Below are 141406 nucleotides of genomic sequence, written 5' to 3' on the forward strand. Positions count from 1 at the left end.
GACAGGAGTATAGAGCAGGGTTTAATCATTTTTTCTTTTTGGTGCTGAGGATAAACACAGGAGCTTTAGAACATACTCCACCACTGAGTTACACTGGCCAATCCCTGGGTCCTCACTTTTTTTTTTTTTTTTGGTACCAGGTATTGAACTCGGGGCACTTGGCCACTGAGCCACATCCTTAGCTGTATTTTGTATTTTATTTAGAGACAGGGTCTCACTGAGTTGCTTAGCGCCTTGTTGTTACTGAGGCTGGCTTTGAACTCTGCCTCAGCCTCCTGAGCTACTGGGATTATAGGGGTGTGCCACCGCGCTCCGAGGTCCTCACTTTTTAATTTTTAGTTGTTGATGGACCTTTATTTGTATGTGGTGCTGAGAATCGAACCATCATGCATGCTAGGCAAGCACGCTACCCACTGAGCCACAACCCCAGCCCAGGTCCTCACTTTTAACAGTACAATGAAGCAAAGCTCTGACTCCTGAACCAGACTGTTTGCATCCTGCCCCTCCACACACTGGGGAATTGAACCTGGGGGTGATCTACCACTGAGCTACATCCCCAGCTTTTTTAAAAAAATTCTATTTTGATTTTGAGGCAGGATCTCTCTAAGTTGCTGAAATTGGCCTCAAATTTGCCATCTTCTTGCCTCAGCTTCCCAAGTAGCTGACATTAGAGGCTTGTGCTACGAACCTGGCAACATTGCTTAATTTGAACTCTGGTGTCACCATTTACTTACTGAGTGGTTTTTGCAAATTACCTCTTTCCACTTGACTTTCCTGTCTGTAAAATGGGGATAGTAATCATTCCAATGAAGCCTCATGACATTCATTGTTCCAGACACCAAATTAATGAATTAATTAACATATAAAGTGTTTAGAACACTTGGCATGTAGTAAGTGCTATATTGTTTTGTTATTACTGAATTTCTATTATTTTTAACTTTTCCAGGGCCCTGTACCTGCAAAGCATGAGCTTCTCCCCAGTTCTAAGCCAAAGTTTTTTTCGTTAAATTGTTATGAAAAAGCAGAGGTGTGAAATCAATCTTTGGGCTCACCTACTTCTGCCATTTCCCATGTGACTGTAGACTATCACTCTAGGGACAAGTCACTTATTCCATGTCTATGAACTTGTCTGCTCATCTGTAAATAATAGGAATCTTTCTCTACCTCAAGAATTATTTTGAGAGTGCTTGCCTTGCATGTACAAGGCCCTGGGTTCAATCCCCAGCACCACAAAAAAAAAATTATTTTGAAAAGTAAGTACTTCATGGAAGTATTTAATAAATGATGGCAAAACCCAAATATCTTGGAGACACATCGTCTTTTTTCCCTACTACTGGAGATTGAACCCAGGGCTTCACACATACTAAGCAAGTACTCTATTATTGCGCTCAATCCCCAGTCCTTTTTATTTTTTAAATTTATTTGATTTTATATTTTTTGTTACTAAGGATTGAATCCAGAGACATTTAACCACTGAACTACATCCCCATATCTTTTTATTTTTCATTTTAAGACAGGGCCTCACTAAGTTGCTTAGGACCTTGCTAAGTTGCTGAGGCTGGCTTTCAACTTGAGATTCTCCTGCCTCAGCCTCCTGCTGGGCTTTATTTATTTATTTTGAGACAGTCTTGCTAAATTGTTCATGATGGCCTTGAGCTTGTCATCTTCCTGCCTCAGACTCCCAAGTAGCTGGGATTCCAGGCATGCCCACTGTACCTGGTTGCCACGTCTTGATACTTTCTGGGATTGTGTGGCATTCCGGCTGTGGTAGGGCCCCCACCTCTAAAGAGAACAAATCAAAATAAGCCACCCTATCCCTGCTTCACCCACATGGTAAGGTCTTTGCTACCCTTTCCTCAGGGACCTCAGGGCCTAAGAGCACAAAGTATCTTATATCCCAAATACTAGATCTTTGGCCCTGGAAGGTCTCTGGGGTCTGGTCTCCAACATACATCTTATCCCTCCTCACCCTTTACTAAGCATTAGACCCTAGACTGAGACCATCTCTGCCCCAATCTCCCATTCTCCCTCTGACCTTTCTCTTCTTTTCTTACGGAGCCCCAGGCCTCCCCGTCTGATTCTCTTCTTGTGGTGAACATGTCCTTCAAGTTAAGGAGTACCCTTGCTATGATCCCCTCTAAACTCCCAAGTCCTTCACAGGTCTCCCTTCCTTACCCCAATTCCTGAGCTCCTGCCCCATGACCCTTCACTACCCTTCCTCCCCTTTTGAGGCCCATCTTGTGTGGAGCCCCAATCCCTTCCACTGAATAACCCCACCGCCCTCCTCTGAGCCCTCAGTCAGACACCAGGTCTCACCTTCTCAGGGAACCCTGATTCTCTTAGAAGCCAAGTCTGCCCAGCCTGCCCTACCTGCCGTGTCTCCTGCTTCCTCAGCAGCTTCTGAACACACTCATCTTCTCATTGCAGGTGATTCTTAGGGCTGCAAACAGGCTTTTCTTAGGTTGGCCTAGCCAGCCACACCCCCCACTGGATTCTCTGATGCCCCCACCTAATCCTCCCAGCCTCCTTCCAACCCCAGAGTGACCTTTCCTAAGCTCTTTCCCCTCCCTGAACACATGCAGTATCTACTCCAAACAGACTTAACTAGGCTTCTACCTTCTGCCACCCTCTCTCACACCTCTGGGCCTTTTCACATGCTCTTTCCTCCTCCAGGAATTCTCTAATTTTTCTGCTTAGTACCCTAGGTGAGGCCTTTAAAAGCTTCCTCCTCTGGGAAGCCTCCCAGGGTCTTACAGCTTCCTGCCCCGATTTCCAGCTGCACAGGGGACAGTCAGCTTGAATGTGATGGTCTCTCCCTCTGCACACAGGAGGGTAGGGCAATGTCTTCATCTTGGCAGGTCCATGAGCCTTTACATTCAGCACAGAGGCTGCATTTTTCAGGACCTGTGACGGAGTCCTCCAGCCTCTTCCAGACAGGGATATCCAGAAAATGGGGTGTCTTTACCCCTCAGACCAAGGGTTCAGCCAACTCTCTCCAAGGCCTAGGACTTGCTGGTTGGGTCAGGGAGGGCAGGTCACCTCTTGGTGTCTCCCTGAGCTTCACTGAGGAGGGACAAGAAGCCACACTCAGCAGAACTTTAACAAAATGGGTCATGAGAAAAACTCTTGAAGACCAAGAGGCCAAAGAGGGTTTCAATAGGAAGAGAATAGTCCAGAGCTCTCTGGTATCAGGGAGTGGGAAATGGCTTAGCCCTTCTAGGCCCAGCAGAAACAGGCCCACAGTTGGGAGTTCTCTTTTTTCATAGCTTACCAAAGCTGCAAGGAAACACAGACTTGGTATTTGGGGTTCAGTGGGAAAAGAAAAGAGGAAGGTAGGGAAACACTGGAGTGACTGTCCTGCTCATAGTTTTGTGTTTTGCACAGCAGATGTGGGTGAGCTGGGATAAAATGAGGGGCTTGAAGGCAGAGGAGACCTAAGACTTGGGGTGAAAGGGAGATACACAAACAGGGCACACTGAAGTCCTAGGGGAAGGGGTCTTGCAAGGTTTCTTGGATTTGGAATGAGTGCCTCAAAGATAGGTGTCCCTGGACCACTACAGAACTGTGGGGCCTAAAGGCCAGGAAGACGTGTGATAAATAAAGGGTCTAGGGGCAGAGCCCTGGGGACTAGGATGGAATAGGGAATGCTGAAGGAGGAGAGATCCAAGAACCATAATGGGGGCTCTTCAGGGAGTGGAATCCAGATTTGAGGACATAAAAGAGGATCCAGAGAAAGGGTGATCTGGGAGTTGGGATACAACAGAGGGTCTTAGAATCAGGGAAGTCCCAGGACCAAAGTGAAATGAAGACCAAGAGGCAGAATCCTTGAGCCTGGGGCAGACTGCATAGACCAGGGGCCAAGAAGTCCTAGGAAGCAGAATAGAGAGCTCAGAGGCAGGAGGGCCTAGGGCAGGAGTGGAATGGGAGAGCTAAAGGCAGACAGGGGAGATCCAGGGCCTGGGGTGGGATGTGAGGGCCCAAGTGCAAAAATGATCCAAGTCTCAGGCAGAAGGGAGAACTCAGAGGTAGAGAACATATGTAGGTGGGTCAGCTCTCAGCTCCTCTGGGGAATCAGTGGCTGGTGACAAATTCCAGCTGTGTCCCTTCCACTCCATCCACCCTCACACACCCCTTCACCCCTTTTCACAAGACACAAGGTTAGTTTTTTTTTTTTTTTTTTTTTTTGCTTTTTTTCATTTCTTTTTAATACAAACTTGGATCTTTGGGTGTGTCCTGCCAACAGAAAACAACAACAACAACAGAAGAGAAAACCCAAAAGAGTGAAAAATAAGAAAGAAAGGAAAAAAAAAAGAAAAAAAAAAAAAAAAAAGCTCCCGCAAGAGGTTCTTCACCCTCCCCCCCACCATGCGAATTTGCACACCACGGGACCACAGCAGGTTTACAGAATGCAATATACAATCCACGATTTATAATAAAACAGTATATACAATAAATAGGATATTGTTCATTTTTGTCAAACGACCTGTAGATAAATTTCTCAGTGCATACTTGCAGGGGCTCTGGACACCTGGAGGCCCCGCTCGCAACCTCTTGCACACGCTCGCTCTCTCGCTCTTTTTTTTTTTTTGTCTTTTTCTAAAACTGTGTTTTGTTTTTTAAGTTTTGTACATTTTTAAAAAGTATTTACAATTGCTGGTTTTGTGCAGAAAGGGCTCACCTTCGGCTTCTGCGTGGAGAGATGGGTTGGGGGTGGGGGAGGGGGGCTGTAGGGGGTGCAGGGAGGCGGGGAGGCAGAGGGGCAGGTGCTCCTGCCAGAGGACGATGTGGACGCTGGGAGGGGTCTTGGCGTTGGTTTTCTGAAAGCTGCAAAAAATACAAGAGGCAGAAGTCAGTGGCAGACACAGACAATGAACTCTGAGACCTGGGAGGCTAAGAGGGAGACTACTTGATTCTTATTTATTTTTTGGTTCTGGGGATTGAACCCAGGCGTGCACTACCACTGAGCTACATCCCCTGCCCTTTTTATTTTTTGAGACAGCATGTAAATTGTGAAGGCTGGCCTCAAACTTGTGATCCTTCCACTTCAGCCTTCTGAGTTGCTGGGATTATAGGCATGTGCCACTAAGCCTGGAGGGACCACCCAATTCTTTTTATTGGTACTGGGGATTGACCTCAGGGGCACTCAACCACTGAGCCACATCCCCAGCCCAATTTTGTATTTTATTAGAGACAGGGTCTCAAGTGAGTTGCTTAGTACCTCGCCATTGCTGAGGCTGGCTTTGAACTCAAGATCCTCCTGTCTCAGCTTCCCGAGCTGCTGGGATTACAGGCAGGACCACTCAATTCTTAACAAGATTGTAGAAGAAGCTAACACCATTATTCCTTATCCTAGAGACTTCAAAACCAGCCGCCCCCCCGCCACTGCTTCTGGCCTTCTTTGAGCTCAGTTTCCTCATCTCTAAAACAGAAATGCCCAAGCCCTATACCAAGAGGTGAAGGATGTGCTGGATAAAAAGCTGGAGTGCCAAGCAGTAGAGCTTGGGTTCTGGAGTTACACCAGCTGAGTTCAAATGCTAGCACCATCATTTGATAGTCCTAGTACCTTGGGTAAGATGTTGAACTCCTTTGCTTTTTTTTTTTTTGGTTTCTGCTGGATGTCAAACCCAGGGTCTCCCATGCTCTAAGTACATCCCCAGCCCAAGACAGTGAATTTCTGTGAGCCTCAGTTTAGTCATCAGTACAGAGGGGATACTAGAGCTACCCAAGAGGTTTATTGGCAGGATTCAGTGGTTTTAGGTCAGAGGAAACCTAGTATATAAGTGCATAATAAATTGAACTAATTACTCCTTGTTATTATTTTCCTGGAGCTAGCTGAGCTCTCCAAACCTCTGTTTCCTAATATCACAATGAGTTTGTTTAGCCATTCCTCCAACCTAGACTGCTGAGGGAAAGACATAGGAAGAGGGCCTTCACCTAGCACAGGTGTGAACAGGTGCTTCAATTTCTTGTAAATGCACCTCTTCCCAGCCCCGTGCATGCCATTCTGTTCCTTAGAGGTGAGTTGTCTGCACAAAGGGATCAAAACTGCCCAACATGATACCCTCTGTGTTTGGGGGAACACTGCCTTTCTGAAGTTCAGAAACCACCAAGTTCTCAGTCCCCAGAACCGCCAGACACTAGTAGATGGGCATACCCCCTTTCCCCAGATACTCCTAGTCATGTTTGTGGGGCCCCAACTTCCTTAACCAGACCCACTGGATTCACAGTTTTGCTGGGGTGAGTGACAAGTGGCCAGGATAGGGCTAGGCTCCGTCATTCCAGCTCCAGCCATTAGCCTGCCAGCCTCATAGAGCCCTGAAACTCCCACCCCCAGTGACTATTTCCTCCAGAATTGAGGGCGGGCTGGGGGTGCTAAAACTGCCTCCTAAGCCTCCTCTGTGAGCCACCCATCCTCCCCCACGCCTGCCTGCAGGAGCCAGGCAGCGACAGAAACCTCGCCTCCCTTGTACTTTCTTGGCTTCCTTTTCCAACAGGGCTACATTGACATTCTGCTCAGCCTCAGCAGCTGTCTGCTGGGCAGTCAGCCCCGAGGACGACTTTTGTCCTGAGGTTGGACTTGCCAGGACTCCCCTGAGGGCCAGAGGGACCAGGTGGGCTCCTGCAGAGGAGGGGCAGCACCCAATCCTGGTGATCAGGCCATGTACCAAGTGGAGGTCTGGGAGGGCAAAGGGCCACAGGCTGTGAAGCCAGCAGGTCTGCAGTAAAGGAAGGACAGGGCATTCACAGGGGCAAGCAGTGTGCATGCTAGGGGGACAGCTGTATGACAACTGGAGTGTCAGGCAGAAGAGCGCTCTTGGGGCGGGTAGGGTGCCATGGGGTTGGATGTCAGCTCTCCACAGTTAGGGTGATAAGCAGGACCAATTGCAGAGATTAGGGGACTGAACTATGGCATCTGGGTACCATAATCAGCAGAGAGCTAAGGATCTCCATCTAGAGGCTGGCCTTACTGCAGTTGAAGGACAGTTGCCAAGCTGAAGAATCTCTGTGGGTGACAAGTGAGGGGAGATTGAGGGTGGGCTGCTTTAAACCATTCAGCACACTCATGGTGACAAACCCCAACAATGCCCACTCCCTACAAGGGCCCAGGGCAGGCTGGGAGTCTCTGCACAAATCCCTGCACCCCCTGCCCCCACCAGCCCTTAGCCACTGCCAGTGACCCTCTCCAAGCCAGGTCTCCATGGTGATCTCAGCCCAGCAGGCGGCTCCTGCCAGAACCTTCCCGTGGCCAGGCAGCAGGAGGCTTTCTCACCCTCTGCTAAGCCGCCCAGCTCGGCTCACCTACCTCCTCCCACCGCCCTCCCAGCTTTCAGGACTTGGCCAGCCAGAGACTCTGGCAGAACGTGGGGGAAGGGGGTGGGGAAGGAATCAAAGCCCAGGGGCTCTTGGTGGGGGATGAAGGGAGAATGCTGTGGCTGTGTGGAACCCAGACCTCACCAGGCTCAACTCTCCACAAAACAGAACCAAATGCTAAGGTGCCAGGCAGCCCAGCACTGGGCATGAGACAAAGCAGAGACCAAGACAGCTCTGGCTCTGGCCTCTGAGAGGTTCATGGAGCAGGGGGAGCAAAGCAGAGCCCAAACCAGGCCATCCTCATGCAGGGGAGAAGTCCTAGGGAGCTCAGGAAGAAAGGGGGGTCTAGCCCCAATTTGGCAGGAGGGACTGGGCTCTTAACCCACTGCTGAGCACAGTGCCCAGCACATGCTGGGGTCACGATTGTGAGTGGACTGAATGACAGAGTGATGACTGATCTAAGGCTGGTCAGCATGTCAACGTCCAGCTCAGCTCTTGCACACCTCCAGGACGCCTCCTTAGACCACCCCGTTACCATAGCTACCAGCGCACTTGTCATTCCCTACTCTGCTCCTCCAGGGCAGAGGCCTGTGTGTGGTAGCTCTGTACCCTCAATGCCAGCATGCACCTGGCCCCAGGACACCAACTACTGTTCGTAAGACTTAACCTTTTAGTGCCTCCATAAGGAACCTCAGAGCCATGTTCCACTGCATTCTCATGCTCCAGCAGTTTTAGCATCTGAGGTGCCAGGGTATTAAGTGGTTTCTGCCTGGCAGTGGGGGTGGGCATAGGTGGCACTGAAGGGCATCTGAGCAGAGATTCAAAGTGCTGCAGAGGACATATAAAATCAGGTTGTTCTGAGAAAGCTGCTCTCCCCACACAACCGGCACACATTTGTGCATTCATTTAAGCAAATAGCAAACATGTATTCACAACCACTAACTGCCAGGGTCTGAGTGAAAGTCTAACCTCCATTCTGGTCTCTAACCTCCAAAAGGAAATCTCAGTGTTAAGACAGTACAGCAGAAGGCAATAAGAGTGCATGAGAATTGAGACTGATCTGCTGTGTGACCTTGGGCAAGGCTCTTTCCTCTCTGGGCTTCAGTTTCCTATTCTGTAAAATAAGGGCATCAAACAGGCGATAGATGGGAGAGATCTTTAGGTGCTAAGATAATGCCAAAGACAAGGAGTCAAGGCAAACTGCAGCTGCCCAGAGGTTGACCCACTTCTCCAGCATTTTCAGGCTACCAGGCCTGTGAGACACATAAATGTAGAGAGGATACTGCTTGAAGCAGAAATACCAATGAAGTAGGGTGGGTCTGGAGTCCACTGAAGTGTCACTGAAGTGCCAGTCACTCTCCTTAGGGATCTGCTTCCCCTACTGCTGGACAGAGACCTAAAATATTTGCTCATGGTACCAAATGGGTTCATATTCATGGTCACCCACCCACCTTATGTGATCATGTGTGCGCCTCTCATCTCCCAGAGCCTCCCGTTTCTTACCCATCCTGAGAGGAGGGGTTGCTCACACCCCGTGCCACACTCAGTCTTTCCCCCATCCCAGGTGGAGATGTCCTATGTAAAGACAGGGGTCACCAGTGATGTGTGCTGGACATGCAAGTGAAGCAGGGGCCCACGAAAGACAAGAACAGAGCACCTGGGGATGTCCAAGGGCCTGCCTGGTTCCACCTTACATTGCTTCAATGACCAGGTGGACTCAGGTGATTCCCTAACCCTGGGGGAGTGGGTGAGCTTGGAGACCTCTTAAAACCCATCAATGGCTTGAACTGGTTTATTTGCACATCCCTCTCCCACCCATGTTTGGGAGCAGTTCCCGGTGACAGTGGGGAACTGTGCCCCACTATCACACACCTATGTGTGCCACACCTATGCCCCAGATCTCAGTCTTTCCTCTTACAGCTCTCCCATTTCTAAATGCTTTGTATTGGCTCAAGTTCATGCACACTCACACACACACCTGAAATGTCCCAGGCATGATGAGACACTGGGCTGAGGGGAAGACGTTGCACAGAGATGAGTAACTGGCCTACAGGAGTTGTGGTATGGTGAGGACATTCCCAGAAGGGCTGTCATGGATGCATAAAGGGCGTGAGATTGATTATGCCTGGGAAGGATTCTGGAATGCTTCTTGGAGGAGGTGAAACCATAGGAACTGACAGGTGGGAGACCACAGTGGGCAATCCAGGCCAGGGGACTGCAAAGGCACAGGGCACGTTTGGAAAGACCCCTCAGATAGCTCCCGCTCCTGAGTAGATATTCTCAGGCTAGAAAGGAAGGCCGCATGAGGGAGGCCAGGGCTGAAAAAGAGGCAGGATACCCTGAAAGAAGGCTTGAATCCCTTGAATACCATGCTAGGAAGCTGGGCCTGTATTTTGTGGGGAAGGAGCTGGAAAGCGAAGGATACAATCAAAAGGTGTGAAGCGATGGAGTTGCAGGAGCAGATGTGCTTTAATCAATTCATCCAATAAATATTTTAGGGGCTCCAGACACCATGCATCTAGGAATGCTGAAGAACAAGCACTTTGGAAGCCATAATGGGGAGAATGGACTCCCCACTCATCCAGTGGGGGTGGGGTGGGTCAGAAGCCCAGATGGCTGAGGTGGGGCTCCAGCCTCTGAAGTCTCCAATTTGTCAAGACCCATTTCTTGCCTCTAAGAAGCTCTTGCTGCCTGCCCTGCTCACACAGTTCAGGAGGGTGATCCCTGGTGAAGTTCTGGGAGCGCTCTAGTCCCTTCCCTGCAAAATGATGCCCATGCCCAGGTGGAGATTTTTTTTTCCTTAAATGGTGCTGGGGATTGAACCCAGGGCTTTGTGTATGCTAGCCAAGTGCTCTAACTGAGTTACATTTCCAGCCCTTTTTATTTTGAGGGGTACTGGGGATTGAACTCAGGAGCACTCAACTACTGAGCCATATCCCTAGCCCTATTTTGTATTTTATTTAGGGACAGGGTCTCACTGACTTGCTTAGTGGCTTGCTTTTGCCGAGTCTGGCTTTGAACTAGTGATCTTCCTACTTCAGACTCCTGAGCTGCTAGGATTATAGGCATGCACCACCATGCCTGGCCCTTTATTTTTTGATAGGGTCTTGCTAAGTTGCTGAGGCTGGCCTCTACCTTGTGACCTTCCTGTCTCAGCTTCCTGAGTTGCAGAGATTACAGGCATGTGCCACAATGCCTGGCTGCCCTGTAGGCCTTTAATAAATCTGTTTATAGGCTGCAAGCCCCATGAGGGCAGGGCTCTGCCAGTCTCATTCAGCAGCACCCTCCAAGCCAGATACAATGCTTGGCTCAGAGCGGGTTGTTAGTTGGCGCATGCTGAACACAGACTTGACCTACGCCCCCTGCCTTCCAGCACAAACACAGGACACTAGGCAGCAAAGGTTATGATGACAAAGGCAAAACTGCCAGGGGGAAATCATACTGTATTACAAAGTTACAAGGAAGTTTCAGATTATTTGTGTTGCGAGAGAGGCCTGGTGTGGATAACTGTGTAGACAGGATTCCTAGCTGACCCGGATCATTTTTAAGTCTGGTCTCCACTCTTCTGGGGTAGCGTTTACCTTCTTGCTGTGTCCCCTCTCTTCCCAGGAGGACTAGGTACAGTCGCTAAGGCAAAGAATCAGGTAGTATTTCAAAAAACCCCCTCCAAAGGCCCCAAACCCATGCCAGAAAACAATACCCTTTGTAGGAGGGAAGCAGGTGCTGGAGACGGGCTCTGTGGGCCTGAGGGTCAGAGGTACGGGATCCACGCAGACTGGGTCAGATGCCCCAGAAGTCAGTTTGTGGGGAGGTATTTACCCCTCCATCTCCCACCCACTGAGTTCGTGCTTACTGTGTGCCAGGACTGGGTGAAGTGATGTGACTTACCAGGTCACGGAGCTGGTAAGGGATGGAACCTTCCTGTGAACACAGTGGGCTCCCAGCACTGCCCTCCAGTTTCAGGGATCTGCTCTGGGATGTGGGGGGCTGAGATGAGTGTAAGAGGGTATGTTCTCGAAGAGATGGTATTTCCAGGAAACAAGGGCTCAAAACAAGAAGGCTGGCCTAAATGCGCGGCTGGAGAGGCAAGAGATAGGATGGGAGGGAGGATGGCCTCAGAGAGCAGCAGGGAGTGGGGGGTGGGAAGGGAAGAGCTGGAGCCCAGAAGAGGCAGGGCAGGACTGGCTGAGCCCTGTCGTGAGGCTTCTTGCTCAGAGCCAGAGGCAAGATCAAGTGACCTCTCAAGGTTTCATGACAGTGAGAAACAAAGCCCAGAGCAGCCGGGGCCTGGCCCAGGCCTGGGCATGCCTGCTGACCCCGGCTGGATGGTGGCCTTGGAAACTGTCTCCTGCTCCGGTCAGGCCCCAGCTGGTGTAACCTTGGAGGACCTGTGACATTTCTCTTGGCCTCAGTTCCAGGCCTGAGAGGGAGTAGGGAGGGGAGAGGGACTTGGGATTCCTGAACACCTTGGAGGCCCTTCCTTTGCTGCCACCAGTCCCCAGTGTCTGGCAGGGCCGATCTTCAGCTCGCAGGGTCCCAATGTGGAGCCAGTCTGTCTGGCTCTGTTTTCTATCTAGGGGGCCAAAGAAGATGTTTGCACAGGCCCACGGCCCCCCTCCCTTGACCCACTCTCAGCTCTGTCCTGTCAGCCACAGCTCTCAGCCAAGTCGTGCCCCACATTCCCCACTCTCTCCTCTGACCTTTCATCTTCTAACTCACACTGGGATGTGACCTCCCTTTGCGCAGTTTTCACTGCCTACATTGCCCTTTCCTGTCTCCAAATCTTGCCCATCTTTCAAGGTCGAGCTCAAGTGCAGTTTCTTCCATAGGACTTCAAAATCCATTTAAAATATCAGACCCAGAAAGCAGAATAGGGTTCCTCCAGTCTGGCCCACCCTTTATCAGATGGGGAAGCAGGGACGTGGGACAGAAAGAGGCAGGCACAGGGCTCAGTCCCCAGGCTCTGGAGGGGTAGTAGTATGGTTTGAATTTGGCTCTACCACACACTAACCATGGAGCCCTTGGGCAAGGATCCTGCTGTATCTATTCTTGCACTCTCTGATGGGGACAGGGAGCACTCCTAAGCTACTGTGAAGGATCCACAGGGTGATGTTACACAAACGGTCCAGAACAGATGTGTCTCTTCTCACCAAGTAAGCAGAGGAATACCCTCTGACCCAATACTGAGCTGCCTGGTCACACTCTTCATCCCTCCCTGCACCCGGGCACCTGCCACTTCCTACCAGCTGTTCTAAGGTTCTTTGTGTATTTTTTGTGTGTGTGTGGTGATGTTGGGGATTGAATCCAGGGCCTTGTGTGTGTGAGGCAAGCACTCTACCAAATGTGCTGTATCTCCAGCCCCAGCCTTTGTGAATGTACTTATTTTCGCTTGCTGGCGTGGCTGCTGAACCCAAGGACGGGGCCATGTCTGCTTTGTCTCCCCAGCGCATGGCACTGACTGAGCACAGAGGGGCTCAAGATGCACAGCTAAGGGGAATGACTGCTTCCCCAGTGCCAGTGTCAAAGCTGCTCACTGCCTATTGGTGAATGAGTGTGTCATTGTCTTCTCAGCTTAGGCTTTCTGTTGACAATGTGACTCCATCTATTAATTCTCCTTCCTCACTACTCTGGTCCTATATCCCAAACCCTTCCTCATTCTCATCATGACTTTAACTGGCAATGGAGGGCTGCCCTCGATGGGGGAGCCTGTGCACCATCTTTAATAAGGGAGACCAGCCAGGCACAGTGGTGCATGCTTGTAATCCCAGCAGCTTGGGAGGCTAAGGCAAGAGGATGGAGAGTTCAAAGCCATCATCAGCAATTTAGCAAGGTCCTAAGCAACTTAGTGAGTCCCTATCTTTAAATAAAATATAAAAAGGGCCCAGGGATGGGGATGTGGCTTAGTGATTAAGTGCCCCTGGGTTCAATCCCCAGTACCAAAAAAAAAAAGAGAGAGACAGAGACAGAGACAGAGACAGACAGACAGACACCACCCTGAGCCAGCAGACCTGGCCCTGCCTGCCTCGCCTCCCTGTTCGGCTTCATTTGTCTTCCCCTTGATTCCTCAGAGCTGAGCCTCTTTCTCCTCCAGGCTGTACACACTGCTGTTTCCTCTGTCCAGAATGCTCTCCATCTAGCTGTCTAACCACCTCATCCTTTCATGAAGCAGCTATAAGATAGGGTCAGCCTGTGACAGGCTGTCACAGCCCACAGCTTTCCTTCTCTTGCACAGTCCTTCCCACCACTTGAACTATCCAGTGCTCGGTGTCATCCCGCTTAATGTCTTTCCCTCTAAACTGGAAGCATCCTGAGGACCAGGTGCTTCATCTGTGGTGTTCAGTGTGCTGTCCCAATGCCTGGCTGCACAGATGTCTCAAGAACAACTGCATGCATCAGTTTGAGGACAGTGCTGTTAACTCCCAGCCCTGGATGGGGAGTGGGGCCAGAATGTGGGGCTGGATGGCATCCCAGTTCCTCCTGTGTTCAGGCCTCACTGGGTGGTTCCATTATGTATTTCACTGAGCTGTGACCTGCCCAAATCCCAGCCCCCCACACCTGCTCATTTTCCCACCCAGAGCCTGGGAGAAACGGTTTTTGGATTATTTCACATGTCCATGAGACATCTCCCCTCCAGTGAGAAGGATCAAGAGTCTGACATTTTAAACCCTAAGCAGCTTCTCCCTGGTCTGCTTCAGATCTGCAGCTCTGCTGCTTGCAATGAGACGCATGGGGAATGGAAGGCCATTTTAATCTTGGCCTGGCTTCATTAGGAAAGAAAATATGTTGCCAAAAAAGGGAGGAAAAAAAAAAAAAAGTTTGGTCTATTGTGTCTGCCATGTAGAGCTACAAGAACCTAAGAGATTATTAAAGTCAATTTCCTTCAACAGATGGGGAAACAGAGGCCAGAGAAGGGCAAAAGCTTGGTCAAGGCCCTGGAGGGAGTTCATAGCCAATCTGAGATTGGTTGGTTCTCCCTCAGGACTCCTGGCTCCTATGTGTTGCCCTACGCTACCTTCAGGCACCAGGGCAGCTGGGGTCTAACAGAGAAGGTGTAGTAAGTTTCCGCTGACATTACTTCAGGACCCTGAGTCACCCTGGCCTTGAATCACTTCTTCAGAGGAGGGATAGGTCTTTCCAGTAGCCCTGTTATTCCACCTCCAAGAAGAGAAACAAACTCCCAGGAGGCTTTGGGGCAGCAGAGGTAAAGATCAAGGGTCTCAGACACCACTCAGTCCATCCCACTGCCAATTACCACATCTTGACCAATTCTGTGACAGATCTGTTGTCCCAAAGTAGGACCAGTGTGGTTATATTCTGGAACAGGTTGCTCTTCAAGAAAATGATTCCTTTAACCTTAACTATTCCCTTTGATCATTTTGGGGGTATTTTTGTGTCTTTTCTTTCTTAGAAACATCAGATCTAAATCTCAGGATACTTGACCCTTGGAGAAACACTTGGCTGAAGAAAAGGGACTAACTTTTCTAGGGTGAAGACATCTTATATTTGGAGACAGACCCTTTGATTGTGAGTTCTTGGGGACAATGGGACGACACTACCCGTGTCCATTGCTGGATCCCTCCCCCATAAGCCCTAACCACACAGAGCCTACCTCAGATCAAAGAGGTTAAGAAACAATCTTTGAGGCTACTCTGGGGCAGTCAAGAGAAGATCCTTTGGGTCATTCTGTGAAGCCCTTGTAGAGTGTGTGAATAAGATGTTCTGGCCACACTCTGGCCTTGGCCCTGGCCATGCTGTGTCTTGGAATCAATATAGTCAATGAGGGTGTCCAGCAGTACTGGAATTCTGGATTGCCTCTGGATGATTGTCTGACCTGCTTCTCCCTTCACCCCTGCCACCCCGCCATAAGCGAAGTGGTGCGTTCTTGCTCAAGGCCATGAGAGAATGAGGGAAATAAATGACTGACAAACCAAACGAGGTGATCTTATCCAGTCTATGGTTCTCTGGCCATTCCAATTGCCAGTACCCACTGAGTGTCCCAATGGCTTCCCCACCCAAGCACTCTGTCTCCTCCCCAAGACTATCCACAGGGCTGGGGATGTGGCTCAAGCGGTAGCGCGTTCGCCTGGCATGCGTGTGGCCCGGGTTCGATCCTCAGCACCACATACCAACAGAGACGTTGTGTCTGCCGAGAACTAAAAAATAAGTATTAAAAAAATTCTCTCTCTCTCTCTTTAAAAAAAAAAAAAAAAAAGACTATCCACAACCTCTAATGCTGAATCCTTTCTTCCTGCTTTGGGTTCCCAGTCTTACGCTTAAATCCTACAAATGTATCCTGCTCACCTCTGTAGCTCTTCCCCAAGCCCAGGCTTTAACACCTTCCTCCTCTCCACCCCACCAGGACTTTGCCCACTGTACCCACATCCCCAGACTCACCCAGGAACAAAACCTCGCGGTCCAGTCGGCACTTCAGTTGGCACTACAGGGAGGTGACGGTGAATGTGTCCTCAGGGTGAGGTTCCGCCATGGGCCCCAGGAAGCTGCTCTTGGGGCCCCCACCCAGGCCAGGATGCGCCTGCGGCATAAAGCCTGGATACCTGTAGGCGGTGTCCTGCAGGGGCAGCAGCGAGTCCCTCGGCACAGGGGACAGGGTCAAGTCACTAAGGAGTGGACAGCCATAGCCAGCAGCGGCTGCGGCAGGGCCACGGGGTGGACCAGGTGGCCGGGCCATCTCCAGTGGCTCCTTGTCAGCCTTGGGCGTGGCTGGTGGGCTAGCCAGGTGTGGGGCACTGAGGCATGCGGCCTCCGTCCTGCCCAGGAAGTCAGCCAGCAGCCCTGTACCCACCTTGCCTTCATATGGTGGGCTACGGGCAGCTGAGCCTGGTGGGTACCAATAGGCTGTGCCCTTGCAACTGGGGGAATCGTAGTGAGGCTGGCCTAGTGGCAGGTCCCGGCAGCTCAGGTGGGCCTGGGCCGCAGCTGCATGGCCCAGGCTGGCCCCCTGGAGCCCATGCTTGAGGGGCTCACAGGCAGCCAGCTTTGTGGGCGGCGGCCGCAGCTCTTCCTTGAAGCCCAGCGTGGGTGAGCAGGTGGGTGAATATGCCTTCTGCAGGCCAGTATCGAACACTGTGGGTGGGTGGGCCAGTGGTGGGAAATGCTTGCCGTCAAGCTCAGGAGCACCCAAGCTGGGTGAGTCGCAGTGAAAACCTTGGCCGAAGGTACCATCAGAAGGCGTGGATGGGTTCATGGAATAGGGTCCCATGAAGTCACAGGGGTCTCGCTCTCCCACACTGAAGGCCCTCGACTGTGAGGGTAGTGGTGACATGCTGCTGTCCCCACTGTAGTAGTCCAAGCCAAGGTCTGGGCTGTCCTGGAACAGCGGGTTGACCGGCTGTGGCTTGGGGATGAACTTGGCTTTGGCTGCTGCACCACCTCGCTCCTTCTTGGCCGAGCAGGCCCCGCCACCCCGACCACCCCGGGGCTGCCGGGGCCCGGTGCTCCGTTTAGATGGGTAGCCTGAGGCAGCAGCCGAGGCAGATGTGGAGAAGCCCAGATGTGAGGCTTCGAACAGGTCTACCTTCTTCCGTCGTCCACGGCCAGGTTTGGAGCTGCTCTGGAAGAGGACGCTCTGGTTCCAGTTGTAGCCGGGGGCAGAGGACGCCTCGTTCCAGTCCATCATCAGTTTCTCCAGGCTGGATAGGCTCGACTGGCCCTCGCTGCTCGAGGCCTCACTGTTGGCACGACGAAAACCACCACCAACGGGCTGATTGAACTGGGTGCTGTCGGAGGACGACTCGGAGAAAGTCTCAGACACGGCTGTCTGCTGCTTCACCTTCTGCGGCGTGTAGTTGGAGATGTCTAGGATCACGTTGGGCTCACTGACGTGGCAGTCAAAACTGGGATTGTAGAGCTGACTAAAGGCTTCTGAGGCCCAGTCCAGGCCTCCATAGCCCTGCCGGAAAGGCCACTGAGAAGCCCCCGCAAATTGCCGACAGTTCTCAGGCGAGGGCTGAAAGGAAGAAGAGGAGGAAGAGGCGGCAGAGGCTGCGGAGGTGGCAGAAGCTGTGGTGCCCTTGGGCACCATGTAGCCACCGGGCGAGACCGTGCTGGCCCGGCTGTCACAGCGCAGGGGTGTGGGGGCTGATCCAGAGAAGGGGGTCCCCTCAGAGCTGTTGAAGAAGGAGGCCTTGCTTGGCGGCAGGCAAGGGCCCCCAGTAGGCGGTGGGGCATAGCCAGCACTATGGGCACTGCTGGGCGAGGCAGGAAGGCTATTGCCACTGCCATAGGCAAAGCTGCAGTCCTTGCTGTTAGCACAGTCCTGCCCTGTAAAGGGCTTAGCTGGGGCGAATACGCTTTGTCCAGCCCCATAGCCACTGTACTGGGCAGGGTAGGTGTTGGTGGGCGGGTGGGTTGTAGGAGAACGGGCCACAGCTGACGGCGGGGGAGCCAGCTTTGGGAAGGTCTCAGCTGCCCGGCAGTCTGAAGCGGCTGGGGTTATACCGTAGCTTGCTGCCCGTCCTGGTGGGAAGGTCTGGCGAGTGGGCAGAACAGGCTGGAAGGAGGGGTCTGCCCCAGTCCCACTGCTGCCCACTGCCACTGGGCTGGCCTTGGCTCCCCGGCTAGGGAAAGTGGACAGGCCCCGCTGGGCAGGCAGGGCACTGGTGGGAGGCCCCGCGTAGGTGCCTGATGCCTTCCGGGACTCAGGGCGAGAGGCTGAGAGGGCAAAGTCCAATAGGTCAGAGGAGTCATCCGAATCGAGCAGGGAGCGAAAATAGCCGGTGAAGAGGTTTTGGCGCTCCTGGCTGAGCTCAGTCTGGCCTGAGGGTGCGCCCGTGCCATAGTAGCTGCCTCGGCCGGAAGCCCCACTCTCCAGCCCAGTGGAGGCAAAGGCCCGGGCCTCGGTCCCTTGAAAACCACAGTTTCGACCAGCTTGCCCACCTGGATGCCCGTGGTGAGGGGCCCAGCCACCACCCTTGTCCCCGGCCCACTCAGCACCCGCCTCCCCAAAGCCTGGGCCACTGGGCACCTGCTCTGGGAACAGAGTCCCATTCTTCCGGGACCGCCTCTTACGCTTGGGCTTCCCAGTCACTGCATCCACTTCCCCCCGGCCCCGTTTGCGTGGGTGCCCCAACTCAGTGAGGCCAGGACCCCCGACCCCAGCAGCTGTCACTGCCACCACCTTCTTTTTCTTGCCAATGCCCTCGAAGAAGTCACTGAAGGAGCATCGGGCTGCCTTGGCTGCATGGCCCCCACCCCGGCCACCAAAACCTCCTGTTTTGCCCCCACGCCGCCGGAAGCCCTGCACACGATGCAGAAAGTGGGAGATGCTTTGGGTGTCAGGGGCCTGGTGCACCGACTCCGGTTCACTGGGTGTCCAGCAGCGGGGCGGGGAGCACCGCCCAGCACATTGGCTCTGGCGGTTCAGGAAGGCCAGTTTGGCGAGGACGTCCGAGTACTCGGCCTTACTGTCATTGGCGTCCGCTGCATAGGATGGCTGGGGAGATGCCAGCTTCTGCTTCCGCCGCCGCCGCTTCTTCACCTCTGGCATGGCCATCGTGGCTGCCGCCACAGTGGCTGCCTCAGTTGCCACCACTGCTGGTTCTTTGGGCTTGCCGGGACCCAGCAGCAGGTTCTTAGGAGGGCGGCCACGCTTTCGCTTGAGAATAATGGGCATCTCACCTGGTGGGAAAACCACCACCACATTCCGCCCATTATTCTTCATCTTGAGCAATGGAGTGGGCTCTGCTGACACACGCAGGCCCAGCTCCTTGCCCTCCACGCTCAGGCTGCTACTCAAGGATGACACTTTGTATGTGGTCTTGTTCCGTCGCCCCAGAGACACAGGGATCTTAGCCATCTTCACCACCATTCGCCGTACACCCCGGCACTTGCCTTTGCGGGTAGGGACCATAGGGGTCTGGGAAGATTCTGGCTCCAGCTCTGAGACTGGGCCTGGGCCTGGCAGGGTGGGAGGTGGTGGAGGTGGTGGTGGTGGGGGCTCAACCAGGGCAGCTGCCAGTCCTGTGGGCATAGGAAGGGGGAGTAGGCGGCCCTCAGGTCCAGCATCTGCCTTACGCCCCCGTCCGGCTTTCCGCCGGCGACACAGGATCTTTGGCCTATCGGTGCGCCGCAAGGCATACTTAGGATGGCCCTCAGGCCCTGGGGGACCATGGGGTGAGCACAAGTCCAGGCGCAAGGGCTCAGCCAGTGGGCAGTGCCCCAGGGGCTGCTGGGCCTCCAGACGGCGACCTGGGACATCCAGCAACTTAGGCAAGGGGTCAAGGGCCTGGGGGTCAAGCAGCTGTGACTCCAGGGAGTCAGGCAGGGTATCCAGGGCCTGTAGAGCCAGGCCTGGCAGCCCCAGAGGATCAGCAAGAGGTTGCAGGGGTGGCAGCTCCAAAGTTTCCCCGAGTGGCTCTAGTGCCTGTGGGTCCAGGAAGCGGGGCTGGGGGTCCAGAAGCTGAGGCTCTGGCTCAGGAGATGGTGGCTCGAGGGCCTGGGCCTCCAGCAGCTGGGCCTCAGGGCAGGTAAGGGAGGCCAGCTCACTGAGGATGTCAGCGTCAGCGAGTTCTGAGTAATCAGGACCATCTGGCTCAGGCTCTGGGGGCAGACCAGTGGTGGCAGCCGTGGCCCCAGGACTATGGCCTTGGCCAGGCTGGGGACTATCCCTAGGCTCAGGCTCAGGCTCGTAGAGGGGATGGCCAGGCCGCTCCGATTTGGCATGAGAAGTGGCACGTTCCTCGGGGCTGCGGATGCTGTTGGCCAGGCTGGGCGAGGAGAAGAAGCTGTACTGTAGATCGCCAGGTGGTGGGGCAGGGGGGCGGCTCAGCCGCAGCCCACCACAGTCCAGATGCACACCGCTGTGCTGCAGGTCCTGGGAGAGTCGTGTCAGGTCCTTCATGATGTCAATCAGCTGCACCACTGGACGCAGGTTCACCCGCCCGTTATCCCAGCGGCGACAGGAGCTGCTGCTGTCTCCGGCTGGTGTGGGGCAGCGGGCCTGGGAGACGGGCCGGGCTGCCCTTGGGGGCAGCGGGTCGTCTCCCTTGGCAAGGACTGGTGGGCGCCGGGTGCTAGGGTCCCGACGTGGGGGTGGGCGTGGGTTCTCGGAGAAAGTGTGGGTAGAGAAGGCCTTGTCGGGTGGACTGGCGGGGGGCCGGGTGGGAAGCAAGGGCCGGGGGGTGGGGGGGCCACCGGGGTAGTACTTGGGCTCCCGGAGGTAGTCAGGAGAGCTGCACACGGCACTGGAAGTCACCACCAGGCCCTGGGGCTTCACACGCATCCTGACCTTGTCCTCCGAGGGCCTCCGGGCGGGGCCGGGGCTGACATGAGGGTGCGAGAAGCCGGGACCAGGACCTGCTGGGCAGGACAGGCAGGAGATCCCTTATTGAACATGGGCTTCCCCTATCCAATGAGTCCCTGGGTCTCCTCCCCAAGGTCTCAGCCCCCTTACCAAGCTCAAGTCCCTGCCCCTAAGCCCAGTCTCCTTGCAGATCCCCAGCCTTTCCCAAACCACCTGTGCATAGTGAACCCCTCATGGGCCCCAATCACAAATATGGACAATTGACGCCCTTCTCCACCCTGGCTATGGGCTAAGGAAGCCCATCAGCAGGAGGCGGCCACCACTCCAGATCAAACTTAATGTCTTATTGCAGGTATGGCTCTCCTCATTCCAACCCCAACCCTTAGGACTCAAAGAAGAACCCTGGCCACTCACCCTCGGCTCTGCCGCCTGGGCTGTCACACTGGAGATCTCTGTGGGTAACAAGAGAGGCGACAGGAGATCTGAATCCCCCATGTGACTGGTGGCCACACTCAACCCTTCCCACCTGCCCACTCACTGGCCCAGCCTCCTCCAGATGCCACCCCCGTTCCTTCAGCACCCCCTCCAGTGTGCACACCCGGCTGACCTGGGAGAGAGTGGGCCCCCGTGCCTGGGGGCTTTGCCCGTTGCTGGCTATCAGCTGTGGGTACTGTGGAGCACCTTCTGCTTGAGCCCAGGCCTCGGGCTGTGGACAGCGCCTGGAAAGGACCATCTCAGCTCAGGTTTAGTAAGCACCTACTGTGCGCCAGGTACTGGGCTATTAACAACCATATTTTGCAGATGAAAAAAAAAATGAAGGCTCACAGTTGAAGTAACACCTTTCATTCAGACACCCATTATTTATGGAATGCCTACCTTGCACAAGGACTGGGCAGACAGACATTGATCAGATAATCATAAGTGATTTCATGATTAGTGTGATAAGAGTTGCAAAAAAAAAAGTGAAGACTGCATGAGGTCAGAGGTTGAGTGATCACTGGGGAGTCAACCACAAAATCCCCTACTTCCGGGACACTTTCTCTGTGGCCAAGGGTGGGCCAAACAATTTATTTAGATGATCTTGTCCCATCCCCTTCACACCTGTGATCAATATGATCATTTTTACAGAAACCATCCACTGCAGGTGTTAAACTCCTGCAGGGCAAAGTTAGCTGTCCTACTCAGTGTTGCAGGAATCTCCCAACATCCAGAACCACACATGGCCCACGGAGTGGCCAAAAAGGTATCTGTTAACAAATGAGGCCCACAGAGCAAGCAACCAACCCTGCCTTTTCCCAGGAAGCTCTTTCTTATTCTTTTCCGGACCCAAAAGTGTGACCTAAGAAGGATGCTGACAAAGGGACAGAGACAAGAATGTGGAAAGGGACATTCTCCGACTCCTTTCTCCACTTCCTCAGAGAGACTCTCTGATGCTCCATCCTACCTCTGGCCTCTGTTCAGCCCCTATCTATTTCACCTTCATAGCATTTATCACAACTGTAATCAATTACTTGTGTGACTGGCTGTTTAGTGTGTCTCCCCGGAGAGTGTGGGCTCTTCAGGGGCAGGGATCACATCTGTCTTGTTTACCATTGTATCCTCTGACCCCAGGGCCTGGGCTATGGATGCTACATAAATATTTACCAACTAACTCCCTGAGCTGATCATGGCAGAGCTGGGATTTACATCCAGGCAAGTCTGACTCCCAAGGAAGCCTTGGGGACTCAGGACTGGACTGATCCCGGGGAGCTAGGATCTCAGGGAGCTGAATGGGCCCTGATCGCTGAAAGGGTCATAAAGACTGACACTTACCACTGCCTAGTGTTTGGCTTTGACCCAGCTTTGAATCCCCTGGACCCATCCCCAATAGACACATGCAGATTCTCAGTTGCTGCCATATTATCCAGTGCTGTCACCCCATCGGCAGATTGCAGAGCTGACTTAGGAACAGGATGGTGTGAAAAGGAACACCCCTCTGTTCCCTTTTGGAGGGCAGCAATGTGCAACCTACAAGGCACCTCCACATACACGATCCACTGAATCTTTACAGCAACCTGGGAGGCATGCATGGTTTATTATCCCCACCTTATAGAGGAAACAGGCCCAGAGCAGTTGTGAAACTTGCCTGAAGTCACACAGCTGCTCAAGAGGAGGCTTCCTAATTTTGCCTAAGGCAAAAGCCTCCTTCCACTCCAGGCTCCTGCAACTCTCCTCCAGCCACTCCTGGAAAAGCTCCTTCTAGAGCCATGGTCTAATTTAAGGCTGGGAGGAACCTTCAAATTATCTAAGCCATTGGCTTTCAAACCCTGGGCCTGGGGGAGCTGTGTAACATTCCAGATACCCAGGCCCTAGTCCAGGGGAGTCTGACTCACACATCTGAGGGACATCTGGGAATCTGTATTTTTAATCAGCTGCCCCAGTGGGTACACTGTCCTATTGCCATCTCATGCCCTCCCATTTTATAGATGAGGAAACAGAAGACTTTGCCCAAGGCTACAAAATGGCATATGAAGGGCCCCTTTGTTGTTTATCCAGGTGAACCACCCCTCTGCCCACTGTTCCTTCCCTCCCTGCAGGTCCCAGGCTTCAGCTGCTCCTCACTGTCCTACCCTCAGGCTCCCTCAGGACTCTGCTCTCCTGGGCGGTAGACCTGGCCCCTCCCAGGTCAGGCTCTTTCTGCTCCTAGGACTTGGAGCACTGCTGCTCTTGCAGGAAGAACTGTGGGTAACAGCCTCCCAAAGTGGGGAAAAGGGCTCAGACAATGGAATTTCCAATTTCCAACAGTATGGTTGGTCCTTGGCTCTGATGCCCTGTCTGAGATACCTACCAACAGCCACTATCCCTCCCTTACCGCGGGTGGGGCTCTGCAGACCGCCCACTTGGGGCCTGAGGGTGTGATCTTGGCAGCAGAGACAAACCTCCTCTCCAGTGGCTGCTTCTGTTCCACCCACCCGTGAAGACCTTTGGCCACGTCCTCCTGACTGTCCACTGCTCTTTTTGCAGCCTCTGGGATCTGAGGCTCAAGCAGCTGGCTCCCCTCCCCGCCACACCCCAGCAGGCAGTCTTCTCCTGGCCCCCTCCCAAGGGTACTACCCAGCCCTGGTCTGTGAACAAAGTCGAAAGGGTCCTTCTGTCTGCCTTGTCTGCTTCTGGGTCAGTGTGTCTGAGCTTGCCCACAGGGACGCCAGCCGCTGGGAGGGGGCTGGGGGCCCCAACCTGCTGCACAGTGCCGGGAAGCGCCAGCCCACATCCTTGAGTCCCTAGCCCCACCCTCCCCGCTGTGGCTGTGACCACCCCACCCCTTCCCCACCCTCCTCCCCTCCCCCACCCACAGCCTCCCCAGGGGAGCCCGGCTGCCAGCCCCAGCACTCACTTCCGGCCTCATGACCCTCTCTCTCCAGCCTTATGCACTCCCCTCCCTTTCCCCTCCCAGCCTGGTCCGTGGACCCAGGGACATCCTCTTGGCAGTGAAAAACACTGTATCACAGGGGCTATCACTGCTGTCCTGAGCCCTAAGACCTTTCCCATTGCCTCTTTTCCTCCCAGGGCCTCACCTCTCAGGCTCATCTCCCTCAGGAATGAGGCAGCACCCCTCTCAGTCTCCTTCCCTTCAGCCCCCCACCTGCTGATCCAACCTGAAGCTCTTCCAACCTGATTCCAGCCCAGAATCATAACAAAAGTAACAATGATGGAAATAATAATGGCATCTTATTTGGTTTTAAAGGTAGGCACAGAGAGGTCATGTTATACCCTTAAAGACAAACAGCCATGTCAATTATGCCAGAACTTGACTTTAGTTTCATTGAGCTCCTCTAAACTAAACTACTTTGCTGTTCAGGGATTCAGCTCCCTCTCAGCCTGCCTCTTCTAACTGTCCTAGTCCTAACTATAAATTCTAACTGTTGACTTCTAATCTACCTTCTTTCTAGCTTCCTGTACCACCTCCCACAGTAGTCATCCAATGCACTACCTTCCCTTGCCACTAGGTGTCCCCTTAGAGCCACTGATGCCCCCAAGGGGAGCTGGTCCAGCCCAGCGCCAACACCCCCCCCACTCCGCCCCAGAGCCATCAGGGCCCCCCCACAGCACAGCACACCCTGGCCACACAGAGCTCCTTTGTGCAGCCCTCGCCCACCCCCTTCCTGTCCAGAGTGGGGCACCTGGCAAGCAGGTCTGCCCCCAAACCGCCCCCTGCCAGCCCCCTGCCCTGGGTGCCAGGTGTGTAGGCGCCACTGCCAGCTCTTGCTGGACCCGAGGGTCACCCTGCTGGCGGCCCTCCCTTCCTCCCTTCGAGGTCACCCAGGGACTGTGCTTCCCGCCCTGCTCCGCCCCCATCCCCTCCTGCCCTTGGCCCTTCCAGACTCCTGTCCTTGTCTTTCCTTCTGTCTCCCAGAGGACTCCCTCCTCCAACCCCACCAGGCCCTCCCCCCACCTCTCACCCCCTCCCACAGCCTTCCCCGGAGAGCACCCCATTCGCCCCGCCCCTCCCGCCCAGGTCTGAAGAACTCCTCCTCCTGGAAAGTCACTGCTGGAAAGGAAGTGACTTCAGCGATTTGGCCACAAGGCTGGGCACTGCTGAGCCCAGCTCAGCTCAAGGCTTGCCCGGCCCACCTCCAAATGGAGCCACGTGCACACACCAACCAAGCGTGCACCCAGAACCCTGAGCACACACCTCTCCACCACAGAGTACTCAGATCTTGTCTACACATCTCTCCAGTGTGTACTAGGAACTTGTGTACATATGTCAACACTCAGTGTGGCACACACAATATGCCCATGCCCACCCAGAACCCAACCTGCATCCCACATGCTCACCACTCCAGGGTACCACTTACAAAGTCCTAGAACGTCTCCCCACTAGCTTAGTTGATTTACATAACCCTTGCACACACAACCATGAGCACCCAAGGACAGCCCAATGCATACACCTGCTTGCACACAAGTCTGAGTGCCAGCAAATTTACAGCCTGGTACACACAGCCTCGCATCCTCTCAGGGCCTCCCCACCCTTCCAATTCCAGGAGGCCCCACCCCCAGACCTCAGGCCCCAGGAATGCTCCTGTGGAAGCTGGGTGGGGTCCCCAGCAGGCTGAGCTCTAGAGAGTTTCCTGGAGCCCAAAGGCTTCATGTGTCAGTTTAGGGAGTTGCCTTTGCAGGGTAGGGCAGCCCCACCTGGCCCAGGCCTGGGTGGGCTAACTTGGCCCAGGACTAGGGAGGCGGGTTCTACCACTGCCCCCGCCCCCTCCCAGTCTTCTGAGGGCATCCTAGCACACCTGGATTACCCAGGGCCTCCTAGCACCTCACCTTGGCCTCCCTGCTCTCTGCTTCCATAGAATCCAGTAAAAAGGTGTCCTGGGGAGTGGGTCAGCTGCACACATCAGGCACTGTGGTTTCCACCTCTGCCCTGAGTCTTGGTCACTGTCAAAACCCCTTTCTCCTCCCAGTCCTCTCAGGTCATCAAGGCGCAGCAAAAGAGTCCTCAGGTTAGAAGGCAGGAAGGACTCCAGGGACTCACTGTATATCCATGAGCCTCAGTTCCCCTTTCTGGATAAGGGGAATTTGAGTAAGCTGGGTTAATATCTCTTGACTTTATTTAAAGGGCCTCTTTGTTGCCTAAGCTAGGAGGGGATCCCTGTTGGACTGGAAAGCAAGTCCCTGACTCCCACTTCCTGGGGGGTGGCACAGGAACATGGTTACCTGAGCAGGCTGTGCAGATAGGCCTGGCTCAGCAGGAAAGGCCTATCTTTGCCAGCGTCTCCAGAGTGGTCTTCTTGGAGGCCTGAGTGTCACCTCTCACCCAGGGCCCTCTGCACAAGCTCAGCTGGGCGGGCTCTGGAATCCAGGCCAATGGATAGACAATCAGGCAAGCTCCCATCTGTGGAAGCAAACACAGCAGAGCAGGTATGAGCATGGATGCAGGTAAGCCAGCCAGGGAGCAGGGCGCACAGGGATTTTGAGCCAGGAGGCTGTCCTAGATGGGGTTCAATCCAGCTCTAACCTCATCTCAGGGGGGAGTTGTGAAACCCCAGCTCCAGTCAGAAAGGTCTTTGTATGTTTTGGTGCTTACACGCACACACGTGTACACACACCATGGCTGGGGAGAACCTCGTCTTAGGGAGTTAGATAGATCTTGGCTCAACTTCTCCCGGCAGCAACCTCTTTGGTTCTCCATTTTTTCATCTCTAAAGTGGGGAGAATAAGATCTTATGGATAAGCCAGGTGCAGTGGCACATGCCCATAATCCCAGTGGCTCGGGACGTTGAGGCTGGAAGATCATGAGTTCAAAGCCAGACTCAGCAAAAGCAAGGCGCTAAGCAACTCAGTGAGACCCTGTCTCTAATAAAATACAAAATAGGGTTGGGATGTAGCTCCATGGCTGAGTGCCCCTGAGTTCAATCCCCAGTAAATGCCCCCCCCCCCCAAAGAAAAATCTATGGATAGAGAGGAGCAATCTGAAGAAGCTATACGTGCCAAGACCTTGCCCACAATGCAGGCAAGAGAGCTGCTGTTCAGGGCAATGGTGGGTGTAGATTTCCACGAGGGTGCCCATGCACCTCTCCATCAGCAACTGGTGGTGTCTCTTGTTTTCTTTAATAACCATGGCCTTCTTCACCATGTCCCTGCTTCCAACCTATTTGTCTCAAGGTCCGTACTAGAGCCCCCAGGGGATCTGGGATCCAGGCCTCATGAACTGCTTATAGGTCTTGGTTGCTTGGGAATTTGTGTGTGTGTGACAGAGATTCCGTCTGTATAAATGCATGTTGGTGAATGTCTCATTGTCTGGGTAAATACACCTGTATGTGGGTTCTGGGTCTACTTAGCCTGTCTGTATGCTTCCCTGTATTTCTGCATGCTTAAGGGTCTACATGTATGGGACCGTGTCTGCTCAGATGTGGTGTGTGTGCACATGTGTATGCTAGGCCAAGTGGGATCGGTGTCTTCAGTTACACAGGTAGGTATGTGCACTGTCTGAATTTCTATTCTGTTCACCTTTGTGTGTGCATCTAGCTGAGCCTGTGTTTGTATGCTTGTGAGACTCAAGCATAAGCGCCTGTGTCTGTGTCTGACAGGTGTGCCCAGCTGCGGTCAGGCTGTGCCTGTTCCTGTGTGCGCACACACTGTGCCTGGCTCTCTGTATCTAGCTGTGTCAGGAGCCAAACCGGCTCCTGCCTGTCTCAGAGCTCTCTGGATGTGTGTGTGGTGGGGGGCGGGGGCGTGCGGCTGATCCTCTGCTGTCCCTGCAGGTTTCCAATCTCGAGGCCTGTGACTGCGGGCACTGGTGTCACTGTAGATCAGCATTTCCTCCCTTCTACCTCTGCCTTTCTCTGGGTTTTCAGGGTCATGGTGTGATGGTGTGACTGGTCACAGTGTCCCTGTTGGTCTGTTTCACTATGGGTCAGTATGTACTTGTGGGTGTGTCCCTGCATGTGTGGATTTGTGTGACCTTATCATTGTGTCTGTGTATCTGCATGTGCTTCTGTATGTTGGTGGGTCCTTGTGCTGTGTCATTGTATGCCTGTGCCAGTATAGCCATGTGCCAGCGTCCACACGTGTGAACAGGCCTGTGTGCCACAGTACGCCTGTCAGCACAATGGTGCCTCAGTGTCTGTGTGGTACCTTTGTATAATGTGCGTGCATGTGCGTGCAAGGAGAGACCCTTTGTGAGACAGTATGTGTGTCTGTGTCACTGTGTTTATATGTGCCTGCTTCCCTCCTCCCTCCCTCCCTATCTTCTGCTCTCTCTCTCTCTCTCTCTCTCTCTCTCTCTGTAGGAGCCAGACAACTCCCCAAGCCTGGATTAGGGACAATTTATCCACAGGCAGAGAAGGAGAATTCCAACCTGCCAGAGCCTCCCTCCTCTATCTGTCCCCCCTTCCCTGTGGTTGGGTGGGCACAGAAATGCAGCCTGGCAGCTCCCAAGCCCTTGGGGAGCCCCCACCTCTGCGGCTCCCCAGAGGCCTGGGAGGGCAGAAGAGATGGAAATTTGGGTGGCTCCAGAGCCCTCCAGTGGAGGTGGACCGCTGCCCCCCATCCAGGTCCCCACAGCTCAGCTCATCTTGGCCCTGTTCTCCTGCATATGGTGGCGGGTCCGGGGAGTCTGCATGGGGTCTGCCTGCCCCCAGGGGTGGGGAGACCTGCGGAGCGGAGCTGCCCCCAGATCCTCCACAACCTGGTACTCCCCAGTTGATAAACACCAGCCCCCACCAACACAAATGACCAGGGAAGTTGTGACTGTGCCCGCTCAGGCTGGGGGAGGCGGAGGGCAGTGTGGTGGGGGAATGCAGCAGGGGGAGCAGGGCCGGGCTGGGACTAAGGCTCCCTTCCCGGTGCTCCAGGCGCAAGGCAGAATCACATGTTTCCCATTAGCTGCTCTGGCCTCCTTGTTCAGGGGGTGTTGGCTGGGGGAGATTTGTTCTGGTTGCAGACACCAGCAGAGACCACACAAGAGAGAGAGAGAGAGAAAGAGAGCGCGAGCGAGAGAGGGAGAGCCAGAGGGAGAAAGGAAAAGAGAGAGACAGACACAGGGAGACAGAGACACAAGAAGGAGAGAAAAGAGACAGAAACTGTGAGAGATAGACACACACAGACACAAAAAGGGGGACAGAAACTAGTGGTAAGAGACAGTGGGGGACCGGTTGGGAGGCAGGGGCCAAGCGCAGTGGGCTGAGACCTAGGCAGAGGCTGCAGGCAGGTATGGGTCAGGCACAGAATGGGAGGGGACCAGAAAGACCTTAGGGGGAGAGGCAGCAGGAGGGGGGCACCAGCATGCGGGGGAGGGCACTGATGGAGATGGCAGTGGAAAGGGACAACCAGGGACTAGACTGTCCCACAGGAACCTGAAAAAGAACGGATGAGGCAGACAGGGTGGGCCGGGGGAAGGGCTAGGTGAGGGCAGGGGGAGGCCGTGCTGGGCGAGGGCGGCCAGCGCCCGGCCTCCCGCCTGCTGACCCTCCAGCCTTGGAGATAACAGGCCCGAATAGTGCTGACTTGCGGTTCAGAAATCCAATATCCTCCGCGGCGCACTAATCGACTACCTGAGCTCCCGGCCCGCGCCGAGCTGCCCCGATTAATCCTGCGGCTCCACAGCCTTAATTAGTTTAACAGTTTCAGGGGCAGAAGAGGCAGCGAATAGGGTCCCCAGGCCCATGGGGACACAGCCCCCCCGCCCCCCCTTGCAAATTCTGCCTGATGCCACACTTTCACAGGCACACACCTGCCTCGGCCCCAGAGGCCCCCATTGCGCACAGTCTGAAAAACACTGGGTCCTTCCTCCTGGGGAACAGTCCCAAGGGTTGGCACCTGGGTCAGAAGATAGGTCATGCGACACTGAGACACCCCTCCACACACACACTTTGACCTATGCCCAGGGCCTCCAGTGCTTCCTCTGGCTGGCCCTTTGGGGCCATGTGGTCTGCCTAGGGAGGCCCCACCAATGGCTAGCACCCCACCCCTGGGCAACATGTTGTCTCTTTAGGGTGAGAGACGGGCTACCATGAGCTACCACATTCCTGTCTTCCCAACAGCAGAAGAAAATCACACATCACCCCCCACAGAAGCACGAGATGGGCACATGGTGACATCTCTCACATATGCAACAGCCAGAAAGACAGGTACACAAGTCAGTGACAATCCCCCTATAATATGAGCTGGGCACATAACCTGTCGCTTCCCTGGAAGTATGAGATGGTCACATCTAACACCTCAGTCAGACAGCTCTCCAGGTGGTCATCTCTCACAGGACTACCATACAACCAGGCACCTCCATGCCGGAGAGGGTGTGGGAGGCACAGAGAAACTGTCACACACAGCCTAGCAAAACAGCCGCACACATCCCCACAAGACAAGCCTCTTTTTCTACCTGAGGGGAAGGCACAGACCTCCACCCACCAGAACCGGAGGCTGGGCATAACCAAGCCCCTTCCCTGAGGCCTCCCTACGGATTGTTGGGATGGGTATGTGACATGTCACCTCCCTGACTGCTCGGGACAGGTGACAGTCTGCCCACCCACACCCCTCCCCCACCACTGTCGCCAGCCTGAGTGGTGCTGTCCTCTGCCTGCAGAGGCGTCACAGCTCACAGGGCATGAATGTCACCCCAGCACTGCCAGAGCCAGGCACAGCCACACGTTGCCCCAGTGACAAACACCACTGGCCCCAGGAGGAGGTGGAGGCACACAGGACTCTGGGTGTGACCTTGGTCCCTGGACACCATGAGGGGCGGTGCTGTGGCCTTCTGCCTGGGTAACCCGTGCTGGGGGAGAGAAGCGCCGGGAGGAAGCTGCCTGGGCACAGAGATAACCTGAAATGCCACCTCTCCAAACACCCCCTGCCCCCATTTCTCATTTAACGCAGCTGTGTATCTAGGCAGGGGGCAGAAGGAGCAGTGGAGGGAGAGCTGTCACTGAAGCTGTTTCTGTCACACTATTTAGAGATTGGTGGGAAGCAGAGGGTCTAGGGCTTGCTGTCACCACACACTCACGGAGCAGGGAGTGGAATAATGGCTTGAGACACCCTGTGCTGTGGGGGTACTCCTCTTCCTTGGAAAGGCCCTCTCTCTAAACTTCAGGACACAGAGCTAGGGACAAGGAGGCCAAAGTCCAGGGGCATGACTCACCCAGGGAACAGGCCCAGCCTGCTGGCCAGAGTGGTGAGGAAGGCCAGGAGCCAAGAGGCCCGGGTTCAAGTCTGAGCTCCTCCCAGGCCAAGCTGGGTGACCTTGGAGCAGAGGCTCAGCCTCTTTGGCTTTGGGGAGGTGGAAGGGAAGTGCCAGGTCCAGAGAAGCTGAAGGGGTGGGCCTGGGAGGGGGAGCATGGGAAGGATAGTGGGCTCCTCCCCTGACTCTGCTCTGCTGCTTCCTCACAGGGAACCTCTTCTTCCTGCACCTCAGTCTCCTCATCTGGAGGTAGAGACATTAACATGCGTCTCACAAGAACACACAGCAAAAAGTGGGCAGGTGCTCAAGAAACAGGAAGTCTCTTACTGAAAAGAGGGAGAACTAGACGAAGAGAAGGCAAAAGACTTGCCCAGGCTGGTTTCCCACCTGAGCTGTTTCTTTAAAATTGCCTGGAAGAGTGTGTGTGTGTGTGTGTGTGTGTGTGTGTGTGGTCCTGTTGGATGCAGAGAAGACCACCCCAAGACCAAGGGATTTGATAGGACTGTCATCCCCCTCACCTTTACCCTAAATAAATCTCACTTTGCCCACCTTCAAACCTTGAAGAGCAGCAGCTCAAAGGGAGGAGCTCAGCCCACATCCCAGCTCCCCATGACCCCAAAAGCACCTGCTGCTCAGAAGGAGCAGGGGACCTGGGTAGTCAGCACTATACAAGAGCCCCCCTCTTACAAGAGCCCAGAGAGGGATAGGCCTAGCCTGAGGTCACACAGCAGCAGCAGAGCCCAGAGCTCTGGTCAGGAACAGCCTCAGAGCAGAGTTCCTCCAGCCCCTGGGGGTGGCTGGAGCTGGGGGGCCCTGAGGGACTGAGCAAAACGTGGCGACAGATGGCCTGCCGAGGCAGCGGCGATCTGGGCGGCTGGCAGGCATGCTCGCTCCCGCGCAGGGAAGCAGCTAATTTTAGCTGAGGCCTCGATGCCAGCTTTGTTCCCCCCACCCACCCGCCGAGGGGGCCCAGCATGCCTTGCGTGCAACCCGCCTCCCCCAGGCACCCCTACTCCCCCGCCTGGCCCCTTGGTGAGTAGTGCCCAGACCCCAGGGTCCTAGAACTGTCTGCCTGACCAGGCTTCACCACACCCAGAGGCAAGGGCTGGGCTCTAGAGGCCTGGCTCCCCACTCCAGGCCTGTTTGCCCATGACTCCGAGCTCATTCCTTGAAGAGGGATGACAGGAGGAAGGCTAGAGGCCACTGCCCAGATTGGGAGGGCTGGACAGCAGGGGCTGCCAGTGTTGGAGGAGGCGGGCACTGTCCTCCACCCAGCACTTAAGGAGACAGGACCCTGATTCCACCAGGACCTTGATTCTTCTGGGCTGGAGTCCTTCCTGCTGTTGGTGAGCAGGGGCTCGGGAGTTACTCAAGTCTTTCCTTGTTCCTCATAACTTTGAGTTTGCTTCAGGGACTCTTATAGTACTTTCAAGAAGTCAGAGCTAGAGCAAGGTTGTAACCCTGTGCCACAGGGGTAAACTGAGGCATGGTCCAAGACAGCTATTACTGTACCAAGAGAGGACCAATCTCAGGAATCGGTGAGGTCTAGACACGATCTTCTGTAAGTCCTTATATCTAGGAGGCTGCTTGGCTGACACAGAGCCCCTGCGAGTACTCACTACCTGGGCTGGTGAAAGATGAACCAGGTGGAGAGAGCCCATCCTCCAAAACCCTACAAAGGGAGACCTGGCACCCCACTCTCTGCAGGCTCTTTAACCTAAGACCCTCCCTTTCAGGTTCAACTATACACGCCCAATGGGGCTTTCAAGTCACATGGCCCTCACTAGTAAGGGGGCTCTTTGGGGGTGATTCTGGAGGACCTCCCTCAGTTCCACGACCAGGGGCTATGAGAGAAATGGCTAAGAAGGAAAGAAGAGGAGGAGACTTGAAAGGAATTTCTGTATTTAGAGGGAAAGTCAGAGAAAGAGAAGGAAAGGGAGGGAGAAATCAAGGCAGAAAATTAGAGACAAAAAGAAGAAGATCATGGAGAAAGAGATAAGGAAGGAGGGCTTGGGAGACAGTGACCAGGAAAGAGAGGAAAGGGATGGGGAGGGGGGGACACATGCCACAGGAAGGAAGACAGCAAGAAAGAGATTCAGGAAGGGAGAGAAGAAGGAAGAAAAAGACAAAGAGAGACAGGCAGGATGATGCAGAGACAAAGACACACGCACACAGAAGGAGAGAAAGAGAGACAGACACATGGTGGGAAAGAGACAGAGGAGCCTGCCATAGGCAGGCCAAGGCAGCGACCCAGGGAGCTGGAAGCAGGGAGTGACACACCCAGAGACCATCAGAGACAGCAGAGAGGGTGAGACACACTCCTAGAATGGGGCGGGAACAAGGGGGAGACACTAAGTGATAGAGTGTGGGGGGAACAGCAGGAGTAGGCAGAGGCAAGGAGGGAGGGGGCGTAAGTAGGAGAAAGAGGAGGGGAGATGTCGTCGCCAGAACTGGGGGGGACAGAGGACAGAAATGGAATGTGGGTCTAGGCATGAGGCTCACAGATGCATCGGCTCCGGTTTCAGCTGGGGCAGTTGGCTGCTGGGGGGGGGGGGAAGGAGCAGAGCTGGCGAGGGAGGGGGCCTGTTGCCATGGCGGCGGGCACGGCAGGGGCACAGTCTGCTGGCACTTGGAGCTCTGGGCATGGTAGGGGGCTGACTGAGCGGGGAAAGGGGGGTGATGGAGAAGCCTTGCCCTCGCCCTCAGGGCTCGACCATGAAGAAAGTTTCCAGAGAGTGGTTGGGAGATGCTGGGAGTGGAGCACAGCAATGGGCCCTGCCCAACCCCTTGGAGGCTGCCAGGGGGGCAACCTTCTCCAGGTTGCTTGTGCCATCCTAGGGTCCCACTGGTGTCTCACGCTGGCCCCTGGGGACCCTTCTTCTCTGTCCCCTCTGGTCTAGCTGAAGATCCCACATGCTGCTGCTGCTGCAGCAGCCTCTGCTTGCAGGGGAGCAGCAAGATTGTGAATTCAGGATCTGTAATCCTAACGCAGAGCCCAGGCCTACCGGGCTCCAGTTACCAAGGAGACGGCGGGTCAGAGGGCAGAGCGGGGCGCCCGCTCCTCCAAGTCAGAATCCCAATTGTTAAAGCCCAAGAATAAACAGCTGAAGCGGCCGTGGGGGGGCTGGGAGGGGGACTGAGGTCTGCATCGGCTCAGTGTGGTGTTGTCAAGCGAGATGTCACTAATTGTCTGAAGGAACGGGCTGAGGCAGCTCTTAACTGCTTCTGTGCCACCAGAGACACCTTGGCTGCCTGGCCTCATCCCTGGGGCCTTCCAGCATTCCGCTGGGCCAGCTTGTTGGTGCGGGAGTGCTGGCCCAGCATAATCCCTGCCTCCCTTGCACTGAACCCCCACATACTTTGGTTCCCAACACTCTTTGCCCATCTTGGAACCTCCCACCTGCAAGCTAAATCTTTATGTCCCTAGAACCAGCACCCCCCAATCACTGGAGCCATAATTTTCCTTGTAGCCCAGAACTGCCCCTTTTGGCCTGCAAAAGCCCTTCCAGCATCTCCTCTTTCCAGCAGTTAGAGGTTCTGCTACAAGCTGTGTGCACTGCAAAAACAGACCTAGGGTTCTTCTGGTCTTTGCAGAGAGGGAGCAGTTGGACAGAGATCCTCCCGTGGAGAAGGGGAAGTCCTCTAACAATTCTCTGTGCAACTCCCTACTCTCAGTCACTCATGAGAGCTAAAGGTCTGAAGGAGGTCAGGAATCCTGGTTTCTAGTTTTGATTGTTCTACCTGCTAAGTGACTTACTTTCCCTTCATGAGCCTGTCTCCTCATCTATCATCCATCCTAAACTGAGTGCCTTCTCTGAGCTAGACCATGTCTATAACCCCTGCCCAGATGTCGTCCCAGTCCAGTGGGTGAGAAGGGTTCAATGGGACAAGGTAGAAAGCTGGAAGAGATGCATCAGCTGTTTCAAGAAAGACAACAGTGTCTGGTATGAGTCACCCACTGAGTGGACTGCGGCTGGTGTTCGTAGTATTACAGCTTCTGCTATGATTGCAGAGGGCCACCAAACGGGTGAAGGCAATAAAACAACTAAAACAAACAAAAAAGATGGTAGGGCTCGCTTCTGAAAAGGCTTAGTGCAAAGAGTATTAATCAGTAAGATATGGACAGGTGGGCAAGAAGGTGAAGCACTCCGGGAGGTCTTGTGAGGTTCTTCAAAGAAAGCCCAGCACTCAGCGTCAGGGTCGCCTGGTCAGCCTGTCCCAGAGCAGGAAGGGAGAGGCCTTCAATTCTCCCAGCCCTATCGCTGGCCTTGCCTCCTCCCGCACCTCCCGCCAGCTCCACCCACCGCGCGTCCCCAACATCAGGGAGCGGTGCTGTGAGAATGTGTGCCGCCCATAGGCGGGGCTTCTGGAGATTGGTAGCACCTGGAGTGACGCCACAAGGGCGGGGCAGGCTTTGGGCACGCCCCCTCCCACCCCCTTCTCCACACCCTCAGCCCCTCAGCGTAGGTCTCCGGGAGGGGGCGCTCAGACCTTCGAGCCCCACAGGTGGGGGCCTGAGGCAGGGTGGGCTGGGGCGCTGTCCGTGGGCGGGGAACTGGGCGAGGAAACAGGGGATCCCCCAGAGAGGGCCCAGCCCTGCCGGGGGCTGGACGCGTACAAAAGGCGACTTGTTCTTTCTCGGGATGCCTGCGCCTTCTCAAACATACCTACAGCCGCACTTCGGGGACAGCTACACCCACACGGCCGCACAAAGCCTGCCAGGGTGGGGTATGGGGATTGATGCCAGGCGGTAGGATCAACCCTGTTTCAAACCACCCCCTGCTACATACTCAACACCATTCACCTCACCCTGTCCCATCTGGTCACCCTCACAGCCTCATGCACAGCCCTGAGGACAGTGACCCAGTCCCATTCTCAAACTACCCTCTCCTTCATACTGTTTATAGCTTACCAGTTTCTGCTCTATAGAGACCCAGCATCAGCTGCAATCCAGGTTCCATGTTGTATGTGACCTGTAAGCCACCTCATAAGGCTTAATACATTTTTTTTCTCTCTCTCTCTCCAGTTCCGGGGATGGAACTCATTTCTGGCACATGCTAGGTACTGTGCCCCCAGCCCAGTTACCATTATGTTTTTACTGAGCACCTATTCTGTGCAGACCTCACAATTATCCTACATGGTGGATACTAGTTGTCCTATTTTATGAATCGGGAAACTGATGCTTAGGTTAGCTTGCTTAAGACCGAGGCAGGATTTGAACCCAGGTCAAACTTGACTTCAGAGCCTTTGTTCTCCTGTGTGTTGTCATCTCTGCCTCCCATGAAATCATCTTATACCACAGTATCCCACCAGACCTACAACCTGACAGCAAAGCCTTCTCAGTCAAGGTGTAATTCACCCTAAGCACTTCTCAATGTCACAGTCTAGTACCAGATGGCCACCCTCACTAATCAAGCTGTGTGTGTGTTGGGGGGATTCCTACTGCTAAGCTTCCCCCACCCCATGCTGGTCATTATAAATGGGGCCTAGAGTAGGCTACCTTTAACCTTTCCAGCAGGCTCACCTCCACCTCCCCTGACCCCAGGATGACAAAAGCACTGCCATACTAGTTGAGGAGCCTGACCTGCAAATCTCCCTGACCCCATGGGCCTGGACCCTCTTCTAACCCATAGCTCCTGCTGAGAACAAGTGAAACAAGCTCCTTCCTGGGGATGTCAAAGCACCTTTCCTGGGGGTGGCGGCACTGTGATCCCCAGAGCCTGGCTAGGGAGAAGGATCACGTTACTCTTTCCCCAGCTGTGCTTGGACTCCTTGGGGCTGACCTTTCACCTCATCCAGGCCAGGACCCAAAGGGGGCCAGAGTCCAGCCCTCACCTCCGGTTAACCCTCTGCATTCTTGTCTTTTCATTCCTGGGCTCCTGCCAAGGCCCTGCGGGTCTCAGGAAGCCCAGCTGGGCATGCCAACCTTTCCCTAGCCTTCCATCCTAGCGTCCGGTTTCCCAGAGAGCTTTACAGAATGCTCCTCCCTGCCCCCTGCCCATGCTGCCCTGCTGGGATCAGATACCTCCGCCCAAGCAGCTGAAAATGACCTGGGCTATTTTCGCTGCAGGATCACGTTGCAACTCCCCCTAGAGCTGGCAGCTTCTCACACCTCTCCAGACCATCGCCCCCCAACCCTCATCTCTCACCCAGAACCACTGACTAAAAGGGCAGAAGGGCTTTCAGAAAGCACTGGCCTGTCAGATGGGGAGACTGAGGTCATGAGGAGCCAGGCACAAGGCTGGGCAGAGAACCAGGCTCTCTGGGTCCCCATGCAGGTCTACTGCTGTCTAGCTTAGCCTGCTAGGCACCCTACATCTCAGAACCTCTGACCCAGCCAGCTTCCCCCAAGCATCACAAAGTCACACGAGTCTACCCACAAGTCCCTACCCACAACTCCCTGTGCTGCTCTGCATGTCAGAAACTGCCTTTGCCACGTACTTTTCTTTGTTTAAAATTGGGACCAGGTCTGTACCTGTGTCATTAGACACGTGGACCCACCCAGAAAGTTTTAAGGGGTGCAAATTAGGAGGAGAGTCAGGGAGACTAAGACCTAAAGGAACAGGAGGTGGATTCAGGCTTTAACCTCAGCTGCCTCTTGCCCCAACTTTTAGGTTGTATTCCCCACCCTCCCACCCAAAGGGTCTTCCATTCCTAAAACCTCAGCCTCCTCCAGGTCTCTGCCTCTGCCCCTGCCCTCTGCCTCAAGCCCCAGCCCTCCTGGGTAGGAATGTGACTGGTCAGGTCTGAGCTGACCACATGAGTGACTGTAAGGTGACAGACCCCCACCTTCCCATCCCCCCAGCCTGGGGGAGTTCACATACCAAGGCAAGGGGGGCAGGAACTGCTTTAACCCTTTGGAGCCTGGCTTTCAGGAGAAAAGGAAGGGTACTCCACTTCCTCTAGTCAGTCCCACATGAGGACTGCCTGGTGGTGGGGAGCGCAGGCAGAATCCTCCAGCAAGGAGGGGTAGGATGGGGTAGTCCCCATTAAGGAATTACCCTTTGCCACCCTAAATGTTTAATCTCATCTCCCACGACATTTATTAACTCAGGAGATGGTGCTGAGGGCTGACAAGAAAAAGAGGCATCATGGACCCCAACCTCAGGAGTCCCTGGTCTGATGGGAGAAATACAACCCTGCCTTGGGGAGTCTGCTGGGGGAGACCAGGCACAGAGGTTGGGACAAAGAGCTGAGAGCAGAGAAGAGCATGGAGCTGCTGCACAAGTGGGAGGAAGCCAGGGCAGGAGAACAAGCCAGGTGGGGTCAGACCGGGCAGGCTTCCCAGAGGCCCCTCGCCCACACCCCTCCCCCCAGGCTCTGGAATCTCGGGGGTCAGGGCTGAGGGACAGCCCCACCCCCTGCTCCCCTCGGGCTCAGGAATTCCACCAGCCAAGTATGGGGGGTGGCTGCATCGGACTCGGTCCAAGTTGGCTCCCACTGGACCGGGAACTGTAGCTCCTCCTCGCCCCCCACCCTCGCCCAAGCCCAAGCCCCTGGGCTGGCCCCCAGCCCCCTACCCTCCCCCTGCCTGGCTGGCACGGTGTGTGCCAGGCGCTGGCAGAAAACAAACCCGCCAGGGTGGGTTTGCAGGGAGCGGGGTAACCTTGACACAGTTGCGGCAGTCGCTAATGGCAGACACACACTCCGCCTGTTCTGGGGGGACTGTTGCCGTTGCTAGGAAACCAGCAGCCGCGTGAATGGAAATGGGTCAGTAAACCTGGGGAGAGATAGTGTGACACTCGAACCACTGCAGCTGCTCCAGCCCACACCGAAATCCCTCCTCTTCAATATTTATCACTCCCGCCTGGGCCCTCAGCTCCTGCCAGACCCTGCACCAGCCTGGCCCTCAGGCCCCCCCAAGGCCCGATAGGGGTGGAAGAAGAAAAGTGATGGAGGGGGTTTGCTTATCCACTGTTGGGGGGGCCTAAGCGGGATGGAACTGGTTCTGGAGGAGATTGAACAGGAAACTGAGCCTAATCCCGTGGTGGGGAAGGGGTTAAAAGGTCAATTCACGCCTGTTCCTGACTTAGGCACCGTGGTAAAATTACTTTGAGAGTGAGCGGGCTTGCGGCTGCCTGCCTACCTGCAGAGGGACCGATAAGGCAGGAGGCTTCCCTCTCTGCAGAAGAGAAGAGGCACCCAAAACAGCCAGGATTCGCCTGCCGCCTGAAAAATACCATTCAACGGCCCCAGTACAATCGGACAGCACCCCAAATGGCCAAGGGCTACGCAATGCCTTACCACACATCCCGATACTCACTGTTCAGGAAACCTTGACAACACCCCTACTCAGATAGATACCCCCACAAAAGAGCATGACAACTGCAATTCAGAACAGTGCCATTCAGCTAACACCCATAAACAAGCTGACAAACCTAGGTACAGGCAAAACTCTTCCATCACTCCCTTTGAGGCTGGAGCCTGCCAGGCGGCCTGCCCTGACCCAGAGCTGGGTTCTCTGGCTCATATATGGTTTTTCCTCCTTCCCACTGCCAGTCTCTGTCTTGAACACACCCTGATACACCGACTGCCTCTGTGATCACTCTTTTGCACACACCATCCCTCAAGCTAGCTGCCTCGTGCCTGACACCCCACTCCCTGGAGGCTGACCGGTCACTGACACACACATTCTCTTCCCCTAACAGCACGCAGTCACACTGCCCTGACACAAGCTCTTGTTCTTAAGCACAGACCTCTCTCCAGATAATATATACGAACCCTGAGAATCAGCAGGGCCACTCACTTGGGTGATATGTACCCTCCACCCACCACAATCTCCACCAGTATCCCTGAAGGGTGTGTCTCAACAAGGGAGGCACCTCAGCCTGGGGGTGGGGGTACCTTGACAGGGATCTCCCAGCTGACTTCGTTCTCTGTGTGCTCCCATCTCCTAGGATACATCAGTCAACACAGGCTTGGAGCCTGTCAGAGCTAGAAGGTGCCTTAGGGAGTCACTAATCCAGCCTCCTCCGCTATGCAGGAGCAGATACCCAGAGAGGGAAGCAGCCTGCCCAAAGTCACACAGCCCAACTGCTGTTCCAGCCTTTCTCTTTTATAGTCCCTCACTGGGAGTCCTCTATGGAGTGCAGAGAAACTCTGGGTTAGGGTGGAAGAAAGAGTAACAGCCCAGAAAGGCTTCCTTGAGGCAGAGGGAAGTGGGACTGGGCTAGTTGGGAGAGAGAGTCTGTGGTCCTTAAGAGAAGTTTACGGGAACTGCCCAGCAGTATATTCAGAGAGATGAATCCAGACTTTACCAAAAAGATCTGGTGGATGATCATCCCTGTCCCACTTCCTATTCCAGGGCTCACTGCCTTCCCAAATCAAAGCAAAGGTTATTCTCTTCCTATACCTGGCCTTCAGTGCAAATTCCCTCTAGTTCCAGGGCATTCCTGCCTTCTATTATTTAAAAAGATCTTTGCCAGGATGCCTCTGGGACAGATGAGTGAAGAGGTGTCTGGGACAGATGAGCAAAGAGGTGTTCTCCTAGAATTTTTATTTCAACTCCCTTTGTAGAAAAGCAAACTAAGGCTTACAGGTGAGGTAATTGGCTCATTTACACAGACACAAATGGAACCTCAAGCTTCTTTGAGTACCTCCAGGGTCTTTCCTAGGAGACAAGGAAGGCCAAACAGGAAACAGAGAACTGGGGGGGTGGGGTGAGAAAGGTTGGGAATGGCATTGGTCCAGGCTGACCTCCTGGGTGGAGGAGGGGCCTAGAGGCATCCAAATCTGAAGCTGGGTATCTGGCAGTGGTGGAGTGAAAGGTCAACAAGGAGCTGGGAGAGAGAGGAAAACAGAATTCCACCAACCTCAAGCCTGCCTGGGCCATACCCAGTGTTCTGTGCCACCCCGCATCCGTAGTGAGCAACAGTGAAGCATAGTAAGGAGATTCAATCCCCTTTCCAGGCCTCAGTTTCCCCCTGAGCTGGCCTGGCTGGAAGGACTTCTAAGGGCCCTTCCAACTTGAACACTACTGTGACCAGTCCTAGGTCTCAGAAGCTGAGAATAAAAACAGTAAATATGTATTTAATGACTATTTACTGAGTGAATACTCAATAAAACCATCATCTTTCCATCCTACCCAGCTTAAGAGGACTACTTACCTTGGAAAGCCACATTTCACAGGGCTATTAGAGGGTAAGGGGATTCAAAGACGTTGAGGGCTGCCTCTGCTCCTCTGGGTGGGGCTGTTACACAGGTGCCCTTTGTGCCCTCATACACTATGCTTATTGCTTTAAACTTGCTACTTCAAGCCCCACAATAAGGCCATGACCTGCCCACTATTATCTAGTTTTTCATGAGGAAAGGGAAACTCAGGAGTGAAGGGACTTGCCCAAGGTCACACAACCAGTGAGTGGCAGAGAAGACATTCCAACTGGGCCTATCTTCTTTGCTTTTGTTTAACATGGTAAGTGTATGCTAGGTGGGGGCAGGAAATGGAACTGAACAGAGGCCACAGGCAGGGGGAGAAGGGGTCCACCCCAGGCGGGGGAGCCGCCTGCTGAGTTGCCAAATGGTTCATCAGTTTGCAAAGCACCAAATGGTGCTGGAACGCAGCAAAGTTGTGGGAAAGCATCTCTTCCTTCCCCTCCCCCACAAAGGGCAGGGTAGGCCTCTTTCCCTCCCCCACCCCAGTGCCAGGAGCGAGTCCAGAGAGGTCACTTACCTACTACCCTGGATCTCAGGACTCCAGTAAAAGGAAGACCCTCCCTCTAGGGGGGCCCTTTTCTAGACTCCGGGATATTCAGGGTGCAGAGCCGCCCCCAAAGAAAGCCGCCGCTGTCTCCGTCGGGGAAATTATCCAGGATTTTTCCAGCAGGTCCGCCCCCCTACCGGCTCTGCAGTTGGGGGCGGAGGGGGGCTGAAAGAGGACTACCTCGCCTCCCTCCCAGAAGCCCTTGGACGCCTTGGTTCGAGAAGAAGGCTCCAGGCTGCAGGTCCAGCCGTTCTGGGGCGGAATAGTCTGCCTCCTAGTTTTTCCCGCTGCCGCCCCTCGGGCTACCTGGCTGCCCCCAGATCCCTGCCACCCCCACCCCCTCCCAGAGGAGGCCGCAGGGCTTTTGACTCCAGAAGGAGGTGACGGGCCGAGAGGGAAACCAGGCGGCTGGGGGAGGGGCATTGCCTGCACCTGGCCCCTCTCCGCCGCCGAGGCCGGGAGGGGCGGGACTGGACCCCCGCCAGACCCGAAAAGGGCGGCGCAGGAGGGTGGAGGCTCCGGGCCCGCTCGCAGCTCAGGGCCGAGAGGGGAGATCTTCCCCAGCACCCTCGCCAGGAAGGCGCCCCCTAGGGTCGGGCCGCTAGCCGCCCCTTTCCGAGCCGCGCGCTCGTCCCGCTCCCCGGGTCGGCCGCGCTCTCCAGCTGCAGGAAATTCCAGAAGCTCTCCATCATCCCGGCGCAGCGCGCAGCCCGGGCTGCCAAGGCTCCCCGAAGGAGAGCCACATGCCGGCCGGCCGCGCGGCCCGCCCTCGCCCCCCACCCCGTCCAGCCTGGCGGGGCAGCCACGTCGGGCCCGGCTGGAGCCCGGCCGGCCGCCCCTTCCCGCGCCCCGGGGCCGGCGGAATGCGTGGCAGCCCCAGCCTGGGGGCTATTTTGAGCGGGAGGGGAGCGGCCCAGCCGCGGCGTTTTTGGTTTTTTCCTGGCCCCCGGCCCGCCCGCCTGGGCCCTCTGCTGCCTGCAGAGTTGGGGGGGTTGTCACGTGGAAAGGGGGGGGCGCGGCGATCCGGATCCGACCCGGGCCGGCAGGCGCCCGGCCACAGTCCGGACCTGCGCGCTCCGCGCGGGCGGAGCGGCGAGATTATTAATAGCGCGCTTGACTCCGGCGGAGGCTCCCGGGCGCCCGCTACCTGCACGCCCCTCCTCGGGTGAGCACAGGAGGCCTGGGCACTCCCTCCCCAGCGGCGGACTCGGGCCTCACTGGATAGCGCCACTGTGCACCAGTGACCAATCACCGGCCTCGATTTCCTTACCTGTAAATTGGGGATGAGCTACATGACTATATATGGTAGGTACCTTATCAAGATTTGCTTGCTGTGTAACTCTCTTTAGGCAAAACACCTTCGCGCCCGGAGCTGTGGAGCAAGCCTGTAATCCCAGCGACTCTGGAGGCTGAGGCAGGAGGGTTGCAAGTTCGGGGCCAGCCTCAGTAACTTAGTTGTCTCAGGATCAAGTTTAAAAAGCTCAACAGTAAAGCACTGCTGTTTTCAGTCCCAATACCCCCCCCCCCCAATAAAAAAAGCTTGTTAGCAGATTTTTATAATTTTTATAAATTGAGAGAGGTTCCTTTTTCTTTTTGATGAAAGGTTTTAAGAAGGCCTTTTTTAAGGGAAAAAGTCCCTCACATTTGAACAATGCATTTTCACTTAAAATCCTGTTGAGCCTAGCCACTACCCGTGGTAATGGCCAACACTGAGCATCTGCCCGCGTTATTAGAACAAATTAACTTACTTGATTATAAGGTTCCCTTAAAGAAGGTAATATCCCCTTTTTTCCTAATGAGGAAACAAATGGACGCAGGAAAATTAAATGACCTGCCAAATGTCATACAATGGCATAGTCCAGAGTCAGAAAAACTAGCTTCAGAGGCTGAGTTAACCACTGAACTACAGTGTCCAACACAAAATGCCCTTTTAATATTTTTAACAGAAGAAACGGAGGCTTAAATTGTGATCCACCCAAAGTTGCCTTTGGCTAATTAGTGGCAGAGGCTGGTACATGGTACACTACAAATCTTCCAACTCCTAGTTTAGTGCCGCAAGAGAGCCCTCTGAATCTGTTCTGTTCCCGACTTGAGGCAGCTAGGAGTACCTAGGATAGGGTCCTAACAATGACACACCAAGCTGTGTCAAGGAGCCTAAAGGACCACTTGGTGCTCTCAAATGTCAGTCCCAGATTATTGGGTCCCCAGGGTTTACTAATCCATCAAATTCTACACTCAGTTAGGGAGTAGAGGGGGTAAGGGGAGATGACATACAGGGTGAACAGCCTGGGACAGGGCCTGGAGCTGCTTCCTGCTCCCCCCCCCCACCTCCCTAGCAAGGAAGCACAAAGGCTGGCAGGCCCCCCACTCTGCCCGGAAACCTGGCGGTTTATTTCTGTCTCAGGGCCCCCAGGTTTCCAGAGTCAGTCCAGGAAGGCTGGCAGCAGCTGGTTTGGAGGGGTGGAGCTCAGGCTCCCTCAAGGGTCCAGCTGCCACTCTGCCCTCCCCCACCTGTCAGGTCAGACCAGACTCTGGAGTCAGAAGTGACATTGGGATGAGGGAGGGAGGAGTTGGGGGCCAGTGCTCAGAGATGATCCACCTGAGGCCAGTTAGTCAGAACTCCAAGGGAAAGAATCCCCCACTCCCTAACCCAGAGCCCAGGTGCTTTCCCAAACTGGGACAGCCTATACCCAGTTCAATTCTGCTAAGGGTGTAACCTCTGGCATGTCCAATCCTATTTATTCCAGATCATTCTGGGTCATGACTCCTCTGGACTCTCATCCAAAGAAAAGCCTCTTTTCTAAAAGATAGCCACAGATCACATGGGCCAGTCCAAACTGGGACATGCTACACACCAGATTCTGAAGTCTTACTTTTTTATTCATTCATTCATTCATACCAGAAATTGAATCCAGGGGCACTGAACCACTGAACTACATTCCCAGCCTCTTTTAAAGCTTTTTTTTAAAATCTTGAGACAGGATCCCATTGAGTTGCTTAGGGCTTCCCTAAGTTGCTGAGACTGGCTTTGAACTTGTGATCCTCCTGCTTCAACCTCCAGAGCTGCTGGGGTTACAGGCACATGCCACTGTACCTGGCATAAAGTCTTACTTTTTTTTTTTTTTTAAAGTAAGGGCTGGGGTTGTGGCTCAGTGGTAGAGTGCTTGCCTAGAAGGTACAAGGCACTGGGTTCACTTCTCAGCACTGCATATAAATAAATAGATAGATAGATAGATAAAAGTCCATCAACAACTAAAACAATTGTTTTAAAAAGAATGTAGAAATCTCAATTTTCACAATGATTATGTTGAGATAATATTTTTATAATGAGTTAGATAAGGTACTTTATTAAAATTAATTTTACTTCTTTTTACCTTGTTATAAATGTGGGTATTAGACATTTTTAAATTACATATGTGGTTCGCATTACATTTGTATTGGACAATGCTGTTCTAGATCATATGGTGTTCTGGCTTAGGACCAAAGCTCTGCCTGCTCTAGATCAATATCTGTGTGGCTTTAGCTCACCCACTTCCCCATATTCAGACCACAGTCTTATGTGTGGGTCTAAATCTCACTACCCCATACCACCCTGCCTCAGCTTTCTGTGAATTTAGGCTCAGCCAGAGAATATAACTAAGTCTGCTTTAAACCACTGTCTAGTCCATTTCTTATTCACCAATGCCCAAAAGTTAGATCCAGAAAGGGTGTGGCTCTAGATCACCTTCCATGTTAACCTACTATGGCTCTAGATTCCAGCTGGACACCCCTCTCAAGCTTGTTTGCTTATATCAGTATCTAATAAAAAATTAAAAATCTACACACACCTCAGGAGGAAGAAGGTTCTACACCAGGAGTTGAAAAACCATGGCCCATGGGCCAAATCCCACCTGTAGTCTGTTTTTTATAATTGAAGTTTGATTGGAACACAGCCAAGTTTATTTGTTCATGCGTTGTTTATAACTGCTTTCAAGGTATTAATAACAGACTGAATAGTCTACAAAGCCTAAAATTTTTACAGTTTTTTTTTTTTTTTTTACAATTTTAATAGAAAGACCCTATAATAGATGACCAACAAATCCAACCCACCATAAATCTAAATTCCAGTCTGAGACCGTGACCTACTCTAATCTACACTACCTCCTACTGTGCTTCTAGGTGGTGCTGCCAACCAGGATCTAAACCATTGCCTAACATGGGCCGTGGAGCTTGGGATCCAGACTGTACTCTGATCTCAGCAGATGGGCCCCAGGACTCCTCTCTGGAATGGAAAGAGTGTCTCTACTTCTGAACTCCCCTAGAGAGATCAAGGCCCACTGGCCCTTCTCTGTGGCCTTGGGATGGGGGAGGGAGGGTAGATTCCAGAGACAGCACTGGAGGCTGAGTCAAAGAGTCAGGGATAAGCCCTTCTCTGCCAAGGGGGCTGAATGTAATCAGGCCAAGAAGCTAGAGTAGCCCCATGCTCCACCCTTCCCCAGCAAGCTCCAGAGCAGGTCACTTGGCTGGGGGCCATGTGGGGCAGATCCAAGCTCTGGAAGCCAGGAAAGGGAGCTCCAAATGAAATCTTCACCAGCCCTCACCTCCAGCCACCCAATGCTTCTTATCTCAGTGCTGAGTTGACACCGCTACCCTCTTTCCCTTTAGCTTTAGCTTTGTCTTCTCTATGGCTTTTTTAAGGGGGGGGGAGGGGGGTTAACCAGGGATTGAACTCAGGGACACTCAGCCACTGAGCACATCCTTGGCCCTATTTTGTATTTTATTTAGAGACAGGGTCTTACTGAGTTGCTTAGCTCCTCACCATTGCTGAGGCTGGTTTTGAACTCTCCATCCTCCTGTCTCGGCCTCCCAAGCCGCTGGGATTACAGGCGTATGCCACTGCATCTGGCCTCTATGGCTTTCTTTGGAAATCCTCCCATATCTGTCCCTTTCCTGCTGTTTCTCCCTCCTGCCCTAGAATCCCAGGCTAACCTTACTGGTAAAATCATAAGCTCTGCTGGGTATGGTGGCACACACTATAATCTCAGCTACTTGGGAGGCTAAGGCAGGAAGTTCACAAGTTCAAGGCCAGCCTGGGCAATTTAGTGAGACCTTGTCTCAAATAAAAAGAGCTGGTGATGTAACTCAGTGGTACAGTGTCTCTGGGTTCAATCCCCAGAACCGTAAAATAAATATTTTTTTTTTTTAAAGAGAGAGAATTTCAGTATTTATTTTTCAGTTTTCGGCGGACACAACATCTTTGTATGTGGTGCTGAGGATTGAACCCGGGCTGCACGCATGCCAAGCGAGCGCATTACCGCTTGAGCCACATCCCCAGCCCCAAATAAACAAATTTTAAAACACCAAAAAAAAAAAATTTTTTTTTTTTAAAAAGCTCTTGAATTGATAAACCCAGGCTTAAATTCTTGCTCTGAGCAAATTACTTCACTTTTCAAGGCCTTCTCAGTTTCCTCATCTGTAAAATGGAATAAACAGAATGGTACCTATTTCATAGAGCTGGTAAAGAGCTTTAACAAGAGCATGAGATAAATCACTTTACCCAGCACCTGCCCCGTAATTAGCATTCAGTGCTAGCTGCTATTTTTATTACTATTGATCATCTAGCTTGGTTCCATAGATGGACTTTGGCAGGTTTGTAAACCTCACAAAATGTTAACCAAAACTTGGTTTTGTATTCTTCTGAAGGCTTCTAGCCATAGTCGTGATCTTCTCAAAATGGATCCTTAGCCCAAAAGGTTTTGAAAAAAAGAAAAAAGGAGGGAAAGGAACCTTTAGTTCAACCCAAATGGGGAAATACAGGTGCACAGAGGGCAGGAGAGGGACCAGCCTAAGGTCCTTCAGAAAACCTGGGCAGACTCTAGGCTACAGCCCAGGAGGGTCATCTCCCAGGCCTTACTTCTTGTACCAGTTCAAGCTGTCTCTTTGATCTGACCTCCTCATTTCTCACCTGCTCAGCTGTGACCGCCTCCCCAGTGAGCTCCCCACCTCTAGCCTCCGTAGAATCTCCACCTGGTGCCAGAGACATCTTCCTCAAATCCCATTCTCGTGACACTGAGTCTCTGCTCTAAAACCTTTAATAGCTCCCTACTGCTGACATCAACGTCAAGGCCGAGAGGTCTTTGGCTTGACATTCAAGGGCCTTCACAGCCAGCTCCGGCCAGCCAAACTCCTTGCTGTTCCCTCTCATCTAGTCATGGGCTGACTTCTCTCCTCCCTGCTCCCCTCAGCCTCAATGCCACCCACACACTCACTCAGTTCTGGACAGATTCTGCCCCTCTGCTCAATCACACAGTGTCTCAGGCTTAGCCTGCTGCCCCCGCGCTGCCCTCAGGGTTGCTCCTGGGTCCAGCCACTCTCTGAGCTCACTCTCATCAGGCAGAAGTATGCTGACCACAGCTCTGGCTCTAGGAAAATGGCCCCTGCCCCTGCTCCCCAGCTCAGCCCCATCCCTGGACACTGACATACCTTAGCAGTGCCCCTCTTCACTCCATGTCACTCTCATTCTGTGCTCTGCTCTTTCAGGAACAGTACTGCCTCCATCACAGGCAACCACAAGGCACGGCCAGCATAGCACTGTCCTCAAAGTCACGAATCCTGGCTCAGATTCTCCCCTGAGCCTCAATGTCCTCATCTATGAGAACAGCAGTATCTCTACTAGTGATTCTCATGAAGGATAAATGCCTGGTGAACTGAAAAGATGCTTTTTCTACTAAAACCTTCAAATAGTGCAAATAATAACTACAGCCTCCATTTTTGTAAGTTTATTTATAATTGCAGTTGGTGTTCAGCTTGGTGGCATGGAACAGTAGTACCAGCTACTGGGGAAGCTGAGGCGGGAGGATCACTTGAGCACAGGAATTCAAGGCCAGCCTCAGCGACACAGCAAGACCTCTCAAAAAAAAAACTAGAATTTTTTAAGAAATAAAACAAAATTGCAATAACCTTGCAACCTTGGAACTCTGCCTTGTTTCATTTTCCTCCTTGGCACTTCCCATCTAACAAACCATTATGTTTTGCTTGTTTTCATGTTAACTGTTTTAACCTCCAAGTGTAAGCTCCTTGAGGGCAGGGATTTTTATCTATTTTGTTCACTGCTGTGTGTCCTAGAAGAGTGTCCGACACCAAGTGAGCACTTGATAGTTAAGGAATTAATGAATGAATCAAGGGCTTTCTACCTGCCAGGCATCATGCAAAGCATTTCTCAGATTATTTCATCCAAGAAATCACTTTGATTACCCCCTCCCGCATTTTTTTTTTTTTTTTTTTGGTACTGGGGATTGAACTCAGGGAAACTCAACCACTGAGCCACATCCCGGCCCTATTTTGTATTTTATTTAGAGACAGGGTCTCACTGAGTTGCTTAGCACCTTGCTTTTTGCTGAGGCTGGCTCTGAATCCTCCTGTCTCAGTCTCCCTAGCCACTGGGATTATAGAAGTGCTACCCCTTATGTGATGTTAAGTGACCTACCCTGATGTGGGTAGGAAGTTCTGGGCTCAGATTTGGTTCCAGAGCCTGTCCTGTTGATTGCTATGCTCTCTTTCTTTTCCAGGTGATTAGCTAAGCCTCCTAAATCTGTCACCCTCCCTGTCTCCTTAGGGCTATCAACCTCTCTATGCCCCTGAGGCTACCAGACCTCCCAGCCCTCATTCCACTGGGCTATTTCCTCTCAGCCTGAGGCCATGCAGCTCATTCTCACCCCAAGGCCTTAGCCTATGCCTTCCTGCCTGGAATGCTCAGGCTCCCCATCTCCTTCAAGTCACCCAGTTCTCAAGACTCACCTCTTTCAAGAAGCCTTCCTTCTGTCTTCACCAGTCCCTACCCTGTACTCTGCCTTCTTTGCTAGGAAAGTCCACTTGGGGAGCCTGTGTCCCTCCCCACCCCCACCCCCACCCCCTCAATGCAGGGGATCAAATTCAGGGCTTTGTGTGTGTTAAACAAGTGCTCTACCATCAAGCAACATCCCCAGCCCTAACTGTGTCCCAAGTTTGAGGTCTTGCCCACCTCTGTCTTTTCCTTCCTACTCCCTCTGTCCCTCTCCAGGCCAGGTCTGATCAATGGCCTCACCCACACCCCTTCTCTTAATCTGGTTTAAAGAACATGGCTGCAATTCTACTGCTACTATGTTTCTTTGGGGAGTTACTATACCTCTCAGAATCTATATCATCATCTGCAAAATGGTTATACAAGTACATGTGACACTGATTAAATACTCAATAAATAACAGCCCCCACCAGGTGCACACCTGTAATCCCAGTGACTTGGGAGGCTAAGGCAGGAGGATCACAGGTTCAAGGCCTGCTTGGACAATTCAGTGAGACTGTCTCAGGGAAAAAGAAAAAAAAAAAAAAGGACTGTGGATGTAGCTCAGTGGTACAATACTCCTTGATTCAGTCTCTACTACTGCAAAAAATATATAAATCAACAAAAACCTCAGTCTCCTCCATTCCTCCTTTCTGTACAGTCCCTTCCTCTTTCCAGATGAAGATAGTAAGGTTGCAAACATGATTGACTTTTTACGTGCAGTGACTGGATGCATGTCTGGCACCCACCAGGTGCTCAATATACTTGTTGGGTAATTTAATCTTTACCAGACCCTATGGGGTGGGGAGAACTAGAACTACTATTATATCCATTTTATAGACAAGGAAATCAAGGCTGAGGGAGGGAAAGCCATTTGCCATGATTGGGATTTAAATCCAAAGCTGGACCTGCCACTGATCTTTCCCCCTCATTAACCCCACCCTGATCTGCGCTGATGCCAACCCCAGCCGCAGGGTGCTTGCTTTCTCCAGGTTTGGGGTTTTAGGTTTTAGATGTACACTCACTAGGCTTCTGCTTCAGAGCTCAGGCCCTCCATGTCATCTCATGTGAGCCTCCCCAAACACTGTGGCATCAGTGCCATGATTATTTCCCCAACTGTATCATGTATTTTGTGATTTTTTTCATGATTTTCCCCCTATTACCTTATATAACCATCGAGAACTATTCCCACACAGCCGTCTTATTTTTCCAGCTAGACTGCAAGCTCTCTGAAGGCAGCCCTTCCATGTGCCCCCACCAGGGTCCAGCACTCCAGCAGGGTGGACTGTTCCCCACAGGTCCTAACTGCTGATCTGCAGCCTCCTGCCACATCTTGATGCTCGGCCTATTTCCCCCCCCCCCAACAGGTCTTGATTTGTGGGTTCTCTACCCCTTCAAACAAACATACAGCTGGTAAGGATAGGGTTGGGTCTGCCCTAGATCTAGACTGGAGTTTCCCCAAAGATGCCTTATGTCAGCCCGGTGAGATGGTGCGTGCCTGTAGTCCCAGCGGCTCAGGAGGCTGAGACAGAAGAATTGTGAGTTCAAAGCCAGCCTTAGCAACAGCGGAATGCTAAGCAACTCAGGGAGACAAAATACGGCTGGGGATGTGGCTCAGTGACTGAGTGCCCCTGAGTTCACTCCCTGGTACAAAAAAAAAAAAAAAGGTGACTTATCCCTGGGAATTCAGCACTCCCATCTCTAGGGCATCAAGGGAACAGGGATAGCACCGTGGTTCAGAAGAGAACTCTAGATCCCAAATTCAAAGGTACTGGTTCTGTGTGGCCTTGACCCAGTCACTTAACCTTTCTAAGCCTCAATTCTCTGACATAGTCCTCCCTCCCTATCCATGGGGGGAATATTCCAAGATCTCCAGGGGATGTGGAAACTGCAGATAATACCAAACCCTATAGATAAGTTTTATTCCTATACACATACACCTATGACAGTTTAATTTATAAATTAGGCACAGTAAGAAATTAACAACTAGCAATAAACAGAACAATCATAATACACTATAATAAAAACTATTTAAAATTCACAAATGTTTATTTCTGAAAGCTTCCAGTTAATATTTTTTGACTGCAGTTGACCACAGTTAACTAAATTGTAGAAAGTGAAACAGAGGATGAGGGGGCTGGTGTATAAAATAAGGACAACAACAATAGGGATACGATGGTGATTAAGCGAGCATTTATAAAATTAGAAGAGTGTTGGGACATAGTAAATGCTATGTAAATGTTTGTTAAATGACTAAAAGTCAAAGCTAGGGGGCGTGGCTCAGTGGTAAGAACATGTGCTTAGCTTGCAGAGGTCTTGGGTTCAATTTCTACCACCAGAACCAAAAACAAACAAGCACATAATAAATAAAAGTTGGGCCCCACCTAGCCAGGGAAAGATCCCTGAGGTCGGGTACAGTGCAAGTGACAAAGCAAACCCCAGTTCCAGACAACTAAAGATACACAGGAAAGCAGAGATCTTCACCCCTTCAGAAAACCCCTTGCTGCAGGGAACTACATCCCAACCCACATCCTCCAGAGCCAGAAGACCCCATTTCCTAGCCTCCTTAGACTCTGACCTAATCCCCCCACCCTAAACTCTCCCCAAGCTACTTCCCCTCCCCTCCCTCTTTTCATATAGTCAGATTGATTATGGATGAAATCCAGGCCCTACTTCTCTGGATTGCTGTGTGACCTTGGGCAAGTCCCTTAGCCTAGCTGAGCTTCAAGTTCATCACTTCAACAAAAGAATAATCCCATCTCTCAACCAGATATGTCCTAGGGATTAACTATGAACTAAAATCATGCCCACGGATGTATCCACAGGTATTAGGACACACTGATGTCCCTTTAACCTGACTGCATAGACGGGCATGCTGTATCGTCACCAGGGTAGGGAAGGGGACTTCTAGTAAACCCACACATACCCCCCAAATATCCCCAATGGCCCCTAAGCACCACCCAAGGCAAGTTCTTTAACCTCACTGTGACATTAAAATCAGTTTATTTGAGAGTCTTATGTCACTCTTCTCATGGCCCTGGTTACTACTGCTGAGGCCCGGAAGCAGACCTGGGAGAGGAAAGAGAGGAATGGGAGGGGCCACAAGTGTTGGGGGAGGAGAGAGCCCCTCTGGGAGAAAAGTGGGTGGAGCGGTAAAGGACAGGCCCCCACAGACTCCTCCCACCACAGCTAACCCAGCAGTCACCTGGCCTGGCTTCCCACCCCTCCAAAAAGGAAGAGGAGCCCGCAGCCACATGTTAGGATAGGCGATTACCTCTGTTAATTAATTAAAATAAATAGCAAATTAAATACAGCAAAATTAAAATAGCACAGGAAATTAATTCTCTACCAGCCCCACCTCACAGGTGAGATGCTTACAGGGCCCCTCACATCCAGGATCCACTGCAGCTGGGGGCTTACTAGAACCTGCCTTGCACAACTCCCAGCAACCCCAAATATCCCGGGCAGAACCCAGCTACCCACAGGCATTCATTCGGCTCTGCCTTCCTGAGTTAGCCTCCTGGCTTCTTACTCCTGGGGGACGCCAATGGGTCAAATTCTTGAACCTAAGCCCTGCTCCCTGAGCAGTGGACAGAAAGGGTCTTGACACCCTCTGAGCTAGGGATTGGACACTGTGCCCTCTGGGCCCATGGCCCATATCCATTGCCACATGGGTCAGGGTAGGAGGAAAGAAGGACATAGGCCTTCTCTTCTGTGTCTCCTCAGGGGCTGAGAGTCTGATTCTGGAAACATACTTCCATTCTGTACAAGCTCTGGCCCCTCATTCAGGGTGCCCCAAATCCATTTCTGGAGACTCCTCACTTTGCTCAGAATGCTCAGGAAGAAAGCACTGCTGAGGTCAGGAATCCAAGGCCAGAGATGCCCACCCAAGCTGGCCAGATCAGCCCCTAGGACACGATGCCAGGGTTCCCTCCTACGTAAGACTAATCAGCCCATCACGATGGGGAAACTGAGGACAGGGAGAGCAAGAGACAGAGCCTAAAATAGAATCTCAGTGGTTCTCAATGGACGTTTGAGTATAGCTCAGCTCCATGCTGACCACGCCCCCTCAGCCTGGCCTCAAGGCCTCTATAAATCCCAGCCCCCAAAACTCTTCCTCCCAGTGTCCTACAGGAGAGTGAAGGAGACTCTGTTTCTACCCTTGGGCTATTGGTCAGAGTCCACTCTCCCTGAAGCACCTTTGCAACCTTTGCCTGGTGAAATTCTCCCAGCCAGCTCAACACTTCAACACTAGTTTCTTCAGGAACCACCTAGAACCTTGAGAGGTGCTGCTTCACTTCCTTTAAACTCCTGGATGTTTCATTCACCACCTCCTGGTGCACATCTTCATGATGCAGGTATCATGAAGAAAACTGGCAGAGTACACAGCACTCTGTAGGTGCTGAGTAAATCTCCACATCTAATGTCCCCCACATCCAAATGATACCTGACAAAATGGTTATCAGCTATCTTTATTGAACATCTACTACAAACCTAGCACCTGCACTGTCGCATCCTCACATCATGGACCTTGCTCATGGAAGTGTGTGTCTTTCCTGAAGTCACACAACTCTGGAGCTGGAACTACACTGGTCTCTGCCCCTACAAATCCATCCTACATGCCCCTCTAGATTAAACCATCATCATCTCCCACATGTACTATTTAAACCGCCCAACTAGCCTCCCTGCCTCCAGTCTGTCTTGGTCCTGGCTCTTGGTCCTGTCATTAAATACTTCCTCTGATTCCTGGTGACCCACTGGACAAACCACAAACCCAAGTAGGCACCTGAACCCTGTGACATCTGCCTTCTGCACTTTTTGCAGCATCTCCTCTGATGTCTGAACAGCACTACATTCTCCCAGCATAGCATACTTTAATTCACTTTCACATTTTGCATATGCTGTTCCCTGTGCCTGGAACACCCTTCCCACATTTTTCCTATGAAAGCCAAGATCAAGGGTTCCCTTCTAATCTAATTAGAAGAGAGAAGCAACAACCAGGCTGGTCACAAAACAGACTCTGTGAAGGAAGGGTCTATGTCTATCTTGGTCACCATGGTCTCCCCAGGGCTTCACCCATAAACAGTGTTCAATCAGGATTTGTTGAATGAATGAATGCTCCACATACACTTGTTAACCAAATCGAGAAAGGACAAAAAAAATATAAGGCCACCATATGCAGGGCCGGAGGTAGAGGAGGAGAGACTGAGACCAGGAAAGGCAAGGATGCTTGCCTGTTGAAGAGCAGTGACAAATACCATCAGGGACTAATCTGCGGCAGAGCCACACTCTTGGCAGAGCGAGTGTTTGTGAGAGACAGAGGAAGGAAAGTGATGGGAGGCTCTGGAAGTGTGTGTGTGAGAGTGTGTGTGTGTGTGTGTGTGTGGTGTGCACGTGTGAGAGGGGTGAGGATGCATGTGAGGCAGTGTGTGTGTGTGTGTGTTGTAATTTGTGAATTAGTGTGTGTGAGAGGGCAGGGAGACAGGAGGGAGTGTGCCTGGGGGGTCCGTGTGACACGCACAAGTGTACAAGTGAGGAAGGCTGTGTGCATGGGGGGGATCCGTGTGTGACAGTGACAGAGGTTGTACGTATCTGCTAGGGGCAGAGTGACAGAGAAAGACAGGAAGAGGGCTGTTGTGAGCACGTATGGGGAAGACTGTGTGCTGTGCGGTCAATGGGGAAGCGAAGGGAAGGGAAGAAGTCTTGGGCTATGTTGAGGGTGTGGCTGCTGTGGCCTTGGTCACAGGCCTGCGGCCAGAGGTAGGGCCTGGCCCTGGGCCCAGGGTGGGGGGCTCTAACAGAGTAGAAGATTCCTCAGAGTCCTCCCTGGAGCCACAGGCACCAGATTACAATGTCCCCAGGCAGAGAGGTCGAAGAGGAGGCCCAGATGTGCATGCGCCTCTACATCTGTCCACAGTAAAACCTCTGGGCATTTATTTGTCTTTGTCTATGTCCGGGTGTGCACGCCTGTGCTTGTGTGAGCTCCGCCGGCTGTGTGTCTGCGCTTGTCTTTGTCTCTATATGTATCTGGGCCTTTGTCTCGGAGTGTGTGGCTGTTGGTCTGTGCCTGTCTGCATGGCTGTGTCTGGTTTTGTGTGTGTCTCAGTATGCCTGGGACTGAGGGGCACCATGTGCCCTTGACTCCATGCATGTCAAAGCAGTGGGTGCAAGCAAACCCTGGACTATTTGTTTGCATCTGTGGGTTTCTGTGACCTCAGTGTAAGTGTTTTTGAGGCAACGGGTCTAGATTTTGGTGCACTTAAGTGTGCTTGTGTCGCTGTGTGTAAGACCATGCTGTGTGCTACAGCACAGAAATGCTAGTCTGTGTCTGTGTGATGTGTTTGTGTCAACGAGGATATGTGTGCGTCTCCACCTCTGTGTGTGTGTATATGTGTGTGCGTGTTGGGTGTGAGGGGTTTGTCACAGACTGGTGAGCAAGTTAATCTCAGACTCCGTGACACGTGGAATAAAATCACGCTCCCATAATGGGATCATTCGTCTTCCTGTCCAAGGAGGGAACCAACTCTTCACCCTCCGCCCTAGGGGAGCCAGTGGGGCCAGGGCCAGGCATCAGCCCCCACCCAGGCCCTCTTTGGGCCTCAGCGCCCCACTCCTGCCCCCCCCACACACTAGGCGCGTTTGGCCTCCAGAGTGCCCTGGTGCCCACTGCGGGCTGGGCAGGGCTCCAGGACATGTGACTGGGCCTTAGAGGCCTGTCTTGGGCCCCCCAGCCCCACCCACTGCTGAGGAGAGCCCTGCCCCAGATGAGAGGGGGGTGCAGGAAGGAATCTTTGGGCCCCTCCTCCTCCCGGAGGGGAGGGATGAGCTGCAGGCCCTGCCGGGATTTTCCATCTCTCAGCAACAAGATTCCTGGTGAGCAGGCTGCAGGGTTTGGCAGGGCGCCTGCTGGAGACCCGCCCTCACCCGCCAGGATGCCTGGGTCCTGGGGCCAGGCAGCAACGGGTTCCCTGGGGAGCTGAGAGGGCCCCAGAACTCCAGCCTACTGTTGCGTGGGCCTGTGGGAAAGCTAGACCCTTCCAGGCTCCTGTCTTCCAACCAAGATGGTTCCCCAGCCCCCTCACCCCCAGGCAAACCACCACCCTTCCTCTGGCCTCCCCCAAGCCTGGGTCTTTGCTTGAGAAAGTCTTCCCAAGCCAGCCACCCAGCACCACCCCTGCCTGACCTCAGCACACACCCAGCCTGGGTTCTAGACCTCACCTCCAGCTCACAAGGGCAGGGCTGTGCTCCTTTTCCTCCTCCAGGACTGAGGGGTTCTGAGGACAAGGCTGTGTGTCCTCCATCTGCTAAATCCTCTTGGCCTCAGTTCTTCAAGACCGAGCTGAGAGGCACCAGAAGAGGATTTCCCAAAGCTGGGGAAACTGAGACCATGCACCCTCTGCCCCACCTACCACAATAAATCAAGAGGCAAGATGCAGTAGTCTGGACACGCTGTCTTAATCTTTCCCAGCAACAGCAGCTGCATCTCTCTCCCATGGGTGCAATTGTAGTAGAGGGTGAACCTCAGTTGGAGAGAGAGAGGGGAGTGGGCAGGTGGGTTCCCTCAACCCCCAGCACCTTGGATGAGCAGCTGGAGAGCAGGTTTGGTAGGAGATTAAGTTTGAAGAGAAACAAGAAGCTCCAAGATTTATGAGCCTCATTTCTCCCTTAAATTCCCCTCCAAGCCCCCCAGCCCTAGCTGGTCCCTCCAGGGCTATGCTGTGGCCCCAGGCCAATGTCAAGGCCTCAACCCATCCATCAGCTGTTGCCAGGGAGTTTCCACCACAACGGGTCCCAAAGGGAGGGGTTCAACTGACACTTGGGGCCCAGATCAATAGGAGGGGGCATGGCCCTAAAGAGTCAGCCAACATCCCCATACCCTCCCATGAACGAGGGGCTCACCATCTCCAAGGAAGAAACTAGGCTGATGGGTGGGGCCCAGGAGGAGGTGGTGTCCCAACTCTGGGACCACACCCAGCCCCACCCTTTCAACAGGCCAAGAGACCTGGGATCCCAAGAGGCCCTACAGCTCACAGGGTGTGTGACCTTGGGCGGCTGCTGCTCCTCAGCCTCCCCACCACAGCACGCAGGAAGTGGCTCAGATATCCCAGGTGTCCCCTGCTCAGCTCAGCCCCTCAGCACTAAGCCCTGCCCTCTCTCCAGTGCAGGGGTGTCACCAGAATCTGGGCCAGATGGGGTAGGGCTGTGGCAGCTAGCTGGAGGAATCCCGGTAGTCACCCAAATCAGAGCTAAAGACCTACAGTGATTACCCTCCCCCACACAATCTATTTTCCAGAAGAGTGAAACTGAGACCCTGAGCAAGGGTCAGGTCTACACCAAGACCTGCATCTTAGTGGTAGGCTGGCTATGAGGACAAGCTCTGGGGAGAGAAAGACCTGGATTAAAATCCCAGCTGCACCACTAACTTGTTATGTGAAGCCCCAGCCTTCTCTCAGCCTCCGATTGCTCATCTGTAAAATGGGATGATAGAGCCTCCTGCCTAGGACTGTTGAGTAGAAACGAAAAAATGCATGTAAAGGGTTTGGCACAGTGCCCGACACACAGTGAGCGCCTGAACAAAGGCAGCCATCGTGACGGTGGCTAGTACTATATGAACATAAATCCAAGTGGTCCGGGTGAAGGGAAGAAGGGGTCCTGACCTGGCTGGAGGATGAGACCAGCCTCATCCTTAAGCCAGGTCAGGACCCCCAGGACCTCAGCCCAGGAGGGCAGCCAAATTCCTTGAAGCCCCCCAGCTGTCTCCCCTATTCGTTAAAGGCCTCTCATTAGTGAGCCTGGGCACCTGCCCCTCCATGCGTAATAAGCCTCATTAGTATCTTAGCCCCAAGCTCTGAGCCCAGAGTCTATGTGTGTGCACACGCATGAGGGTAGGGGGGCTGCAACAGGCCACCAGCCAGGAGACAGCATCCTCGCCAACCACACCCCCTGCCTGTCATCCGCAGAGCCTGTCACCACCCAGCTTGTCACCTGCCTGCCTCGCACCCGCACCACCTGTCACCCACCCAGGCTCATCACCCACCCAGCCCATCACCTGCACCACCTGTCACCCACCCAGCCTGTCACTGGAACCGCCTGACAGGCATCTGGGTGGGGGGACAGGAGATGGGGAGGAGAAGACCACAGGGGTGTGGAGCTGGGGGCCCCAGAGACCCTGTGGGACCCCCACTTCAGCTCGGCATCCTGCAGTATTGCCATGGCAACCTCTCAGCCGCAACCACTTTCCCAAACATCCCCCGCCCTCCCCCCCCAGGCCCTGCTCTTAGCTGAGCTGAGGCAGAGAAGAGCCTGAGTGACAGCAGAATGGGGCAGGAAGGAGGGGGTTCATCAGCAGGCTGGCCTTGACCATCCTTCCGCCTTTGGACTCGTTTACTCCATCTGCAAAATGGAGGGGCCAGAATGGATAAAGTCCTTGTAGAGCAGGCCATCCCTCTTAGCCGGGATTGGCTGAGCCAGCTGCCAGTTAACCTGTGAGGGCTGGGAGGTGGGACATAAGGACAAGAGTTTCTGGGTTCTTCCACACTCCTCTGCCCTGGCCCAGCCCAGAGAAGCTGAACCTCTGGCCAGAGATCACACAGCAGAAAGGGAGGGGAGCAGGCTGGAAGGGAAAAGGGCTCTGCCACCAGACTGTTAGCTGGAGTGACCCAAGGTGACTGGGGGTTGACTTGGCCCCCCCTCCTAGCTGCATTATTTATAAAACCCAGAGCTTGGAGTTGAGCAATGGCTGTAGCACTGGCCCTCTAGGGGCCACAGTGGGATGGAGAAAACAAGGTGCCTCTGAGAGGCAGCCTGGGGTCCCTGGCTCCCTCCGAGCTGAGGTGGCAAAGGGGCAGCAGCTCTTCCTCCCCTCCCGGCCCACCCTCTCTCCTCCACTCCTCCAGGCAGGCCGCGATAGGATTACTTCTGCATGACTGCCCGCTCCACAGGGTTCCAGAGACCCTCCTGCCTGCAGCAATCTTTAAAATTCCTCCAGCCCAACCTCTCTCCCTTTCTCCCCGCAGTGAATGCTCCAGAGTCTACCGCAGTGTGCCCACTGCTGCTGCGCCGCCGCCGCCGCCGCCACCACCACCACCACCACCACCAAGCAGGCAGAGGCCCAGGTCCCTGGAGCCCATAGACAAAGATGGACAGGTCCTCAGTGGAGTGGAGCCCCACATCCCTCAGACCCCCTGGCCCTTGGTGGGGCACAGTGCCACAGTCCATGGCTCCAGCTAGGGTCAGGCACACCAGCTGCACCAAGGCGGGTGGGCGCTGGGTGCAAACCCACCTGGAGGGTCTTGGCATGCCTGCCCTTGTCCTCTGCTGCTAGAACCTGGCCGGCCCACCTCTGCTCTGACCCCCTCCCTATTTCACTACCTATCCCAGCTACCCCTAGGGGTAAGCAGACAGCTGGGCCAAGCCAGCGCCTGTGGCTCCCCAAGGCACCAGAGGCAGGCAAGAGATCGATCCACTGAATTTTTTAAGGCCCTAATGGAGCCTTCATCCCAGGACTTGCTGGACTGGGACACAGACAATGTCTTGGGGACCCCTCCTACTGCACAGCACTGCAGTTGCTTCCTCTTTCAGGTCTTGGGGGTCAGAGGAATCTTTCTATGAGCCTTCCCCCAGCAAGAGGCACAAGGGACCTCCAGAAAAGAGATCGAGACTGGCGGGGGGGGGGGGGGGGGGCGACGAGCAATACCAGAGCACCCCCACCCCATCTCCCCAGCCCAAATGCAGGCAGAAGCAGCTCAGCCTCTAAATCACTCCCCTCATGCTGCCCTCTGAGGCGGATTCTGTGCATCTGTAATTAGGGGGTGGAACAGATGGTGGAGATTCCGTTTAAAATCATGCATCTAGTAAAGTAACCTTCACTGTCGGAACTGACTCCCAGGGAGACCAAGCCCCGCAGCCTGGACTGGGGTGGGGGGGGGCAGCACCTTCCCCATCCTTTCCCTGAAGCCCCAGCCCATGTCTCTCAGGTGAGCCAAGCAGGGAGGATCTGGAAAACACTTGAAAAGTGCAGGCTGGGTATAACTCCCCTTGGCCCCCACAGACATGCCAGAGCTCAGGCAGTGCTGGGTACTCAGAGTTCTTGGCTGAGAGACCAGCGTGACCAGGTGCCAAGGGGCCCTGCCCCACCCCCAAAGGGGCCCCAAGCCCCCAAGCCCAGGTCAGAGTGTTCATAGCACAGGGTCTTGGGGAGGGGGCAGCTTTGAACCAGATGTCCAGCCTCACTGTCCAGGAATGAAAGGCCTGGGGCAGCGAGGGGGTGGAGACAGCTCCCCAGGCAGAGGAGGCTCTGGGAAGTGGGGGAGGCTTGGGCAGCAGACAAGTGAGAGCAATGCGTGTGAAAGGCAAGGCCTTCTGGGGGGACGACTGGGAGGAGGATGTGCTGGAATGTGTGACTGGTGGGAGGCAGGGTATGTGACAGGGTGTTGTGGGGTGCAGGGGGAGCAGGAAGAGCTGCTTGTGAGCTCAAAAGGGTGAATAGGTCAGGGCTGTGACCAGCAGAGGCTGTGCGTGTTGTGGATAATCATGGTGTCACATAAGGAGAGGTGTAGGGCTGTCCCCTGGCCCTGAAGTTGAGCAAAGTCCTGGAGTCGGAGCTGGGCTATATCCGGGGAGTCTCTGGGACTTAGGCAGGATCGCCTGTTGAGGTGTGGGGACCTGTAGGGAGTGTGTGTGCATGCATATGCATGCTGGGGAAGGTATTAGAAGCTGAGGGGACATTATCTGTTTGGAGATACACCTGAAGTGAAGCCATGTGTCTATGAGGCAAATGTTGCTTCAGGGTCAGGGGTTCTTGTCTGGGTGGGTGTTGAAACCATGTGTGTGTTGGGGAGGGGAGGTAATTTGGAAAGAGTAGAGGACTTCATTGGTGTTGGGGGTCAGGTGCCAGGACATACCTGGGGAGATATGTGTGTACAGAGTGATGCTGGACCCTGGGGCCTGAATATGTGGGATGGTATCCTGGCTATGTGGGTCCTGGATGTACCTGGGGAGCTGATACACTTGAGGATATAGTAGAAGCTGTGTGTGTGTGTGTGTGTGTGTGTGAGTGTGTGTGTGTGTGAGAGAGAGAGAGAGAGAGAGAGAGAGAGAGAGAGATTAGGGGTATGTTGAGGAGTTTGGTTGTGTCTGGGAAGGTGTGACTATTGGGGACAGCATCATGGGAAGGAGTTGGGCAGGATCTGTTTTGGAGAGGTTATTGTGACTTTAACCAGGCTGATGTGTTTGGGGACATGCTAGGGCTTGAGAGTGCTACAGGAGCTGCTATACTGGGGCGGGGGACTATTTGGGGAGGCGCTGGAGGCCTTAAGAACCTCTGCACAGAGAAAGGAAGAATGGGTTCCTGATGTCAGAGAGGTGCTGGTGGCTCTGCAGTACACATGTGGGAGGGTACTGGGGCTGTAACTGGGTTCCTGATGTTTGGGGAAGTATAGCTATGTGGCAGGTGTATGCTGGTTGTGTCTGGGGATGTGTGAGGTTGTGTGTAAGAGGCAGTGACATATCAAGGAGGTGATCACATGTGGAGTGATTGTGTGTTTGTAGGTGTGTTTAGCAGTTGGCTTTGGAGGGGAGGGTGTATGTGGGCCAGCTGTATTTTTAAGTGGTATTGGGGACTGCAGTTGGGTCCTGTGTTCAGAAAGGCATGGAGCTACAGAGTGAGGGTTGGTACCCTCTGGGGACATGAAGGGCAAAGGCCTGTGCTCAGGGGCCCATCTGGGGGCTGCCCACTATAACCCTCTGCTGTGGGGTGCCTATGTGGGGTGGGAGGGCTGCCAAGACAGGCAGTCCATCTGTCTGTGCCTGTGCCCAGGCCTGAGGAGCAGAGCTGCCTCCTCACTCCCTGGGGGGCAGCAACGGATCCCAGCCCACCCATCTGCCTTCAGATGGTCCAGGCAGGAGCCTCCACAAAGCTGCCTGGAGGGCATCGCTGTGTTTGAAGAGGCACAGGCTGGGGGTGGGGGAACTGCACAGCAAACAGTCCTCATGGAGGCTCCTTTGAAAACCACTGACGCCAGGCGAGAGGAAGAGGGAGGACAGGGGCGGGCATGTCTGTCCTTGTGTGTCTCTGTGGGTCAGTGCCCAACTGAGAGCACCGCAGCCCCTTCCCATGTGTTTGTGCTAATGGTCGTCCCTGTACGGGTAGCATCTGGCTTTGGAAAACACCCCCCCAACCCAGGCAACAGGCTCACAGCCTCACACCTGCAGCTACACCCTCACACAGGCATGCTCCCTCCACTCACACACTAACACCCACACACCTCCACATCCGCATCCATACCTCTGCCCCCTACACACGCAGCTCACCCCTCTGTCCTGTACCTTCATAGATGCATGCCCCATCACAGACACCCCACTCTGCAAATCCCATACAGCCATAGACCCATGTTACACAAATACCTATCACACAAGCGAACATCCACACCTGACAAGCAGCTATGAGACACACACCCACATATTCCACACGCTCCCTACACACACCCATATCCAGTCTCACATGTGCTCGGTCTCTCTGACACACACGACAGACACACATGTGTACATGTTTGTATGCTCTCTCTCTCTCTCTCTCTCTCTCTCACACACACCCCCTCACCAACTCTCAGATAGCTCTTTCCTACTACCGACCCACCAGACCATCATCATCTAAGCCAGCCCTGCACCCTCTTAGAAGGACTCCCACTGACTGACGGGACTTCCTGTCCCCCACCCTGCCAGTGGGGCCAAAGTGGGAGTGCTCTCTGCTCAGGTGTGACTGTCACTGTATGTGTGAGCGTGTGACTGTGTGTGACAGCATGTTCTGAGAGCTCATGACAGAGCCTGTGTGTCACCACCTGGATAGGAAAGAAAGCACAGGTACATGTTTATGAGTTATATTGTGAGATGTGCAATGAGTGAGGTTGGAAAGCTCCATGTCACAAATGTGTGTGTATGTGTGTGTGTGTATGTGTGCATGCGTGTGTGTGTGTGTGTGTGTGTGTAGACAGGTGTAAGTATAGGGGGTGCGTTAATACAAGGAGCCATCCCCCTCAGTGAGTGGAGAGCATGAGGAGACATTTTTTGAGACCTGTAAATCTGTGCGTAGGGGTCGGAGTTAGGCAAGCTCTCTCCGCCAGCCCCCGGCTTCCAACAGAAGAGCAGGGAGGAAGGGGCTCTGCAAGGCTTCGCTCTCTCCCTCTCTTTCTCCCTGACCTCTTTAGCAGCTGGAAACTGAGCCGGGGGTGGAAGGAATGGAGACTTGGCTGGCCTGGGGGTTTGGGGAGGGAAGAGGCAGAAAACACCTTCCAGATTCTCATCAAATCCCTGTTTGTGGTTTGTAGCCTCCAGTCTCTCCTCTCTCTCTCTCCCTCTCTCTCCCTCTCCCTCTCTTTCTCTCTTTTCTTCTCTCTCTCTGGGTTTTCCCCTTTCTTTATCTCTTCCTGTCCCTCAGCACCCCCCTCCCTCTCTCTCTTCAATCACCCTTTCTCCCTTCTTCTTCTCTCTAAAGTCTCTGTTTCTCTCTCCTCAATCCTTCCATTTTTCTGAATCCTTTCTCTGCCAGCACCTCTGTCTGTCTGTCTCTCCCTGTCCCAGTCCATCTGTCCGTCTCTTTCAGTCTGTCTATGTGTGGGTGTCTCTGTCCATCTGTTCCACCACCCATCTGTCTGGCTGTCTGTCTTAGTCCTTCTAAGGGTGCCCACTCTCTCCCCAAGGCCCCCTCCTCCAGGTCAGCAAAGGCCTCTCCTGGCTCAGGGGGTGAAGAAGGGTGCAGAACTACAGCTTCTGGAAGCTTCAGTAGCAGCTGGGCTGAACTGGGAGTTGGGGCCAGCCAGCTGCAGAAGCAGCCCCTCCCTTGGGCTCCCAGGCCAAGGACCCCAGAACAGAAAGAGGAGAGAAAACAGGGCCTCCCTGTAGTGGGGTGTGTGCATGGGCAGCCTGTGGGGGGCCTCACTCTACCCTCACTTCAACATTCACCCCAAGCCAGGCCCTACAGAAGTGGGCTCCTAAGTGCCCACCTTCCTCCTGCCCTAGCCAATGGAGAGATGCTGGGATCCAGGAGGGAGGGGTGGGGGAGGCCAGGCCTTGGGGAAGGAGGGGCTGGGAGCCAGGGCTTCCTGTCAGCTGGGCAGGAGGGGGGGGCTCCTTCCCTCCAGGCAGTCCCTGGGGATCCCTCCTGCTCTGGTCCCAGCTCCAAGCATGAGGGGCTGTACAGGCAGTTCTCCTCAGCCCCACAAGCCCATTCCCACCTCCCAGCTATCCACAGGGATGTGGGGAATCAGCAGTATCTCCCAGCAACGGCAGAGGTTCATTCTGGGGGTGTGGAGATCCTGGCTCAGTCCAGGCATTGGTCATCCTTAGAGGCCTCAAGCAGCCCACCCACCATTGCCAAACCAACACAACACCCCCCACCCCACCCCATACTCTCACACCCGGCCAGTAGATCTCAGCTCCTACCACCCACCAACCAATCCCCATGCCAGCACCCACTGTCATGACATGAATTTCCAGGGTGCAACAGAGTCCTGCCTCTGAGACTCATACCCTACCTTGCACTGGTGGCAGATCCAACAGTGCCCCCCCATACACACACAGCCAGCAGCTTAAGACCACATCCCCTCCCAGGTTGCACTACTCCCCCCATTCCCTCTCCAATGGATAGGGAAACTGAGGCCCAAAAGCAAGGGATGGGAAGACAACGCTGTCATCCTTCTGAGACCCTGGGATGGGATAAAAAATAAGGAATGAGGAAAGAAAGAGATGCTGCAGGGGCAGAATCTGGCTCCTTCCTGACCCACCTTGGGCAAAGTCCATACCGGCTGCACCCTCCACACTGCTCTATGGCTGGGCCAGGGCCAGGGTCTGGCTGCCTCCCTCCTTAGCTCTCCTTGCCCCTGGATGGGCTCCCTCCCTCTCCCCTGTTGGAGCAGCCCTCCCTGCCCTCTCCCTCCCAGCTCTGGCTCTCTCATCCTCAGCTCTTGGAAGCCTGACTCACTGTTTCCCCTCCTCTCTCCCCTCCCTCCCTCCCTCTCCCGGCAGTGGCGCCTCCCCCTCCCCTGGGGGGGCTCTGGCCACAAGGGTGCCCGTGTGCTGCTCTCCCCAGGCTCCAGCCCCCCTCTGCACCCAGGAGGCCCCCCGCAGCTGTTCCAGTTCTCTAGCCACAGTGTGACAGAGTGCAAGAGTCTGGTCCTAGCCTGGCCTTGCAGTGAATCTGTGACCCTGGATGAGTGGCTCCCTTGCTAGCCTTGGATTCCTCCCGTCAAACTGTCATGGTGGGTGTCCAGGTGAATGATGCCTCTGGCATCTCTGGGGCCCTAATCTCCCCACTTTTATAGCCCTGGTGCCTCCTAGCACAGGGTACTTGTCAACCTTAAGGTGCTGTACCTGTAAACCTGTAGGGTACTATACCTGCCTTTAGGACCCTGCCCCCAAGTCCCAAAAAGAGCTCAGCTCCATTCCTGACATTTGGGAATAGAGGGGAAATGCTATCCTGGGGCCTCAGGGCCTGGAGCATTAGCCAAGACCCCTGGAATCGCCCCCTTCTCCCTCCTCCTGTGGGATTCTTTCCTTCTCTTTTCCTCTACTCCCCACCTGTCCTCCTCCCTCTTCCCAGAGACATCTGCTTATCTTTCCGCCAAAAACAACCCCAGCGCTTGATCATGAGTGAGAGGCCCTCAGTGCTCCCTTGTTTCTGGCTACAGAGTACAGGGTAGTGAGATATGCCTAGGACCCGAGTCCCCTGGGCCTCACTGCCAGCCTGTGATGCCAGCACTTCTAGCCTGTTTTCTATCTTTCCCTCTCCCTCCCTCTCTCATCAATGGCTTCAGTCCCTCTCTTCACCAGCATGTGGCTGTCTGGGTCTCCTCTCCCCAATTCTCTCTTCCTGGGGGGCCCATCTGCTGGCATTAGCAACAGTGTTACCCTTGCTGTCTCCTACATTCCCCAGCTCCACCCATTCTGGCTTTGCTCCTCCCCCTTCTGTCCCAAGAGACTCAGGGGACCTAGAGACAGAGCTATGCTCCATCCCATAATATTTTGCTTGACCTCACCCAGTCAGACCAGAAGGGCCTGGGCATCTGGTGCATAGGCATGGCACCCCTTGGTCTTGGGTGGCTGGCATTAGACAGAGACACAGAGCTCTTCATTTCACACACACAAAAAAAAGTTGACCTGGGGGGTGGGGGTAGGACCTAGGGGGAGAGAAGGGGAAATGAGGGAGGTCAGGTTTGCCTGGAAGATGCCCCTGTCCAATGCTGAACACAGGCATAGAGGGAGTGGTTCAAAATCTGTTCTTCAGGCTGATTCAAGAATAAGCAATGTCCCTCTGGGGCTCTACAAGAACAGCCCCCCCCCATGTCTTTTGCCAGGGGTAGTCTACCCCTCAAGTCTCCAGCACAGAGACAACACTCAGGTAAAGACCCATCTCTCAATCTTCTCTAGAATCCAAGTCCAGCCTCTCCACAGCACACCTCCACTTGGCTCTGTAGGGGGTTTCAGAAGCCCAGCCAAGATCAAAGCATGTGGAGTGGGGGGGAACAAAGCCCCCCAGCTCAAGATCCTTCACCAAAGGCCCACCAAGGACTGGGGAGCAATGCAAAATAATCCTGGAACACTCCCTCACACATCAATGCTGAGAGGCTAAGCTGCCCATCTGCAGCACCTGGGGGTGTTGGGGGCTTCCTGCCCCTATGACCTTGTTCCAGACCCCCCAGTCCAGCAACCACAATAAACAGCAAGATCTTTTTCTTTATGACATCAAATTTCTCCAAGCCCAACAGCTCCTTCCATCACTACCTCAGCCATAGATCACATTAAAAACTCACAGAGGGCAACTTAAACACATCACATTTGTTTCTCTCTATATTATTTCAAAAGTAACGGCATTAAAAATGGATTTTACTACAGAAAATAAATATCAGCACGTGGGTCGGGAGCCCAGGCGGGGAGAGAGCCCACCAGGGGAATGTCCCTGAGGGTTTGGGCACAACTTAGGCACTGACCAGGGAGGTAGCTGAGTAGCCAAACTGCACCCTGGGGTATGGGGGGATGCCTAGGGTGGGGGCAATGCTGGCTCACCTAAGCACCTGTCCTGATACCAGACCAAGAGGGACAAGAGTCACTGGTTTGGAATGTTGCCCATTGGTCCCCCAAAGCACATGCCATCAATGGTTTATGCAACCTCTAAGGGTGGGAGCTCTGGGGCCAGAAGTTCACTAGTCTCTGGGGGTTACTCCAACTATTGACACAGCAGGAGAAAAAAATGAATTCAACTTACTATCCAGTTTGATTTTCCATTACTGTAAAAATAAATATACATCTGCTCAACGGAGGGAGATGGCAAGCAGCATGCACATGCCACCTGGGGGGTCCCTCCACAGCTACCACAACCAAGTCTGACTGCCCCCACCCAGGCTGGAGGGGTGGACAGAGTGGTAATCGTTCAGTTACAGCCTCAGCTCACACAGCCACACACACCGGGCCACACGGAACAGGAACCAGCCAACAATAGAAACACCCCAAATGCCCCTGGCAGGACTCTGCCCAGGCCTGGGCGCATGCCCCCGCCCTGCCAGCGGCAACAGCAGCAGCGGGCAAAATGTGGCCACCCTGACCCGGAGGCAAAGCTTGTCCTCACACCCTGAGCTCAGCCCAGGGAGCTGGGGCCAAGTCCCGCCTGACACCAACTGGTCCGGCGGGAAACGCCTGCCCAGCCAGACAGGCACAGGCCCCCCAAGGGTCCCTCCTTGTACTCAGGGACCAGGCTGGTGCAGCCCAGCCCTGCCTCCCAGGGTGACGCCTGGGCCCAAATTCAGCTGGCCCTGCCAGTCAGGCACTGGTGCAGAACCGAGGGCACCAGGCTCAGCCCCTCCCAGCCCAGCCCCAGGGCCCTCAAGCTGAGAGGGAGGGGAGACTCCCCACCCCTCCACATCTGGCCCTGGCCCCCAGGGTCTGCGGTAGAGAATTCCCGCCCCCGCTTCTCTCTCTCCCTCCTGCTCTGTGCCCGCTGCCCGCCTCAGGGACAGCCCCAGCTCCCGCCTCCGGCCAACAAGGCCCACATCCTTCCTCCCTGGGCTGGCCCCTTTGCCTGGCAGGAGGCTAGGGGGTCAGGCTGCTGGGGAACCCTCCCCACCCCCAGCTCCCATCAGTCCTCATCCCCAGCCCCCAAACTCTGGATTGCTGTCCCTTTTCCTGTAGAACAGGAAACAAGGTTATTTCCTAGACTCAGAGCCAGCCCCCTGCCCCTCTGGCTCTGCCTGGGGACCCAGACCCAGCAAGAGAAGGCGCCCTCAGCCAGAAAGCAGAGAGATTCAGCAATTCACCCCCATCTCCCGGCCTAGGGGGCTGACAGCTGTCACTCAGCACCCCACCCCCTGGGGAAGAGGGGGCCGATTCAATCAGAGCCCCAGAGGAAACGCATTGATAGGTGATTATTTATTTATTTATTTATGCAAAAGTGAGCCGACTTTGTTCGCCAGGTAACCGGGCACGCGGCCCAACCCCTATGGCTCTGGCCGCCCCCAAATCCCTCCTCCGCCCCACACCCCCTCCAGGTCATTAGGTCCCCGCCCCTCAACTCCCAGAGCGCCAGCGGAACCTTGGGATTTGGGGGTTGGAGGGGAGGGGCTCCTCCCTCCGCAGTCTCCCCGTTTCCCAGCTCCAATCCTAAAATCCAGCCTTGTTCTCCGCTCCCACGGTCCCCCTTCGTCCCCCCCCCCCACATTCTCAGCAAGCTGGAGAGCAAATTGCAGTTTTAAATCCAAAGGCGGAGGGAGGGGGAAGGAGGAGGGGGCGCGCGGCAGCGCTGGGCGCGCACCTCGCCCCCGAGCCGGGGGAGCCGCGGGGCGGCCAGGAAACCCGAGAACCCCCCCTCCCAGCCCCCCCTCTCGTCCACCTCCCCCTCCCCCTTCCCGGCGCTGCCTGCCAGGCTTCGAGCCGAGCCCAGTCGAGCCGCGGGCCCCGGTGGAAACAAAGACCGATCGCACCGCGGGCACCGCAGCCACGGGGTCCGGCGGACCGGACCAGGGGGCGCGGGGGACCCCTCTGGTGCGCTGCACAAAAGAGCCGGGCCGGCCGGTCCCCAGCGGGGGTCTAGGGCTGGGGAGGAGGCGCCACTCACCGGAGTGCTGGGCTGCTGGCTCTGTGGGTCCGAGCCAGGCTAGGGGTTTGGGGGGCGTCTGTCTTCCGGCGGCGGCAGCGACGCGGGCGCCCGGCTGCTGGGGAGAGGAGTCGTGGAGGAGCCCTGAGCCGCCTGCCGTCGCTGACAGCATGGCTTGCGCCAGGGCTCACATTCTCCGCCGCTAACTCTGCTGGACACGGCCCCCCGCTCCCGCGGCGCCCCCCCACCTCAATCACTCCTTCGCTCTCAGTGCCCCCCTCACTCCCCCCGCCGCGCACACACTCTCACAGCCCTGGACACCCCCGCCCCCACCTCCCCAATTGCAAACCTGGGAGGGAACGCGCCCCGCGTAGTCCTCCTGCTCCTGCTCCTGCTCCTGCTCCTCCTCCTCCGCCCTCCTCCCTCCCGCTCTCTCTGGCTGTCTGTCTGTCTGTCTGCCTGTCTCTATTTCTCGCTCTCTCAGCCTTTCTCTGCTCTCCGAGCTGGGTGGGAAAAGGAAATGAGGACAGAAAGCAGACGCTGGCTTTGGGTGGTGGTAGCTGGATTCCCTCTCTCCCTCCCTCCTCCCTCCTCCCCTCCCTCCTCCTGCCTTCTGCTCTCTCCGCTGCTAGCGGGGCTGAGCGCAGCCTGGCGGGTGGCTCGCTCTGCCCGCCCGCCCGCCCGCCTGTCTGTCTGTCTGGTCTGCCTCGCTCGCTCCCTCCCTCCGTCTCTCGCCCTCGCCCTGCCTGCCTGCCTCTCTCCGTCTCCGCCGCCGCCGCCGCTGCCTCTGCGAGCTCGCCTTACCTTCGCCGCTCACCATCCGGAACCCCAGGGGGGAGCGCGCGCGCGGCACGCCGGGACTTGTAGTCCCCGCCCCGGCCGCTCAGCGCGCTGGGCGGGCGGGGCGGCGCCCACTGCTCCGACGGCGCGGCCGGGAGCCGGCTGGGACCCTGTGCCTGGGGCGCTTCTGGCGGGGTCGCGTCCTGATGTACCTAGGGACGCTGATCTTCCCCGAGGGTTAGGAATATTCCCCCGGTTCCCTAGTCCCTGCGGCGGGCTCTGGCTTGCTTGGAGGTTGTGGGTGGGAGCGAAGGGGCGGGGTCTGAGAATGGAATGGGAGTGGAATAGGGAATCTGGGGACTAGCCAAAGGGGCTGCGACTTTCTGGGGCGTCCCAATTACGTGGGAGGGAAAGAGGACAGAGGAGAAGGCTCTCAAATTGGGGACTTTTTCCCTTTGTGAAAAGGTTTCCTACTGAATAAAGCGTGAGGGTTTCTAGCAGGATCGCTGCTCAGGAAACCTCAAAGCCCGAGCAAGCGCCTCCGCGCTCAGTGACCCCTTCTCTCAAACACTGATCCTTGGGTTTAGCCCTTCCAGCGCCTGCTTTCCCTAGATGTTCAAGGGCGGCGAGGGCGCAGAAACAGTGGATAATCCAACGATAGCACCCCCTCCCTCCCGAATTCGGCTGAGCAATTGCGTCAGGAAGCTAGATTCAAATTCAACAGTTCTGAGCTCCTGCTGTGGCGGGGGGCTGGGCTCAGCACTTTCACCTACCTCCTCTTCAGGTCACATCTGTTCTCCAGCCCCTGGCTCCAGGCCCCCTGCCTGGCCTATCCCACAGATGGGAATGTGCGCTGCCGCGAGGGCCTCTTTACCCCCGGGAGATGGCTGGACAGCCCTGTAAGTTGAACTACTATAGCTGCCATTAACTGGCCATGCAGGGCTCTTGAGCCCTGCAACAACCCTAGAAGACTGTATTGTAATCATTTCCATTTAGACATGAGGGTACTGAGGTCCAGGTCCCCCAGTTACAAAGTGGGAGAGCCGAGCCTGATTTGAGCCAGGGTCTGGCTGACTCCAAACCGCGTGTGCTTAACCCCTGGGCTATGGCAGGGAGTTGTGATCCTCCCTCCCACACTGACCTTTTCTGCCTGAGTCTCTCTTTCCTTGGCACTTAAATTCGACCAGTGTTAACTGAACTATGCAGGGCTTGCAGGAGACACAGGGATGAATGATGCATGGTAACTGTTCTGTTGGTGTCTACCAACACCAGCCCTGCTGGTCCTACCACTTGTCCCCACCTCATTGGTGTGTTAAACATTCCTTTGTCCTGTGTCTGCTGGCTTACTCCATCCTGCCCCATGTCTGAAGTTCCTTCAGCAATGCTTTTGTTCTTAGCCCCCCTGTTTTTGAATCCTTCTTTGGCCTGCAGAATGCTGGCCAGCGTGTGACAAAGACAAGTGATGACATTTTGCAGACTGTAGCTTCTTGTCACTATCTTCCCCAACTCTCTTCAAACCCTCCCATAGGACAGTCTGGAACCCCTAGAGAACAAGAGAGGGGACCTGGGGGGGGGAATCTCCATGCAGTCAAGCTAGGCTTTGGGTTCAAAGATTTATTCATTGAATGGGAAGTATTGTAAGTTCAGATATTAATAAAAGCTGAGGTTAAAGTTATTAAGTTCCTTCACAGTTCCAAAATTGGTGTGAAGTTATAGAGGTTTTGGCATCTTGCCCTAGTTGGTCCTGCACAGGACAGACTTTAGCAAGGGGTTAGGAGGGGAGGTAGGAGAAGCCCAGATCTCCCCTTCTTTAATCCCACTACCACCCTACAATCCTTACCCATAGGCTATATCTCACGTTGTAAAGACCCCACTTAGTCTGAATCAAATTTTGGGTTGGGTAATACAGAATAGTTTCCAGTAGGTAGGGAGCCCCAGGTAAATTGGAACAAATGGGAATTGCGGAAAAACATAGGAAGAAGGGGGTTAAGTGATGAAGTACAAAGGAAAAGAAAATAGGATCCATGGCCATATGAATGAGAGGGGAATAGAAGTTAGAATTCTCTAAGCCTGTCCTTCCCAGGACAGACTGCTTCAGGTGCCCCCTCCCCAGAAACAATGGGTAAAATTCACTGAAAAGTCTTGATCATCACTGGAAACCAAGCACTAAAAAGTCTCTCTATCATTTGGGGTCTGTTTTTTTTTTTTTTTTTCCCCATGGAGCCTCTCCAAATTGTGTTGAGGGTACCCTAAATCTCCAGCAGAGTCTTCCTGTGGGCTGCTGCTGACACCTAGTGTCTAATCTCCGTATCTGCTTCGACAGTTGTAGGCTATAGGAGTTTGAGGAAGGAGACCTGGGTGTTCAAAATTCTGCATCATTCCCTTTCTGGGCTCAACTTGCTTGAGACACTTATTTCATTCTAAGCAAGAGACGCTATGGCCAGACCCTATGGAATGCATTTGGAAGTCTAGAGATAAAGTTGTGGGGTATAAGGTTTTGGAGGCCATGTGGACTGGGAACCAGACAACTGCTCCTGATTCTATTCTTACTTGCCGTGTGTCCTTAATTGCCTGTGTTTCCCACGTGTAAAACTGAGGTAGAACTGTCCTGTCGAGAAGATTAACTGAGCACATGGGTATGAAATACTTTGAAAACTGGCAAGAGGATAGGGAGAGATTAACAAGTCATAATGATAATAATAACAAGTCACAGCAGCATGGAGCCAAGGCCGTGGGGCTCACTGAAAGGGAAGAATGAAGTAAGCCTTGGGTAGGTAGCATCTCTCTCCCTGTATATAGAAATTCTTGGGCTGGGCCTGCTCTTGGGACTGCTTCAGGGAAGATGTGGAATGCTACAGAATGGTTCAGCCCAGTCCACGGAAGGGGAGAGTGAAGCCTGGAGAACTTGAAGTCTTATCCTAACTAAGCCACTGAGCTGCAGATCCAAGAACATGAGGCTGATTGGACTGGAGCCATTATGGCCCTGGTTTTCCCCTCCTTTGGATAGGAACAGCTCAGAGCTGGGGCCCAAGAGACCAAGAAAGCAGGAAGCCCCCCTCACTGTGGTACAGTGGAGACTAAGGCCCCCAGGCCCCCAACAGCCCTCCTCCTGGGCCTGTCCCTCTCCCCTCCCCTGTACAAGTCCTCCCACATTCCTCCAGGCAACAGGAAACCCCAGCTGCAGCCCAGACTTCAAACAGCTCCTCCCTCTGGGGCAGGGGGTGTGGGAGGAGAGGCCAGAGGGCAGAGGGCAGAGGTCAGCTTTGTTCCTGCCAGAGGTGGTGAGGGACCTGGGGAAGACAGGGGAGGGCAGGGTAGGGCCCTTGACAGCCACATTGCATGTGTGTGAATTCTTGTGTCCATCAGGGTGTGCCTGGTTCTGGCTGTTGGTCTGTGTCTGAGGATAAATGTGTGTCCTTGCTTTGATTTCTACTCAGCCTGAGTTCTATGTCTGCCTGCATATCAGAACATGCTTGTCTGTAGGTGCTCAGCCTGGGGCCCCACTGATATGTCTGTAGGTATTATTGAGTGGCTGGATATGCCTGCTTCACAGACACGGTCAAAGCTATGTGTCCTTCTATGAGTATGACCTTTGTGTCCGAGAGGGGTGTCCCCTCTCCTGCCTCTTCTCTCATCCTTCCTCCACGTTGGTTACCAGATTGTTCCATTTGGAAAGAATCTAACCTGGTTACTCATATGTTCAAAACCCTACAGTGGCTTCCCATTACCCAAGACTTAGAATTCTAGCCAAGTGCATGGCCGACTAGACCCCTTTCCTCTTTAGCCATAGGCCCCTCAAATTTTATATTCCAGTCACACCTATTTAATTGTAACTCCTTGAACAGTTACATTTCTGAGCTTTCCAATCTGGAATGTCTTCTCTTGCTTCTTTATCAAGAAAATTCTTCAGCGGCTCTGGAGGCTGAGACAGGAGGATCACGAGTTCAAAGCCAGGATCAGCAAGGGGGAGACACTAAGCAACTCAGTGACACCATCTCTAATGTAATACAAAATGGGGCTGGGGATGTGGCTCAGTGGTTGAGTGCCTGAGTTCAATCCCTGGTACCCCCCCACCACCCCCAAAAAAGAAAATTCTTGCTTTTTTTTTTTTTTTGGTCTTCCTCTGAGAAGCCTTCCAGATTTCCTTTGTCCAGTTGAGTTGGGACCCTCCCCTGTTCTCCTGCATGTCCTACATTGTTATTTTCTATGTCAGACCCATGAATCCTCATTACCATTAAACTATGTGCTCTCTGAAAAAAGGAACTGTGTTGTACCTCTAACCCTGGGATGGGAAGTTTCTGAAGGGATGTGGCCCCCATCCCGGGGGCAGTTTCCTGCACTTTTGGTGTAGTACTCAAGGTTTCCACTAGAGGGCGTGCGAACACTACTGCAGGACCATAAAGGCAGCGTGTGTAATCGACGGGGGGGGGGGCGGGGCGGTACGGGGTGGAAGGGAGGAAGGTTTCTATTCTGTACCTGGGAGACAACTACTGGAGTGGATAGAGGACCCACCCAGCTCAGTTCTAGAGCAGTGGAAATTAAGATAGACTCCCTAATGGGTCCTGGGACACCTATATTTCTTTTTTCTGACTTCTCCCAACAATTCATGGGCCATTCCTCATGGACTCCCCTCTTCTACTTGACTTCTGACCCCCAAACTTTCTTCCATGCTTATTAGCACTCTCAACCCTCCTGTAAATAAGTATTTGCCCTTACACGAATGGGTCTTGCTCTACCATACCTCTGAGCCTTTACACATGCTGTTCTTTCAGCCAGAGATCACCTCACTGTCTGCTTCATTAGGCAGACTCTTCTTTCACATACTCCAAGAAATTGCCTTTCGCTCTCAGACTGACCTTGCCCCTAAGTATTATAATTGTTTACTGTTCTGCCTCTCCAGTAGGACCAGTCTATAGGCGACATCAGTAAATGTGTATGAAATTAATAAATAATTTTGTTCTTTTATAAGTACAAGCCTCAGCATGTATGGAACCTACCCTGGGCCCTTCTCTGCACCATGACCTCCCTGGGCCTGACTCTAGCTCAGTATTATACTTTCCCATGCTGCTCTATCAAACAAAGAAACATGGTTCTTGAGACTCTGAGTTCAAATCCTGGCTCTGTCATCCAGCTGTATAACCTTGGATGAGTGTTGGAGCCTCAGAGTCATTTCCTCTTTTGTAAAAGGGTGATAATCTCACCTCTGCACTGCCTCATGGTGAGGATCATATTAGACAATGCATGCGAAACACCCAGCATTAGTCAATTAAGTGTCCTCCTCCCCCAGCATGAACTCGGAAATAAAATTGCCCTCTGAGTCTTAAGCCAGTAAAATCCATGCATCATGGAGGAGAAGAGCCAGGTGGGGGAGTGAATGAGGCGAGAGATGGTTTTGTAAACGACTGAAGAGTTTTGTGAACGGTGCAAACCGCAATCAAGGTGACCCGCCTGTAATCTCAGGGAGGCAGGGCGAGGATGTGATTGAAATTGAGAAAGCAGAAGCCTAATCAATTGCATTGTGCTCTATCTGAAGGGAACAGAAGGCTGCAAGGAAATGGGGGAGCAAGGGAGATTCATTCAGCTACTCCAGGGGGAGAGATGGGGAATAAAAGAGATGGTAGACACTGGGAGGCTTTGGTGTGCTGAGGAGCAGGGGGGATATGTGAACTTCAGGTGGCTCACTGCCCTGCTGGGTCTTCATGGGAACCACATGGGCACCACATGGGCATCCAGGTAGAAGGCAGAGCCCCAGAAGGCAGATAAAAATATTCTGGTTCCACAATAAGACTACAGAGATTGAGAGCACTGGTTTTGGGGCCAGAATACTTGGTTTAAGCCCCTGCTCTGTCACTTATGCCCTGTCAACCTTGAAAAAGCTGAATTCCTTCACTATGGCTCAGTTTCACTATTGGCAAAATGAAGACAGAACAGCCTTGTCTTTCATAGGGTTCTGTGAGGATGAGATGCCCCATGCACTCAGCAGGATGACGGGCACAGCGTAAACAATTTGTAAATGGCGATGGCAAAGAGAGCTAATGTGTACTGAGCATTTTGTTGCTACTTCACAGATGAGCACATTGAGGCTTGGAGAGATTAATACTTGCAAAAAAATCCACATTGCCAGCCAGTGGGGGAGGCAGGATTCACAACAGACACTACAGCTCCAGAGCTGGGCTCTTATCTGCCTACTCAAAGGCAGGTAGCAACGCTGCCCTCTTGCTGACACATCAGGCTGTTGTGAGGTGGATGGTCAGAGTCTAGGGCCCTCGTGAAGAGTTTGCTCCCGAGTGATCCGCAGAGCAGCCTCCCACTATTACAACAACCTGAGTGGCAACTTGGACTCATTTTTTGTTCCCATCCAACAACCTCCAGCACAGGGAGAGGCACAGGGAACACTTGATTCACATTGACTGCTTTGTCCCCCTTTCCTTAGTGTCTCCAATTTGAGGATATTTCCAGGGACTCTTTCTGCCAAAAACTAGGGAAGAATCACACACACATATACGCCAAATATACTGTCTTCCCACAGCCTAGAGGCAGTGAGGTCTAGTGAAAAGAGCATGGTATTGGTGTAAGGCCTTCTGTATCACATACAGCTGTATGATCCTGCTATATCCATAACCCCTAAACCTAAGTTTTCCCATTTACCAATGGGGTAATCATAAAAACAGGCTCAAGACTGGATTAAATGAAAAAAATTTTTTGATGTAAACACATCTGACATTCAGCAAGCAGGCACTTAATAAATGAGTTATTATTATTATTATTACTATTACCTCTCCCCAACCTGACAGAACTCCTTCAGAGCAAGGGCAGGTCTTATTCATGCTTGTGTTCTCAGGGTTCTGCTTAGCAAAGAGCCTGTCACATAATTGATGCCTAGTAACTGTTTGCCAATTGCAGCAGTGATTCTTAATAAGTCACAGGGTCAACCAACATTTCCTAATGCGAGAAGTGGGAATCCTTATTCCCTGTTCCCTTGTTTCCACAGGGAGGCAAGTCAAGTCCCCAGTTTCTCAAAGGAAGATCTAGAGGGTGGGACAATTTGTCATCTCACAGGTGCAAGGCAGGTTGTTTAGCACCCTTGATTCCAGCCAGTAGGAGCCCTCAGTCATTGTAACATATAAAACTGCTTCCAAAAGCTCCCTGGTGAGGTCCATAGAGTTAGACTAATCCTCAGGCCTCTCCTCTTCCTTCCCCTTCCTTCTACCTTCTTTTGGAGAACCAGCTGCAGAGGGCCCTTTGGGGTGTCCTTCCCTACTGCTCTTGAAGGAGGTCTAAGGTTGTTCCAATGTGCCTATGATGAGTGGCAAGTCTCCTGAAATCAGGTAAACAACTAGTAAACCCATTGTGCACAGACTGAAGGCCACACTGGTATTGGAGGGGATATTTTGATCGATTTCCAGTTGCCTGTCTTCTCTGCCCATCTCTCAACTCATCCTAAATTCAAACGGGGATGAGTAGTACGACTTTCGGGTATCCTAAAACTCTGCTCCTTGTGCTTATCAGGTGTTAAGGCATCTCTTACCTTTCCCTTCTGCTCCCAATAGCCAAATCTGTCCTGTTCACCTCACTATTGCTCCAAAGGAAGATTCAGGGAATTTTCTTGGCTCAAAGATTCATATCGTCATTTTCCTCATTTACATAATCAATAAACACACATTATTTAGAGAGGCGACCTCAGCAACTTTCTCCCTCAGATCTGGGTCTGGACCCCAATCCTGGACCACAGCAGTCAACCAGCAGGAAAGGAATACGGCAAAGAATTCCTCAGTCTGTAATTTACAAGAGAATTGAGAGCAGGAGGCAAATCCTTGGGGCCTGGGCCAGAGAGGAATGACAGGAGGATAGGAAAACAAAGATTGGAGTAAGTGGGAGAAGGGGAATCCATGTTATAAATAAGTAGACAAGGTGTGAGCATTTTTGAAAGGCAGGGGAGAGAGGCCAGAGGCATGTAATCCTCAGTAGGAAAAGAATAAACAACACTTGGGGTCAAAGTCAGTGAGAGATGAGCTCTGGGCATCTGTTTCATCCTCAATCTGAGTGGGGTGTCCTAGATTTAGATTTAAGTGGGAAGGCAAAGAACAGTGCTTGGGGTCAGAGTGGGTAAGGGATGAGCTCTTAACCTCAATTTGCTTCATCTATAAAATGAGTGGGTTGCCCTAGATGGTGTCAGAACACCTGTCCTCTGACATGCTCAGGGTCTATGGGGTTCTAAGCCTAGAGGCTTTGGGACCAGAGTCCTGGGAATTTGTAAAGGGTATTAGGCAACCAGAGTGGTGGCTGATTCCCAACCAGGCTATGTCTGGTCTCCAGGCTGGTACTGTGGTTCTGTGGAGGTGAAGTAGTCTTCTAGGAAGGACTGCAGGTACTCAAATGTGGGCCTCTCCTCTGGGTCCAGACGCCAGGTCTGTTCCATGACTTCATACAGGGATTCTGGGCAGCCAGGGGGGCATGGCATGTGGTAGCCATGCTCTACCCGTTCCAACACTTCTCGGTTATTCATGCCTGCGGGGTGGTGCTCCGTCAGTTAGGGTACCTGGCCCCTCCCAAAGGAACTGCCAGGAGGAAGCCCTTCTTTGTGACCCTCCCCCAACCCCAGCACACCTGGGTAGGGGACTCGGCCCTTGGTGATGAGTTCAGTAAGCAGGATCCCAAAGGACCACACATCTGACTTGATGGTGAATTTGCCAAAGAGGGCTGCCTCTGGGGCTGTCCACTTTATGGGGAACTTGGTCCCTGGAGAGTTTGGAGGAAAAGGGAAAGTTAGTGAGGGGGGTCCCTGAGAACAGCTGGATTAAGAGAATGGGGAAGTAAGGATCTTGGGGACCCTGAAGACAGTCTTTGGACACAGCAGAAAGGACCTGGTATCTAGTCCTTTATGTGTCTAGTATATTGCTAAGCACTATAACATTGTGATTTTTCATAATAATAACAGCTATGTGTCTAGCTTTTACTACGTGCTAGGCACTGTTGTTTTTTCTTCCTTCCTTTCTCTCTTCCTCCAGAGATCCAGAAGCCAGGACCAGTAGACAAATGTTCTAGCACTGGGCTGCATCCTCAGCCCCAGGCACTGTTAGGTGATATATATATGCATTCATTCATGGAACCCTCATGAAAACTCCATGAGGTAGATACTAGGGTAGGCTACAAAGGAGGTACTGAGTAAGGTAACTTTCCTAGCTTGCACTGCCAACAAGTGGCTGGGATTCATACCAGGAATTCTGATTATAAGAATTCAGATTCATACACCCTATTTCCTCTAGCTTAAGAATTGTAGTGTGAATAACACATAATAGTCTGCTTGGAAAATATTTGTTGACTTACTGTTGTTTGAATATTTTCATTTTAGTTCAGAAAAGGCTGCTCATAAAGGTTAGGTGACTTGCCCATGCCAAATGTCTGGCAAGTGGCTGAGCTGGGATTTGAACCCAGAATTGCCTCTTGAACACAGTGGCAGGGTTTCTGAGTATGTGGAACTCATGGCAGCCCCTTGGAGCTTTGCAAACTCTAGGGAGGTGGGGTGAAGATCATCACCTTGCTGGGGGTTGTACTCATCATCCTTGATGAGGCGGGCCAGCCCAAAGTCAGCGATCTTGCACACCAGCCGCTCCCCAACCAGGATGTTGGCTGCTCTCAGGTCTCGGTGGATGTAGTTCATGAGCTCCATGTAGGCCATGCCCTCAGCTACCTGGCGATGGGGGATAAGATGTGGGGAGAAGGGAGCTCATGTGGACGCCTCAACTCCTCAGCACCATAGCCTTGGGTGAGGGGTGAGAGTAGCAGTGCTCTGCCTTACACCTGATACAGAGGGCGGGGCCGCACTTCCTAGGGTAGGCTAGGTATTTAAGAGCTCAAGGATTTGTGGAAAGATAACAGGAGCAAGATCTGAGGTACAAAGGCTGCTGGCTCAGTTTACCTGGGCTGCCATATCCACCAACTGGGGCAGATTCAAGTTCTGGCCCTCCCGGTCCTTGAGGAACTCCAGCAAGCTACCTGGGGAGACGAAGTCAGAAAATCAGCCACAAGACCCCTACTCCAGGCTGGCCTGCTCTAGATTGTTCGTGCCCCAATCCCGAACCTACCTAATCTAGCCCGGCCCCGCCTCCTGCTCCCAGCCCTTTCACGTGAGTCAGCCCCAGACTCAGGATCCCACCTGACGCCTCAACTCCTCCGTAACTCGCCCAGATGCTGTCCCTGTACGGACTCCGCACATACCTCCGCCTGGGGCCCGCCGGACACGCCCCACTAAGACTCCGCCCCAGACCCGCCCCAGACACGTCCGGGATCGTGCGTTCTCCGCCCAAGCCCCACCCACCAGCTAAGCACACCCCCGGAGGCCCCGCCCCACCCCGCCCGCCCCACATCCCACTTGCTCTAACTTGGCGCAGCTGGGAACCCAGCACTCCTGAGGTTTCGCGTATTCCAGCCTCTAAGACTCTGACAATTGTCCGTCGTCCCTTCCCAGGTCGGGGTCCAGGTCCTACCCCGCCTTAACCTCGCACCAACTCCCGCCCTCCCAGGCCCCGCCTCCTGACCCGCCTCTCACCATGGCACATAAACTCCGTCACGATGTAGATGGGTTCCTCAGACACCACGGCATACAGCTGCACCAGCTTGTCATGCCGCAGCAGCTTCATGACCTGCGCCTCCTCCAAGAAGGCCTTCGGGGACATGGTGCCTGGCTTCAGCGTCTTCACCGCCACCTTGGTGCTACCATTCCACGTGCCTGCCCGGTGGCGGCATCTTGTCAAGATTCGCTCCCCGCCAGCCCAGGCCCACGCCCCAGCCCCTGGCCCCAACTCCGGGGACTTCCGTACCCAGCCACACATCCCCAAAGCAGCCGGTGCCCAGCCGTCGCTCCAGCGTAATGGAACTGCGACTGATCTCCCAGGCGTCCTTAGCCAGGCCCAGCGTCTGTGGCTTCATGGTAGTGCAGGCTGCTGTGAGCAGGTGGCACAGCCCATCATTCACCTCTGGGGGTGAGCAGATGGAGGGAGGTTACAGGCAGGCCAGTACACCCCCATACTCCTCATCCCACCGCATCCCCATATCAGACCTCAAGGTCAGTCAATCATAAATAACTAGGGCCCAGGTGAGGTTCCAATCCAGGACAGAGGGCAACTCAGCCCTCTGAGTGTATAAACATTTTGGTGCCTGGGGAAGGGAGTTGCACCCAGAGGGAGAGAAGATCCCTTTAAGGATTGGGACCTTCTCCTAGGAGGTGGCCTCCAGCTGGGCCTTTAAGGATAAGGACAGATTCTGACAGGTGGAAATGGGGTTAGGGATTCCAGGCAAAACTGTGGACAAAAGGCCCATTCCCTTCCACGGATCTCATCCTTGGCCTAACCATTTAAGATGGAAACCTCAATCCCAAAGCCAGTTTTCCACAGAGTCAGGCCCCTTCTGCCTCCTCCCCAGGTTCGGAATTGTCTGCTTCTCCTTCACTGCCACTGACTGAATCTGGCCACTATCATCTCTTACCTGGAATGGCCATTGTCCCCTAACAGATCCCTCATTCTGCCTTGCCCCCTGGCATCAAAGCTCCTCTCAGCAACCACAGTTTCTCACTGAAGTGCAGACAAATCGGTCAGCCCCTGCTCAGGGCCCTGTGATGGTGACCTCCTGCCCTGGTACCTAGGTGGAGCACTCAGGACATCACTCACACTCAATAGTTTTCAGATTTAAACCTTAAGACAAGAAACTGGCCAATTCCGGGCTCAGATTTTAGGAGATGCTGCTTGCCACGGTGGGGCTTTGCACCTCAGTTTCCTCTGAATTACACAGAGTAGGATCCTAGGCTGGGAACCTCCATTTGTGGGTTCTAGTCTTGGCCTGGCTACTATTGCTTTGGGGAAACTTCCTCTTCTCTGAGCCTCAGTCTGTCCAACAGGTTTGCTCCGGGATCTGAAGCACCCACTCACCGATATAGTGCTGCACCAGCTCCTGCACTGAATGGAACTGGGCCCGCGTGGTGATGTAGTAGCCACCTGTGTCCAGCTTGCGAATTTTGTAATGTTTGACATGATCGCCTCTGTTCTGGTCCCAATCACGGATGGACAGGGAGTAGGCACCTGTGGGGAAGGGTCACTTTGGATCCACTGTCCTCCTCTCCCTCATTCTGGGAGCTGGAAGAGGCCCCAAAGACAGGAACTCTGTAGGGTTTTTTGTTTTTGTTTTTGTTTTCGCACTGGAGATTGAACTCAGAGCCTTGCACATGGTAGGCAAGCATTCACCACTGAGCTACATTTCCAGCCCTTTCTTTAAAATTTTATTTTGAGACAGGGTCTCTAAATTGCCCTGGCTGGTCTTGAACTTGGATCCTCGTGATTCAGCCTCCTGAGCAGCTGGAATTACAGGTATGTGCCACCATACCTGGCTGAGGCTAGGACTCTTTAGTCTGATAGCCATGTCTCTAGAACCCAGAGCCAGTCTGAGCCCTGCCTCTCTACTGGATCCCAGTCTTATCCCTGAACCAAGCACCACTGGCCAATCCTAGCCTAGCACTAATGGCTGGGCCTCCCAGATGCCAGTGGCATGTGATACAACCCCCACCTTTGGTAGTCTCACTCTCCCGAATGAGAAAGGCCCCTCTGGGGTTGCCTGGTGAGAGAAGCTGCCTCTCTGCATCCTTCCTTCCGATCTTTCCAAAGTACCACCTGTTGGGAAGGACAGGCAAGAATCAGGTACACTCCCTTCAAACCCCCTTCCCCCTGAAAAGCCAGGACTCAATTTCTTCACCTGTAAAATGGAGCTCAAACATCTACTTCATAGCCCGGGCATCAAGATCACGGAGCAGAGGAGCAGGAAATGCTTGGCACATAGTAGGTGCCCCCCAAAAGTTAGGCTTCTCCTCTCTAACCTTTTAAGTATCTCTTGAATTAAAATTGCTAGAACTAAGTCCCCAGTGGCCTCATCAGGGTGTCACGGGTTCCCTTAGTTCATCTCACTGAAGCCCTCTATGCCCTCATGAGGAAGTTGAGGCTCAGAAGGGAAGTGACCTGCCCATGAGGCTAGATGATGTACTCCACCTAAAATCCTCTGCCACCCACCCTAGTTCTTTCCCCACCATCTCAAGCAATCACTCAGATCCCTCCCCAACCCCAGCTCCAAATGCTTCCTCCTCTGGCCTCCAGGACACCCTTTCTTGCTTCTCTTCTCCTTTTTCTAATGGTTCTCAACTGCTGCTTTCCTCTCATCCTCTTAAATTTAGTATTTTTGTCCTGAGTCTTGACTTCAACCTCAGGACTTACCTACTCCTGCTTTCTCTTGGGGATTCTTTCTGGGATTCAATTATAGCCCTAAGTCAACTATGCAAGTCCATTGGGGGAACAGAAGTGACACAGGTGCTATAGAAGACTTGGATGTGGTCTGATTAGTAGATTGACCGACGTGTTACCATTTGGGCTAAATTCAAAGGAGCATAATTTTCAAATCAAGGGAGGTAGAAGTCTCAGTGAACTCTGGGAGATTCAGTCCACACCTTCATGCTGGGAACAGTTTGGGGAACAAGGGAGGTATTCTCAAATGGTATGCCCAGGAGGGCAGGCAGAGGGAGGAAGGAGAAACGGTTTAAGGACTGTGTAGACATATTCCCAAGTTTTTTCAAAGCCCTCCTCCTACCTCTACCCATAACATAAGCTACTTTCTTAATAAACGGTATAATAAGAATAACACTTATGTCAGGTTCTGCTTTATATATATGTGTGTGTGTGTGTGTGTGTGTGTATTCATTTAATTCTTATAATATTACAAGGTAAGTGCTATTACTATTAACCCCCACTAGACAGATGAGGAAATTGAAATACCTAGTGGTTAAGCAACTTGCCTGAGGCCACACTGCGATGCCAGAATAGGAACCCCAGCTGTCTGCTCTGGGCCCTGTGATCTTAACTGCGACTCTGCACTCAACCACAGCCTGCACTGGGCACTTCTTAGACATCTTGACATTGCCCCAGGAACCTCCCAAACCTCCGTCCTCTATATTATTACCCCTCCTCTCCTCCATGCCTCCCTCACCCTCTGCAGAAGGCCTTACCCAGCTTGTGCTCTGGACCCTGCCCTTGCTTCCCTCTGCTTGAGGAATTCCCTCACCCTATAAGCAGCCCCCACATGCCCACTTTTCTTCTTTCCCCAAAGGTAACTGCTCTAAGTCCCATCTTTTTTTTTTTTTTTTTTTTTTTTTGGTAACTGGGAATTGAACCCAGGAGTGCTTAACCACTGAGCCACATCCCCAGCCCTTTTCTATATTTTATTTAGAGACAGGGTCTCACTGAATTGCTTAGGGCTTCGCTAAATTGCTGAGGCTGGCTTTGAATTTACGATCTTTCTACCTTGGCCTCCTGAGCCACTGGGATTATAAGCGTGTGCCACCATGCTGGCTCTAAATCCCATCTCGCCATCAACATTGCCCTTAGCCTTTCTCACCTTGCCTTCACTTGAAAGTGTACTTCACACTTGCTAGCCTCCCACTCCTCCCAGGCTCTGCTGTCTGGCCTCTGCCCCCACTTCATGGGAAAGATCTCCATCAAGGTCACTCCCATTGCCAAATCCATTGGCAGCCTCTGACATGCTTTCTCATTTCCTGAAACTTCTCGCCCTCCCGGCTGTTTGGTGTTGGCCTGCCCTGTTCCTCCTCACGTCTCCTATGACGCCTTCTCTTCAGGGCAGCTTTCCCCTTTTCCGCTTTCCCCTAGGACTTGGGTCCTAGGGCCAACCTCTCACTCTCCTCCCTCTTCCTTCACCCTCCTGTGCAGCTTTAATTATCATCCCTACTCTGAAGAGTCCCACATTTCAACCAGCCCAGGTATGCCATCTGCAAGGGCCACAGCACGCAAGGGAAGGAATCTTAAGTACCAATTAGGAAAAGGTGACCTTCTCCTGGACTATGAGCATGGGCTGGGCGCCTCCCATACAGAGCACAGTCTATTCTAATTGTTGGCAGCCTCCTCCACCAGGGTGTTCCTCTAAAACCTCAGTCCAACAAGTCCCCCCATAACCCATTACCTCTACTTGCCCCTTTGTCCTATGCCTTAGCACTGGCACCATCACCCACCTGAAGCCGCCCTTGATTCCACCTACTCTGCGCAGCCAAATACCCAATCAATCACCAGGTCTTAGGGATTCCATTCTGCAAGGACTCTTTTTTTTTTTTTTTTAACCAGGGATTGAACACAGGGCATTTGACCACTGAGCCACATCCTCAGCCCTATTTTGTATTTTATCTAGAGACAGGGTCTCACTGAGTTGCTTGGTGCCTTGCTGAATTACTGAGACTGGCTTTGAACTCAAGATCTTCCTGCCTCAGCCTCTCAGGCTGCTGGGATCACAGACCCGCAAGGACTCTTCTATCCTTTTTTTTCTCGTAAATGTATGGCACCCAAGAGGATAGATCTTAAAAAGCTTTTATGAACCCCAATCTCCTCATCTATAAAAGGGGGACATTAATAATATCAATAAAGTTATTGTGAGAATTGAATGAATCAAGCTAGGTAAAGTATCTGTTACAGGCTCTCAACTATATAAAAATAGTCAGTGAATGTTAATTCCCTGCTATTTTTTTCATTTTTGGGGGTGTGTGGGGATTAAAACCAGGGAGTGCCTTGTGCATGCTAAGCAGGAGGTGCTCTAACACTGAGCTGCACCACAACTCCTCCCTGCCTCCTTTTTTTTTTTTTTTTTTGTGGTACTGGGGATTGAACCCAGGGGCACTTAACCACTGAACCACATCCCCAGCCCTTTTTTGTATTTTATTTAGAGACAGGGTCTCGCCAAGTTGCTTAGCTTCTTGCTAAATGGCTGAGGCTGGCTTTGAATTCACAATCATCCTGCCTCAGCCTCCCAAGCTGCTGGGATTACAGGCATGTGCCACCATGCCTGGTTCCACTTTATAGTTCTTTAAAGCTCACACACAGTTGCCATCATTGAGAGGCCAGGCAATTGCTGCAGGACTATCTGGCTTCATACAGCAGCTCTGCAGCTCACTAGCCATGTGGACACTGAGCCTCAGCTTCCTCATTTGTAAAAGAGGTAATAATAGAAGCACTTTAAAGAGCATCCAGCACACAATACCTGCTATATATGCATTATTCACTATTATTTTCATCATTATTGTCTCATTTTATTCCCACAGTAACCTTACAAAAGTGTAGACAAGCGGGCAGGCTCAGAGTTTGGACTCCAGGATCTTATCCATAGGACCGGCCTCCCCGCCTTCCCCACTCACTCTTCAGCTTGGATGGAGTCCACAGGAGCCACATAGTTGCTGGGGATGTAGCCAGTTTGTCCAGAGCTGAGAGACCGTGCCTCCCACCAGTCACCTTCACTGCAGGCATAGAACAGGGTGGTGAAGGGGTAGTCAGCAGCAGCTCCAACCCCTGGGGCACACAGAAGCCAGACAGGGCCATGCTGATTGGTGGATACTGGCCCTGCCAACCCCTCATCTAGGGACTCCCCCATCTGGATCAGCTCTGCTCCCAGCCACTGCAGCTGTCCCAGGAGGGCTATTCTCTGAAGAAGGAATCAGTTTGAGAACATCTGGATCTCCTGGCTTCTTTTCTCTCGCTCCTTACCTGGGCAGGAGTGAGTCAGCTAACTAGGTCTCTTGCCCCACTGATGCTCCCCCACCAATGGTTTTATATTTCCTTCTAGATAAAATCCAGACAGCTCATTCTTCTTCTTTTTTATTTCCTTCTAGATAAAATCCAGACAGCTCATTCTTCTTCTTTTTTCCTTCCCCGTGCTGGGTATGGAACCCAGGACCCAGCACATTCATTCCCAGCCCCTGGATCTCAATCTTTATGATCCGACTAGACCTAACTGCTTGGTGGTTTTCAGAAGTCATCATTTATTCTCATTCTCTCTTCCTCCTTTCTCACCTCTTCCTTCACTCTTGGTTAATTTCTCTAATCTCATCTTAAAAATCATCTCCTCCAGGAAGCCTGCCCTGAGCACCACTACCCTGGACACCAAGTTTGGTGTTCTTTTGTGTTCATATTTCCTCATGTTCCCTCCACCCACAAAGTAGTCACCCACGTTTGTTTTTGTTTTTTTGGATGTGTATGGTTCTGGGGGGGAACCCTGGGGCACTCTATTACTGACTTACACCCTTAGCCGGCCTGCTCCCTCCCTCCCTTCCCTTCCCTTTCCTTTCTTTCTTCCTTCCTTCTGACCCTCCTTCCCTCCTTCCTTCCTTCCTTCCTTCCATTTTTTCTTTCGAGACAGGATCTTGCTAAGTTGCTCAGGCTGGCTTTGAACTCGTGGCCCTCCTGCCTCAACCTCTGTAGATGGGATTAACCCCACCTCTGCCACCATGATCACCCAGTGTTTTTTGTTTGGTTTGGTTTTTCAATGCTGGGAATGGAACCCAAAACCCTGCATATGATAGACAAGTGCTCTACCACTGAGCTGCACCCCCAGGGGTTTTATTTTCATGCACATGTGTCCCCAACTTGTCTGAAGCTTTCTGAAGACAGGGACCAGATAGAACTCTTCTGGGGTCTTGCTCCCAGCCCGCCTGGGGCCTGAACTAAGTGGCCTGGTCACTTACGTGTTGTTCAGGATGTGGAACTTCTCGCCCTTGGTGAAGGTAAGGTCATCCTCTGTCCGGGCCTCATAGTCATACAGGGCAATGAACATGGTCACCCCGGTCCCTGCAGAGTCAGGGTTGCTCAGTAGAATAGGGAACAGAACAGAGCACCAAGGGTGCTGCACACTGAGATTCCTATTCCCCAGCCAGGCACTGTGCCTCCCCACTGCCACAGAGCCCCAATTTTGCCAGAGGCCTTTGGAATCCCGTGGATTTTTGGATTCAAAATTCACCTTGGCCCCTACGTGGATTTAGGATACATAGCTTCATGCCCTTCTTACCCTGGAGAGTCCCCAAATTGTCTACTTTTCCTCTTCCCCACCAAGAAGACCCCCCCCCAACCTGGGAAGTGGCACCCGAGAGGCCAGAGGCATCTGTCATTGAGGTGCCTCTCTCAGATGAGAACAGAGCTCCATCTCCCTCTCAGACTGGGGTTTCAGGGTAGGGCTGTGCACACTCCCTCAATCTGGGTAAGCTTGAGAGGACAGCTGCATCTTCCACATTAGTCTGGAAGCTTCTAAGGACAAGTCCACATGTCCCCTTCCCTCAGTTTCTCTTAGGACCCAGGAAGCACCTGTCTCCAGGCCTCTGGACTCACCTGAAATGCCCCTGATGGTGCCACTATCAAGGAAGGCAGGGCTGGTGGGCTGGGGGGTAAAGTTGTTATAGTTGGGGATTTGGGCAAAGGAGGGTGCAGGCCGGGCCTGAGTGGGGTCAGGGCCATAGCGATCTGCAGCCCCATAGCTCTTGAAGTCCCCTTCCAGGCCAGCATCTTCCTTGGGCCCCGGCTCCAACTTCTTGCAGAACACACAGCCCATTCCAGGAACCCTGCTGCAGAATGGGGGTGTGCCTCACTCAGGGGCCCTTGCCAAGTGCACCACCCTATGCACACACACTTCATAGGCACCAAACTCCCACTCAAGGGCCTGGATTAGGATCCTCCCTAGTAAGGGACAAAGGTGCAGCAGGGCCATTTTTGGGTCTGCCTTCATGTGTTTGAATAGAGTGTGTCTCCTCAGTGCTTGTCTCCCCGCCCCCTCAAGTCCACATCCCTGGGGCTGATGTTTTACATTGGATGGTGCTGTGTAGATTTACATATTTTTGCCTCCCATTGCTTTGAAATGTTGTTTCTGCGACTCCTTCTGGGTGCTTGTGCATGTGTCTTTGTGTGTCTCTAAGTGTGTTTAATTGTGTGCGTGCAGTTCCTGGTGAACATCTGTATGTGCAGGTTGGTGTGTACAGAGTTTGTGTAAAGGTCTGCAAGTGTGTTTGGCTATGTGTGTGCACATCCATATGAGCGTGTGAGTATGTGTTTCTGTATGAGTGTCAGTCTGTGTGTGTGCGCGTGTGTTCGGGTCTGTATGAGCTGGTGTCTCTGGTCTGTGTGTCTGTGACCATGAACACAGCTCTGGGTGGAAGCTTATGGGCTTGTCTCTGTGCGTGCCTGTGTGTGGGTGTCTGTGTGTCTGTGTCTGCATGTTTGCGTGTAAGTGTGTAAGAGAGCTGTGTGTCTGCACCTGGAGATTCCCTGCAGAGGGGGATCAAGGCCATTTCCTGTCGTGGGTCCAGCCTCAGGCCTCTCAAGCTGCCTCATTCTGGCTCACCCATCCGTTACCTAGCAACAGGGCCCTTGTAGGAGGAGGGGGCTGTGAGGCGGTTGTGGGGCCAGGAAGGCCACCCCCACCCTGTTTCCTGACCCTAAAAGCCTTAGTCCTCCACCCCCCGCCCTCACTCACCCCACAGGCCCTGACTCCTGGGTCAGTAGGGCTGCTGCATCATCCTTGGGAGGGGCTGGAGACCTGAGGGTGAGACAGAAGGACATGAAAGATGAAGGTCCTGCCAATGTTCCTGGCAGCCAGCTGCCCGGCTCCTGCCCTCTTCAGGAAGCCAGAAGGTCTGGGCTCCACCCCAGCATGACTTCTGCCTTCATTTTCCATCCCACCACCCCTGGTACACTTACACATCCACCCTCTCACGTAGGCCACACCACCCACACCAACTCTCTCACACTCGGATCCCCCTGACACCAACACATGAACACACACACCAGCACACAGTCACACAACACCACTCACAGCATATGCTTGCGTGAGTGTGCTTGCCAACACCACCACACACCAGCACAGCTCCAAGAAGCCCAGGCTCTGAAGCACGACAGCCCCCACACACGTCCACAGGCGTGGATGCCTCCCAGGTTAACAGACTCTCACACTCAGACGCTCATATTTTTGTATTTAGACCCATCTCTCTAACTGGATTTCTATCAAGCTATGCTCAGCTCCCTGGAACCTTGCCTCTGCTCCCAGCCTGGGCAAACCCCAGCAGCCCTAGGATCTCTGGTGCCAGAACAAAAGCAGACACCTACCTCCAGAGCTCCACTCCTAACCGCACATCAGAGAAAGGTTTAGGGCAGCAGTTAGGGCCAGTAGTCCCCTGGGGAGCTCCCCAAATGAACCAAGCCTTCCCTAGCAATAGTGTCCTCTGAGCAACAGGGTAGGGAGGTCATTGAGCAAGGGGTCCCCACCCCTCCTCCTCCGGGCCAGAAATTCTGCCATTGCAACACTCAGAGAGGAACTGGCTGGGGAGAGGGCTCTGTTTCCCAAGATGTAAGAGGAATGGAGAGCTGTAGGGTGGGGCCATCTCAAAGAACCCGTTTCCCCGAGAGGGGTCTGAAGATCTCGGAGATAGGGGGGCTCTAACTTGCCTCCTTTGGCCCCCTCTTGCCCTCCTCTACAAAGAGACTCTTCCTCTTTTCTCAGAATCCTGCCCTTCTAAACCAATACCACCAGTCTTTTCCAGGAGACCTTCGTACATCTAACAGGTTCAGTTGCCTGTGGACAGTTCTGTCAGACCAGTGGCCAGACCTCTGTCCTAGCCCCACCAGCCCCTCTCACCCTTCACTGGAACTGTTCTCTCATGGGGCGGAGGGTGACACCCATGTGGTGAACTGTGAGGACAGTTGTGGTGAGAGGTCTGCCCTAAAATAGGCCCCGTTCTCTAGACTCCCACTGAGACCTTTGCCCCAGGACCCTTCTGTGAAACCACTGTCTGCAAGGCCGGGTTGCAATGTGGTTGGGGCAGGGGAGAGAATAAAGCAGGAAGGGAAGGAGACGTCTAGGTTCAAGTTGAAGGAACTTTAGGGAAGGTGAGAGGAGAGATGGGATGGATATGAAAGCAAGGGTTCCAAGGTAAGAATGAAGGTCTTCTCACAGGAAGACAAACACACACCTCAAAAGCTGCACCGAGCTAACGCCAACCCACACAGGCCTCTTGACACATTCTTGGACAGTGTCTCAGCTGCATACCACACATCATACAGACTCTGAGCTCCTCTGTGCTGATTCCCAGACACATACATCTTCAAGTGTTCACACGCCACATATACACGAATTTCCAGCCCTCATCCGTCTGTACATAGACACACACACACAGCCTCTCCACAAGAACAGTAAATATGGCTGGCTTCTGTAATTCCAGCAACCTGGGAGACTGAGGTAGGAGGATTGAAGGTTCAAGGCCAGCCTCAGCAATTTAGTGAGGCCCTAGGCATCTTAGTGAGATCTTGTCTCAAAAAAAAAAAAAAAAAAAAAACTGGGGATTTGGCTCAGTGGTTAAGTGCCCTTGCCCTTGGGATCAATTCTTAGTACAAAAAAAAAAAAAAAAAAAACCAGCAAAATATGGAATTTATAGTATTTTCTATGTAGCTGCCAGTATGTTAAACTGTACCAATACCACCTCACAACTACCCTATAATTTTATTTTTTTTTTGTACCGGGGATTGAAATCAGGGGCACTCAACCTCTGAGCCACATCCGCCCTATTTTGTATTTTATTTAGAGACAGGGTCTCACTGAGTTGCTTAGCACCTCATCATTTCTGAGGCTGGCTTGCACTCGCTATCCTCCTGTCTCAGCCTCCCGAGTCGCTGGGATTACAGGCATGCGCCACCGTGCCCGGCCTAATTTTAAATATTTTTTAAAATTCTTTTTAGATGTAGATGGACACAATAGCTTTATTTATTTATTTATTTATTTATTTATTTATTTATTTGTAGTGCTAAGGATCAAACCCAGTTCCTCACATATCTTAGGCAAGCGCTCTACCACTGAGCTCCAACTGCAGCCCCTAAATTTAAATATTTTTATTATTGCTGAGGCAACTCCCAGGCACAGAGAGGCTTAGAAAGTTGTCCAAGATCACCCAGATGTATCTTGGCATTTGACTCCAAAATCTGAGCTGTCAACCAATCCTCTCTATTCCCTGTCACAGATATAGGTAGTTGCAGCCATTTCTACAAATAAATGTGTGCAAATTCAGAGCCCAGATAGGGACACACATAGATTACATAGCCTTCTTCTTGAGACAGCCCCGCACAGCTCTCCTCTATAGGATACAAACTTATACAACTCTGGGGTCCACACATAGCTACACTGTTCTCACTTCCAAATAATACTCAGGTGCAGATTGCCACAGCATATCTCTACAGTCCAAGGGGAGCCGCAGATTCTGCATTCCTGGTATGGGGGTAGGGAACAAGACCAAAAGCTAGTGGGCCGAGGAGGAGCCCTGACAGGGCTGATGTTTGGCCAGCAGGCAGAAGTGGGCAGCTCTCAGGGCTTTATCACACCCAGACTTGAGGGGACCCATCTGGGCCTGGCTCTTGGGACCAGTATGCTAAGGGGCTGAGAGGCTGTGGGACACAGGGTTTGGCATCTGCAAGGCCTTAGAGAGGGGTCATATTGCATGTGACCATACTCATGTTTTTTTTTTCTTCTTTTTTCTATCTTTCCTTCTTTTTTGGTACCGGGAATTGAACCCAGGGGCTCTAACACTGAGCCACATCCCCAGCCCTATTTTGTATTTTATTTAGAGACAGGGTCTCACTGAGTTGATTAGAGTCTTGCTAAATCGCTAAGGCTGGCTTTGAACTCTCTGTCCTCCTGCCTCAGCTTTCCAAGCCACTGAGATTACAGGCATGCACCACTGCACCTGGCAGCTCATGTGTTTTTTTTTTTTTTTTTTTTTTGGTGGTGCTGAGGATTGAACCCTGGGCCTTGTGCCTGCAAGGCAAGCACTCTACCAACTGAGCTATGTACCCACCCCCCACTCCCAAGTAGTTTTTGTCAGAGAGAAAAAGATGAGAAAGACAGCGAGAGAGAGAGAGAGAGAGAGAGAGAGAGAGAGAGAGAGAGAGAGAGAGAGAGAGAACACAGGGGTGGGGTGGGCAAAGACTGAGAGAGAAATAAAGAAAGATAAAAAAAATCTAAAAAGCCAGAGAGACAGAGGATGGGAGAAAAAAAATCAAGCCCTGATTTGTAGCATTTGCTGATGTCCCTGGTGTAAATATTCCCACCATGGCTGACTTAAGGCTACTGAAGTGACTTCTGGGAGGCAGAGCTGGAAAGGGATGCAGAGAATCAGCTCCCCTCAGCCAGTACCAGGCAGCTCCCGCCCGTCACCACCAGAGAGAGACCCAAAAAAATGCAAAAAAGAAAAGTGGAGACAGAAATGCAAGGTAGAAAGAAGAGCAATGGAGAGATAGAAACAGAAAAAGAGAAAGGAAAAGATGAAAAGAAAGGTCAGTGACAGAAAACTAAAGAGACTAAAGAGCCGGAGGTGGTGGGGAGGGAACAGGACTAGAGAAAGCAGGCTGTGTCCTCTCTGCTCAGGCATCTGCATGAGAATAGCCCCCAGGACTCTTTGCCCCTTGCTCTGATCCCAACTCTCCTGCCACCAATTCTCTAGGGAGTGATTAGACTTCCTCAAAGTCTGGATGACACACATTATTAGTAAAAATGTGCTAATTTATTAAACATTTACATAGTGGTTGGCATCATGCCATGCAATTCCTATGCATGATCTCAGTTGGTGACCTTATGAAATAGGTTTATTTATTTTAATTTTTAAGTTGTTGATGGACCTTATTTTATTTATTCACTTATATGAGATGTTGAGAATCGAACTAGTGCCTCACATGTACTAGGCAGGTGCTTTACTACTCAGCTACAGCCCCAGCTTGGTAGATTTTATTTTTAAGCTTTATTTTACAGAAAGGAAACTGAGGCACAGCTGTTAGTAACTTGCCCAAGATTACACTTGCAGCAGGAGGTCAATCATTTGGTTCCAAAGCCCACCTAGGCACTGTTCTATTTTGTGGTTCTAGTAGAAGCAAGGATGTGTGTCCCTTTATGAGTGCCTGCTGTGTGCCAGGCCCTATGCTATATGCTCTATATTGTGGTTATGGCCCAGAGAGAGAAACTGATCTGCTGTGTTTCTTTTCTGGGAGACTCTGAATTGGCTACCTGCTATCACCAGAAAGGGAGTGACTCAAAGAATGGCCACCAGCATTCTGGGCACTGCAGGACCTGGAGCCTATTTGTGAATTTTTTGTGTGTGCGTACTGGGAATCAAACCCAGGGCCATGTGTATGCTAAGCACATACTCTACCACTGAGCTATAACCCGTGTCCAGAGTATGTTCCTTGAACATCTGGTTAACAGGAATAGGTTCTCAGAGCCCCATCAGGATCTAAATCAGATTACAGGTTTCAGAGCTGAGATCCAACCTTAGATCACGGTACTCCCTAACTTCAACATCCACCCCTGGGTGACCCTCTCTAGGTCTGTTCTTCAGATGAACATCAAGGCCTCAGAGTCTCAATTTTCTTGTCTGCACCTTCCACGCAGAACTGTTGTGAGAACTTCATGTGACAAAGCTCTTGCTTAGTGTGCAGTGGCTAAGATAGGCTGAGACCCACCAAAGCAGAGTAGCATGGCTTCCAGGGACACTTGTTAATCTACTCTCCTCTTGTGTGCAGGTGGGCAGTGACTTGCCTGTCACAAAGCCAGGCAGAAGATTCAAAGCCAGGACTATTCAGTCCAGAGTTCTGTTCCTGGCACTGTGGTGGTGTTCTCCAAAGCCCAAGCAAGATCACGCTGTCCCTAAATGGTGAATTTCATTCTCCCTACTCAACCCCTGGACAACTGAAAACATCATCCCTGACATGTCACATGGCAGCTAACCACCCAGCAGGGAATCTGTCTCCCACTCATCCCTACCTTATACATAGGAGCTCCAGGCCCACCCATCTTTTTTTTTTTTTTTTTTTTGTACTAGGGATTGAACTCAGGGGCACTCAGCCACGGAGCCACACCCACAGCCCTATTTTGTATTTTATATTATTTTTTGTACTGAGGATTGAACTCAGAGGCACTGGACCACTGAGCCACATCCCCAGCCCTATTTTGTCTTTTATTTAGAGACAGGGTCTGACTGAGTTGCTTAGCGCCTCATCATTGCTGAGGCTGGCTTTGAACTCACAATTCTCCTGTCTCAGCCTGCAGAGCTGCTGGGATTACAGGCATGAGCCACTGAGCCCGGCTCCAGCCATCCTTTTTTGAGGGCCATACTTCCCAAAGGCCTTCAAGGCTTTGATGTAGGCACAGGATGTCCTGCCCTCTCAACCCCTGCCAAGGATCTGGGGATCAGGAGACAGATTAAGGCTCATATTCTACTCCTGCCTGACAACTAGCTTGAGATACTGGGCAATTCATCTCTCTGAATTGACGGTTTTTTGCCTATAAAACAGGAATACAAATTTCTACCTCACTGGGTTGCTCCTGAGCATCAAATGCTGTCAAGCCCCTGACATATCAGGCTCACAGTAGGTGCTCAATGAACTTTCACTTCCTTCCTGTCCCTTTGAAGAAGGGGGGGTATTGTAGGGGGAGAGGTGAGAATGCAAGATTGGACGGGGTTGAGAAGAAAGAGAAGTTCCCAAGCAAGGTGGGAGTGCCTAGCACGCCTGGGGATTTCACCAAAAGGGAACTGGGACTTGGGGCAGTGGCAGGAAACCACCATCCTGCAAGAGTTCCGGCTTCTCCTCAGGCTCCTGGCTAAGCAGGGGCAGGCCCTAGGCTGGAGGGGGAGAAGTAAGTCTAAGGTCTGCAGACTCCCCCATCCCTCTCAAGCCCTGAGCCCTCACTGAGGGCTTCCATCCTCACCTGCAGGTCCTCTCACTGAGTCCTGCCACCCACATGACTCAAGGGCCCTTACTGAGCCCTCATTTCCCTCACTGAGGCCCTCAGCTCTCAACCCTCTTGTATCTCAACCTTCCTCTCTTGAGGCCTCACAGCCCTCCCCACCCCTGAATGTGCAGAGGCTAAGACTTACCCCATGAGACGCACTCTATCACCCCTGATAAGGCCAGGGGAGTGTGTAAGTGCACATGCGTGTGTGTGTCTGTGTATAAGTGAGGCCTCTCTGTGACACACTAGTTCTACCCTCCACATGGTCCTGAGGATAGAAGCTGAGTTTTTTCCTACATTCTTCTGGGTAAAATTTTTTTCCACCTATCACTGAAAATCTGCTCACTAACCTCTAAAACAGGGGTCTTTTGATCCTGCTGGCTTGAGACTCAGGAGAATGGAAACCATGAGTAGTTTGGGGGGAATTGAGGGAATCAGATCTAGGTTCCACAGGTGGCCAAATGGGAAGTGCCCCCAGGGGTCCTGCTGGGGTAGGGTGGGAGGCATCTTGCCCTCTCCTATCTTGGCCAACCCAGTCTGCTCTGTATGGAAAAGGCTTTGGCTCCTCCTTCCTTTCCCAGATCTGGATTTCCATACCCATCGTGCCAAGGTCTGGCCATTTCCTTTGGCACATCAGCCCCAGGTGGCTACAGAGAACACCCAAACAACCACATATAAGCTCCAGGCTCAAGCTCATTCACTCAAAGCCCAAACCAAACTCACTAAGACTCACACCCTCACTCACAGCTTCATACCCACTGCTGAGAAGGAGCTAACCTTAAACCCATGGGCCCTGCCTTTTCCTCCCCATTCCACCATCCCCCTCTCCAGAGGCCATATGAGTTTAATCAAGAATGGAATGGGGCTGGACACTTTGGTACACACCTGTAATCCCAGTGGCTCCAGAGGCTGAGGCAGGAGGATCACAGAGTTCAAAGCCAGCCTCAGCAAAAGTGAGGTGCTAAGCAACTCAGTGAGACCCTGTCTCTAAATAAAATATAAAAGAAGGCTGGGGATGTGGCTCAGTGGCTGAGTGCCCTTGAGTTCAATACCCTATACCAAAAAAAAAAAAAAAAGGAATGGGGACTCAGGCCTCGGCTCTGGCTACTTCCTGCACCATAATAAAATGAGATACCCTGGATTCAGGGCCTCTACTGCTGGCCCTGCAAGACACTGACTTCCAAATCTGCATCCATCCATGAAATGGCAACAGAGCCCTGCTCTTCCATCCCTACCACAAACCTAAAGATGCAAAGGCCTCAAGATCCCTAAGAGACCATAGGCCTGAGGGGCAGCCAACCTGATGTGGCGCATGGAGGATAGGGACAGATCCCAAACCCTGCTGGGATCCCTAGAATGAATTCTCAGCAGATCCACAGTAGATGCCAACTGTGTGCTGCTGGTCTCTGGAGGTGCTGTCAGTAAGACCCAGGCTTTCGGCTCCCCCATCAGGTTTTGAGAAGGTGAAGGACAGTGATAACCTTAACCCCTTCAGCAAAAGCGCTTTATCTGTAATCCCAGCTAGAGGCAGACTGAGGCAGAGGATTCCAGGGCCAGGCCAGTCTAGGCAATTTAGCAAGACCCTGACCCCAAATAAAATAAAAAGGGCTGGGGATGTAGCTCAGAAGTAGAGCTTTAGCCTAGCCCGCCTGAGGCCCTGGGCTCAATCTCCAGTAGAGCAAAACAAAACAAAAACTGCTTTTCTGCAGGTGATTCACAAGGGGGAGAAATAATTTCTCGGCGTAGTTCAAATGAGGAAGAGACTGAGAGAAGTCCTGTAACTTGCCTTTAGTCACACATCAATTAAGAACCCAATCTTGCTAAGAACCCAGCTCTCTGAGACTGCAGATCCCTCACCCCAGGATCCCTGAAACCTGAATGCCATCTCCACACTCCTCGGTTGGGCAGCATGCCCCCGACTGAGGATCCAAAACCCGGACGAAAGCGGGACCAAAGGGGGCCGCCAGCAGCGAGCCTGCAGTGACCCAGCGCCCGCTGGCCTCTCCGCCCTCTCGTTGCCATGGAAACAGCCCCTCCAGGCATTCGCGGTCAAAGGCAGGATTTCCGTCGGGGTGGCCAGCAATTCCCGGATCCCGAGGGGAATGCGGACCTAGACCGCTACTGCCGGCGGGGAGGGGGCGCCCCGAGAGGCCGGTCCCTGCTGAGGGCGGGGACTTCCCCAGGAAGCTGGGACCCACGGCTCTAGCGCCTTGAAGGAATCCCCTGCCACCGGAGCCCGCCCACCACTGCCGGACCCGAGGGTCTGGGGGCTGCAGTCGTGGCCGCCTCGTCTACCTCGCCGGCCACCGGCCTCACCCCGACTTCTGCCGATTCCGGACAAGGGGCATTCCTGGACCCCCGGGACTATGCCCAGTACTGCGTCCTCCACAAATCATCCTCCTTGACTCCCTTCGCGTGAACTCCCGCGCCGGATCCTCTCAGGACCCTCCACCTAGTCCCCCTCTGTCAGAGCTCTCAGCGTCTCCTTAATTTCTCACTCTCAAAGTCCCCTCCACTTCTCCCACAAGACCATTTTGGGGTTCCCCTGAGCCCCTTCCCTTGACTCTGCCCGCTTCCCAAAGTCTATCAACCTCACTCCCTAGGTTCCCTACATTCTCCCCATCAGACCTTTATGGGGAGTCTCTTTAGTTTGCTTTCTCCATATTTTCTCAGCTCTCTCCCCAAATATTAAAAGCCTCACTCTGCAGGTCTCCAGTGTTCCTCCTTAAGCCCTTTAGGGGTGGTATCCCTGGCGGTCAGCTCCCTGAGTCTGCTCCCCAAGTGCAAGCTCATCCCCCGGCGATCTAGAGTGTCCCTGCCGGAGCGGGAGGGGCACCACCTGCCCTTCCCAGCCCCCACCTGTCACGGCCGCCTACCTGGTCCCAGGGGAGCCCGCTTCTGACCGACCTGGGGCGACCCAGCCCCGGTTCCCAGAAGCCACAAGTGCTGACGTGGGGGAGAAGTGGGGTGCTGCCCGCCTCTGCCCGCTGCCCCTTCTGGGCAGAGAGGAGGAAGCCGCCTCGGACTTCTCTCTTATTGCGGTAGCGGCGGCGGCGGGGAGAATTCACAGTCACGCCCCATCCCCAAGCCAGCAGCCCGCAGCGGGGAGGGGCCCCCAGATCCCGGCCTGCCCGCCCCCACTTTCCTCCTTCCCGGGTTACCTGGGGTCGGCTCTCCCAGCCCCCTCCCCACACCCCAGCCCCTCCCTGCGACCTGAATGCTCTGCGATGCCTTCCCAAAGGCGCCCTCTCCAAAGGGAGAGGTTTCTCACCCCCAAGAAGCACCTGGTCATTTAGAATCATTGTAGTGGAGATCAATTGTCGCTTTTCTTTGTCACTGAGAGACCCCCCCCCCCCACACACACACACACACTTCTTTTCCTGCTGGTAAAATTGGGAACCAGATCAGAACTGGCCTTACACAAGTTCTCAAAGAGTTGACCTGCGACTGCTGTCACCAGAGCCACCGTGGATCCTGTCACCATGCCTTGCCTTCCCCCTTCCTTAGGAGGTGGGGAAGAGGGAAGACCCTGCCCTTAAGAAACTGCTTTTCAGAGGAATACATTCTCAGGCCACAGTCACACGCCCAAGTTTTAGAAAACCTGGATGCCATCCTTTATCATCATTCCAGCCTTTCCTACTAAGGATCCCTGAGCCCTGCCCATCCTGGGATCCACACCCTTCCCCACTGTTACTTCTTCAGCTTTAAACCGAGGACCAGGAAAAGTGCTCCTGTCTGGGGAGGAAGAGGGGGGCCTGAGAGGGTTGTTAAGAGGAAAAATATATGGGGTGGTGGTGGAGGGGAGTAAACACAAAGGTGGGGCAATTGATTGTAGGCAATGACACCATGACTTTGGCTTTAGAATGAAAAACTGGGATAGGTGTGTTTCTATAAAAGGGCAAGGGTGTGTGTACAGCAGTGAGTCCCATATGACTTTAGGGTGATGGCAAGTGGTGGGATGTAGATAAGAATGCTTTCTCTTAGGAAAATGGAAGAGAGATGAGGAAGACGTCAAGAAAGTCAGTGGAGATGCAAGGACTTTGGAAGGGTGGCCTTGCCCTGGCTGGGCAGCTTACCTCCACCACTGAGCACCTCCTGACTCCTCACTGGTTCACATGTTTTATTTACAAATAAACATTTATCACTTCCTGTCAGGTGCCAGCTTTAGGGAACGCAGAAATGAAAGAGACTGGTCCCTGCTCTTGGGGGAGCTTCCAGGCTATCAGGCTTGCTCTGTCATCCTTCAAATTCTGGCTCACAGGCATCTCCAGGAGGTCTTCCCTGATGGCTGCCCTCATCCCCAGCAGAGCACTCAGCAACCCTTGCCTGGTATGTCACTGGCCCAAGGGGGTGGGCGAGAAGGATGTTTTCCTCAAGGTCAGGACTGAGCCCTGCTCACTTCAATGCCTCCAGTGCCCAAGCAGGTCCTGGCAGAGTAGCAGTCTTTCTGGGCATTGGAATACACAAATCAGCCAAAGAACAAAAAATTAACAGATAAGGGCTGAGTTGTAGCTCAGTGGTAGACCCTTTGCCTAGCACGTGTGAGGCACTGGGTTTGAGTCTCAGCACTGCATATAAGTGAATAAATAAAATAAAGGTCCATCAAAAACTTAAAATTAAAAAAAAAGAATAGGTAAAGAAATGAAAGTCCAGTGAAAATAAATAATTAAAGGTAAGAATGAAGAAATTGAATGAAAGAACAAAATTGATGCTGTTTTTTATAATTTATTTATAATAAATACATATTTGTATGTATGTGGAGGGTGCTTGGGTTAAACTCAGAGATGCTTTACCACCCAGCTACATTCCCCAGCTCTTAATTTTTATTTTATGGGGCTGGGGAAGTGGCTCAAGCGGTAGCGATCCTCAGCACCACATACAAAACAAAGTTGTTGTATCCGCCGATAACTAAAAAAAAATAAATATTAAAATTCTCTCTCTCTCTCTCTCTCTCTCTCTCCCCCTCTCTCACTCTCTTTAAAAAAAAACATGCATCTCAATTTTCACACTTCTTAACTTTATTAAAAAATTTATTTTATTTTTTTTAATGGAAAGCATATTTTTAAATTTTATTTATTTATTTATTTTGGTACCAGGGATTGAACCCAGGGGAGCTCAACCACTGACCTACATCCTCCACCCTTTTTTGCAGGGGAGGGAGATACCAGGGATTGAACTCAGAGGCACTTGACCACCTGAGTCACATCCCCAGCTCTATTTTGTGGTTTATTTAGAGACAGAGTCTCACTGAGTTGCTTAGCGCCTCACTTTTGCTTAGGCTGTTTTTGAACTTGTGATCCTCTTGCCTCAGCCTCCAGAGCCACTGAGATTATTGGCGGGTGCCACATCACCCAGCAAGCTCTTTATTTTTTATTTCAGTTCTCACTAAGTTGTTGAAGCTGGCAGCAAACTTGTGATCTTCCTGCCTCAGCCTTCTGAGTCACTGAAATTACAGGCATGGGCCACCACACCCTGCTTTTTATTTATTTATTTATTGATTGATTGATTGCAGGGCTGGAGATTGAACCTGTGGCCTCATTAATGCTAGGCAAGTATTCTACTATTGAGTTACACCCCCTAGTTCTTTTTATTTCTTATTTTGGGTCATGGTTCACCTAAGTGGAGGCTGGCCTTGAATTTGAAATCCTCCTCCTTAGCCTCCTGAGTAACTAGGATGACAGGCATATGTCACAGCACTCAGCTTGACTATCCTTTTAAAAATATGTATTGGATCACATTTCTTCCTCGTTTAAACTCTCCCAGTGATTCACTTTTCATTCTCATTAGAATTATAAAAAATAAAATATAATACAATAATTTAAAAAATATCCAAAGACTTTGTCATGACTTGCCCCCCGTCCCTTTCCAGTCCCATAATGAACCATCTCCCGCTTTAGCTCCAACAGAATCCTTTTCCTAGAACACATTGAATGTTTGCCTCTGAGCTTTCTTGCACATTGTTCCCTTTTCCCAGGACACTCTTCCCCTTGCTCTTCACAGTCCTGATTCCTTTCCATTCTTCAGTGGTAGCGCCATCTCCTCCCAGAGTGTTTCTTGACCACCTCAGCTAAGGAGGTCTCCTTATTCTGGGTCTTTGCACCTGCTTTCTCCTCTTCTTGGCCTTCACCATCTGGAATCGTGTATCTCTGTGTGGAGCTCTGACCTCAGGAGACACCTGTAGTACTCAGCACAGAGATGGGGCGTTCTAGACTCTCACTCACTCATTCAGAATAATCAGTTAGGAACAGATGTGGGAACCAGACTGTCTGGTTTGTAGAGCAGCTCTGCCTCTTCCTAGCTCCATGACCTTGGGCAAGCTCCTACCTCGGTTTCCTCATCCATAAAATGGGGATAACAGTAGACCCCACCTCACAGAAGTCTTAGGAGAAATCAAAGAGCTGTTATATTAGTGCTTGCCACAGGGTAAACGTCATGCACGTGTTTGTTTTCATTCATTCATTCAGCCAAACCTCAAACACTTTGGGTCACTGGTGGCTGTGCCCAGTCCCTGTCCCCGGTATGGCACAGGACAAAGCACGAGCATAGAGGCCACAGGAGGGGCCTTTTGAAACCGCCCACTCTCTGACCACAGTCTTCTTTCCTTATAGCTCTATGCTCACATGTTCCTTTAAAACAATTCAAAAACTGTTGCAAAAATCAAAAATCAAAGCCTATTTCCCATCTGCTCATCCCTTTCCTTCTATTCTCACTTCTGCTTTCAACCAGCCTAGATTCTCTTGTCCATCCTTACATCCCTTCTTTGCAAAAATCCTGCCCTGCCCTGACACCTCTCCCTCCCGTGTGCTTTCTGGAAAGCTCTGTCCTGCAGGAGTCTGGCCTTCCTCCTTCCCTCAGGGAGGAGGGGAACACTACATGCTCTGCAGACAGGGTCAAAAGGAAACTAACAGGCCCAGCCATGCTTTGGTGCGGTTCCCAGTGAACTGTCTCTGAATCTCAGCCCAGATGGCCAGGACACACCCTTAATTCTGTCCTCCAACTTCCCACTCCTTTTCCATCCAGGTGGCCTCTGCATCCTCTCACCCTCAGAGGACTCCACACTTGTAATCCTTTTTCTTACACCACATACTGTCTCTCATGCTCACAGCATTATCTTCTTAGCATATCAACATGTTCTAGACTCTCCAATTTCAAAGAAAACAAACTTAAAAATTAAGGATCTATCCTTCCTTTTCAGGATGATGGTGTTCATTTGTGGCTGATGAGGGAAAGCACTTCTTTGGAGAAAAATGCCAGTTAGATGTGAGCACATGGTAAGAGGGTGGCTGCCTACAGGTGGAGAGAAGAGGCCTTAGGATGAACTCTGCCCTGCCAGCACCTTGATCCTGAACTTCGCAGTCTCCAGGACTGTAAGAAAATAAATTTCTGTTATTTAAGCAAAGAAAGAAAATGCAAGACGCCAGCTGGTAACATAAAAGGAATGTGAGAAATAGAACAATTGTTTTGTAATCTCAATTAAATCATTGATTTAGGGCTGTAGGCATAGCTCAGTGGTAGAGTGTTTGCCTAGCGTGCAGGAGGCCCTGGTTTTAAGCTCTAATTCCTATAAATAAACAAAGATCATCGATGTGAAGAACTGTCAATGATGCTGTCATAGTCTTCTTGGGCTGCCATAACGTAATACCACAGACTGGGGGGCTTAAATAACAGAAATGCGTTTTCCTACAGTTATGGAGGCCAGAAGTCCTAGATCAAGGCCCAGCAAGGTGGGTTTCTGGTATGGGCTCTCTTCCTGACTTGCAAATGGCCACCTTTTCACAATGTCCTCACATCACAGAGAGAAAGCTGGGGTGTGAGAGAGAGCTCTCTCTGGTATCTCTTCTTGTAAGTACATTCATCTATCAGGTCTTCATTTATCCTTTTTTAAAAAATATATTTTTGAGTTGTAGATGGAACAATGCCTTTATTTTAGTTGTTCATTTTTATGTGGTGCTAAGGATCCAACCCAGTGCTTCACACGTTAGGCAAGCACTTTACCACTGAGCCACAACTCCAGCCCTTCATTTATCCTTAATTGCTTATGTTAAATGCGATTTCTCCAAATATAGTCATATTGGGGATTAGGGATTCGACATATGAATGAGGGGCAAAATTCAGTTTGTAGCAGGTGTTAAGATAGCTAGGTAAGCACTGGGGTTGTGGCTCAGTGATAGAATGCTTACCTAGCACGTGAGAGGCACTGGGTTCAAACCCCAGCACCACATTAAAAAAAAAACAAAAACCGCTAGGTGGAAAGGTCGTAAAGAACAGTATGCTGGCTGGGACACAGTGGTACATATAATCCCAAAGACCAGTAGGCTGAGGCAGGAGGATCACAAATTTGAGGCCAGCCTCAGCAACTCAGCAAAAGCCTGTCCCAAAATAAAAAAATGAAAAGGACTGGTGATGTAGCTCAGTAGTAAAGCATCTCTGGGTTCAATTCTCAGTAGCACAGGAAAAAGAAAAAAAAAAAAAAGGAATAGCATGTTGGTACAGTGCCAGAGGAGCCCCACATAGATGACTTGGTATTAGCAAAATTGATTTCTCCCTTTCAATGAATGGCTCATCTGGCCCGGTGATGTGGTGCCTACCTGTAATCCCAAGGAATCAGGAGGCTGAGACAGGAGGATCTTGAGTTCGAAGCCAGACTCAGCAACTTAGTGAGGCTCTAGGCAACTTAGCAAGACCCTGTCTCAAAATAAAAAATAAAAAGGCCTGGGGATGTGGCTCTGTGGTTAAGTGTCCCTGGGTTCAATTCTTGGTACCAAAAATTAGAAATAAAACAACAATAAAAAAAAATCCAATGGCTCATCTGGTGGGTACATATAACTGGTGCTAAACTGGCGGTATGCACCACCTCCTGTGACGACTCTGAAGTATAGACAGATTGTCATTGTGAAGAATCCTTCATCTTCACAGATGTTTAAGCTACATCCAATCAAGAGGTCAGCAAACTAGGAGCCAAATCTGGTCCCACCTGTTTTTGCGTAGCCCACGGACTAAGAATGGTTTTGTTTTTTGTTTTTTGGTTCTGGAGATTGAGCCCAGGGCTGTGAGTGCTGAGCACGTGCTCTACCACTAAGCTACAGCCCCAGCCCTGGGTTTTTACATTTTTTAATGGTTCAACAAAATCAAAGGAAGGATAATATTTCATGACATAAGAAAATTATGTTAAATCCAAATTTCAATGTCCATAAACAAAGTTGCATTGGAACCCAGCCAAGCTCCATTTATGTACCGAGCATGGCTGCTTTCGTGTTACCATGACAGAAATGAGGAGCTGCGACCAAGACCGTATGGCAGGCAAAGCCAAAAATATTTACTTTCTGGTCTTTTACAGAAAAAGTTTGCCAAGCCCTGCTGTAGACTTAAGTTTCAGCTCTAAGAGATAAGGGTTTGGGGGAGAAGATAAAAACACTGAGGGAACCATCAGACCCATCTACAGTGGGGAGCACTCTATAAAACAACTGGCTTGGTCAATTTCTTTTCTTTTCTTTCTTTCTTTTTTTTTTGTTGGTGGTACTAGGGATTGAACCCAGGGTGCTCTACCACTGAGCTATAGCTCCAGCCCTTTTTATTTTTCATCTTGAGACAGGATCTTACTGAATTGCCCAGGCTGCCCTTAAACTTGTGGTTTTCCTACGTCAGCCTCCTTGCTTGGAATTGTAAGGCAATGCCTACCTGACCTGGTCACTCTAAAAGTAATTGTCATTAAAAAAAAAAAAAAAGGCAGGTATGGGCGAATGTTTTATATCATAAGAGACATCAAAGAGGCATCAGCATCAAAAGTAATGTGTAAATCTTGATTAGATTGTTTTTGAAAAATCTGGGTGCTGTGGTGCATACCCATAATCTCAGTTATTTAAGAGGCTGAGGCAGGAGGATCACAAGTTCGAGGCCAGCCTTAGAAAATTAGCGAGGCCCTAAGCAATTTAGCAACACCCTGTCTCAAAATAAAAAATAAAAGGGCTGGGATCTAGCAGAGTGTAGAGCATAGCATCCCTGGTGCCAAAATGAAAAAAGAAAAAAAAGCAAGACTTTTTGGAAAAACACTTAGCTATCATTGTGTATCTTGCTCGTTGTGTTTTTCTTTTCTTTTTCTTTTTTGGTGCTGAGGCTGGGAATGGAACCCAGGGCCTCAAGTATGTTAAACACATGCTGTACCACTGAGCTACACCCCAGCCCCTGTTGATCCATTTTTCTCTCTCCCTCCATGACTATAAGCTCTACTTCAGCAGTTGTTGTTGTTGTTGTTTTGGTTTTTTGTGGGGGTACCTGGGATTGAACTTAGGGCACTCCACCACTGAACCATATCCCCAGCCCTATTTTGTATTTTATTTAAAGACAGGCTCTCACTGAGTTGCTTAGCACCTCACTTTTGCTGAGGTTGGCTTTGAACTCATGATCCTCCTGCCTCAGCCTCCCCAGCCGTTGGGATTACAGGCCACCATGCCTGGAAAGGGCAGGGGTTTTGTCCACGTAACTTACTATAGTTTAACTGTAACTTACAAGAGTCTGACCCTCATGAGGTGTTTGATGAATGTTGAGTGAAAACAGGAAATGAAGGAAGAAAGGCATTTTGTTGGGTTGGGGGACTCCCTTCCCAGAGGAGGGCATATCTAAGTTGATTCTGAAGAACAAATAGCAGGCTCCCCCAGGTGAGATTCAGCTCAGTGGTTCCAATGCCAGGGACAGCACTCATTTTAGGGAGCTCGAGATAGCAGAACTCTGACCAGGAGTGCAGTTTCAAGCAGGCAGACTCTCATCTTAGGAGCAAGCAGAGATCAGTACAGCATGGCTGGTCTCAGGAGATGCCCGGGTGAGCCAGCAAATGGGGACTGACCCATGTATGGTCAAGAAAGGGCCTCCATGGTCATTCACACCATAATGATTTCACCACTAAGCCTTACCCCAAGTCTTCCCACCTGCTGGCCTATCTTTTTGTCCAGATCAGCAATTTGCAGGCAGGAAATATTAAGTATTTTCTCTCTTCCGTAAACCTTGAGCTTTTTTTGGTCTCTGTCACCAGGGGCCCTTTGGTTCCATGTGCCTTTTATGGCCAGGCAACTCTTTTACGCTGGTAAGAGGCAGGATCTCTGACAGACTGTGTAATCTTGAGTGTTTGCCTGTCTCTGAGCCTCTGTTTCTGGATCTATACGAAAACAGGGTGGGAGAGGATGCCTCATGAGAACTTTCCGCCTCTGGATGTCTTGCCTGGAGTGTGGTCTTCTGAACTTCCATAGCACTGAGGAGTTCAAGGGGATGCAGATGGTAGTTTAGGCCACTGTCAAAACCCCATGAAAATCTCCCTGGCTCATCACCCAGCAATGTAGAGGGACATGGTGACACTCTTTCCTCCCTCCTTGCCAGAGGCAGCATTGTTCAAATTTGGGGCCCACAAGTTACTAGCTGTGTTACCTTAGGCAAGTGACTTAACCCTGGGCTTTTCTTTCCATATTAATAAAACTAGAACAGCTGGGTACAGTGGTGCACGCCTGTAATCCCAGCCGCTTGCGAGGCTGAGGCAGGAGGATCACTAGTTCAAAGCCGGCCTCAGCAACTTAGTGAGGCCCTAAGCAACTTGGTGAGACACTATCTCTAAATAAAATACAAAATAGGGCTAGGGATATGGCTCAGTGGTTAAGCACCCCTGAGTTCAATCGCTGGTACCCCAAAACAAACAAAAACTAGACAATTCCTAAAAGAGAAGTAAAGGAAATGAGGACTTTGAAAATATTTGTGTATAAAAAATTGTACAAAAGGGCTGGGGTTGGGGCTCAGTGGTAGAGAGCTTGCCTAGCATGTGTGAGGCCCTGGGTTAGATTCTCAGCACCACACGTAAGCAAATGAATACATAAAGGTCTATCAATAACTAACAAAAATATTTTTTAAAAAAAAAGTATACAAAAGACTGTCAGGAGCCAGGGCTTAAGGTCTGATCAGAGTTTTGGAATCTCTCCAACATGCCCCAGTTGTAATCACTCTGTTGTCATAAGCTGAAGAATGCAAGAAGAAATAGATTTATGTCTATATCTAAAGCAGGCTAAGTACATAGTAAGTGCTCAATAAAATATCTGTTGAATGAAAGATTCCTTTTATCACTATTATCTCACTTGAGTCTTGAAGAGATACTGACACGGGGAAAGATAAAGGTTATTACCTCTATTTCAAAGGCAAAGCCATTGTGGCTCAGAGAGGGAAAGCAACTTGTTCAAGATAACACAGTAGAGCAAGGCCTGAAACTCAGCTTCTCCCAGTTGCAGAACTCCTCATTAGGACTCCCACCTTTGCCGACCCCTTATAGACAGGGACTTCCTAGGCTGGACCTACACTCTCCTCATATAAGGAAGTGGCCCAGTTGGTGGCACTTTGCCAAACATAAACCTTGGAGATAAGCTCCCCTAGCATGTTCTAGGGGCCCAACTCTGTTCCTAGATGATATAAAGCCCCTTTTGGGTCACTGCGATCCTTGACCAGAGGCAGCTTGACCTTGGTCTGGCTGTCCTTCTCTCTATCAGTAGACCCACTAAGACACAGGGACACAGGACAGTTGACTCAGAGCTACATCACGGGGAACCTGGGCCGGTGCTGGGGCTGAGCCTGTGGGACTGCCTCTGGGGAGTTGACCCAGCCTGGGGGGCCCATGGCAAGAGGGTCTGGCGGGTCAGGAGTGTGCCATGACCCAGAGCCTGGTGCTGTCTACTTTTGGTGATGACTATTGTATTTCTGGTCAGTGGAGCTCTTAGCCCCGGATGAGGGAGGTTTCCTGCGGGGTGGGCTCTGCTTGGCTGAGAGTGCTCTGGGGAAATCTGGGGCCACGTCACAGCCTCATCCCACCAGGAGTGCATGTGTTCCCCCACTAGGCCACCCAAGAGCCCTTGGAGGCCTAGGAACACATGAAAACCAGCAGGAACTGGATCGGGTACACGTAGGACAGGACTTGGAGTGCATCCTTTCCTCAGGGCAGGACAGGACGTTACAGAAATGTTTGAATATCAGAATGGAGGCAGGATACTGGGAAACGGCTGGAGAATGTTCACAGGGAATGGGTGCGTGGAGCGCTACAATGGGAGTGAGGCCTGAAGTATTAAAGTGGGGTGCAAAGTGTAATGGCGTATTTCAGGGGGACTGGAGAGTTAAAGTTGGAGGAAGCGGGGCGCCATGGTGCACATCAGTAATCCCAGTGACCTGGGAGGCTGAGGCAGGAGGATCTCAAGTTCAAAGCAATTGAGAGAGACCCTGTCTCAAAATAAAAAATAAAAAGAGCTATAGCTCAGTGTTAAGTGCCTCTGGGTTCTATCCCCAGTACTGCAAAATAATAAAGTTGGAGAAAGTATTTCAAGTTCGAAGCTAGAGTTTTAACAATGGGTATTCTGGCAGGGGCTGGAATACTTCAGAGATGATTAAAGAGTACTGTACCGTGGGGGGCTAAAGAATTCCACTGAAGGCTGTTTTGTTTCAGAAGGTTCTAGAATATTCTGGGGAGTGAGTATTTTAGAAGGAGGCTGGAATATCATAGCGAAATCTGGAGTCTTCCAGGGGTGTCTGGATTACTTCAGAGGGAACAAGAATACTTTGGAGGCACCTGGAGTATGTCACAGGGTGGTCTGGGATGTTTGAGGGGTAAGTGGGAATGCCGGAGGCCTGGCGTATGACCTCAGAGGCTGGGGAGCCCCCTTTAGCCCCGAGCCTGCAGGTCAAGGTCTCTGGAGGTCCCTGGGAGTCCAGATCTGGGCTCTCTCTTGTCCCACAGGATAGGTCAGGCCTGAACCCGTCAGTTCAGTCACAGCAGTCCTTCAGCATGGGCTACAAGGTAATGCCAGTGGCCATGGCCTTGGGGACCAATGTCTGCTGTTGCCTTCAAGTCAGGAAGTCCCCCTGAAATACCAGGAAGCAGCAAGTCCCAGAGCAGAGCATCCTCCCTGAGCTCCGGGGCTTCCTGGAGGATCAATTTGGCCATTATCTACCTCTGGGCAGATTTCCTTTCCCTTCCCCAGAGGCCTCTCCCAAGAGTGGGACACACAGTGAAGCAGGGTGCATCCCTGGGTCGGCCTGGAGCTGAGTGCAGTCCTCCTGTTTGGTGAGGGCTCACTTACTTCCTGTGGGGGGGAACTCTGTTGGACTTAAAGAGCCTACCTTACCCCACCACAGTGACCACAGTGACCTCCTGCAGCCTGTGAAGACAGGCCCTGGGGGCCAAGAGTGCAATAGAGGGTATCAGTGGGTGGCAGGCGGAGGAGGTGTGAGTTAGCTGTCAGTGGTAGCAGGCCCCTTGGGGACAATCCTGTCCTTTATGCCACATGCAGCTTCAACTATATATTGGGCTCCCTTTCCAACATGCTCCAGCTAAACTGGGTGCAGTGGCGTACACCCATGATCCCAGTGGCTCGGGAGGCTGAGTTAGGAGGATCACAAGTTCGAGGCCAGCCTCAGCAACTTAGCAAGACCCTGTCTCAAAACAAAAAGGGCTGGGGATGGGGCTCAGTGGCAATGTGCCCTTTTTTTCAATCCCTAGTACCAAAACAAACGAACGTTCCAGCTGGACTGGGTCAACTTCTCTAGCTGCTGTCCACACCGTGACATGCCCCCCTCCCTCAGGGTGAGGGGCCCCAGCAGCTTACTCTCCACCAGGATGAGCCCCTTCCTTCCAGATCACCCACCCCTGTGTCCACACACCCAGACAAACACCCTGCAATGAGGCGGCTCAATACTGTGGTTTCTCAGTTCACATCTGACCTGGGATCAGCCTCCCTGCTCTCAGAGGGGCTGTGAATCCATCAGCAGGAAGACCCTCTCCCCACACCCCAGCAGAGACCCTGCGTGAAAGTGGGAAGCAGGGACTCTCTGCAGCCCCTCTAGGCTTTATCAGCATGGGAGGAGGGAAGACAGTATTGCCAGTGAGACAGCCGGGTCAACTTGACTTGGCACCTATCCAGGCCGGGAGTCTAGCAGGGGAGTGAAAGAAGGAAGGGAGGAGGGACATCCTTGTGGAGCACATCCTGTTCTAGGCATTGAACATGAGCATTCTCTCCCTATGAGACAGAATCAGAAAATAAGACCAGAGAGCTCTGGAGACTTGCTCAAGGTCACACAGCTAGCGAAAGTGAAAAGCGGGCTTGGTCCAGGCTCTGATGGAACTAACATTGCCTCTTCTCCATAGCCCTTAAATGGCCTTCTGGACAAATCCTCACTCCTCCTCCCACTGTCAAGACGACATTGCATGAGCTGCTTAAATGAGTTTAAGCCCCTGTCTTCTCACCTGTAAAATGGGCATAGTAATAAAGCCTTATGATCAGTGATGAACTGAGCTGATGCATGGAGAGCGCCTGGTAGATAAGGCGCAGGAACCTTTGATAATACCAACATCTGGAACGATCATGAAGGGACATAGTCCTGCCTCCAATTTAAAGAGATAAAGCTCTGCCTTAAGGGATCCCCCAGTCTGAAGGAGAGATCAAGCTGAGAGGCCAAAATCCTCCCACTTATCATTCACCAGGGCCAGGAGAAAGGGGATCACTATGGAGGGGACCCGAAACTGGAGGATAGGACAGGTCATTTTTGAAAGACTCTCCTGTGGAGTCCAATGCATTGTTCATTTTACAGATGGAGAAACTGAGGTCCAGGGAGACAGAGTGACCCTCGCTAGAAGGTAATGACTCAGCGCCTGGGCAGGTCAAGGCCCTGCACTGGCCATGCAGTCCCCACTGGCTCAGAGTGGAAAGATGCTATTTTGGGCTGCTTTTGTGCCTCCACTCCAGGATGCACTTTGCACAGAAGTCCTCAGCCTGAGGTGCAGAACTGTGTCCCAGAGGACCCTGTGACAGACTTCTCCAGACGCCTAGCCCTCAGCCTCCTGGGGCACTATTACCAGAGCTAAGCAGCAAAGAGGATCTGGGGCTGTCCCGGAAGAGTTTACTCCACAGTTTCCCAGCCCAAGACGGGCCTGGTGGGGCTGACGCTGCTCCTGCACCTATGGGTTTGCCATCTGTCCTCCTCCAGCCTCCCTACATCTTCCCTGCTGCCCATTGTGAGGATCCTCACCATTCAGAGGAAGAAACTGAGGTTCAGAGTGGGGAAGGGCTCACCCAAAGTCACGCTGAGAGAACTCAGCAGAGGCAAATTGGGAAGCAGGGCCAGCTGACTTGAGCCCAAGTCCTTAGTCCTATCCCGCCTTATTTTTAGGCATTAGTCCTCGTCCCAACTCCTGTCTTCTCCCTGGTGAGACCAAAGAGGCTGTGCCTTCCCTGGGGTCACCAGCAGAGCACCAGGCAAGAGCAAGACCTAGGGGCGCTGCCTTGCACATAGGGATGCTTCTGAAGAAGGAGGAGGTTGTCAAGGTTACAGGTGTCAACCCTCCCCTTGCGCAGGTTCATGAGCTCCTACAACTATGCCTGGCTCCCACCACCTAATGGACAGCCCCTGGGAGCTGGCAGCCCTACAGGGCCTGCTAAGGTCCTCTAGACTGGCCAAAGGCAAACCTTTCCTGCCCCGCAGCTGGCCAGCCTGGCTCTGCCCAGAACCCCACACTGGAGACCCCACCATGAGTGCTTACCTCCCCAGCCCCTGGGAACCGACAAAAGATGACATGACTAAAATGAGTGCAGCTGCTGTGAGAGGCCCAGGGAGCTAAGGGAAAACATTCTTCATTTCAGCAAGTATAATTTCAGTTAGATTGCAGAAGGGACTTACTGACAGAAAGGGAGAACTAGCCAGAGGGGAAATTCTTTACCAGAGTCAATAAATGACATAGTGGTCCCTGTAGGCAACTCCACAGGCCGAACCCTGGGAAAGGGGGAAGCCAGGGTGAGGTGGAACCGAGTTTCCCATAGCTCCTGCACAGGGAAACCATTGTCTAATGGAGGAGACTTGTCACACCCTCAGGTCAGCAGCCAAATGTAAAGGTCACTTGGAAAGGAGAGGGGAGAGTCAAGAGAGAAAGGGCGGGAGCCCTGAGCGAGGAAGCCAGGCGGTCACGGTCACGTGGGGGGGTACCCCTGGGCGGGCAGGGGGGGCGGTGCTGAGGAGGTGAGGCAGTGTCCCAGGAAGTCTCCTGTGTGCTGAGCGCAAGGCGTCTGAGTCCCCTGCACTAGTTCAACAAATGTTCATCGACTGTGCCAGGCTGCACGCGGGACCAAGCAGAGGGCTGTGGACAGACACACACGCCCCGCCCTCTGGGAACGCCAGTGGGAGGGGCCATCAACAGAGGCGCAGGTGGGGTGAGGCAGGCTCAGCGGAAAGCAGGGAAGGGGCTGGAAAGTGTGGGTGGAATCCGGGCTTGGGTTAGTCATCTTTGTCACGGAGACAAAATAGCTGAGAAAATCAACGTGCAGGAGGAAAGATTGATTTTGGCTCAGGGTTTTGGAGGTTTCACTTGTCTCTGTTGTTCCTGGGCTTGCGGGGAGGCAGGACATCATGGCCAGGAGCACATGTCCCTCATGGTGGCCCGGAAGGGAAGAGAGGAGGGGAAGACCGAAGGGGAAAAGGAAGAGAGACCCCCACCTCTGAACACTACTGCCTTGGGGACAAACCTTCAACATATGGGCTTCTGGGGGAACATTTCAGATCCAAGCTATAATTTGCTAAGAAATCTTTTTAGGTAAAATATCACCTGCAGAGGTGATATTTAGCCGAGACCTGAATGAGGTGAGGAACAGGCAGTGCAAAGGCCCTGGGGTGCAGGGAGTAGGCCTGTGTGGCCTCTGTGGCTGGAAGAGAATGAGAGGGGAAATGAGCTGAAAGCAACTGGGAGAGGGATGTCCACATCTGGTGGACCTTGTCACAGTAGGGATATTCAATTTTGTTATAAATGGGACAGGAACCACTGGAGGGTTTCTGGGTAGGAAAGTAATACGATATGTGCTTTTAAATAATTTAATTTTTTAATAGATGATACATTCATATGGCTCAAAAAAGAAAAATATTTTTTAAAAAAAGTCTGGAAAATGCAAGGGCTCTGTGAAGTCTTACTCCCACTTCTCTCTCTCATCTCCTTATTCCCTCCACTTTTCAATCACATCTATTCGTTTCTTGGTTGTGCCTGCAGATTTCTCTATATAAATACAGACATACATTTAACATTTATAGAGCACTTACTGTCAGACCTTGTTCTTTTAAAACACTAACTCATTTAATCTTCATAACCCAACCCTATGAGGTAGGTACTATATCTCTATTTTGCAGATGAGGAAACTGGAGCACAGAAAGGCTCAGTAACTTGGCCAAGACTGCAGAGCTTCCAAGTGGCTTATTAGTTGCCTAGGGCTTCTACAATAAATTATCACAAACTGGGTGACTTACAACAACAGAAATCGATTTGCAGTTCTAGAAGCGAGCAATGCACAATCCAGGCAATGCAAAGCTCATTCTTCTAGAGGCTCCGCGGAGACTGGTCCACGCCTCTCTCCTAGCTTCAGGTAGTGCTGGCAGTCTTGAATGTTCCTTGGCTTGTGGACACTTGACCCCAATCGCTGCTCTTGTTTTCCCATGACATTCTTCACTGTGTCTGCCTCTGGGTCCAAATTTTCTTCTTTACAAGGACATATACATGACGTTGAATTTAGGGCTTACCCTAATCAGGTGTGAGTTCATCTTGACTACACTTGCAAAGACCCTATTTCTAAATTAATGTGACATCCTCAGGTTCTAGATGGATGTGAATTTTGGTGGGACACTATCCAACCCAGTACAGTAGCATGACTCGTATTTGAACTCAACTGAGTTCAAATGTTTATTGACTGTGCCAGGCTGCATGCTGGGACCAAGGACAGGGCTGAGAAGTTAACTCACCCCCTTTACAGATGATGAACCAAGGCTCCAGGAAGGAAAGGAAGCCACTCAGGGTCACGCAGCAAATAAGCAGTTCAGCCAAGCATATCTGTACACTTAATCATTGGCTATGTTTGCTTCAGTCAAAACATGAATATCTATATTTACATGTATATTTTCACACACATATAAATTTCCCCTTCCTTTTCTCAAAAAGATGGAATATTTTGTAAGCATGCTGGGAATCCAGTCCTACCTATGACACATGCACCTGGGTCCAACTTGCTCTGAGGATAAAGCAAGTTCTGATGTGTGGAAAAGGATTAAATGTTTTTGTTTTCTGGGGGGGGGAAGTGGGATATTTTATATGCTCTTGTGTGTGTGTGTGTTACTGGGGATGGAACACAGGCCTTGCACATACTAAGGCAAGCTCTCTATCAAAGAGCTACATCCTCAGTCCTGTGCTTTGACTTTTAAAGTTAATACCCCTTACAGAACTTTCCCTATGGGGACATACAGGTCTCCCTCAATCTTTTTTCACAGCTGCATAGTATCTCATTGTATGGATTTCCTCTGCTCTGTTTAATCTAGCCCCTTACTAATGGAGAGTCTGGTTGTTTCCCAGTCTTTCTCTATTGTAAATAGTGCTGTGGAGAATAACTTTTTATATATAACATTTCCAACTCATGGGAGAATATCTGAAGGATAAATTGCAAGAAGCAGGATATCTGGATACATCTGTAATTTTTTTATACCTTTATTTTATTTATTTTTTTTTATGTGGTGCTGAGGATTGAGCCCAGTACCCCAGATGTGCTAGGCAAGTGCTTTACCACTGAGCTAAAACCCCAGCCCTACATCTGTAATTTTGATAGATTTTGCCAAATGCCCTTTTGGAAACGTTTACCAATTCATAGTCATACATGTGAGAGAACTCTGTGAGAACATGTGTGAGAGTACTGCTTTCTTACCAAAATGCTCAAACAGAAAATTTTATGACACTTTTATAATTTTTTGCTAGACTAATAAGGAATAAGACCCTGGTGAGTTGGCCTGGTTTGCCTCTCTTTCTTTTTGGTACTGAAGATTAAGCCCAGGGCCTCATGCATGCCAAGCAAGCACTCTAACCACTGAGCCACACCCCATTGGTTTGCATTTTTTTTTTTTTTTAATGATTTTTAGGTTCTATTCATATGTTTAAAGCCATTTGTATTTACATTTCTGGAAACTGTCAGCTCATAGCTTATGCCCACATTTTAGTAGGCTGCTGGTCCTTATTTTTTTTCCCCAGTACTGGGGATTGAATCCAGAGCTGAAGCAAGTTAGGCAAACGCTCTACCACTGAGTGCATCCCCAGACCTTTTTTAAATTTTGAAACAGGGTCTCCTCAAGTTGCCCAAGCTGGCCTTGAATTTTCCACCCTCCTGCCTCAGCCTCCCAAGTAACTGCAATTACACACGTGCATCACTGAGCCCAGCAGTTATTGGGCCTTTTAATCAATTTCCAGGAATTCTTTATAAATTAGACAAATGACCCTTCGACTGTGATCTGAGTTGCAAATGCTTCCCCTAGTTTTTCATTTGCCTTGCGATTTGATTCATAGTGTTTTCCCATGCAGAAGTTTTTGATTTTTACGTCGTTAACTTTATCAATCTTTTTTATGGCTTTTTGATTTTTTGAGTCGTGGTTAGACTTTTCCTACTATGAGCTTGTAAATTCTCCCGTGTTTTCCTCTAGCGCTTTTATGGTTTTATTTTGAGTTTTCCAGCACTTAAATCTTTGATCTCTTTGGAGGTGCTCTGTGTGAGCCCAGATCTATTTTTTCCACCCGGTGGCCACCTAGCTGTCCCAACACCATGTATTAAAAGAGTCCATTCTCTACTTTGAGATGCCACCTTTATCAACGACCAAATTCCCATGTGCAATCGGGTCTATTTCTGGACCTTCTATTCTAGTCTGTTAGTCTGCCTGTCTCTCCTGAACCCAAACCAAGTTATTTTAATTATTGAGACTTTGTTTGTTTGCTCGTAATGCTGGGGACCTCTCACATGCTAGGCAAGCACTCCACACAGAGCCACACCTCCGGCCCTCGACTTTAAATACTGTTATCTAGTATTAGTAGATACTAGAAATAGTAAGATTATCTAGAAATAGTAAGATTAGTGTTGTCAATTTTTTTTTTCTCAGAATTTCTGAGGTATTCTTTTCTCTGTCTCGTGGAGGGATGGGGAATCACAGGAGATTTCATGGGGCTTATTCTTCTGTAGGGAAACAGAAAATAAGCAATTATATGTCATTTGGGAGTGCTAAGGAAAAAAAAATAAAGCAGGTGAATGGACAGAGGCAACTAAAGAATGGTACCCGGATGAGAAGCGGGGGGAGGCCCTGGATGAGGGGGGAGACCAACTGAGCGAGGGAGGATGGCCGCGTGGATACCTGGGGGAAGGCAGTCTGGCAGGAACAAGGGCAAATTCGAAGGCCCGAGGCAGGAGCATGCTTGGCATGTTGAAAAACAGCCAGTGCAGCTGGAATGAGGTGATCAGAGGGGACAGTGGGAGGCGATGAGGTAGCGCATGCAGGGCCTTGTAGGTCACAGCAAGGACGTTGGCTTTTCCTCTGACACCAGGAGCCATGAGAGGGGGTTGGCAGAAGAGTGACATGTTCTGACCTTCATTTTCACAGCATGGCTGTGGCTGCTGCGTGGAGCCTGTAGGGTGAGGGCAGGGAGAGGGAGGACGATGGGATAGGGGACAGGAGAGTGAACTGCACCTTGGTTTTCTTGTCCAGCTACCCCCACTGAGCTGTGAGCTTTTCAGGGATCGGCACCAAGTTTATTCTGCTTTGTAGGCCCAGGGCAGGGCACAGCGTGGACATGGATACACATTTGTTCAAGGGAGAAGGAAAGGGGGGGCAGATGAGATAGTCCCCTGGGAAATGACTCCACGAAGCCCACAGAAAGCACGATGTGCACACGTGGTGAGAGAGCCCATTCCCAGTGGGCACCAAGTCCAGAGGGGCTGAAGCTTGGGGGTTGGGCCCCCAACCAAGTGCTTGGTCATCCTAGGAGCTGGGATCCCCTCAAGAACCAGGCTACAGCTGGATGAAGTGACACACACCTGTCATCCCAGTGGCTCAGGAGGCTGAGGCAGGAGGATCAAAAGTTCAAAGCCAGCCTCGGCAACAGCGAGGTGCTAAGCAACCCAGTGAGACCCTGTCTCTAGAGAAAATATTAAAAAGGGCTGGGGGTGTGGCTCAGTGGTCAGGTGCCCCTGAGTTCAATCCCCAGTACCGCAAAAAAATAAAAAGAACCAGTCTAGGTGGAGTTTCTGCTGGTGTTGTGACAACGAAGGGGCCCCACGGGAGGGCTCTGTACCCCAAAGTGAGGGCTCAAGGGTGAGCAGCCTTGGGAGCGAGAGGGCAGCTCTGGAATGCTGGCACACTGAGGCCCCACGAGAGGTTAACTCACCCCCTTTACAGGAAGGAAAGGAAGCCACTCAGGGTCACGCAGCAAATAAGCAGTTCAGCCAAGCATCAGGGGCCTGTCACTACAAGTCAGCTCCTTGGCCTCTGCCTAATTTGGCCTGGATCCCTCTGCAGTTTTGGGGAGTGACCAAGTGCAGAAGAAGGGATGACTTCTGGTGGTCAGCCAGCCCCTAGCTGCTGCCAAGGCACAGCTGTCGAATCCTCACCAGGGGTGGGACCCAGCTGAGGGAAACAGGAGCCATGAAACCCTTTAGGATCTGATGATGGTTCAGGCAGAAGGGGCCTGGGAGCAGGGCAGGTAGACAAGAGGCACTAAGCTAAGGGAGCAGAGAGGTCACACTTTTGTTGTTGCATTGCTGGGTTCTAACCCAGGGCCTTATGCATGCTAGGCAAGCTCTCTACCACTGAACTACATCCCAGCTCTTTTAATTTTATTTTGAGGTAAGTTCTCACTAAATTGCCCAGATTGGTCTTGAATTTGAAATCCTCCTACCTGAGTCTTCCAGGTAAAGAGAAGTCCTTAAGTGTGCTGCCATACCTGACCTGAGGTCATGCTTTCAAGTTAGGCCTGGCTTCACCACTGTCTCACCATGTGTAACTTTAGGCAAGTAGCACCCATCTAGGAACCTCAGTTTTTGCATCTGTAAAACGGGAATGATGTCTTCTGCCTTAAAGGGTAGGCATGGGCATTGGATGAGGCCAGAGAAGTCCAGTGATATTTGAAAGAGCTTCTTCCTGGCCTTCCCACTCCTACGCTGGGGACCTGGTATCTCTTTCTCCAACAGATACTGATCTGTTGCCCATGGAAGAAAAGAAAATTGGCTGTAATGGTATCTCAAGCCCCAGGCATACAAATGGATCCAGATTGTGAAGAATCTAGCCACTGTTGTCATCTATGAACCCTATTAGGCCCAGGTAGTCCTATATATATCCTCAGGACTAGTAAATAGACCCTGGTTCTATACCACATACCCCAGACAAGAGGTATTCCCTCTGTGCCTTAGCTCCAAGGAAATCTTTTTGGGCTTTGGATGGGGTGAGGAGGAACTGGAGGCCTTCTAACAAGCAAATGGAGTGGGCTGCTTCAAAAATAGTGAGCTCCTCCAGGCATGGTTGTGTGGGCCTGTAATTCCAGCTACTTGGGAGGCTGAGACAGAAGGATCACAAATTTAAAGGTAGCCTGGGCCACTTTGTGAAACTCTCTCAAAATAAAAATAAAAAGGACTGGGGATGTAGCTCAGAGGTAAAACACCTCTGGATTTAATCCCAATTAAAAAAAAAAAAAGCTTTCTTGCCTCTGGAGGTATGTAAACTGAAACTAGACAAACACAATAGAGACTCATTCATTCAATAAGCATCTATTGAGAATTTACTTGGCCTGTGCACATTTTTACAGACCCTGTGCACATCATTGAAATTGGGGGATACAGTCACAAATAAGTTACCTTCCTGTAAGTTAAATTCTAATAGGGGAGAAAGGCATGAAATAGTGTCAAAATAATGTATTCTGGGGCTGGGGACATAGCTCCGTTCGTAGAGTGCTTGCCTTGTATGCACAAGGCCGTGGGTTCAATCCCCACCACCACACACACACACACACACACATACACACACACACACACACACAAAAGTGTATGCTGGATAAGTGGTAGAGGCTGGACATGGAGCCCCTCCCTCCCATCCCCAAGGGAAGTGATTTTTTTTTTTTTTTGGTACCAGGAATTGAACCCAGGGACCGATAACCACTGAGCCATATCTCCAGTCCTTTTTATTTTTATTTATTTATTTTAATTTTTTTAGTTGTCAATGAACCTTTTTTTAAAATTATATGTGGTGCTAGGAATTGAACCCCATGCCTCACACATGCCAGGCAAGCACTCTGTCACTACTCCAGACCCTTTTTTATTTTATTTTATTTATTTATTTTTTAATATTTATTTTTTTTAGTTTTCGGCGGACACAACATCTTTGTATGTGGTGCTGAGGAACCCGGGCCGCAAGCATGGCAGGCGAGCGCGCTACCGCTTGAGCCACATCCCCAGCCCACCTTTTTTATTTTTTATTTTGAGACAGGGTTTCTTGCTAAGTTGCTTAGGGCCTTGCTAAGTTGCTGAAGCTGATTTTGAACTTGTGATCTTCCTGCTTCAGCTTCCTCAGCTGCTGGGATTACAGGCTTATGCCTCATTAGTGGAAGTGATTTTTAAACTAAGTTTTGAAGGCAAGTACAAATTAAATAGGGAAGGGAAGATTGTTTAGGTTTGAGAGAACCGCAGGGGGAAAAGCCCAGAGACAAGAGAGAGTCAGGTATTTTTCAGGGAGCTGGAAGATCAGAAGGCCAGAGGGGAGGAGCAAGAAGAAGAGAGGCTGCACTGGGTGAGGACAGGAATTATTCACCAGTTCTCCAGGGAACAGGGGCCCTTAGGGGTCATCCTGTCCCCTAATGGTCAAGGAGGAAGCAGGTGAAAGGTGAAGGGATGATCCCTGCAGAGGGAAACGTGTGTGCAAATACCTAGAAGAGAGAAAAAAAAAGCTGAAAGCAGCTCAGTCTGGTCACAGCCTGACTGGGAAAGCAAGAGAGAGAGGAGGGGCTTGGCTGAGAGTGGAGAACCAGGCTGGCCTAGTTGGTCTTGCTGAGTGGCCTAAGGGCACAATAGGGAGCCACAGGAGGGCGTGATCCAACCTCAGTAGAAACAAGGAGAAAAGATGCAGTGGAACGGTCGTCGAGGTCCCTGCAGACCCTAAGATCTCCAAGAACCTTGGGGAGCCCAACCCTCTTACACATAATCTCGTTAGAGTCATCTCAGGAAGGATGAGGAAACTTATTAGTAAGAGGAACCTCAAAGAACTCAAATGACAAGACTAGGGGTTGGGGGCTGGGGTTGGGGCTCAGTGATAGAACGCTTGCCTAGCAAGTGTGAGGCACTGGGTTCTATCCTCAGCACCTCAAATAAATAAAAGGTATTGTACCTGTTTACAACTAAAAAAAAAAAAAAAAAAAAAAAAGACTAGGGGTTGTAGTGTGGGCAAGGGTGAGGGTTCATGATAGGAGAAAACACGCGGCCCCGCCACAAGGAGGCCAGCTACTCTCAGCTCACCCACAATGACTCCAGAGGTCTTAGCTCCCAGGACCTGGGAATTGGAAGGACCATTTCCCATTCTAGAATGGGAGAAGCGAGTCCCCCACAAGTGAAATTGCACTGTCACAGGCAACAGGATCAGGAAGAAAAACTATTATCTACTGAGCATTTAGTATGTGCAAGGCCAGTGCGGGGTGCTTTGTAAATGACATCCATTAATAAGGTGTTGCTTCATTCATTGTACAGATGACCAGGCTGAGGTCCAGAAGGTGTGCCTCTTGTTCAGGGTCACACACAATTAGCGCTGAGAAAAGGTCTACAGACGCTGGCTACCCTCCTCTTTTGGGACGGAGTTCTGGGTGGGAGGAGAGGCGGTGCGCGTCAGAGATGGGGAGGGTGGGGCTGTGTTTCTGGGACTTTCCTGGTTGAGGTCAGAGCCCCTGAAATAGCGGGCTGCGGTGAGCGCCCGGAGGACTGATCACACTCGCCGCCCCGCCCGTAGCGAGGAGCGGTCCAGCCGCATCGCCAGTCCCCTCCTCTGTCCTATTTTCTCCCAGAACGCGGTGAGCCTCTCGAACCCTTCGGCCCTCACTCTCCACCTCTCGGGCTACTTGATCGTGCCCGGGAGTAACACCAACGCGCTGGGCGCGCTTCCGCTGCACCACCTAGTGCCTCTGCGCTGACGCCTCGCCGCACTCCTCCGCTTCCACCGCACGGCTCCGACCGCCGCAGCGGTGAGAGGGTCGGTGCCCGCCAATCAGGAAGCAGAGGCTGGTTCTGGGCACGCCCCTCTCTGACGTCATACAACCAGTCCCGGAAGCCCCGCCCAGTGGCCTTGCCTGGGAAAAGAGATGCTGGCCCTGGTGCGAATTTTCCGAGGGTGAAAATAACTCTCAAGTAAATCGCTCGCATTGTAGCTGTCCTAAGAAATATAGGCAGGGAAAATCGGCTCCTTTGCGTGTGTGTGGTACCGGGAAGTGAACCCAGGGGTCCTTTACCACCGAGCTATATACCCAGTTCTTTTTTATTTGGGGGGATGGTCTCACAAAGTTGCTCAGGCTGGTGTCACTTTCCATCCTCCTGCCCTAGCTTCCTGAGTCGCTGAGGTTACAGGTGTGCGCTCCTGCGCCAGGCAAATAGGCTCCTAATTTTAAAAAATGTATTATTCAGCTGGGTGTGGTGGCGCAGTCCTGTAATCTCAGCAACTCGGGAAGCTGAGGCAGAATTGCCAAAGTTGAAGTCAGTTTAAACAACTTAGTGAGGCCCTAAGCAACTGAGCGAGACTCTACTCAAAATTAAAAAAAAAAAATTAAAAGGGCTGGGGACTTAATTCAGTGGTAAAGCACCTCCAGGTTCAATCACCAGTACAAAAAAAATTTACATGTCTATATATAAGTCTGTATATGTATAAATATATATACATATAGATATATATGTATATTACTTCTCATCTAATCATTCATCCATGTATCTGTCCATTCACTCAAAGTTATTGGCGGCAGGAGGGGGTGTGTGCTCCTGTGAGCTGTACTAAGTGCTGGAGATAAATAGGAGTCTTGTGTTCTTCAGGGTGCTCATAGGCTGCCAGGAAGCCTGACACCAATTTTTAAAAAAAAATACTCTCATGATCGATTCTAGAAAAGTAAGGTACAGACTGTTGCAATAATGGGGTGTATAATTTAGACTGGGGCTCAGGTCCCTGGAGAAGTTACTTTGAACTGATTTCCTGAAGCATCAACTGTTCCATGCATAAGGAAGAGCTTGTGCAGAGGCATTGAGGTAGGCAGGCACTCAGAGGGAGGGCTCTGGGAAGGAAACAGAGGCAATAAAAGAGTTAAGGAAAAGGAACCAAGGTGAGATGAAGCTCTGGAGGTTTGGGAGAGATCACTCAAAATCTTGAAGGTCGTACTAAGGACTTAGGATTTTATTCTAAGTTTGATGGGCAGCCACTGGGTACTTTGTGTTTTAAGTTCTTTCTAGCTCTGGAAAATAGATAAGAATGAGACAGGGGAGCAAGAGTGAACACTGGGAGACCTATTAGGAAGACCTTGTAGTTGCCCTCCAGGCCTGAGGGTAGTGAGCTAGAGGAGAGGGGGACCACATGGGTGGAGAGATTTGAACAGATGCAAGAAGTAATTAGAGGCTACAATCTACAGGCTGGCTGGTTGATGGATTGAATGAGCCGTGTGGGTGAGGTATAGGGAAGTTAATATTAAGTCATCCATTCATTGGACAATTATTTATAGAGTCTGCTGTTGTTGCTAGGCACTGTGCTAAAGAAGCAGACCCTCTGGGATCAAATCTTGGCCCTGTCACTGGCTAGAGGTTTGCCTTAAGGAAGTTATGTAACTTCTGTGTCCCTTGATTTCTTTATCTGTAAAATGGGGATCCTAAGAATGCCCAAGAGGGAAGTTGTAAGGGTTAAATGAGTTAACATATGTAAAACCTTGCATCTGGGCACTGGGAGCTGGATTCTGAGGCTGGGGATTTGAACTTGGGTACTTGGGCTCTGTGCTTAGGTCTTCTTCTTGGAGTATCCAAGGCTTCCATTCTTTCTCTCTCTCTCTCTCACACAACATCTTTGTTTTTTGTATGTGGTGCTGAGGATCGAACCCGGGCCGCACGCATGCCAGGCGAGCGCACTACCGCTTGAGCCACATCCCCAGCCCCTCTTTCTTCTCTCTTTATCTTTTTTTTTTTTTTTCTTTTTTCTTTCTTTTGGTACTGGGGATTGAACTCAGGGGCACTCAACCACTAAACCACATCCCCAGCCCTATTTTATATTTTATTTAGAGACAGGTCTAAGTTGTTTAGTACCTTGTCTGTTGCTAAAGCTGGCTTTTTGAACTCGGGATTCTCCTGTCTCAGCCTCCTGAGCCACTGGGATTACTACTGCACCCAGACTCGCTGTCTCTTTCTTGTAGAGAAACACTTTATTCATATATAATAAAATACTAGAACATAGCCCCACTTTCTTTCAGACTTGTGTATGAAATTGCACGTAGTAGATATTTACATAGTGCTCTTTAAATGAGCAAGTTCTCCATTGTAGCCTAATAGAGAATTCAGATAATGATCCAAATGGAATGTTCCAGTGACAAATTAGAAATACACATATTAGAAGCATCTCTCCATAAAACCTTCACTTGTTGCTTGACCATTATTTATATTGAATTTGCAAAGAGACAGACTCTAACAAGGGATACCATTTCTTTTCTACCCTAATACTAAAACAGGGTGATATGCCAAAGTAGTGGTTTCCACAACTGTCTGCACATTAAAATCACCTGAAGCTTTTTAAATTTAAATTTATTTTCAAAGCTGGGGCTGCACCCAAGAACAATTAGATCACAATCGTTTTTTTTTTTTTTCTTTTTGGGGGGAGTGGGGAGGGGGATTGAGCCCAGGGTGGTTTACCACTGAGCCACATCCGCAGCCCTTTTATTTTGAAACAGGGTCTCAATAAGTTGCTTAGGGCCTCACTAAGTTGTTGAGACTAGCCTTGAACTTGCATAGGTCATAATCTTTATGGGCAGTCACAGGTATCAGTATTTTTTGAAACCCCCAGGTGATGTGATTCCATGTGCAGATGTTTGGGAAACACTATGTGGTGAGAAATAAGGAGCCTGCTTTAAAGTAGGTGGTCAGGGAGGACTTCTCTGAGGCAGTGACATTTGAATGGGAACAAAAGAGTGAAGAAAGAGCCATCATTTGGAAATCCTGGGGGAGCTGGGCAGTGTACATGCCTGTAATTCCAGTGGTTCAGGAGGCTGAGGCAGGAGGATTGCGAGTTCAAAGCCAGCCTCAGCAAAGATGAGGCACTAAGCAATTCAGTGAGATCCTGTCTCTAAATAAAATACAAAATAGGGCTGGGGATGTGGCTCAGTGGTCGAATGAGCCAGTCCCTGGTACCAAAAAAAGAAAAAGAAAATCCTGGGGGGAGCCTTTGGGAAGGCATTTAGCCTGGGCCCCTGCATTCCTGAAGGAAACTTTGTTTTAAATGGGGAAGATTGAGAAAGGAAAAGGCTTGGGTTTGTAGTTTCCAAGACCTTGAGTGCATGATCATGACTGAGGGGAGACCCTCTGAACCATGCCACACTCCTGGGAGCAATGAGTGCTGGGAGGTGAACTGTACTGTTCATTAAGAATTCATGATCACATGGGCTGGAGTTGTAGTGCAGTGGTAGAGCACTTGCCTAGCAGGTGCGAGGCACTGGGTTAGATTCTCAGCATCACATATAAATAAATAAAATAATTTTTAAAAAAATTCATGACCAAGGGCTGGGGCTGGGGCTCAGTGGAAGAGTACTTGCCTAGCATGTGTGAGGCACTGGGCTCAATTCTCAGCACCATGTAAAATAAATAGAAATAAATAAATAAAGGTCCATTGACAACTAAAAAATAAATAATTCATGATCACAGCTGGGCATGGTGGCTCATGTCTGTAATCCCATCAGCTCTGGAGGCTAAGGTAAGAGGATCGTATGTTTGAAGCCGGCCTCAGCAATTTAGCAAGGCTGTAAGCAACCTAGTGAGACTCTGTCTAAAAATAAAAATAAAAAATAAAAAGAGCTGGATGTGGCTCTGTGGTTAAGCCCTTGGGTTCAATATCCCCAGTAAAATTCATGATCACATCCATACTCCCAGCAATTTGGGAGGCTGAGGCAAGAGGATCTCAACTTCAAGGCCAGCCTGGGTCTCTTAATGAGAATGTGTCTATAAATAAATAAACAAACAAATAAATAATAAGGCTGGGATGTAGCCCAGTAGGTTCAATCCCCAGTACCCAAACAAAACAATACAATTCACGGTCACCACTTGGAGTACCAGTGGCTACGTCCTTATGTCCATCAAGACATCACCACCACTGCCACTTGCCCCATCCTGCTGTGACCTGTAACTGAGCGGCTCTGGCAGGTATTCTTGCCCACCACTAAGACTTCCTCCTCCTCCTCACACCTGCCTTTTGAGAGAGGCAGGCAAGGGCTGACCACTAGCCAGACAGTGACAGACTTGCTTAGAGTCGTGTAGCAATGCTAAGGGGTAACAGGCCCCACAGCAAGCTCCTGCTTCTCTGTCTGGGGCTGGTTTCAGAATGCTTCGCTGTCTCTGATCCTCCTACTTCTGACCCTACCCTGGAGATGTGGTTCTCCACTGTATGGGACATGGGTCTGTGGAGGCTGGACACCAACCTGGACAAGCAATTGTGTATGGTTAGACTAAAAACAGTAAAAATTACCCCAGTTTGGGTTTTGTGTTTATTTGCATGGCTGGCCTGGCATTTCCCTTGGTGTTGGCTACAGGGAAAGAGTCAGTCCAGTAAATACATGCTGGGAGAATGATTGGGGACAAGCTGTCCTATGGGGCCATTTGCTCACACAGATAAAGAACCACTGGGCCCCTGCCAACCTCTGACTGGGCACTAGATCCTCCACTGGGAGCTCAAAACTGGGGGTTGGGTTTGGGGGCTTGGTTTTTAAAGGGGGGGGGTATTTATGGATAGGTGCATGGCTTGGTATTTTTTTCCCCCTTCCATTTCTGGGGGCTGAACCCAGGGCCTCCTCCATGCTAGGCAAGAGCTCTACCACTGAGCTACACCCCAGCTCTACCACTGAGCTACACCCCAGCCCTTATGCCTTGCTTTTGGAGTAGCCAAGGCTCCTTTTCTTTACTGATCTATACAGCTGAACCTGTTGCCTGCCCTGACTCTTTTGTGGTTTCATAGCACATGGCTTCACGTGCTTGACCCTGCCTGTCTTCATTGTCTGCTCTGTGGAGATGTCAGAGGGGAAAGGAAAGAGAAAGCTTCTCTTTCTGCATCTCTTCATGGGGCCTTCCTGACACCCCCTTTCTCTCCCCCTAATCTTCCACCCCTCCCCCCAGCCATCTGCTTAAAGGAAGTGGCTCCTCAGTTCTTCACAGGAAATCGCAGGCCTCCTCTGCTTCAGCAACCTCCAGCTGCTGCTGGCCCAGGTCCTCTGCTGGCCCAAGCCCCTTTCTAGGCTGGGCCTAGGGACACCCTGTTCCTAGTATCACCCTCTGCTGCCCAGCTAAGAAGAAATATGTGTGTGGAGTGCTCCTGTCATTTCCTTTAAATTCTTCTGACTCAATCTTAGAGCACAGGCTGTGGGGCCTGGAAATGAGACCTGATTGTAGAGAATCCTAAATGCCGTGCTCAGGAGTTTGGCGATTCCTGAATTGTAGGACTCAGGGCCTGGAAGGGAGAGGAAGGGCAGGCTCTGCAGGGATCCTGGGGATGGATTGCTCCTAAGCTTCAGGATCTCCTGCTGCAGAGCAGGGGCCCAGGCAATTCATTTCAGTCCCAGGTGGAGGCTGCCCCAGGGAGGGCTGTTGGTAAATGTGGAGCTGCTCAAGGATAATGAGGGGTGAAGATTCCAGCCTGGGGCTGGACTGCCACCTGGTGGTGATACAAATACATAGCACTGTGAAGTTGTGGGAGCCCTTGAAGAGAGCAGACTTTCAAGGGTATGGGGGCCGGGAAGGCCTTTAAAAGATGAGGAAACTCTCTAGATAAATAATATTTTTGATGTTGGGAATTGAATCCAGGGGTGCTTTACCACTGAGCTGCATCGCCAGTCCTTTTAATTTTCTTTTCTTTTCTTTTCTTTTTTTTTTTTTTTTGAGAGAGGGTCTCACTAAGTGGCTTAGGGCCTTGCTGAGATGCTGAGGCTGGCCTTGAACTTGCCATCCTCCTGCCTCAGCTTCCTGAGTTGCTGGGATTACAGATGTGTGATAGATAAAAAATATTTTATTAAAGATCTAAGATCTAGACACCTTTAAGCCAGGTGTGGTGGTGTCTGCCTATAGTCCTAACTATTCAGGAGGTAGAGGCAGCAAGATTGAGACTTAAGTTCTGGCCTGGGAACATAACAAGATCCCACCCCCAATCCCAACCCCAAATAAAAAAGAAAGAAAAGAAAGAGAGAAAGAAAGATATATCTCTAAACTAAGAATTTGGGAAATACATTCTAGATGAGAGAAAAACTCCTTCTGTCCTCCATTTTACAGACCAAGAGACAGATTCAGAGAGATCAGTGAGTGCAGAGGACCTCAATATTGTCATACAGCAAAGCAATCAAAAATGGGGTCTATTTTATTTGGCACTGGGGATCAAACCCAGTGCCACACATGGGAAGCATGTACTCCACCACTGTGCTACACCCCAGCCCTAGGATCTGTTTTTGGATTCATCTTCAGGTATGGTCCCAGAGGGAGGAGCTCCTCTGCTAGTTTCTAGTCACTGCCATTTGTGACCAAACATGGCATCTCTCAGCACCATCACCCACTTTAGTCACCAAAGTTGGCATTACAAGGTGGCTTTTGGCTGCTTCCAAAAATAAAACCCACACTGAGAGGGCCAGGAACCGAGAGGGCTGAGGCAATGCAGAAGTGCGTGCTTCATGCTCAGTAGATGTTTTCAGAGCAGGAAGCTGGAGATGATGGTATTCTACCCCCTGGCTTTAAAGACAGGGGAGCCAGGATTCAAGAGAGCAAGTAACTTGACTAAGGCAACCCAACCTGCAGCTGGGCCAGGGCTCACTGTGTCTCTGTCTAGGGCTGTTGCCAAGCAGGAGTCTATAAGTGTGCTCAGCATCTTTTTTTTTTTTTTTTGTACCGGAGATTAAACTCAGAAGCATTTGACCACTGAGCCACATCTCCAACCCTATTTTGTATTTTATTTAGAGACAGGGTCTCACTGAGTTGCTTAGCCCCTCACTGTTGCTGAGGCTGGCTTTGAACTCGTATTCCTCCTGCCTCAGCCTCCTGAGCTGCTGGGATTACAAGTGTACACCACTGTGCCCGGCTGTGCTGAGCATATTTTGACCTGCTGTGTTACTCAGTTCTGGTGTGTGTTCCCCATGCTGCTTCATGCTTTGTGGATGGAATGGCTGTGGCCCATGAAGGCTGACAAGGGAGAACATAGATGAAAAGAGATGAGGGTAAGAGGTGGTGACAGGAGGGAGAAGAGGAGTCATGGATGGGCTTTGAACTTCAAGCAGATAGGGATTGGGACTCTTTCATTGTGGTGTCCTTCGCAGCTGGCACAGTGCCTGGCACAGATTTGGTGTCCAGTAAATGCCTGTGGAATGAAGGCAAAGAGTTACTCTGCACAGGCCCCAAGGGATCCTGGGGGTGGGTGGAGTCTCCCCTTAAAGGACTGGTCATTTTCAGTGTCATTTAGCCAGAGGACTGCTGAGGCCTGGCATCTACAATGCTGGGGGGAAGAGTTGTCCGTCTCACTCTGGCCTGGATGTGGTCCAAAGGGAATAAACGGGGGGGGGGGGGGGGGGGGCGGAATCCTGAAGGATGGAGCCCTAATTTGGTAGTCACCTTCAGGAGAAAGGAAGAACAAAGATTGTGAGCTCCAGAGAGCAAACCCTGGCTTCAAAGTTAGATTGTCTAATTCCTGGTTGTCCTTTGGCTATTTGGTCTTTGTTATATGGAAGTCCTTAATCACAATGATAACTGACATTTAATAAGTGCTTGCTACGTGCCAGGCACCATGCTAAGCCCTTTCCATGCGGTGCTTCTATGCCTCTGCATGTCTGCCACAAACAATGCTTCTCTAGGGGCCTGGGGCAAACCAGCTGAGGCAAACAATTGCCATCTGCAGAGGCGGCATTGGAACAGGGGACAGGAGCAAGCAGAGTGGGATGAAGAATTACTGGATCAGAAGAGGGACTGGGTTAGGGGAGGCCTGAGGGCACCTGGCTTGGAGTTCCTCCTCACTGAGGTATTCCAGGCCTCTTATAGCTCTTTTGTGACCAGCCTCTTTGATTCACAGACAGCCACCTCCCGGGAGTGCAGGTCTGTCTCCTGAGCAGACCAGACTTGCAGTGAGCCTGGTACGCCCACTCACAGACCAGGAAGAACCATGATTCTCCTTAGCGCTGAAACCGGTGCCACCTTTGTTGCCATCTTGATCTCCCGGGCCTCTTTGCCCTTCTCCTGCCTTGGTCTAGGCTCAGGGGTTCCCCTGAACAGGCCTCCCAAGCTTTAAATCTCCCCAGCAGAGCTTGGATTGTCAGGGCCTTCATATGCACACTATCCATCCATTCCTTAGAGTTCAAAGATGAAAGAGAGGCCTTTGTCAACCCCTTAAAAAAGGCACTTTACACCCTTTCCCCAGGGCAAGGCTCCACCTGAGGGAGTAACTCCAGTGCTTCCTCACAGAGTGGAGTCCTGGCTTCTCCATATTTGCCTAATCAGAGAGAACAACCTGAGCTCTCCCTGCCCCCCTGCCCCCAGCGCTTGAAGTCAAGCCTGGGCATTCCTTGCTCTGACAGGAGGAGGCTCTGCTGGGAAGGAGCCTCAGGGGAGGGGATGTCTGAGCTGGGTTCAGAAGGACAAAAGGGAGTTTTTCAGGCAGGTGAGCTTCAGAGAGACATTCCAGGCAGAGAACATCCTGTGCTACTGAAACAAAATCAACTGGTTTTGTTCCGCGAGCTGTGGTTGACTTGGGAAAATGAGGGTGGGGGTGGCGGGTGCGGATGAGGCAGGCCAGAGCCAGGTCTTATTGGGCTTCTCATTGCAAGGGTGATTCACAGGACAAAGTGTTTTCTGGGAGAAGTTATTCTGTTTTCTCATGTAGGTCATTGGGGAGAGTGACAGAGGAAGTTCTGGATTCCAACTGGAAGAGGGAGGGCAAGGAGGAAGGAGGGAATTCCTGGGAACTTTGGCTAGTCCTCATCCTGGCCTATTCCCCCCGGTGGTTTCAAGGTGCATGCAGATGGAGTAGTCCTTGAGGACAAGGCTGCCACCAGCCCTATAAAATAAAATCACTGGGGCCCAAGCACCAGGCCAGGGAATACAAATGTCTGGAAATCATTGGTCGAGTCCAGCCCTCTGAGTTCCAGATGGAGAAGCAGAGGCCCTGAGAGGGGATGGGACTTTGGCAAAGTGAATCCTATTTCCCTGTGTTACCATCCCAAGTCGAAGATGTGTGTCAAAGATAAAGAAGACAAAAATAATGGTTCCCTCTCTTTATGTCTTGCAATAAAAATGCCATGATATTAATAATGCTAACAACAGCCAACTCTGTGGAGACCTCCCTGTGTGGACTGGGGGTTCACAGTGAGGCATCATTTCAACCTGTCACAGCCCTGTAATGTGGGAAAGGACACCCACCATCTTATAGAACAGGAATGTCCCTAGCCTTGAAATGTCTGGACATTTCACCTCCCACTGTAGGGGCATGGTCCTTCTCTGTCTGCCCGCCTGCTCCCTCTGAGAAGAATCCTATCTATCTATGTATTTATTTATGTATTTATTTGTATGTTTTAGTTGTAGATGGACGCGATACTCTTATTTATTTATTTTTATGTGGTGCTGAGGTTGGACCTCAGTTCCTCACACATGTTAAGCAAAGACTCTACCACTGAGCCACAACCCCAGCTCTGAAGAACTCTTTCTTTGGGGCTGATTATTTGGATTTTTGCTGTCCAGATCAAGAGAGGAGGGAGGGATCAAAAACGTCGAATGGGCTGTGCAGGATGCTGTGCACCTGTAGTCACAGCTATTCAGGAGGCTGAGGCAGGAGGGGGGACCAGCATTCTTGTAACACAGCAAAACCCTGTCTCAAAAACAGAGAGGAGGGGCAGAAGGGAAAGTTTGTTAATTGTGGGTTTTCTCCAGAATTTTGGAGGAAAGAGAGAGAAAAAAAAATTTTTAGATGAGTCACTTTGAGCTCTGTATCTACCCCCTTTGTGGTGCTTTGTGGTACAAAGAAGACCAGGATTGGTGTGGGATTGCTTTGGGGTGCTCACATTTGTTTTCCACTGTCATTTTCTGACATCGCACAAATTCAAACAACGTTGCGCTGAGGGTGATCATCCTTATCCACAAATAAAGGAATTGACGTTTGTTGTGATTTGGCCAAAGCATCTGTGGGGCACCTGAGAGGCTAATAGCACGGCTTCTGACATCACACCTACTGGGTTTGAATCCTGCCTCTGGTTCTAAACTAGGTGGGAAAACTTGAGTAAATTACTTAATTCCTCAGTTCTACAGTTTCTCAGTTTCTTATGATGGAAATAATAAGGATACCCACCCCATAGAGTTGAGGTAGGCTGTGAAAATGGCTCCGAAGAGCAAAGAGGACCACCTGGTCTTCACTGCTCTTGCAGATGCTCTTCAGGGTGGCCACAAGTGTGTGGATGCCCCATTCAGCACAGGCAGTCACAGAGCTGGCTGTGATGTTCCTGCCTGAGAATCCTAGTCATGAGCCCTGTTGAAGGGACAGTGCTGAGGGAGAACCCATCCCAGGGACCCCCTTCACCTGCTAAAGCTCTCTACCCTGCAGACCACTTCCTCCATGCAGGCCTGGCACTCCAGAACCCTGAAAACCATCTCTGAGTTTTCTCCTGCCTGTGGCACAGGAGAGAATGCCGAGTGTGTGAGGGGTTCCCTACTTTATGTCTGATACTCAGGAACACTCCCAGAGCGGGGGGGGGGGCACCCCTCTCATTTTTTTTTCTCAGTATCTCACAACTTTTCACAGGCAACGTGCCTGGCACAAAATAGGCATTGAATAAAATTCAGTAGCATGGAGGAATTGCCAAGAGCAGGGATTTGAACCCTAGACCCTGGCTATAGCAACCCTGCGCTGTCTGTTGTTATATCTCCACTAGTGCAGAAGCGGGTCTGGGTCTCTAAAGCAAGGATCCTGAACTCTTCTTTATCCCCTAGGATCCTTACCTGCCTCCACGTCACGCAGGTGGAGTACCAGGTATCACAAGAGCGATCCGCCTTCTGCCGCACGGTGGCGCGCCGCGCGCAAACTGTCGCGGAACCCCGGGATGGAGAGAAGGAGCCTCCCCAGGGCCTTTTTGGAGCCACATCATCTGGGTTGTCTCCCTTTCAGATTTAGAATGAGTCAGTGGGGGGAGGGGGAAGCGAGGTGCGGTGGGCTGAGGCCAGAACCCCTATCAGGAGCCGCAGGAATTCCGTGTCCTCTCGGCACCCATGGCAGTGGTACTCTGCCCCACCTGGTGGTTGTGAGACTTAAGTGGTACAGGTGCCTGGCACAGAATGACAGCGCTCCATTAGTTTCGGTTAGTGTCATTACCGTGTTTTTCTTTCTCTTGTGATCACTGGCTAAGGGACCTTGGGCAGGATAATGAAATACTTTTCTTCTCTGGGACTCAATTAAGTTTCCCCCAAAATTGGGATATTAATAGAGCCTATTTCAGAAGATGGCTATGAATTTAGAAACTGTTGGGCTCTGCATCCTTACCAGTTAGAACAATGTCTGACACATAGAATCTGCTTTACAATATATTTTTTAAAAATACAATTATTTATTTTTTTTGAAGCTGATCATCGAACCTGGGACCTGGAGTATTTTAAGTACATGTTCTACCACCAAGCTACACCCCCAGCCCAAATAAACTTATTCTTACAATGCTTTGAATATCTACAGGAACCACACATTGGCCTCACATCAATTTCCTTTTTCAGAAAGCAAGAACAGAAGGTTAAAGGAGCTTGCCCAAGGTCACACAGCAAACCGGGTAGCCTAGATACATATTCAAGCCTATGAGAATTCAAAACCTGAGCTAGAAATGTAACTCAGTAGAGTGCTTGCAAAGGCCCTGAGTATAACCCCCAGCATCACACACACACACACACACACACACAATTAAAAACCTAAAAACCTACAGCTGGGGCTGTAGCTCAGTGGCAGAGCGCTTGCCTAGCATATGTGAGGCACTGGGTTCGATCCTCAGCGCCATATAAAAAATAAACAAATAAAATAAAGGCACTCTGTTCATCTACAACTACAAAAAATTTAAAAAAAAAACAACTAAAAACGGAACTCTTTCCCTTATGCCACAAAATAGGAAAGTACATATGTCGCCCAACTCACCTCAAATGTGATCTTTGTCAGCTCAATGTTAATTCTTTGAATTAAAAACAAACAAGCCGGGCTCGGTGGTGCATGCCTGTAATCCCAGCAGGTTGGGAGGATAGGAGTTAGGAGGATCACGAGTTCAAAACCAGCCTCAGCAATGACGAGGCACTAAGCAACTCAATGAGACCCTGTCTCTAAATAAAATACAAAAAAGGGCTGGGGATGTAGCTCAGTGGTCAGGTACCCCTGAGTTCAATCCCCTGTAACCCCCAAACAACAAACAAATAAAAACCTTCCACATATGGAGCATTTAGCATTTTATGGCACAAGTCACTTATACTCATAAAATAGGTACCATTGTTATAAACCATATATTATATATAAGGAAATTGAGATTCTGAGAGACTAAATAATATTCCCAAGGCTGCACAGACAGAAAATGGTAGAGTCAGGATTTAAACCCACAATTGACTGATGTGCATGACCACACTTTCAGCCACCCCTCCAGACGGTTTCATCTATCCTCAAAGATAAGCTCACTATCCAATTAGATCCGACAATAAAGGAGCTTCAGAAATCATCCAGACCTTTTGGGATGTAAGTGGTTTAATCTCTATTTTACAGAGGAAGTAACTGAGATGAAGAGAAGTGACAGGATTGAGGCCACAGAGAACTGTTGTGACACCTATGAGCTAGGTCTCATGCCTCTTGGAGTTTTGTATTCCATCTCCCTAAAAGCCTCTACCCATCCCTTTAGTTCCAGCTCAGGGAACTAAAGGGACCCAAGGGTGCTGCCTCACTAGTGGTCATCCTGGCTCATAGGGGATGGGGCTTACAGGCAGGCAGCGTGGCTGAGGGTGTTATCTCAGCACCCACACTTCATAGCTGCTGGGTTTACCTTGGAGGAGAGATGAGAAGCCATCTTCCTGCCTGGAGCCCGCTGATAGAGGGGCATAGCAGTGAGGAAGCCGCTCTCTGGCTTAAGGCTGGTTTTTTATAATCACATTTGGATCGCCTCCACCCCGCCCTAGGCAGCCAATCCCTGTCAGAGTTTCCATTTCCTGCACTCTGCAGAGTTTTCTGGTCTCCTGTCTTCCAGCTCTGCTCAGTGGCAGCATCTGCGCACTGCCTGCTGGCAGAAAACTGTAATTCAAGCCAGAGACTTTCAGAACAGCCAAGACGATTCAAAGCATGTCACGCCACCGTGGGAGCCACGGCCCTCCTGGGCTTAGTGAACTTGGCCACCAGTTTCCCTTGGGGTAGAGAGGACTTTTACAATCCAATCCAATTTATACAATTTATACTGATACATACCATTGATTGAGCACATGCTGAATGCCAGGGCTTGCAACATGCCCTTTGTACATGAGCTCTTTCCAATCCCACAGTGGTCTTGTGATGTACCGTATACTGTTTATAATCCCCATAAAGCTTTGGAAATGAAGTCCTTCCATTCCATTGTTCTCTCAGACTGGCTGCTTGCTTCTGGGTGATGGGCATATGGTAAGAACAGGGAAGCCCATATTCATGTGGCCGTCATCAGACTTTTTTTTTTTTTTTTGGCCTTAAAGTGGGTCCCCTGGCCTTGGGTAATAGATGGAGCATTTTTTAAAGCCTTTGGATGGTGATACTTGTAGAAGCACCATGGGTAGGCAATGCAACCGCTATTTGGAAAACAGCAGTTCTAGTAGGGATGAAGGGGCCTGATGGAATTGACCTGCCACCAGGGGGCTGGCTGCTCTCTTTGAGCCTATTGCTGCCTCCTTCTGGCAGGTCGGCTATTTGTTGGCAGTTGCTAGATCAGCCTGGATGAGAGGGAGCCCAGGTCATTGGGCCCATTCATAGTCCCCGTTGCTGCCGCCATGGATACTCTTTATTAGGTCTATTGCAAAGCAATAGGGGAGCGAAGTTTAGATGCTAGCTGACATCCACAGGTTGGGACAGCCTGACCATCTGGCTACAGAACCTCCTCTGCAGATGATCTCTGGGTCAGTATCAGTGTGAGACACAGAGATCTACAGGCCTTGTGCCCATTCCTATAGGTCCATCCATATGTCCCCTACCCAGACCTGTGTCTCTCTGATCTTCCAATCTTGCTATTGCCATGTCCTTGACCATCTAGCCAAGCCATTTGCCATTTATTATGTATTTGTGTATGTCTGTACTTAGTCCATCTCTCTCTGCGTACAAAGGGGATGACAGTGTATTTACTGCTCATAGTTCTACCCCAGGAGGATTTGCCACTGTCCTTCAGCCCCACTGGGGCTGTAATAGAGTAGTCCATTTCCAGCTGGTGTCAAAATATTATATTGACTTATCTGTGAATTGGGTTCAGCTCCTTACCTCCTTTGTCAAAGGTGTGGTGTCAGATCAACAGGTGCCATAGGAGTCTAAGACCCCTGTTCACTTGATTTACTCATGCCTTTTTGGATCTCTTTGGTCCAACCATAAATGTACCACTTCCATTGTGTATTGGATTGCGATTGTTATACCCTTCTAATAATATCTATCTTAAGGGTCGGGGGTGTAGCTCAGTGGTACAGTGCTGGTCTAGTATGTGCAAGGTCCTGGGTTTGATTCCACCCTCAGCAGGAGCGTGCGCGCGCACACACACACAATCTAGCTTAATACACATAACCAGCCACTTGGCATACAATAGTCAGATGTTTAGTCACTACTGGGGCCCAGTGATACAGCAGGACCTTTTGGATCACAGTGAGCATAGCCTAACTCCAGAATCCTAGGAGTCTTCATTGCAAACCTCCTCTTTGGACTTTCAGAGACTTTACTTCTCACAGATACCCTCCGCAGCAGGATCCTATGATCCCAAGTGACAGATAACTTGTTTTGTGGCCTGAACCTGCTGGACAGCCTTCTCTTGCTCTGGGCACTACTTAAAATTGGCAGCCTCCCAGGCCACCCACTAAAGGACTGGAGAAAGCCAGGTGCAGTGGCACATGCCTGTGATCCCAGCCATTTGGGAAGTTAAAGCAGGTTTGAAGCTGGCATTGGCAACTTAATGAGACACTGTCTCAAAATAAAAAGGACTCAAGATGTAGCTCAGTGGCAAGATGCTTCTGGGTTCAAACCCCAGTACCAAAAAAAAAGACTGAAAAAATATTTCTACATGTATAAATTCTGCCTCTAAGATTTAAAGAGACCCGCTACTGGGGATATAGCTGAGTGGTAGAGCATTTGCATTGCATATGCAAGGCCAAAAAAATCCTGAAAAATTAATAAATAGAATTGCTAAAGAGACTCACCAAACACTGTGACCTTTCTAAATGGAGGATATATGAGGTAAGAGAACTTGTAGTTGGCATGCCCTAAACCACTGAACTCCTAAAAATGTTACCAATGTGTCAGGACCATGATTTTTTTTTTTTAATGATACCAGGGATTGAACTCAGGGGCACTCGACCACTGAGCCACATCCCCAGCCCTATTTTGTATTTTATTTAGAGACAGGGTCTCACTGAGTTGCTTAGCGCCTCACTTTTTGTTAAGGCTGGCTTGGAACTCATGATTCTCTTGTCTCAGCCTTCCAAGCTGCTGGGATTACAGGCATGCACCACCACTCCCAGAAGGACCATGAATCTTTATGTAATTTATCTTCCACTCTCTGGAAAACATTGTGCTTACCATTTCCTGTGTTTGTGCAAACAGCATGATGTCATCAATATAGTGGATCAACATGTTATCCTGTAGAATGTCAAGGAGATCAAGGTCTCTGAAGACCACATTGTAACAGAGAAAGTTAGCAATGCCTTGAGAGGAGAGAGTGAAGGTGCTATTGTTGCACTAGTGTGATATAAAAAAGCAAACTGCCTTTGGTCATCTCTTTTTTTGAGGGGAGTGATTGAGTCCAGGAGCACTTAACCACTGAGCCACATCCCTGGCCCTTTTATTTTTTATTTCAGACAGGGTCTCACTAAGGTGCTTAGGGCCTTGCTAAGTTGCTGAGGCTAGCTTTGAACTCGTGATCTTCCTACCTCAGCTTCCCAAGCTGCTGGGGTTATATGTGCACCCAGCTGGTCATCTCTTCTTAAACATATTGAACAGAAAGGCTTCACCAAACCAATACTGACACCCAGCACTTGAGTGCATGTGATATGTTCCAGTGAAGATACCACATCTAGTAAAGCAGCTTTGATGATTGGGGCTCCCACATGGATAAATTTTCAGTTGCCCATCCATCATTCACCATGATCCACCATGATTCAGAGGGCAGTGAATTGAATGGGTATATGTTAGGGAATACAACCACAGCCAAAATATTATGTTAGAAATAGCACTGCAGCCAGGCACAGTGGTGCACTCCTATAATTCCAGTGCTCAGGAGGATCGTAAGTTCAAAGCTAGCCTCAGCAACTTAGCAAGGCACTAAGAAACTTAGCAAGAACTTGTCTCAAAATAAAAATAAAATAAAAAGGGCTGGGGATGTGGCTCAGTGTTAAGTGCCCCTGGGTTCAATCCCTGTTTAAAAAAAAAAAAAAAAAAAAAAAAAAAAAACTATAAAAAATAAATTGGTAGGTTAGTGTGCTGGTTGATTTCATGTGTTAACTTGACTAGGCCACAGTACCCAGATATTTGATCAAATACCAGTCTAGATGTTGTTGTAAATTATTAACTTATTTATTGCAGTGTTAGGAATGGAACCCGGGGCCTTACATGTGCTAGGCAAGCATTCTTCCACTGTGCTACACCCCCAGCCCTGAAAATTGTTTTTAGATGAGATTAACATTTAAGTCAGTAGGCTCTGAGTAAATGAGGTTATCCTCCATAATGTGAGTGGGCCTCATCCAATCAGTTGAAGGCCTTAAAAGAAAAATGACTCCCCCAGGAAGAGGGAATTCTGCCAGCAGACGGCCTTTGGACTCAAGCTGCAACATCAACTCTTCCCTGTGTCCCCAGCCTGCCAACCTATGCTGCAAATTTTGGACTTGCCAGCCTCCACAATCGCATGAGCCAATTCCTTAAAATAAACCTTTCTCTTTTTTCTTTCTATACATATGTGCGTGTGTGTGTGTGTGTGTGTGTGTATACACGCATACATATACATTCTATCAGTTCTGTTTCTTTGGAGAAACGAATACAGGCAGTTTCAGAAGCCCTTGCTTGGTTCTTCCTATCATAAGAGCCTTTCCTTCACAAGTCATGAAGTCAATAGAAATTCTCTCAGCTTCTACGAGACCCACTGTACTTAGGCTACATACCATCTGTCTCCTGGCCTCCTTTATCTCCTGTTCTAACTAGGAAACTATGAAGGTCCTTTGTCTCCTAGATTCCATATCAGCTCAGACTCCAACATTTTAACAGCCTTTGAAGATTCTGAATATTCTTCTTTTCCAATGCACAATTACCCTGGCACACAGCAGCAGATCATCCCTTTTGGGAGGGATTAGAGAGAGGAATATTTATTATATATAATTGTGTTGTCATTGCATAGTTGTTTCCATAAGGGGGCGTGGTTTATGCTGTAGTTAAGAGGTTAAGTTCTCTGAATTTAGATATATGATCTGGATGGGGAAGTGTGATTTCCCACTATGGTAGCTTATGTCAGTCTTCTGCTTTCCAGCTCTTGACTTTTTAAAATAGAAAAAATCAAAGATCATTTAATCAGCTGTCCATCCATCCCATCCTTATAATGAATCTGCCACAGATTTATCACTGACCAAAGCACCCTCATGGTCTCTCTGGCCTTGGTGGGTATGACAATAATTACATTCACCTGGCCTTGAAGCCCACCTTGGCCATTCTGGAATCCCAATACTTTGATTTTACAGATCCCCAATTCCATGGCAGCATCTCTTTTTCTTAATCTCAGCCTGTTGCAGACAGACATCATCGACTATGCAAAGATGTTGGTGTCCTCTTTATCTGTGAACTCCTTATTGCCCTAGTGGAGAGAAACTTCTGGGCTCTCTGACAGAACATAGGTGCTAGGTTCTTGGGTCTCAATTCCCTCCTCTCTGGTCTTTCTTACTTCACTTTAAATACCCTGTCATGTAAGTTCTAGCATTTGACCTCATTTATTGTAGGCCATAATCCTGCCAAGGCTTTAAGAAACCATCCTTGGGCCTAGTTCTGTGGCTCAGGAGGCTGAGGTAGGAGGATCACAAGTTCAAAGCCAGCCTCAGCAAAAGTGAAGGGCTAAGCAACTCAGTGAGACCCTGTCTCTAAATAAAATTCAAAATAGGGTTGGGGATGTGACTCAGTGGTTGAGTGCCTCTGAGTTCAATCCCTGGTACCCCCCCCAAAAAAAAGAAAAGAAAAAGAAACCATCCTTGCAAACTATCAGACCATATTTTAATAATATATTGCTGAATAAACAAATGGCCCAAACTTACAGACTTATAACAACAGCCTTTTATTTCTCACAATTCTGCAATCTGGGCGAGGCTCAGTTGGGTGTTTGCAACAGCTGAAATGTCCAAGATGTCTTTCTCGCTTCCATAAATGGCAGCTCAGCTGGGATGGAAGCAACACCTGGGGGCTGCTCATGCATCTCTCTTTCGCAACATGGTGTCTCCACATGGCTAGCTCCCACTTCCTCTCAGTATGGTGTCTCAGTGTGATTGGATTTCTTCCATGGTGGCTAACATCCAAGAGGGAGGAAATGGAAGCTGCCAGTCTTCTTAAAGGCTAGTCTGGAATTGGGACAGAATGGCTTCTCCCACATTCTGTTGGTTAGGGCAAGTCACAGTCCAGTGCAAAATTAAGGACAGGAGGAAATAGAATCAATCAATTTCTCTCTCTCTCTCTCTCTCTCTCTCTCTCTCTCTCTCTCTCTCTCCTTCTTCTTCTTCTTCTTTTTTTTTTCCCCCATACTGGGGATTGAACCCGAGGACACTCTACCACTGAGACTTTTTATTTTGAGACTAAGTCTTGTTAAGCTGCCCAGGTCGGCCTCAAACTTGTGATCCTTCTGTCTCAGCCTCCCAAATAGCTGGGATTACAGGCGTGGGCCACTGTGCTTGGCTAGACTCCATCTTTTGATATGAGGAGTGGCATGT

General features: G+C 51.3%; 2 protein-coding genes across 9 annotated transcripts; both read right to left on the reverse strand.

The window, feature by feature from the left end:
- Positions 1-4153: 4153 nt before the first annotated feature.
- Positions 4154-70625, reverse strand: Ahdc1 (AT-hook DNA binding motif containing 1). Of its 3 annotated transcripts, none has more exons than XM_071617519.1 (7): positions 70605-70625; positions 69822-69918; positions 26270-26447; positions 21180-21291; positions 20987-21024; positions 15706-20625; positions 4154-4824 (listed from the first exon to the last, which is right to left on the reverse strand). In XM_071617519.1, exon 6 carries the CDS (start codon positions 20549-20551, stop codon positions 15749-15751), a length of 4803 nt encoding a protein of 1600 aa, XP_071473620.1. In that variant the 5' UTR covers positions 20552-20625; positions 20987-21024; positions 21180-21291; positions 26270-26447; positions 69822-69918; positions 70605-70625; the 3' UTR covers positions 4154-4824; positions 15706-15748. The 3 variants fall into 3 exon arrangements, with proteins under 3 accessions (XP_071473620.1, XP_027793114.1, XP_027793115.1); XM_027937313.2 differs by lacking the exon at positions 70605-70625 and adding an exon at positions 70150-70372 and having other exon boundaries at positions 69822-69915; XM_027937314.2 differs by lacking the exon at positions 70605-70625 and adding an exon at positions 70150-70372.
- Positions 70626-77264: 6639 nt separating this feature from the next.
- Fgr (FGR proto-oncogene, Src family tyrosine kinase) lies at positions 77265-99199 on the reverse strand. 6 transcript variants are annotated; one of them, XM_027937434.2, is made up of 13 exons: positions 99071-99199; positions 89904-89966; positions 88766-88995; positions 88129-88231; positions 86806-86904; positions 83136-83239; positions 82505-82654; positions 81401-81556; positions 81130-81309; positions 80500-80576; positions 80118-80271; positions 79188-79319; positions 77265-79088 (listed from the first exon to the last, which is right to left on the reverse strand). In XM_027937434.2, exons 3-13 carry the CDS (start codon positions 88983-88985, stop codon positions 78880-78882), a joined length of 1584 nt encoding a protein of 527 aa, XP_027793235.1. In that variant the 5' UTR covers positions 88986-88995; positions 89904-89966; positions 99071-99199; the 3' UTR covers positions 77265-78879. The 6 variants fall into 6 exon arrangements, with proteins under 6 accessions (XP_027793235.1, XP_027793233.1, XP_027793236.1 ...); XM_027937432.2 differs by having other exon boundaries at positions 88766-88998; XM_027937435.3 differs by lacking the exon at positions 99071-99199 and adding an exon at positions 90533-90642.
- Between the last annotated feature and the right edge of the window lie 42207 nt (positions 99200-141406).

This window comes from Marmota flaviventris, chromosome 10 (genome assembly GCF_047511675.1).
Source record: "Marmota flaviventris isolate mMarFla1 chromosome 10, mMarFla1.hap1, whole genome shotgun sequence".
Classification (NCBI taxonomy): domain Eukaryota; kingdom Metazoa; phylum Chordata; class Mammalia; order Rodentia; family Sciuridae; genus Marmota; species Marmota flaviventris.

Excerpts from the sequence above, each read along its gene's own strand:
- Ahdc1 (XM_071617519.1), bottom strand. The coding sequence starts at position 20,551 with ATGCGTGTGAAGCCCCAGGGCCTGGTGGTGACTTCCAGTGCCGTGTGC.
- Fgr (XM_027937434.2), bottom strand. The coding sequence starts at position 88,985 with ATGGGCTGTGTGTTCTGCAAGAAGTTGGAGCCGGGGCCCAAGGAAGAT. Across the intron at positions 86,905-88,128 it reads TTCCACATCCTGAACAACAC|TGAAGGTGACTGGTGGGAGG; the intron begins GTAAGTGACCAG and ends CTATGCCTGCAG. Across the intron at positions 79,320-80,117 it reads TGAGTACAACCCCCAGCAAG|GGACCAAGTTCCCCATAAAG; the intron begins GTGATGATCTTC and ends CAAACTCTCCAG.